Source organism: Pristiophorus japonicus, chromosome 3 (genome assembly GCF_044704955.1).
Source record: "Pristiophorus japonicus isolate sPriJap1 chromosome 3, sPriJap1.hap1, whole genome shotgun sequence".
NCBI classification, from domain to species: domain Eukaryota; kingdom Metazoa; phylum Chordata; class Chondrichthyes; family Pristiophoridae; genus Pristiophorus; species Pristiophorus japonicus.
The window spans coordinates 41,617,539-41,761,717 of NC_091979.1; the positions used below are offsets into that span (position 1 = coordinate 41,617,539).

Genomic DNA, 144,179 nt, shown 5'->3' on the forward strand with positions numbered 1-144,179 from the left:
GTAAAAGGGAATATTATTTGAATGGGGAGAAATTACAACATGCGAGAGGATCTTTTACTAGGAGATCGTTTATTATTCCTGTCTCATTACACAGGACCAGATCTAAGATAGCTTGCTCCGGTTCTGTAACATACTGTTCTTAGAAACAATCCCGTATGCATTCTATGAATTCCTCCTCCAGGCTACCCCGTGCGATTTGATTTGACCAATCGATATGTAGGTTAAAATCCCCCATGATTATTGCCGTTCTTTTTTCACATGCCTCCATTATTCCCTTGATTATTGCCTGCCCCACCATGAAGTTATTATTTGGGGGCCTATAAACTATGCCCCCTTACTATCTCTAATCTCCACCCACAATGATTCAACATTTTGTTCATTAGAGCCAATATCGTCTCTCACAACTGCCCTGATATCATCCTTTATTAACAGAGCTACCCCACCTCCTTTCCCTTCTTGTCTATCTTTCCGAATTGTCAGATACCCCTGTATGTTTAATTCCCAGTCTTGGCCACCCTGCAACCACATTTCTGTAATGGCCACCAAATCATACCCATTTTAATGATTTGTGCCGTCAACTCATTTACTTTATTTCGAATGCTGCGTGCATTTAGGTAGAGTGTTTTAATACTAGTTTTTAAACCATGATTTTTAGTTTTGACCCCTCCTGCAGCCCCTTTATATTCATAAATATTGTCCCTTCCTATCACTTTGTGGTTTACACTTATCCCAGTGCTACTCTGCTCTGTTGCCTCCTGCCTTTTGCATTCTTTCTTGAGATCCTGTTCATCTGAGCTCTCACCCATTCTAACTAGCTCAGAGCCCTCTCCTGTGTTCCGAATACTCTTTCGAGCTTTCGAGCTTTCATGCTTGCCTTTTTATTACACTTTGACCCTTTAGAATTTTGCTGTACAGTGGCCCTTTTTGTTTTTTGTATTCCATGACTTGTACCTTGCAGATGGTAGAAAGGCTTTGGGGAGTTAGGAGGTGAGACAGTCGCCGCAGAATACCCAGCCTCTGACCCGCCTGAATGTCATCCAGGTCTTGCTGCATGCAGGCATGGATTGCTTCATTTTCTGAGGAGTTGCGAATGGACCTGAACACTGTGCAATCATCAGCGAACATCCCCACTTCTGACGCTGGCTAATAAAAGCAAAGAGAATTTTGTGGGTTTATACTTTGCCAAGCACAGAAAATCACCAGGAAACATAAATTAAAGAAAAAATATATATGTTTTACAAGGTGGTCATCCAAAGTGCTTCCCTAGGATCGCTCTTCAATAATCTAGTTGCTACTTTGACATCTTACAAAGTTCTAGGTATAGAGATTGGAGCTTACGTTTTATCTCACTGATATTGGCTCATAACTGAATTCTTAATGATCCCATTCACATCATTAAAGGAGTATTATGACCTATTTTTAATATTTTCATTTATAGCTCAGAAACAAAATCCCATGGCAATATCTGAACTATATGCGAAGGCATTGTAGAGAAATGCAGCTTGTGGCAACATGATTCCTTTTGGATTGCTTCTTCATCCTGAAGTCGATTCGGTGTAACATGACCTCATTGTAACTGGTCTTTGGTTTGTAGATATGTTCATCAATAAACTGCAGACCTTTGACTGAACATTGAAAATTGGGCCTGAAATCCCGGTTCTGGGCTTCCTGCGGTCGCCTGAAAAGAAGAAAAAAGATGCGCACCTACCTTTTGCTCGGGTGCCCATCAACAATTCCGGTTTTGGACATCTTCTTCATATGCAAACGCGTTCACATCTTGTAGGTAAGTTACCGAAGGTCATGTGACCCAATCAAGGTAAAGTATTCTCATTCATAGTAATAGGAGCTCCGTAACTCCGAGTTCCTATTACTATGAGAAACATCCCACCCCCCCTCCAAACACCCAAACACAACATACAATAAAAACAAATCTCACGTAATTGAAATTAAAGTTAATGAAATGTTTTAGAAAAAAAAATATATATTTTTTTAAGTGTTGTAATTGGGGTTAAAATAAACTTACCTTAGTAGACAGGGTTTTTAACATAAAAATGTGTTTTAAAATTATATTTTTATATGTTTTTTATATGTTTTAAAACTCTTACGCTGGTAAAAGTAGGCTATGCGCTAGGCAAGAGATTGGCAAATAGCGCAATCTTGCCCATGCGAAGGTCCTGGCTGCGGGGATGTGGAAGTTCTGTCGAGCTAAAACTTGACAGATCGGAAAAGCCGGTTTTCGGCACGTACGCATTGCGGGGTCTCGCCGGGTCTGTCTGTTCTGGCGAGGCCAGAATTTCAGGCTTTTAGCTACAGTTGCCTCTGAGGTTTATAGCGCAGCAGTAGAAAACAAGCCTATAATTATGTTCAGCATCCGAGAACACAATGTGCAAATGGAAAATAAATCCATTTTCCCCTGTTGGTTAAAAGTCTGCAATAATAACCCAAGAGAATTATGGATGAGGAAGGCTCATCTTAATTAATTCATCTAGATATCGTAACAACTTCCCATTATCATAGAATCATAGAATGGTTCCAGCATGGAAGAAGACCATTCGGCCCGTCGAGCCCGTGCCGGCTCACTGCAAGAGCAATTCAGCTAGTCCCACTCCCGTGCCCTTTCCCCATAGCCCTGCAATTACTTTTCCTTCAGGTACTTATCCAACTCCCTTTTGAAGGCCATGAATTGAGTCTGCCTCCACCACCCTTTCAGGCAGTGCATTCCAGATCCTAACCACTCATAGAAACATAGAAACATAGAAAATAGGTGCAGGAGTAGGCCATTCGGCCCTTCTAGCCTGCACCGCCATTCAATGAGTTCATGGCTGAACATTCAACTTCAGTACCCCATTCCTGCTTTCTCGCCATACCCCTTGATCCCCCTAGTAGTAAGGACCTCATCTAACTCCTTTTTGAATATATTTAGTGAATTGGCCTCAACAACTTTCTGTGGTAGAGAATTCCACAGGTTCACCACTCTCTGGGTGAAGAAGTTCCTCCGCATCTCAGTCCTAAATGGCTTACCCTTTATCCTTACCCCTTACTTGCTGCGTAAAAAAGTTTTTTCTGATGTCGCCTTTGGTTCTTTTGCCAACCAGCTTAAATCTGTGTCCTCTGGTTCTCGACCCTTCTGAAAATGGGAACAATTTCTCTCTATCTACTCTGTCTAGACCCCTCATGATTTTGAACACATAGACTGAAGTTCCTCATCCCTGGAATTATTCTCGTAAATCTTTTCTGCACCCTCTCTAAGGCCTTCACATCCTTCCTAAAGTGCAGTGCCCAGACTGGGACACAATACTCCTGTTGGGGCCGAACCAGTGTTTTATACAGGTTCATCATAATTCCCTCTATACCTCTATTCATGAAGCCCAGGATCCCATATAGTATCCATTACAGCATCCAGTTATTTCTTAGTGATTCCAGGATTTTTCCCACTACCAGAAAAATAGAGCTAAGAATTTTCGTGTTGTATTATTAAAGTGGATCATCATTAAACAGAGGAATTCCGTTTACTGTACTTATTCTCTGTGGAGATTTCACTCACCATCAAACAATTTTACCTTTTCTAATGAAGCCAAAACGGTAAATTTCAATAATTCAATAATGGGGGAGAAATTCAATTGTGTAGCACCTCAATTTGTGCCCTGGAGGAGAGTTAATGCACCTCGAATGGCTTACTGCCCGGCCTCGCAGCCTGTAGCGCCCCACTGGGAAATTTGGTTGAGGTTTACCTGCGGCACAAAACGCTAACGTCTTGCTGTGTAATTTCAGTCAGATCATGATGTCAGTAGACATGCAACGACCCACGAGCACCCCGCTCGCAAAATTCAGTGTGTCCGCCTCATTTAGCATCCGCCCCTAATCACGCCGGAGAAACCAGGCTGTCCCACCTTCCGTAGGCGATACCTGGAGGCTATTTAAAGGGAGTAACAAGCGGATTCATCGGAGGTCACAGTGAGTGCAATGTTTTGACACAGCCCGTACAGATGGAGAATGGAGTTCATAACATTCCCAATGAGCAGGGACAAACAGAATGAGCGGTCATGTGGGTTTGCCAAGATAGCGGGCTTCCCGATGATTCAAGGAGCCATTGACTGCACACACGTGGCCTTGCGAGGACTATTCCAAAATGCTGAGGTACTCCGAAGCCGAAAGGGATATCACTCCCTCAATGTGCAGCAAGTATGTGACCACACATAGCGCATCTTCGCAGTGAATGCCTGCTATCCTGGCAGCGCACATGATGCGTTCATCCTGAGTGAGAGCACTGTGCCACAAATCTTTAAGCCACCAGGGGAAGAACGCGGCTGGCTGCTCGAGGACAAAGGATATGGCCTAGGCACCTGGCTAATGATTCTCTCTGCAACGCCACCACACAAGCGGAGCATCGGTACAATGTCAGCCATGTGGCCACCCACAACATCATAGAACAGACAATAGGGGTACTGAAGCAACGTTCCTGATGCCTGGACCACTCTGGAGGCAATGAATCCCCTCAACAGGTCTCACAATTCATTGTGGTGTGCTGCATACTGCACAACTTGACCATAATGAGGGCCCAGGCATTGCCAGTGGGGATTGCAGCCCCACCTCAGGAGGAGGAGGACGAGGAAGGGGAGCCCACACCAGCAATTAATAAAACATGTAACAAAGGCCCCTTGATACAGCATAACACAGAATCAACTTCAGTAATATCTGTACAAACGCCCCTGCTATTTCTAATTCCACACCAGCTTCCATGTGCCATATTAGGCCCAGACCCATACAACAATAGCAGGCATCAAACAACAGCACCGAGATATTTACAAGCATTTTTACAGGGTGAGGACATCTGTCCATGGTGGCCAGTGGCTCTGCGATTTCCCACCCCTTTCCTTAACCTGCCTCCCACGCTAACTACTCCTCCTTAATGTGGCCGCAGTGCCTGCAGCAAGGCTGCTTGAAGGCTGCTGTGTCTGTAAGGCAGACACTACAGATGGCCTAGCAGGACATGCTGGACCAGCTCTGGGCCTGGAAGGCCTGACTGCGTTCTCCACTGTCTCAGCATGGGCGGCAGCAATCTGTGATGGCTCAGGTGTAGACCGCGGCAGGTGCAAAGGCGGATTGACAGTGGTGGGAACCGTAATGCTGTCATCTTCAGCAAGGAGAGCATCTTCCATTTCCAACGGCCCACTGCCACTGCCCCGGGCGGAGCATTAGCATCCGGAGCAGTCTTTGGGAACACACATTGTGCTGGCCTGCTTCGTCACTTCCCCGTTGGATTGTGGGGAACACAGAGAGGATGGCAGCAGTCAGTGTTTGCATGGCATCACTCGGAGACTGACTCAGAGCAGACTGGGTATGAAGCGAAGCAGTCTGAGAGTTGATGCCAGCAAGCAGTGCCTGCATCACATCACAAAGGTCTTGTGTGGCTTCGGCCTGTGATGTGATAGCTGCTGCCACGTCAACCATGGCGTGCGCCATCACCTCTGGGACCCCACTGTCGCTCATTGAGTCCATCTCCCTCTGTAGCTGTGCAAGGATGGACTCGTTGGGCTGCTGAGAGGCACGGGCAATGCTTGAGGTGACCTCCGAGCAAGTGCATCCATGCTCTGCGGGACCCTTTCCAATGCACCCATAAGCTCGCATTACCCTGGACTCTCTTGACATAGCTTCCAAAGTCTGGGTCCACATCTGAGTGCCTCTGAGCAGGACTCATGGGCAGACTGACCCTCCAGGGAGCTGGCCCCTGAGCTTCCCCTCTTGCTGGGCATTGCTGCAGGCCACCGGGGCCAGGAGCCTCAGGCTCTTCAAATCCCAGGAATGGCGTGTCTTCCACAGAGGTGGTGCCCCACCTGGTGCAGCTAATGAAGGGTCCCGCTCTGTCACATCACTTTCGTCCCCTTCCTCCTCATCTCCCCCTGTCGATCGATGTCAAGGGCTCACGGGCAGGCTGCTGCACTTCTGGTTCAACATCTGTAAGCACGAAGCAACAGAACTGTGATTACCACCAGGGGAGGGGCCAAGAAGGGAAAAAGGAGGTGGCAGTGGGCATTGATAGGTAAAGGGGGTAAGACATGTGGTTTCAAAGGTAAAGAGTCTCACGTAAAAAGCAAAGGGCATTAACATACCATCACTGCCCACAGGGGGCTCGGATTCGCTGACCGCTACCACACCAACTGGTGTGCCCATGAGGGCAGACACTCACTCCTCCACCTCCGCGAGGTCCTGGATGTCAGGCTCCCCTCTTCCGGTACACTGCTGCTCTTGCCTGTTGTGTGCCAATTTCGACTGGAACGCATTTCTATTATTCTATGCTCTTCGTTGGTTCAGCCTCAGTTCAGCAGCCATGCCCTGCCCATCCAAGCAGTTTATCTTTTTGTTCCCTACTCTGCCTTACCCCTCCTCGCCCCTTATCAACTGCAATAAGAAGCACAAGAAGGTGTGAGTGAGTGTGCAGCTCATCGTGTGCCATATGTGCCTTCCATCGTTGAATAGCTGCCACTGTCTGGAAGAGTACAGACCTCCATTTGAATGTGTGTGGCTGCACAGAGTAACTGTGTGAATGATGGTTTTGGTGACAAGATTAAGGACGAGGCAGAAGTATTGCGAACGCATATCAACAGCGAAATGGTAGTGCGAGGAGGGGTGAGGCAGAGTGGGGAACAAGAAAGTAAACAATGCTTGGGCAGGGCATGGCGGCTGAACTGAGGCTGAAGTTTTATGGTGGCTTCACCAATGAAGAGCATGGCCTGGTACACACAGAAAAGGAGCAGGTACTGCAAAGACTTGACATTGTGTGAGACAGTGAGATTCACATTATGATATTGCAATGTTAATAGAAAGGGTACTCACCTTGACGATCCTAGTGAGGTCGTTGAACTTCTTGCGTCATTGTGTTGCAGTTCTAACCGTGCTCCTGGCAGAGACGTGTTGAACCATAGCCGCCTGAAGATTCTATGCGCGAGTCTCCTTCCACTGAAAGGTTGCAGCACATTCCACCGCCTCGCCACAGCCTCGATTAAGGCGTCAATGGTTGTGGGCGAGAAGCGGTGGGCCTGCTGGAAACCTTCTTGCTCCTCCATTTTGACGCTCTGATCAGAGTGAGAAGTTGAAACTGTGCATGCGCTAACCACGCCTTTAAGAATCAACTGTCCACGCGACGTATAACTGCCTTCGGAGCATGCGCATTGCTTCCTCAAATTTATCGCTGAGATTTTCGGTTCCACTGCCCTTGTGGAACGATTGATTTAGCGCTCCCTTTCCCTCTTGGTGCGAATAAACCTAATTTCGCAGTCGACGGCAAAAACTTTTTGACGGCGTTACAGTTACCGCTCGACAGGATTAACTCCTCAAAATGGGTGATAACAAATTTCTAGCCCAATGAGCCTTTATGGGGTTAACTGAAGGAGGAATATTGGCAAGAACAGCAGGAGAGGTCTCTGCCCTTCTCTGAGTGGTGCCATGGGATCTTTTACTTCCACGTGAATCGGCAGATCTGGTTTCAGTTAAATGTTTCATCTGAAAGACAATGCCTCTGAAAATGTAGATCTCCCACATTACTGTCCCGAAGTGTCAGCCTGCAATATGTATTCAAGTCTATAGTGAAGCTTCAACCCACAACCATTCAAGTTTGAAACCAGTCAAGTCAGTTACATGTTTTCATGGCGGGATTGTAGTTTCTGTTGGAGCGTGAGCAAGATGGGCTCAATAGCCTCCCTCATCTATACTTAACTTTACAAATTGTACAACAACAACTTGCATTTATGTAGCACCATTAAAGTAGTAAAATGTCCAAGGGCACTTTACAGGCGTGCTTCAAAACAAAATTTAATACCTTGCTACATAAGCAGATATTAGAGCAGATGACTTGGTCAAAGAAGTAGGTTTTAAGGAGCGTCTTAAAGGAGAAGAGAGAGGCGGAGAGATTTCGGGAGCAAATTACAGAGCTTAGGGCCTAGGTAGCTGAAGGCATGGTTAACTATGCTGGAGTGATGAAAATCGGTGATGCGCAAGAGGCCAGAATTGGAGGAGCGCACTGATCTCGTCTGGTTGTAGGGCTGGAGGAGGTTAAAGAGAAAGAAAGGGTCGAGGGTATGGAGGGATTTGCAAACATAGATAAGAATTTTAAAATCCAGGTGTTGTCGGACTAGGAGCCAATGTAGGTCAGCGAGCACAGGGGTCATCGGTGGAGTTAGGATATGAGCTGCAGAGATTTGGATGAGCTCAAGTTTTCATATTATTTGTACTGATGTGTGACCAAAAAATTGATAAAAAGGGAAAAAATAGACTATGAGAGAAAACTAGCAAGAAATATAACACCAGATTGTAAGAGTTTCTACAGGTATGTAAAAAGGAAGAGGGTAGCTAAAGTAAACATTGGTCCCTTAGAGACTGAGACAGGAGAAATTATTATGGAGAATAGGGAAATGGCAGAAACATTAAACAAATATTTTGCATCTGTCTTCACAGTAGAAGACACAAAAAGACATATGGTGGGGAACCAAGTGTCTAGTGAAGGTGAGGAACTTAATGTAATTAATATAAGGAGAGAAAAGGTACTAGAGAAACTAATGGGACTAAAATCCGACAAATCCCCTGGATCTGATGGCCTACATCCTAGAGTTCTAAAAGAGGTGGATGCAGAGATAATGGATGCATTGGTTTTGATCTTTCAAAATTCCCTAGATTCTAGAACGGTCCCAGCGGATTGGAAGGTTGCAAATGTGACACCGCTATTCAAGAAAGGAGGGAGAGAGAAAACAGGGAACTACAGGCCAGTTAGCCTAACATCAGTTGTCTGGAAAATGCTGGAATCCATTGTTAAGGAAGTGGTATCAGGGCACTTAGAAAATCATAACATGATTAGTCAGAGTCAACATGGTTTTATGAAAGGGAAATCATGTTTGACAAATTTATTAGAGTTTTTTGAGGATGTAACTAGCAGGGTAGATAAAGGGGAACCAGTGGATATAGTATATTTGGATTTCCAAAAGGTGTCACATAAAAGGTTATTACACAAGATAAGGGCTCATGGGATTGGAGGTAATGTAAGCACATGGATATAGTATTGGTTAACGGACAAAAAACAGAGAGTAGGGATAAATGGGTATTTTTCAGGTTGTCAGGCTGTAACTAGTGGGATGCGCAAGGATCAGTGCTGAGACTTCAGCTATCTACAATCTATATTAATGACCTAGATGAAGGGACCGGGTGTAATGTATCCAACTTTGCTGATGATACAAAGCTAGGTGGGACAGTGAGCTGTGAGGAGAACACAAGGCGTCTTCAAAGGGATATAGATAGATTGAGTGAGTCGGCAGTAAGGTGGCAGATGGAGTATAATGTGGGGAAATGTGAGGTTATTCATTTTGGTAGGAAGAATAGAAAAACAGAATAATTTTTAAATGATGAGAAACTTTTAAATGTTGGTGTTCAGAGGGATTTGGGTGTCCTCATGCAAGAAACACAGAAAACTAGCATACAGTTACAGCAAGCAATAAGGAAGGCAAATGGCATGTTGGCCTTTATTGCAAGGGGGTTGGAGTATAAGAGTAAGGAAGTCTTGCTGCAAGTGTACAGAGCTTTGTTGAGACCACACCTGGGGTACTGTGCACAGTCTTGGTCTCCTTATCTAAGGAAGGATATATTTGCCTTGGAGACGGTACAACGGAGGTTCACTGGATTGATTCCTGGGATGAGAGGGCTGTCTTATGATGAGGGATTGTGTAGAATGGACCTTTACACTCTGGAGTTTAGAGGAATGAGAGGTGATCTATTGAAACATACAAGATTCTGAAGGGGATTGACAGGGTAGATGCTGAGAGGTTTCTCCCCCTGGCTGGAGGGTCCAGAGCTAGAGGGCACAGTTTGAGGATAAGAGATAGACCATTTAAGACAGATGAGGAGGAATTTCTTCACTCAGAGAGTTGTGAATCTTCGGAATTCTCTGCCCAGAGAGTTGTCATCCTTTGCCGAGTCTCTGAAAATATTCAAGGCTGAGATAGATAGATTTTTGGAGTCTAGGGGAATTAAACAATATGGAAATCAGATGGGAAAGTGGAGTTGAGGTCGATGATCAGCCATAATCTTTTTGAATGGCGGAGCAGGCACGAGGGTCCTCATGGCCTCCCCCTGCTCCTATTTCCTTTGTTCTTATTTTCTTATGTGCTCTTTTATTTTCTTGCAGAGGTTTTCCGAGCTGCTGCTGAGGCAGGTCCCCACGACATCCTGAAACTGTACAGCACAAAAGGCAACATTATAAACATTTCACCAAAGCTGGAGTCTAATACTCGAAAAACACAGTACAAACTGGAAGTTGTTGCTGCTGATTGTAAGACAAATTCCTTGGGTAAGAGACGTCACAGCACAGTGCAAGCATCCCATGAAAATCCAACATTGCGGACTTTGCAGAGCAATTCAAACCACACGGTGTGGGCAGTGTAGAGCAATTCAACTCCACACAGTATGGGCAGTGCAGAGCAATTCAACTACACACAGTATGGGCAGTGCAGAGCAATTCAACTACACACAGTATGGGCAGTGCAGAGCAATTCAACTACACACAGTATGGGCAGTGCAGAGCAATTCAACATAGTATGGGCAGTGTGGGGCAATTCAACACAGAATGGGCAGTGTGGGGCAATTCAACACAGAATGGGCAGTGTGGGGCAATTCAACACAGTATGGGCAGTGTGGGGCAATTCAACACAGTATGGGCAGTGTAGAGCAATTCAACAGAGTATGGGCAGTGTGGGGCAATTCAACACAGTATGGGCAGTGTGGGGCAATTCAACACAGTATGGGCAGTGTGGGGCAATTCAACACAGTATGGGCAGTGTAGAGCAATTCAACACAGTATGGGCAGTGTGGAGCAATTCAACACAGTATGGGCAGTGTGGAGCAATTCAACACAGTATGGGCAGTGTGGAGCAATTCAACACAGTATGGGCAGTGTGGGGCAATTCAACACAGTATGGGCAGTGTGGGGCAATTCAACACAGTATGGGCAGTGTGGGGCAATTCAACACAGTATGGGCAGTGTGGAGCAATTCAACACAGTATGGGCAGTGTGGGGCAATTCAACACAGTATGGGCAGTGTGGGGCAATTCAACACAGTATGGGCAGTGTGGGGCAATTCAACACAGTATGGGCAGTGTGGGGCAATTCAACACAGTATGGGCAGTGTAGAGCAATTCAACACAGTATGGGCAGTGTGGGGCAATTCAACACAGAATGGGCAGTGTGGGGCAATTCAACACAGAATGGGCAGTGTGGGGCAATTCAACACAGTATGGGCAGTGTGGGGCAATTCAACACAGTATGGGCAGTGTAGAGCAATTCAACACAGTATGGGCAGTGTAGAGCAATTCAACACAGTATGGGCAGTGTGGAGCAATTCAACACAGTATGGGCAGTGTAGAGCAATTCAACACAGTATGGGCAGTGTGGGGCAATTCAACACAGTATGGGCAGTGTAGAGCAATTCAACACAGTATGGGCAGTATAGAGCAATTCAACACAGTATGGGCAGTGTAGAGCAATTCAACACAGTATGGGCAGTGTGGAGCAATTCAACACAGTATGGGCAGTGTGGAGCAATTCAACACAGTATGGGCAGTGTAGAGCAATTCAACACAGTATGGGCAGTGTAGAGCAATTCAACACAGTATGGGCAGTGTGGGGCAATTCAACACAGTATGGGCAGTGTAGAGCAATTCAACACAGTATGGGCAGTGTAGAGCAATTCAACACAGTATGGGCAGTGTAGAGCAATTCAACACAGTATGGGCAGTGTAGAGCAATTCAACACAGTATGGGCAGTGTAGAGCAATTCAACACAGTATGGGCAGTGTAGAGCAATTCAACACAGTATGGGCAGTGTGGGGCAATTCAACACAGTATGGGCAGTGTGGAGCAATTCAACACAGTATGGGCAGCATAGAGCAATTCAACACAGTATGGGCAGCATAGAGCAATTGAACACAGTATGGGCAGTATAGAGCAATTCAACACAGTATGGGCAGTATAGAGCAATTCAACACAGTATGGGCAGTATAGAGCAATTCAACACAGTATGGGCAGTATAGAGCAATTCAACACAGTATGGGCAGTATAGAGCAATTCAACTCAGTATGGGCAGTGTAGAGCAATTCAACACAGTATGGGCAGTGTGGAGCAATTCAACACAGTATGGGCAGTGTGGAGCAAATCAACACAGTATGGGCAGTGTGGGGCAATTCAACACAGTATGGGCAGTGTGGAGCAATTCAACACAGTATGGGCAGTGTAGAGCAAATCAACACAGTATGGGCAGTGTAGAGCAATTCAACACAGTATGGGCAGTGTGGAGCAATTCAACACAGTATGGGAGTGTGGAGCAATTCAACACAGTATGGGCAGTGTAGAGCAATTCAACACAGTATGGGCAGTGTGGAGCAAATCAACACAGTATGGGCAGTGTGGGGCAATTCAACACAGTATGGGCAGTGTGGAGCAATTCAACACAGTATGGGCAGTGTAGAGCAAATCAACACAGTATGGGCAGTGTAGAGCAATTCAACACAGTATGGGCAGTGTGGAGCAATTCAACACAGTATGGGAGTGTGGAGCAATTCAACACAGTATGGGCAGTGTAGAGCAATTCAACACAGTATGGGCAGTGTGGGGCAATTCAACACAGTATGGGCAGTGTGGAGCAATTCAACACAGTATGGGCAGTGTAGAGCAATTCAACACAGTATGGGCAGTGTAGAGCAATTCAACACAGTATGGGCAGTGTGGGGCAATTCAACTCAGTATGGGCAGTGTGGGGCAATTCAACACAGTATGGGCAGTGTGGAGCAATTCAACACAGTATGGGCAGCATAGAGAAATTCAACACAGTATGGGCAGCATAGAGGAATTGAACACAGTATGGGCAGTATAGAGCAATTCAACACAGTATGGGCAGTATAGAGCAATTCAACACAGTATGGGCAGTGTAGAGCAATTCAACACAGTATGGGCAGTGTGGAGCAATTCAACACAGTATGGGCAGTGTGGAGCAATTCAACACAGTATGGGCAGTGTGGAGCAATTCAACACAGTATGGGCAGTATAGAGCAATTCAACACAGTATGGGCAGTGTAGAGCAATTGAACACAGTATGGGCAGTGTGGAGCAATTCAACACAGTATGGGCAGTGTGGAGCAATTCAACACAGTATGGGCCGTGTAGAGCAATTCAACACAGTATGGGCAGTGTAGAGCAATTCAACACAGTATGGGCAGTGTAGAGCAATTGAACACAATATGGGCAGTGTAGAGCAATTCAACACAGTATGGGCAGTGTGGAGCAATTCAACACAGTATGGGCAGTGTGGAGCAATTCAACACAGTATGGGCAGTGTAGAGCAATTCAACACAGTATGGGAAATGTGGAGCAATTCAACACAGTATGGGCAGTGTGGAGCAATTCAACACAGTATGGGCAGTGTAGAGCAATTCAACACAGTATGGGCAGTGTAGAGCAATTCAACACAGTATGGGCAGTGTGGAGCAATTCAACACAGTATGGGCAGTGTGGAGCAATTCAACACAGTATGGGCAGTGTAGAGCAATTCAACACAGTATGGGCAGTGTGGAGCAATTCAACACAGTATGGGCCGTGTAGAGCAATTCAACACAGTATGGGCAGTGTAGAGCAATTCAACACAGTATGGGCAGTGTAGAGCAATTGAACACAATATGGGCAGTGTAGAGCAATTCAACACAGTATGGGCAGTGTGGAGCAATTCAACACAGTATGGGCAGTGTGGAGCAATTCAACACAGTATGGGCAGTGTAGAGCAATTCAACACAGTATGGCCAGTGTGGAGCAATTCAACACAGTATGGGCCGTGTAGAGCAATTCAACTCCACACAGTATGGGCAGTGTGGAGCAATTCAACACAGTATGGGCAGTGTGGAGCAATTCAACACAGTATGGGCAGTGTAGAGCAATTCAACACAGTATGGGCAGTGTGGAGCAATTCAACACAGTATGGGCCGTGTAGAGCAATTCAACTCCACACAGTATGGGCAGTGTGGAGCAATTCAACACAGTATGGGCAGTGTAGAGCAATTCAACACAGTATGGGCCGTGTAGAGCAATTCAACACAGTATGGGCAGTGTAGAGCAATTCAACTCCACACAGTATGGGCAGTGTGGAGCAACTCAACACAGTCTGGGCAGTGTGGAGCAATTCAAACCTCTTCACTGAAAAAGTGATAAACATTTGGAATAATCAAGGTAATGGGGCAGAGTATTGGGATTCAAAATGTAATTGGATACCATGATGGGTGAGTTGATGCATTAGGAAGATGAGCTTTAATGGACCAAGTAAGTTTTGGCTGCTGTTGTACTTTGTCTCTTCACTGCTGCAGGAGTACAGGAATAGATGGGAACTTAGCTGAGACTGCCATTGAGGCTGCTACCCCAGCAGCAGCAGCACACGTGGCAGCACCGGCCCGCGCAGCACAGCCTGCTTTCCTGGCAGTACTTATGATATCCGCATACTGAAGCAAAACAATGAGAGCCATACACGAACCACAGCTCGCATTGAGCAAACAATCGGCGTCCTCAAGCAAAGGTTCCGGCGCCAGACCCATCCGGAGGAGTGCCGCGGTATAGCTTCAAGCGAGTCTCCAGACTTTTAGTGGTTTGCTGCATTCTACAATTATGCAATTCAAAGGGGCCTTGCAGCCACCAAAGGAGGAAGATGTGGAGGAGCAATATGAGAAAAGGAATAAGGAAGAGAAGAATGACGAGGAAGACTAATGATGAGCAGTTCTTCCAACTGCCTGAGTTATAAGACAACACATTATTGAGGAGAGATTCTCTTAAGCAAACTGTCCCTCCAGCACGCCAACAGTCCCGTCTGCTATCTGACCTACTATTTCCATCTACTTTCTGAATACCCTCTAACATTGCTACATCATGGGTCTAACATCAACACAAAACCTCTTTACTTAATGTCATGCACATTGTGGATTTAACAACTGTTCCTTCTCTTAATACTGAATTGAAATCATCCTAGTGCAATCCTTCAGTGCCTGGTTTCCATAGTAACTAACCCACTCTAGTGCTCCTATGAGGTGGTTCCGCTGTGTCAGGAGCCTGGGAAGTGGACGGGTCCTGATCATCCACTGTGGGCCCTTGAGATGGCTATGGCTAGCATCCATTTATCACCTGCAGCTCATCGGTCGCATGATAATGATTGGCCACGTGACAGACAGTTAAAATCTACCTCTATTATTCTACAGATATTTGTAAAGATCACTTTTAGTGTGTTGAGTGATATTTAACTATTGGTCATAATAACGTGTTATAAAATTTTAAATGACTGTGTCCTTAGTTTGGAAGATTAAAATCATTTTCGAGGGGTAACATTTTTCACAATGTTTTCGGACCTCCAGTCGTAACTTCAATGGAGACGCCAGATAAACGGCGCGAAAGGCTTTCGACACCGTTTCTCTGGGGTTTCCGCTGATCTTCTGACCAAGTCATGGTGGGAGATCGGGAGAAACCCCCCTCCCCCGCCACTTGTGGAAATTTTCTGCCAGAATATTTACATGTTGGCAACAGGCCGGTAAATTAACCTTACTCTCTGGTTACAGGTTCTGAACTGGCAGCAGCCTTGGGATTTGATCTTTTTGCCATGGAGAAAAGGTCTGTCCATCACATCTTTCTTTATTCATTCAGATTCTATCTTTATTTTTATTATCGCATCGCCCCATTTGGGGGCGGTAACCGAGGTGAGGCAGGACGTCCTGCGCCCGGGGCAGAAGTCCTGCCCCGGCCGCGAAATTGGGGTTACCATCCCCGAGAGGAAGTGGAGGACAATGTCGGCTGCTCCACTTCCTCTCGGGGGCGAGACCGGGGCGTTAAGTGTGCGAATTTTCCAGCGCTATGTGGCCTCTCCGTGTAGCGCAGATGCGAGTACAGGGCCTTCCCCTTCCGTTAAAGAGGAGGGCACGCTGCAAGCTCTGCAGTGGGGCGAGGGGTCTTCACTTGGCCACCAGGGATGCGGTGTGTTATGGCCGCAGCCCAGCACAAAAGCGGAGTGCCGGCTGCACCATTGTGGCATGGACCCCACGAAATAGACAATGAAATGCCGGACTGGTAAGTCGGCCGGGAAAAAAATGGCACCACGCACTTCCCTTTTACTTTTCTCCCCATGAGCGGAGCGTGGCCCGGATCACGACCCACGCGACTGGCGCTGACATCATCCGCGGCTGCCTCACGAGGCGCTACCCAAATTCCGCTGCGGGGCAAAAACGGGTCACTGCGCACGCCGATGATATCATCATCGCCAGCACAATGGCCCGGGTCGCTACCGGCGGGAATGGGGCAATGCCGGTTCGTGCCTCCGCTAACTCCCGCGCAATTTCGCTGGAGGTGGTAGCGTCCCCCCATCCACCCCGCCCCCCCCCCCCCCATCGGGAGGTGCAAATGATGCAAATTTCTTCCCAAAGTTTATATAGCGCCTTTCTTTACTTCAGAACGTCCCAAAGCGCATAACAGCCAATTAAGTACTTTTAAAGTATCGTCACTGTTGCAGGAAACGCAGCAGCCAATTTGCACACAGCAAGCTTCCACAAACAGCAATGACAGAATGTCCAGATAATCTGTTTTAGGTGTTGGTTACAGGATAAATGTTGGCCAGGACTTGTGAGAACTCCCCATCTCTTTTTCGAAATAGTACCAGGGCCTCAGTTTAATGTCTCATCTGAAAGACGGTACCTCTGACAGTGAAGCACACCCTCAGTACTGCACTGGAGTGTCAGCCTAGATTTTGTGCTCAAGTATCTGGAGTGGGACTTGAACCCACAACCTCCTGACTTCGTGGTGAAGGTGCTACACACTGAGCGACGGCAGACAAAATACCTAGTTATGGAAGGGACTGGCCATGAGCAGTGGTAAATTATAAAAAGATACCGACCGGTAATTAGATGTGTATTGTTTAGCGTGGTAGAGAAAACTTAAAACTTTCACTGCAAAGGCAATCTGCACCTTGAGTCTCTTTCCTCTCCAGGTCCCAGCGGTAGATATGAACAAAAGAATTAGGAGCAGGAGTAGGCCATTCGGCCCCTTCAGCCTGCTCCGCCATTCAATAAGATCATGGCTGATCTTCTACCTCAACTCCACTTTCCAGCACTATCCCCATATCCCTTGATTCCCTTAATATTCAAAACTCTATCGATCTCTGTCTTGAATATACTGAAAGACTGAGCCTCCACAGCCCAATCTTCACTGTTGAGGAGGAGCTGCCTAATCAGTGTTGTCTCTCCATTCATTTGCTGGGACTGTGATTTCAGACCAGCCTGAGAATCAATCTGAAAGAAATGACACCACGAGTAACATATGCAACAACATTTAAAACTGTACAAAATCCTTGTCCCTAGGTTACAGAGACTAGAGAAGAAAATTTTGGTTGAATCTGGGGAGATGCCATCCATCGTATATGAGATGAGAAATCGTGTGGAGTCATTTCGGGAGAAACTTGAAGTAAGATAACTCAATTTTATTAATGATTAGTATCAAAGCACCGAATCAGTACAATGCATTTCCTTTCCACACATTGAATATTTGTGTTTTTTTTGGTATTATTTTTATTGCACTTTTTCCCATGGGTCTTAATTGAATTATGTACAAAGGTTGGGGAAAATGTTAATGTTCACTCTGATTTAACAAATAAGTTATGCTGTTCCTTACATAATTTGCAAACATTCTGCTTCAGAACCAGACCACTATTCTTCTCTTCGTTTTAAGTGTTGTATCGAGTTTGACAAGACGCTAACAATGGAATGCAACTGAATTGCAATTGCACTATTTGTAAAAACCGTCAGACAGTTGTTATGGATAACTAAAAGTGTATATCAGTAATTTGCTTGATTATAATACACACGTTACAGTGCGGCACAACAAATCATTGAAAAAACAACGGCTGCGATACACCAAACTGGTTCAAGATTTCACTCTGGAACCTGGGAAACTTTCAGCCCATTCAGCATCGCAATTATTTTCACCGTATCAGCAAGAGAAAGGGGAGGTGAAATCCCGTAACCCGATCCCAACATGCTGTGCCCACGCCAATGGCAGCGGATGTTGGGGCGTCTGAGTATCCCATTGTGGAGAGGCAGGACGCTTACTAATATATTTAAATCAGGCTCCTATCGTGCAATTGGGTGCACGATTTGGAGTGAATTAGTGATGCACGGGTTTCTTGGGTGTCAGAAAACTCGGCAGTGAAACGAAGGTGAGAGCAGCCAGCTCCCCAACATAAGTGGCTCTTTCAGCACTCCTTGTGGGCCAAGAGGAGCAGCTGCACTCCCTCCCAGACGCCTCAAGGAAGCCTTTGGCCACCGCCAGTCCAGATCACAGGTCTCCCCCCACCCCAGCATTCCCGATCACAGGGCTCCTCCCCCTCTGCCCCCCTGATTACAGGACTCCTTCCCCACCCCAGCATTCCCAATCGCAGGCATTCTCCCCAGCCCTGCTGATTCTGGGCCTCCTCGCCTCCCCCCACCACCAGCATTTCCGATCACGGGCCTCTCCCCACCACCAGCATTTCCAATCACGGGCCTCCTCCTCCACCCAAGCTCCCCTGATCATGGGTCTCCCTGCCCCTGAACCACCCCCCCACCCGATTGTGGGCCTTCCCCTCCCGCCCCAGCTCTCCTGCCTGTCGGCCAGGCTGCACATTTGGCTATCAGGGCTCACAGTATTAAAGTGTAAATCGGACATCAACTTTCGGTGACCGCACATGCGCAGTTAAACGTGGAGCTCAGGAAGTTGCTAAACGTGATGCCCTGCTCCTCCAAAAGCTTTGCTATAGCAGTATCTCACCCAGAGACTTGCTACTGAAACATATGGAAGGCATGAAGTTGTGGTACATACATGATAGATACCAACTAAACTTACCAGAAAAAGCTAGGGCTTGTCCATTCCAGTGTAAATAAATTTTAACAGCGTGATAAGTCTTAATTACATCTAAACAACCTCTGTAGCACTGAAAATTAACTTTTACACATATGGAGTCTCAGGGCTAGAGTTTCCTCTCAAACCGCCCACTTACTGCCCATTTACCGCCCAGAAATGCAAGTTTCCTCTCAAACTGCCCACTTACCGCCCGGCAGTAAATTCCACAGTCATTACCGCCGGGCGGTATTCGATACTGTCCGCCCATATATTATCGCCCAAGTACCGCCAAAATGGAAGCTTCAGCATTTAAGATCCGTTTACCACCGGACCTTAATAATGCCCTGAAAAAGCAGGTCTTTCTGGTTCTTAAGTGGGCGGTATGGACACAGATCTGACAGGTCTGTTTGATATTACACAGATCTTTATAGTTCTCCACAGTTTGATGTATTTTTAAATGGATTGTAGTATTTTCTAGTGTTAAGCAATACTATAAATACTAATAAAGCCTTATTTACTCCGATGGGGCTAGAACCTCCACTTTTTGTGCACGCTTAATGCCCACTTAACGCCCATTTTACCGCTGAAATGACATATAACGCCCATATATCGCCGATTTTGGCACAAAATGGAAACTGGCGGGCATTTTTGGGAAATTTATCAGCGAGCATTACTTTCCCCATGTGCTTAACGCCGAGATTCAATATTAACGTCCGTCCACTGTTTTTTGTTGTAAAGAGCATATTTACCCAAACTAGTGGCCATGGAGATCGCCCATCGTCAATTTCATCACCTCGCACACACATATCACCCCCAACATCGCTCGCCCAAAAAAACGGCCACAAAAAGTGGAACTAACTGGAACGAATCACAGTGTTATGTACGCCATGTTGTAGATCATATGTCGCGTCCTTTAAAAGGCTGCTGTGCTTCAACCTCGGCGGAGTTCAGATGTACTCTGCAGGTCACTGGAGTTGACGTGAACATCTCTAAAAAACATCTTCACCACACTGTGACTGATTGGAATTGAAGAGGTGTGTTTGTCGGGACATTCCTTGTTTGTGTAGAGTTCTCAACTCTAGAACATATTCACACGAGGCATATACTGCAGACAAGGTCACTCATGACCTGCACCTTTATTCCCTGCACCAAGGAGTGCTGAGCCTGCGTGGAACCTCCCTTTAAGTACCTGGCTGACCAGGTAAGGAGTGTCTCCCACAAGTTCACCCCCTGTGGTCAAGGTGTGTATTTCACAGTTGTATACAGTGCAAGTGTTGTTACATATTGGTTACAGTTATGTGAAGGTTACAAACATGACAGTTTGTATGCAATCGGTGGAAAACAGAGAGCTACTGCAATGGGGCCTGTCCTTTCTCACCCTCTCTTGGTGACCAAATACATGCAGCAGACTCAAAATCACCGAATGAATGCTCCACTGCATTATGTGCCCAATGTAAGAAGTGACAGACAGGTGAGGAGGACCAGATGTTACAACCCCCACAAGTACAAGAAGAAGCATTCTTACCTCGACTTGCCCAATACCACCTGCCTTCAGAGACAGTGCTTCCACAAAGAGGTTATCACTGAGGTATGCCAGCTGATAAGGGCAGATCTGCAGCCTGCCAGCACCATCAGTACTGCACTGTCCGTCGAGGTCAAAGTCATTGCGGCACTATTGTTCTATGCCTCGGGTTCTTTTCAGGCCACAGCTGGCGACATTTGTGGACTGTCTCAGCATGCCACACATCACCGCATTAGACAGGTCACTGAAACCCTGTATGCATGCAGGAGGGACTTGATCAGCTTCCCTATGACCAGGGAGGCACAGAGTGAGAGGGCTCTAGGATTCTCCAGAATTGCATACTTCCCCAAGGTACAGGGAGCAATAGACTGTATGCACATCGTGATGCGGACACCTTTTCAGGATGCAGAGATTTTCAGAAACCGCAAAGGATTCCATTCCCTGAATGTCCAACTGATTGTTGACCACCAGCAAATTATACTGGCAGTGAATGCTCAATTTCTGGGCAGCATCCATGATGCTCACATCCTGCATGAGAGCACTGTATCTGACTTGTTTAACAATGAGCCACAAGGTCAATGTTGGATGCTTGGTGACAAAGGATATGGCGCTAGAACCTCCACTTTTATTTCCTGCTTAACACCCACTTAACGCCCATTTAACCGCTGAAATGACGTATAACGCCCGGGTATCGCCCATTTTGGCACAAAATGGAAACTGATGGGCTTTTTTAGGAGACTTATCAGTGAGCGTTATTTTCCCAATGGGCTTAATGGCGAGAAAAAATATTACTGCCCGCCCACTTTTTTGGGCGAATCAGCAGAATGGGCGATTTCAACGGCCATATTATTGCCCAGTGATACTTTCCTCACAGACTTAATGCCTGGCGACTGTTTTTGGTCATAAAGAGCATATTTACCCAAACTAGCGGCCATGGAAATTGCCCACCGTCAATTTCACCACCTCCCACACATATCGCCCGGAATATCGCCCGCTCAAAAAACCGCCCACAAAAAGTGGAACTAACCAGGATGGATGCCAGCAGTGTGGCTGGCATTTGTTAAACCCCACTCTTACGTGAGGAGCTGATATGGGAAGGATTTGCCTTAAAGAGCGCTGATGTGAGTGACAACGCTGACACACTGCTGTGTGTGTGCAGCTCAGACATCAATGGTGCCCATCACCTTGGTGCCAATTAAAGTTTATGTTGATTGATGTTAAGTTGTATTTAACCCTTTCATGGTAAGAAATCACCAGTGTGTAATGGTCCAGCTATCTGAGACAATGCACAACAAGGTTATGTTCAATAACAAAAGTTTAATGCCAACATTGGTTTGAAATCATAAGAAACACAGCCAATAACACCCAACCTCAGCCCACATCCCACTTTTTCCACCATTGACATAAGTCACATGGTCACCATGTCCAGCAACACAGAATACAAAGGCAAAGCAGGAGCGTGGTCGCCAGCCCCCATACATTGCAACAAATTGCATACACCCAGATGGAGATATAACACAGATGGAGAGATGTGCACTGTGCACATGCACCTCACTTTCCTTCTCCCCTCTCTTTCTTCTCCCCACCTCTATCCCTTCCCCTCCTCACTCCATGGCGCCTGGCTGAGGAGCTCCTCAGGCGGTGCCTCATTGCGGGGGATGAAGGCAGATGCGTTGGTTGGATGGGTACGGGAGCGGTGGGTGCCGAGGGGGCAACATTCTCTGATGCAGAAGCAGGATCTTGGTCCTTGCTCACATCTGTCATTCGCAGTGGTGGTGCGGAGCCTAGGGGTGGAGTGCCACGCTCTGAGACCACTGGGAGGGCTGTGGCAGCAGTGTTCCTGGCTATCACATCCAGGGACTCTGCCATGCGCGGAATGTACTTGGACATGGTGGCCAGGTGTCAGGATATGCCCCCCAAAGCCTCGATGAGCTGGTTACCAATGTCTACAGTCCTCCTGGACAACTGTACCATCTCTCCGCTGTCATGTCGTGCTCGTGGAACGAGCGTATCCACGAGGCCTCCGCCGGGTCGACGCCATCCTGGGGACAAATGGAGTGCCCTGTGGCAAGGTGCTTGGGGCTGGTACCTCCAGAGTGGAGGCGGGAATGACCGGAGGACAAATAGATGATCTTGAGGTGGAATGGGTTCTGGAGCTTGGCGATGCAGGTTCTACGAAGTTCGCGCTCTCATCCGTCGAGAACAGACCCAGCAGATTGACGGGTGACAATCAGAGCTCCTCAGCACCAGATGTAGTAGGATCGTCCACTGACTCCTGCCCCGCGCCCCCACCTTCTGGCCTCTGTGGCCTTGCCTGGGGCCGCGCTGCTGGCTGTGCTGCAATATGCAAATTAGGTTGTTAGAGGAGAAGGGGTGTTAGGGTCACAAGGTGAGTCCAGCGCTACATATAGCATATGTCCGACAAAAGCACTACCGCTCTCAAAATCATCGCAGACATCACATTTCATGACCATCAACACATTGTGGATTGTAATGATTTTCATTAGGCCAGCATTATTTCTACGACACTTTTAGAAATCATCTATCATATATGATCATTCGGATACGAGTAGCTGTGGCATCTATTGACTTTACATCACATAATGGTGTGAGCTTTACTCACGTGGCATCACTTCAAGGTCTACAGATGCATCCATGGCTGTCCGGGGATGCTTCCCCACGAGGGCTAGCTCTCGCTCCTCCATGTCAGTGATGTCGCTGGGGACTGGTGACCTCCCACCCGTTCGCCTCTGCACGGACCTGATCGTCGATAGCTTCTTCTGTAAAAGGTGACAGGACAACATGGCATGAGATCATTGCATGATATCATTGCTAGGTACTGTCACAGACACTGATACAACACGTAACTGACAGATGTAATCATGATTATTATGATTATTATCATTCTTTACCTAAAGATGTACACCATTACCGCAGGCTTTGAGTAAAACATTCCCGGTAAAAGTGCAAGACCTCACATCTGCTGATAGTCACTCATGACTGTTACAAATCAAATTATATAAATACATAAGTACATGTAAATCAATGTAATACTTACTCTTGCGGATCCCACAAGGTTGTTCCATCGTTTGCGGCATTAGTTGCCCTCACGCACCTCGTTGGTCGCCGATGAGACCACCTCTGCTATCTCGGTCCATATTCTCTGGTAGGCCTTTGGGGTGGGCTTCCCACGCCCTCTCTGTGTCAAATCACCCCAGCGTGACTCGACCTCCTGCAGGAGGGAGGCATTTGCCTCGTCCGAGAACCTCCTGGCTCATTTGCAGCCTCCAATGTGCTCCTCTCCCACCTCACTGCTCTCTCCAGCGTCAGTCTCCACAGCGTGCTGTGATGCTTCCTCCTCTCCCTCCATTATAGGGCAAATTCGGTCAAATGTGTGGCTGTTAACAGCTACTTTTTGTTTGCCTATTTGCTGTGAAGCTCTAAAGTCTCCCTCCTTCCTCCCAAAGCAGCCACACCACACCCAGCCACAACTTCAGTTCCTCTGAGCTTCCTCTCTCTCTGTCTCCTCTTCTGCGCATATCATGGTGACCCTTGACCTTCTAAATCATAGGAATCGAGCGTTGCCGTGCTGTTGCTAAGGACGGCCACACTTTACGGCAGAAGGTCAAAAAAATTTAACGCTACCGCCCATTTGATATCGCTCATGGTAACGGCCATTTTCAAAAATGTAAACTAGCTGTTTGGAGAATGGGCACGAAGCCAGCGATCTGAAAACCCATTTTTACAGCCCAAGCCAGAAATAACGCCCATTTTTGGGCGATAAGCACAAACGTGGAGGTTCTAGCCCATAGTCTCTCTCACTCATTAGTCTCACTCCCAGTCTCTCCTCCCCCCAATCTCTCCTACCCCAGTCTCGCCTCCCCAGTCTCTCATCCCCCAGTCTCTCATCCCCCAGTCTCTCCTCCCCTCAGTCTCTTCTGCCCCCAGTCTCTCATCCCCCAGTCGCTCATCCCCCAGTCTCTCCTCCCCTCAGTCTCTTCTGCCCCCAGTCTCTCATCCCCCAGTCGCTCATCCCCCAGTCTCTCCTCCCCTCAGTCTCTTCTGCCCCCAGTCTCTCATCCCCCAGTCTCTCCTTCCCTCAATCTCTTCTCCCCCCAGTCTCTCCTCCCCTCAGTCTCTCCTGCCCCCAGTCTCTCCTCCCCCGAGACTCTCCTCCCCCCAGTCTCTTCTCCTCCCAGTCTCTCCTCCTTCCAGTTTCTCTCACCCCCCCAGTCCCTTCCCCCCCATCCCAGTCTCTCTCACCCCCCCAGTCCCTTCTCCCCCCACCCCAGTCTATCTCAACTCCCAGTCTGTCTTACCCCCCAAAGTGATCTCCCTCACCCCCCCCACACAGCGATCTCTCTTCCCCCACAGTGATCTCTCACTCCCCCCACTGCCCCCTCTGCCTCAACGATCCCACTCTCCCCTCTGCTCCCCACCACAGCGATCTCAGGCCGGCAGTCTCTGGCCTCTCATCGGTGCCTCTCGGGGTGGGGGGGGGGGGGCGGGGAATGGGGAGGCGGAGCTTGACAGCTGCGCGCACACAATTTGGGAGCCGAAGGTTTCCTCTGTCGCACACCGTCCGCTGCACTTCGCTCCCACACTGCTTTGCTGCCGCCGATGTGGAGCATCCGAAAACCGCGGGAGCGCGCACCAGCGGTATTCCGGCAGTTAAAAAAGACGCAGCCGTCGGAACACTGCTAAGGATCGGGCGGGGGCAATTTAAATGGAAAATATAGCCCTCAGTCCTTCAGAATTTAATTATTGCTGGAGATTGAAAAAAATAAAAACATTGAAATAATTTTTAAAACTTTTTTCATTCTGTCTCTTTTATTGTGCTCTCTCAATTCCATCTTTCTATTCCTCTCTTTATTTCACTTTCTGTGCCTGATTTGACATTGAATTAACAATTCTAATTTTCACTTCCTAGTTCACACTCTGCGCGCTCCAATATTCTGGATTTTGCAACCAAAAGCGAAGGGATGGCTCTCTCCATTGATCTTGAAGAAATCTGCCCACAAATATTTAGTGGACTCTGTGGCGTTGATTTACCCTATTATGATGTCAATTTCATTCTGGCACCAGCTATAGGGAATCTGTCATGTCCAGGAACAGTGAAGTCATCAAGCGGGCTGACCAGCCAATCTGATTGAAAAATTCTCACAGATAGCAAACCAGGAAGTAAAAAGCAGGTTTTATCCTTCACTTTTTAATCATTTTACAGAGAGTGAAATAAAGATTGGGACATACACTTTGGATTAAGATAGAAGCTGAAATATATTAAACAAACTTAAAAAAAATTAAATGAAGTTTTATTATTTTAAAAATCGATGTAATTTTTATCATGGAATGGAGGGAATGACACTCCAAACTTTTAAAATTAATTTTTCAATGCCAGAGAGATTGTTGAGCAGTAATTATGACTTAGTACACCGTTATACACTCAATTACAGCTAATTCAACAAGGCTTAATGTTTTCAATGGTTTTTATAGTGAGAACAATGCATAAAAAGTTAAAGTTCACCTCAAATCACTGATTCTGTGTTTGAGTGCATTTGCGAAGACTGCAATAGTGTATCCTGTGGAGGATCAGGGTATCATTGACAGCAACTTTTGGAATACTGCATTTAGCTGCGCATGTGTGGACGCCAGAAGTTGCTGTCATTTTTACATCAGTAATGATGGTGAATATTGAAAGATTCATCGTCATTACAACCGCAAATTCTGGACTACTAAGAATTCTTCAATCTGATTGGTTAAGGAGCTACACAGTTGCTTGTCCTATTCACACAGGTTCCAGATCTCCTTTAGAGGGCTTTACCCCGAAACAGATTTCTAATCACTGCAAATTCCAGTGCAAAAGCCCACAGAACATCTGCAGGCAAGTGTAAGTGTAATGAATGGACAACATCGTTCGTTCGCTGTTGACCACAAAATCCAGGCCATTGTTTCATCCTTATTAAAACTCTTCAATGTCCACAGAGCGTTGAACATCTCAGCTGGCTAGGACTATTTAAAGAGCTGACAGAGGGGACAAATAAACCTTCACCCTTCTATCACAAACGTTCATTGAGAAAAACTAAAGAAGAATGCCAGCAAGTGATGGAAAATTACCTGCAGATGAGGTAATATGCTTTCCAGAGCAACTCATTGTGGTGAAGCTAGTTACCAGCTAAACTCTCTTCTACATAATTTTGCTGTACCATCATGAAAAGATGAGCAATACTGGTGGAAAAGTGATTGTGCAGGTGAAAATAGTTTTCAGCTGTTAAATGTCATTCGAAAGATATTACAAATAACTGATAAACTTGTGTCTGGTCAAGTGTTCTTGACATCCCAAAGCTCTTCACAAGCAATCAACTAATTTAAAGTGTAGTCACTGTTGTATTGTAGGCAAACTCAGCAACCAATGTGTACACAGCAAGGCCCCACAAACACCAAATGAGAGGAATGATGCTCCTGGTTGAGGATATTGGCCGGGATAACAGAGAATTTCCTTCTCTTTTTTGAAAAGCACTATGAGATCTTTTACATCCACCTGAACAGGCAGCTGTGTCTTAGTTTAATGTCTCATCCAAAAGACAGTGCTTCTGATATTGAAACTCTACCTCAGTATTGTTCAGATGTGCAGACTAACCACAACCACACCTGAACAGGCAAATTGTTTTCATTTTTTTAGTACTAGAAAATAACCAAAGCAAATATTGACAGTTGTTCTATATTATAATAAGTAAAATCTTTCATGCTTGGTTACAGAAGCTATTTTTGCTGCTGTGAATGTGACATGATTGCAATTTGGATCAGATTGACTTCGCTCAGTTGGAGATTTCCTCAACACATGGCATGACTGTGGAGGGAAGTTGAAAATTTGGCCAAACCTGTAATCCTATAGTGGAACAAATACTCTTTATCTTAAATTATCTCACCTCTTAAAACAGAAACTGAACCTGGACTAGAAACAGGGACTTGATTAGTGCTGACTTACGAGCTATAAATTGATTTGCTGAAAATAATAAAACTGGTTCTTAATTACAAAGGCATCATTGCTGTCGACAGAAAAAAATAGATCTTTGTTAAAATATTACTCATTCCTTTTCAACGCAGCAGTCTGGAGGTCACAGAGGAAGTCAGGCAGTATCTGAAGACACCGACATTCGATAACTGGTATGCAAGCCCTTGCTTTTTACTAGAGCAAGTTTTTATCAGTATCAATTAATTGTACATCTCAACTGAATGATACATATGAGGCCATTATTTGTCGAATTGGAAGCCCATCGATATTTCTGAATTAATGTTTGACAGGCTTGGTCAGTGTGAGTACTCTGTGATGTCATTGGGAGAATCTTCTCAGATTCTTTTTATGAAGTATGCATTAACCCTAAATATTAGTAAATTTTAAGTGCTATACAGTGCTAGTTCCTGTTAACTGTTGGTTATCAGTGGATAAATCTGCAGTGATTACGTCACTGTCATTAATTCTTCAGTACGGACTCCATCACACGTTGACGTCAGGGAGTATGCAGGTTGTCAGTGTCCATTGTGACACCTCATTGGTGACAAAAAATCTCTAGATCAGAATACAAGCATCACCCCAAACTCATCATATGTGTGTACCTTGAAACTTATCTTTTTATATTTTCAAGCCCTCAATCAAGAAAGAAAGAAAGACTTAGATTTTATATAGCATATTTCATGACCACCGGATATCTCAAAATGCTTTACAGCCAATGAAGTACTTTTGGAGTGTAGTCACTGTTGTAATGTAGGAAATGCAGCGGTCAATTTGCGCACAAGCAAGCTCCCACAAACAGCAATGTGATAATGACAAGATAATCTGTTTTTTTGTTATGTTGATTGAGGGATAAATATTAGCCATGAGACTGGCTGGGGATAACTCCCCTGCTCTTCTTTGAAATATTGCCATGGGATCTTTTACGTCCATCCAAAAGACAGCACCTCTGACATTGCAGTGCTCCCTCAGCAATTCCCTAGATTTTTTTGTGCTTCTGACTCAGAGGCAAGTATGCTGCCCACTGAGCCATTTCAGACACTCAAGGGGGGGCACGTCCCAACAGTTCATTAGTTACCAGCAAATAATGATATAGAAGATCAGTTCTAATAACAAGTAAGGTGGTTGAAGCCAACCTAGGAAGAGCCACCATTTTGGAGTGGAAAAGCATGGGGAAGATAACTATGGGATGCTTGAGGTTTTTGGAAGATCTCCTTGAGGAAGGACACAGGGAGCCATTTGAAAAGATAGTTCCATTTTATTTTGGTATTCTTGTGCTATACACTATTCCCAGTGAGCGGTCTACCAATGCAGCCAATTTGACAGCCATGAAGCAATGCATGAAAGCAGCTTTGTCAACCTTGCCCTCTGATTTTCCATTATTTCCTGTGGATGTGCCTAGGATCTGCTTGCTACTTTCTTATGGTGGCATATCTAAGTCTGAGACATCAATACCTGGGTGCTAGGCTGAACCCACTGTATCGCCACTGCAATCTACAAAGCAAGTAGCAATTACACCTTGATTGATATCCAGACCTATTGAAACCACATCCTCACTGATAGTACCTAGGCAGTGGAGTTGAAAATATGTCCCAGGTTAGCAGCTAAATAGCATGAATGTACTCCAGACTTATCCATGGGTATCACCACAGGAGATCAGCTAGTGTTATTGAAGAAGTGGAGGTGTTTCAAGGTAGGAATCTCAATTCAGCAACCATATGATGATTATGAACTGTTTCAGCTTCAATTCATTATCAGAACCACTGGTGAAATTACTGCCTTTATTAATTCCTGAGTACTGTTACAACAACAACAACTTATATTTATATAGCGTTATTTAACGTAATAAAACATCCCAAGGCACTTCACAGGTATGTTACATAAGAACATAAGAACATAAGAAATAGGAGCAGGAGTAGGCCATTTGGCCCCTCGATAAGATCATGGCTGATCTGATCATGGACTCAGCTCCACTTCCCTGCCCGCTCCCCATAACCCTTTACTCCCTTATTGCTCAAAAATCTGTCTCTCTCCGCCTTAAATATATTCAATGACCCAGCCTCCACAGCTCTCTGGGGCAGAGAATTCCATAGATTTACCCTCTGAGAGAAGACATTTCTCCTCATCTCTGCATGCCCGACACGAGACTCCCAAAACAAACGCTCTACGTGGAGTTTCGACACGGCAAGAGAACCCCCAGGTGGGCAGAGGAAACGCTTCAAGGACACCCTCAAAGTCTCCTTGACAAAGCCCACGACCACCCAAAGTGGAGGAAGAGCATCCGGGAGGGCGCTGAGCACATCGCGTCCCATCGCTGAGAATAAGCAGAAACCAAGCATGCGTCAACCCAGGCTCCCTGAACACCCTTTCCTTCAACCATTGCCTGCCCCACCTGTGACAGAGACTGTAGGTCCAGTATTGGATTCCTCACTCACCTGAGAACTCATTTTTAGAGTGAAAGCAAGTCATCCTCAACTTTGAGGGACTGCCTATGATGATGATGATGAAGACAAGACAAATAAATTTGACACCGAGCAGATAACCAAAACTTTTAAGGAGCGTCTTAAAGGAGGATGAGCTGTAGAGAGAGATGGAGAGGTTTAGGCAGGGAGTCCCAGAGCTTAGAGCCTAGGCAGCTGAAGGCACGGCCACCAATGGTTGAGCAGTTATAATCAGGGATGCTCAAGAGGACAGAATTTGAGGAGCACAGATTCTCGAGGGGGTTGTGAGGCTGAAAGAGATTACAGTGATAGGGAAGGGTGAGGCCATGGAGGGATTTGTAAACAAGAATGAGAATTTTGAAATTGAGGCATTGCTTAACCGGGAGCCAATGTAGGTCAGCGAGCACAAGGGTGATGGGTGATGAGTGATACCCACTCTACTGTATAGCTCAGAGACATGGACCATATACAGTAGACACCTCAAATCGCTGGAGAAATACCACCAGCGATGTCTCCGCAAGATCCTACAAATCCCCTGGGAGGACAGATGCACCAACGCTAGCGTCCTCGATCAAGCCAACGTCCCCAGCATCGAAGCACTGACCACACTCAACCAGCTCCGTTGGACGGGCCACATTGTTCGCATGCCTGACACAAGACTCTCAAAGCAAGCGCTTTACTCAGAACTCCTACACAGCAAGCGAGCCCCAGGTGGGCAGAGGAAACGTTTCAAGGACACCCTCAAAGCCTCCCTGATAAAATGCAACATCCGCACCGACACCTGGGAGTTCCTGGCCAAAGACCGCCCTAAGTGGAGGAAGAGCATCCGGGAGGGCGCTGAGCACCTCAAGTTTCGTTGTCGAGAGCATGCAGAAAACAAGTGCAGGCAGCAGAAGGAGCGTGCGGCAAACCAGTCTCACTCACCCTTTCCCTCAACGACTATCTGTTCCACCTGTGACAGAGACTGTAATTCCCGTATTGAACTGTTCAGTCACCTAAGAACTCACTTTTAGAATGGAAACAAGTCTTCCTCAATTTTGAAGGATTGCCGATGATGATGATGATGGGTGAATGGGACTTGGTGCAAGGTAGGACACGGGCTGCCGAGTTTTGGATGACCTCAAGTTTACGGAGGGTAAAATGTGGGAGGTCAGTGAGGAGTGCATTGGAGTAGTCAAGTCTAGAGGTAATAAAGGCATGGATGAGGGTTTCAGCAGCGGATAAGCTGCGGCAGGGGTGGAGGCGGGCAACGTTACGGAGGTGGAAATAGGTGGTTTTAGTTATGCCACGGATATGTGGTGCAAGCTCATTTCAGGGTTAAATATGACACCTAGGTTGCGAACAGTCTGGATCAGCCTCAGACAACTGCTAGGGAGCGGGATGGAGTCGGTGGTTAGGGAATGCAGTTTTGTGGCGGGGACCAAAGACAATGGCTTTTGTCTTCCCAATATTTAATTGGAGAAAATTTCTGCTCATCTAACACTTGATGTCAGACAAGCAGCCTGACAATTTAGAGACCATGGAGGAGTCGAGAGAAGTGGTGGTGAGGTAGAGCTGGGTGTTGCCAGCGTACATGTGGAAACTGATGCCGTGTTCTCGGATGATGTCGCCAAGGAGCAGCATAAGGATGAGAAATGGGAGGAGGCCAAGAATAGTTCCTTGGGGGACACCAGAGGTAACGATGTGGGAGTGGGAAGAGAAGCCATTTAAACTTTTAAGTTCAGAGAAGCAAAACAAAATTCAAATACTTAAGCATTTTCTAGATGGCTGCAACCTGTACACTAATTTTAGTGTAGGCTACCCAAAAATATCTTTATCAGTAACTTAAAAAAATTCAAAGCATCTGTGAAGAACGCGGGAATCAAAGACCCCGATATTGGTGGGGAGCCTGGGAGGGTGAAGGGAGCGCGTAATAAAGAAAAGAAAGACTTGCATTTGTTAAGAAAGCAAATGGCATGTTGGCCTTCATAGCAAGGGGATTTGAGTACAGGGGCAGGGAGGTGTTGCTACAGTTGTACAGGGCATTGGTGAGGCCACACCTGGAGTATTGTGTACAGTTTTGGTCTCCTAACCTGAGGAAGGACATTCTTGCTATTGAGGGAGTGCAGCGAAGGTTCACCAGACTGATTCCCGGGATGGCGGGACTGACCTATCAAGAAAGACTGGATCAACTGGGCTTGTATTCACTGGAGTTCAGAAGAATGAGAGGGGACCTCATAGAAACATTTAAAATTCTGACGGGGTTAGACAGGTTAGATGCAGGAAGAATGTTCCCAATGTTGGGGAAGTCCAGAACCAGAGGTCACAGTCTAAGGATAAGGGGTAAGCCATTTAGGACCGAGATGCGGAGGAACTTCTTCACCCAGAGAGTGGTGAACCTGTGGAATTCTCTACCACAGAAAGTTGTTGAGGCCAATTCACTAAATATATTCAAAAAGGAGTTAGATGAGGTCCTTACTACTAGGGGGATCAAGGGGTATGGCGAGAAAGCAGGAATTGGGTACTGAAGTTGAATGTTCAGCCATGAACTCATTGAATGGCGGTGCAGGCTAGAAGGGCCGAATGGCCTACTCCTGCACCTATTTTCTATGTTTCTATGTTTCTATGTTTCTATGTAAAGCGCCTTTCACGACCTCAGGCCACCCCAAAGCGCTTCACAGCCAATGAAGTACTTTTGAAGTGTAGTCACTGTTGTAATGCAGGAATCACATGGCAATGAAAGATTAAAGGAAGTAAACCGATAATAATTTATAATATAAAAACAGAAAATTCTTCAAAAACTCAGCAGGTCAGGCAACATCTGTGGAGAGAGAAATAGATATTTCAGGTCAATGACCTTTCGTCAGAACTCCCTTCATAATATAATGCTCAGATCTTTAATTTCATCCTTCTGTGTAACGATTATGAAATGAAAGAATCATTGAATTCTATACCAAAAAATACTGCTGCATTAGATTAAGGCCCTGCTCAGACAGTATGTGCATTAAACTGAGTGAAGGTGTTTTATTATTAAAATGTACTGTGCAAACATTCAAAATCCTGAATAAATCCTTATGTTTTATTGACAGAATCTTATTGTTCCTCAACTTTCGTCTAATCTAGTCCCTCGATGATATAACATGCTTTAACATGCTGAACAAACAATAAGATGGTTATGGCTGAGATACAGTTTGTGGTACTATCTGTTTCAGTATTCTACAGAGAGCAATATAAATTTTACAGTAAAATTGAAGTTATATATTTAGTACCATAAACATCTGAAAGTTCTTAAAGAAACAATGGCTTTATGAAAATGTATTTAGAAAACCTTTTTTCATTTGCAAGCATGCGAGGTAATGACATAAAATTAGATCAAAACATATGGGCCCGGATATTCTGGGGCCTAAGTGCCCCACAAGGTCTGGATTTCTGCACGCGATGCACATTGACAGATTGCAAGTTTTGGGTTTTCGCAAATTTTCCTGACAGATCCTCTGCATCCCCGGGAAATGGACATTGGCTGGCGGAGAGTTGGGCTGTTTGCCTAACTACTGCCCAGCGAATGCCCGCGAAACTCTTATGCCTGGTAAAAACAGGCGTAGGACCTTCTTTTACCAGATTAACAGTTGAAATAAATATTAAGATAATTAAAAAAAATTATTAAAGCAGAAAAAAACTTTTAAATTAGTTATAGGTTATTTTTAGTCCCTTTAAAACATTTACATTTATTTTTCAATTTTTGTTGTTTTTGTTTTAAATGTTAATTAACTTGTATTTTAATTAATTTAAACATCTAATGTTTTTTTATTTCAATGTTATGTACATGTATTTTTTGGGTAATTCCTATTAAGCTTATGGGAATTCTGTACGTAAGTGGAATTCCCACACGCATAACAGGAACTCCTTTCTGATTGGTTGGGCCGGTATCACATGCTTCCAGGGATGCTTGCGAACTGTATGCGCCCCTGGGATACATGGCCCTCTGCACAGGCCTAGAGGCCCAGGAGCGTGAGTCTCCGTGGATCCAGGACCATCAGGTAGGTTTGTAGTTTTATTGTGGTTCGGAGCCATCCGCCCACTGAAGCATCACTTCAATTCCAATTGTATGAGCCCTTTTGATTACTTTATGTACCTATGCACTAGGTTTTAATTTTTTGTATACATGGCCATCTAAATCTTTTTGCTCTTTCACAACTCCTGGTCTCTCACCATTAAGAAAATATTCTGATTTGTCTTTCTCAGATCCAGAATGGATGACTTCACACTTCCCCATATTGAACTCCATCTGCCATAGTTTTGCCCACTCACTTTGTCTATCTATGTCCCTTTCGAACTTATTCCTCCCATCAACACAACTTCGTGTCATCTGTAAACTTGAATATACAACTCTCTATTTCTTCATCCAAGTCATGATGAAAAGCTGAGCCCCCAGTACAGATCCTTGGGGAACAAACCATTTATCCCTACTCTCTGTTTCCTATTTCCCAACCAATTTCCAACCCATATTACAAGGTTACCTTCAATTCCTTGTGCTCTCATTTTTGCTCATAATTTCTGGTGTAGAATTTTATTAAAGGCATTCTGAAATTTCATATAGACAACATCTATAGACACCCTCCTATCCTCTTAATCTCTTGTGTGGAAGCTTATCAAAGGTCTTTTGGAAGTCCATACAGGCAACATCCATAGACACTCCCCTATCCACATGCTAATAAGCAAACTCATGGGTTTGTTGTTAGCATTTCAGGTCAGTTGATTTAATTTAAAGAAAGACCTTGCTCAAGGTTTACCCGTGTATATACTTCACTTATTTTCCATGCTTCCTCACAATGTTATGGCTACGTTTTAGTCAGCACCTGATTTGAGTAAAAGAGATTAGTTAAGTGTACTCTGAGCACAAGCGGACAAGAGTACTTCCTATATTATCCCAATGTGTGCTGATTTTAATATCACGGCATCAGATGAGGCAATGCTTGCACCTGCTGCTTTAATGTGAAAATTATGTGGCTCTTAGAAGTTCCAGAGAGATTTGAAGTGCGTATTCGAGTATGCCTGGTTAAATTATGCCTTTTTATTTTATGTGAAATCTGCTATTGATATGTAAAAATTGCTGGCTTTATGATTAGTTGAAAGAGAATAATCCAAGGTTTCCAGGGCAAATGTGGCCTCCTTAAAGTGAAAGAGCACAGTAAATTGTAGGAGAGAATTGTAATGTATGCACCTGTGAGTATACTCACAGGTTTAGAGCTGTTGAGGGATTCCTGTACGGGCTGCTCTTGCACACTCTACACTTTGCCATCCTTGTCTGCCGTCCGGACATGCCATGGTGCACCATCTTGCCGTGCGGAGGAGGCGGGGGTCCCCAATGGAGTGCACTCTATGCGGGAGTCCTCCCTCTATTTATTGGGGACTTGGCCTGGAGGGTGGTGCACGGAGCAGTCCCGTGCAATAAGTTTTTAAGTCAGTTCATGGGCTCCCAGGCCGCCTGCAATTTCTGTGGTCTGGAAGAGTCTGTGTTCCATGTTTTTACTGAGTGTGCGAGAGTGTGTGAAGGGGCTGCTCCTCAAATTCTGGTTGCACTTCAGTCCCACACTCCTGATCTTTGGGTACCCTGTGCGGAGGGGAGCGGGCAGTTCGGAAGGCCTCCTCGTAGGACTGCTCCTGGGCATGGCCAAGGGGGCCATCAGCCAGTCCAGGCAGCGGGTGGTCGAGGGGGTCGTTCAGCCCGACTGCCTGCCTCTCTTCTGCGGTTACATCCGAGCCAGGGTGTCCCTGGAGATGGAGCACGCGGTGTCCACCGGTACGTTTGCGGCCTTCCGTGAGAGGTGGGGGCCGGAGGGAGTGCAGTGCATCATCACTCCTGGCGACCAAATTTTAATTTGATGTTTTTTGTCTAAAGTTTAATTTGTTTATTGCATCGGTTTTAGTGACTCCCCCTTTTAGCTCGGGGGCACTTGTATAATTTGTGTATTGGTGTCCTCAAAAAAACCCGGAAAAAAACAAAAAACAAGGGGGCACCTGAAAAGTTTTTGGAGTGTGCCCCCCCTTTAATCAGGGGCACTTGTTTATAGTCTTACAACAAAACAGTTGTAGAGTTGTTGAGGGATTCCTGTACGGGCTGCTTTTGCACACTCTACACTTTGCCACCCTCGTCTGCCATACAGACATGCCATGGCGCGCCATCTTGCCGTCCGGAGGAGGCGGGGGTCCCCAATGGAGTGCACTCTACATGGGAGTCCTCCCACTATTTATTGGGGACTTGGCCTGGAGGGTGTTGCACGGAGCAGTTCCGTGCAATAAGTTTTTAAGTCAGTTCACAGGCTCTCAGGCCACCTATAATTTCTGCTGTCTGGAAGAAACATAGAAACATAGAAAATAGGTGCAGGAGTAGGCCATTTGGCCCTTCGAGCCTGCACCACCATTCAATAAGATCATGTCTGATCATTCACCTCAGTATCCCTTTCCTGCTTTCTCTCAAGACCCCTTGATCCCTTTAGCAGTAAAGGCCATATCTAACTCTCTCTTGGGTATATCCAATGAACTGGCATCAACAACTCTCTGTGGTAGGGAATTCCACAGGTTAACAACTCTCTGAGTGAAGAAGTTTCTCCTCATCTCAGTCCTAAATGGCTTACCACTTATCCTTCGACTGTGTCCCCTGGTTCTGGACTTCTCCAACATCAGGAACATTCTTCCTGCATCTAACGTGTCCAGTCCTGTCAGAATTTTATATGTTTCTATGGGATTCCGTCTCATTCTTCTAAACTCCATTGAATACAGGCCCAGTCGATCCAGTCTATCCTCATATGTCAGTCCTGCCATCCCAGGAATCAGTCTGGTGAACCTTTGCTGCACTCCCTCAATAGCAAGAATGTCCTTCCTCAGATTAGAAGACAAAACTGAACACAATATTCCAGGTGAGGCCTCACTAAGGCCATGTGCAACTGCAGTAAGACCTCCCTGCTCCTATACTCAAATCCCCTAACTATGAAGGCCAACATACCATTTGCCTTCTTCACCGCCTGCTGTACCTGCATGTCAACTTTCAATGACTGATGTACCATGACACCCAGGTCTCGTTGCACCTCCCCTTTTCCTAATCTGCCACCATTCAGATAATATTCTGCCTTCGTGTTTTTGCCCCCAAAGTGGATAACCTCACATTTATCCACATTATACTGCATCTGCCATGCATTTGCCCACTCACCTAACCTGTCCAAGTCACCCTGCAGCCTCTTAGTGTCCTCGTCACAGCTCACACCGCCACCAAGCTTAGTGTCATCTGCAAACTTGGAGATATTGCACTCAATTCCTTCATCAAAATCATTGATGTATGTTGTAAATAGCTGGGGTCCCAGCACTGAGCCCTGCGACACCCCACTAGTCACTGCCTGCCATTCTGAAAAAGACCCGTTGATCCCAACTCTCTGCTTCCTGTTTGAACCAGTTCTCTATCCACCTCAGTACGTTACCCCCAATTCCACGTGCTTTAATTTTGCACACCAATCTCTTGTATGGGACCTTGTCAAAAGCCTTTTGAAAGTCCAAATACACCACATCCACTGGTTCTCCCTTGTCCACTCTACTAGTTACATCCTCAAAAAATTCCAGAAGATTTGTCAAGCATGATTTCCCTTTCATAAATCTATACTGACTTGGACCGATCCTGTCACTGCTTTCCAAATGCGCTGCTATTTCATCTTTAATAATTGATTCCAACATTTTCCCCACTACTGATGTCAGACTAACCGGTCTATAATTGCCCGTTTTCTCTCTCCTTTTTTAAAATGTGGTGATACATTACCCTCCAATCCATGGGAACTGATCCAGAGCTGATAGAATGTTGGAAAATGATCACCAATGCATCCACTATTTCTATGGCCACTTCCTTAAATACTCTGGGATGCAGACTATCAGGCCCCGGGGATTTATCTGCCTTCAATCCCATCAATTTCCCGAACACAATTTCCCGCTTAATAAGGATTTCCTCTAGTTCCTCCTTCACACTAGACCCTCGGTCCTCTAGTATTTCCGGAAGATTATTTGTGTCGGAGTTTTTCCTTCTACGGTTGCTGGTGACCAGGCGCAACATTCAGACTATGGTGATTTGAGTTGCTATCACCAGTGAACCTTTTTTTCCCTACTTATACCCAATTACAGATTAGTGATATGTTTGATACCACCAATATGACTGAGGCTGCTTATATGCAATTACAGCTTAGTGATATGTTTGATACCACCAATATGACTGAGGCTGCTTATATCCAATTACAGCTTAGTGATATGTTTGATAGCACCAATATGTCTGCGGCCGCTTATATCCAATCGCAACCTTGACTTTTTTGAGGCGTCCTGTACCCCTATCTGGTTCTGACCTCAGAATTTAGGTGGATAGTGAGCTTCCCACAATAAAACACTCAGAGATGCAAAAGACAAGAAATGTTCCTGGGAAATTCAGGTAAGTCCGACTTTATTAAAACCCAGGTGAGCATTTAAACAAGGTTACATTGCTAAAACAACACAAAGGCGATTACACACATGTATATTTGGTACAAGCCCCCAAAGTGTGGACCAAGTGAAATACAAGGTCGACGCACTGGCTTGTTGAACCACCTTGAACTAAGAAAAGGTCTATGGGAGGAACTGACACATTGAAAGTTTTACACAAGTTTAAAATCCGAGTGTGTGTCCTTCTTGTGTGCATCTCCTTCTCCGCCTGCATGTCCTTCTTGCTCTTGCCTTTATATCTGGTTCAGTTCCGGCCCCTTTTGCGCCCAAACTGAATCAATGTCTCATTGTTTGAGTCGAGGTGGGGATGAGGTGTTAAATGTAAAGCATTGTTTCTTGTGCACCTCGGTGCCTAATCGTCTGGCTGGCTATTGTGTCAGGGCCGGGATGTACTGAGGTGTGAGGCTTTCCTATTGTCTTTATGTGCATGGGTAATGGGCTGGTAATAGGCCCATCTCCTTGATTAGATCCAGGTAAGCTGTTCTTTACAAAATGGGCCGGGTATTCCCCATTGGTCGACAATTTCCCTGCTTCTGGCCCGGCTCGATTCACTGATTGGCCGGCCCAGGATGCACTTTCCCGGGATTGGCTGGCTTCTCAGCCTGCCTGTGGCCCTCGAATTCACAAAGTATCTGGCCACAGACATCCTTCCCAGCCTGCCTTTCTTCCTGTGGCATGCCTTGGCCAAAGTTCGATTAGAGGATGATCCCATGCTCTGTTTCCTTGTTACCGGGTGCTCTTTTTTTTTTATAGTGTAGCACTGGATTTTCGACCCTTACACTTGTGTCTTCCTTCGTGAAGACAGAACCAAAGTATTTGTTCAACTGCTCTGCCATTTCTTTGTTCCCCATTATAAATTCACTTGAAACTGACTGCAAGGGACCTATGTTTGTCTTCACTGATCTTTTTCTCTTCACATATCTATAGAAGCTTTTGCAGTCATTTTTTATGTTGTCGGCAAGCTTCATCTCATACTCTATTTTCCCCCTCTTAATTAAACCCTTTGTCCTCCTCTGCTGAATTCTAAATTTCTCCTAGTCCTCAGGTTTGCTGCTTTTTCTGACCAATTTATATGCCTCTTCCTTGGATTTAACACTTAATTTCCCTTGTTAGCCACGGTTGAGCCACCTTCCCCATTTTATTTTTACTCCAGACAGGGATGTACAATTGTTGAAGTTCATCCATATGATCTTTAAATGTTTGCCATTGCCTATCCACCGTCAATCCTTTTATGTATTATTTGCCGGTCTATTCTAGCCAATTCAAGTCTCATACCATCGAAGTTACCTTTCCTTAAGTTCAGGACCCTAGTCTCTGAATTAACTGTGTCACTCTCCACCTTACTAAAGAATTCTACCATATTATGGTCACCCTTCCCCAAGGGGCCTCGCATGCCAAGATTGCTAATTAGTCCTTTCTCATTACACATCACCCAGTCTAGGATGGCCAGCCCTCTAGTTGGTTCCTCGACATGTTGGTCTCGAAAACCATCCCTAATACACTCCAGGAAATCCTCCTCCACTGTATTGTTACCAGTTTGGTTAGCCCAATCTATATATAGATTAAAGTCGCCCTTGATAACTGCTGTCCCTTTATTGCACGCATCCCTAATTTCTTGTTTGATGCTGTCCCCAACCTCACAACTACTCTTTGGTGGTCTGTACACAACTCCCACTAGCGTTTTCTGCCCTTTGGTAATCCGCAGATCCACCCATACAGATTCCACATTTTCCAAGCTAATGTCCTTCCTTAACCTCTTTAACCAGCAACGCTTCCCCACCTCTTTTTCCTTTCTGTCCAACCTTCCTGAATGTTGAATACCCCGGGATGTTGAGTTCCCAGCCTTGGTCACCCTGGAGCCATGTCTCCCTGATGCCAATGATATCATATTCATTAATTGCTGCCTGTGCAGTTAATTCATCCACCTTATTACGAATACTCCTCGCATCGAGGGTCCATGTTCCATGTTTTTATTGAACATATGAGGTTGCAGCCCCTGTTCCAATATTTGAAAGGGCTGCGCCTCAAATTCTGGTTGCACTTCAGTCCCACACTCCTGATCTTTGGGCACCCTGTGCGGAGTGGAGTGGGCAGATCAGAAGGCCTCCTCGTAGGACTGCTCTTGGGCATGGCCAAGGGGGCCATCAGCCGATCTAGGCAGCGGGCGGTCAAGGGGGTCGTTCAGCCTGACTGCTTGCCTCTCTTCTGCGGTTACATCCAAGCCAGGGTGTCCCTGGAGATGGAGCACGTGGTGTCCACCGGTACGCTCGTGGCCTTCTGTGAGAGGTGGGCACCAGAGGGACTGGAGTGCATCATCACTCCCGGCAACCAAATTTTAATTTGATCCATCAATGTCTAAAGGTTAATTTGTTTAAGTTTATTTATTTTAGTGCCCCCCTTTAATCAGGGGATACTTGATTTACAGGTGAATTTGCCTCCTAAAAGTGTAGCCAGTCTTCCCATAAACTGCCGGCAACATCGGTCCCAGACTTTTGCCCATGCACAGACTGGCTGTGACGGTTTGTCGAATGCACAAATATAAAGTACTGGCATCATGACATAATCATAACTGACACCACGATGTCACTACTATGAATAACAGCACGTATGTGATGATGATATAATGTGTTGTGATGGAACATGATGTGTATGATTGAAGGCAGTGCATGAATGGCTATAACTTTGCAGTGATGCTCTAAACACTGGAAAAGTCATGCAGTTTGTTAACATTTTAGCTGCCTCCGCTGTTCTTACTTGGGACTAAAATTTATGAAGCTGGATTAATGATGATAAAGGGCTTCAGTTATTCTTAATAGAGTGGTGTATATCAAAACTGATGGTTCTTGAGATATCACCCTGTGGATGCCAAAATTACCTTCAAAGAAAGAAAGAAAGAAAGACTTGCATTATATAGTGCCTTTCATGATGACTGGATGTCTCAAAGTGCTTTACAGCCAATTAAGAACTTTTGGAGTAATCTTTTGTAATGTGGGAAATGCAGCATCCAAATTGCGCTCAGCAAGCTCCCACAAACAGCATGTGATAACGACCAGATTATCTGTTTTTTTGTTATGTTGATTGAGGGATAAATATTGGCCAGGACAATCCAGCAAATTTGTTAAACATGATTTCCCTTTCATAAAATCATGCTGACTCTGCTTGATTGAATTCTGCTTTTCCAAATGTCCTGCTACTGCTTCCTTAATGATAGATTTCAGCATTTTCCCAATGACCGATGTTAGGCTAACTGGTCTATAGTTTGCTGGTTTCTGTCTGCCTCCTTTTTTCAATAATTTTTCAATAAACATTTGCGGTTTTCCAATCCGCTGGGACCTCCCCAGAATCCAGGGAATGTTGGTAGATTACAACCAATGCATCCATTATCTCTGCAGCCACTTCTTTTAAGCCACCAGGTCCAGGGGACTTGTCAGCCTTTAGTCTCATTATTTTAACAAGTACTACTTCTTTAATCTTATAGCCTCTTGATTATCCACTATCGGAATGTTTTTAGTGTCTTCTACCGTGAAGACTGATACAAAATATTTATTCAACGTCTCTGCCATTTCCCTGCTCCCCATTATTAATTCTCCAGTCTCATCCTCGAGGGGACCAACATTTACTTTAGCCATTCTTTTCCTTTTTATGTACCTGTAGAAACGCTTTCTATCTGTTTTTATATTACGTGCTAGTTTACTTTCATAATCTATCTTCCCTCTGTATATTATTTTTTTAGTCGTTCTTTGCTGGCTTTTAAAAGTTTCCCAATCCTTTGTCCTCCCACTAGTCTTGGCCACATTGTATGCCCTTGTTTTCAATTTGATACAATCCCTTATTTCCTTAGATAGCCACGGATGGTTATCCCCTCTCTTACAGTCTTTCTTTCTCATTGGGATATATTTTTGGTCGCGAGTTATGAAATAAATATCTGACATTGCTCATGAACCGTCCCATACTTTAATCTATTTTCCCAGTCCACTTTAGCCAACTCCGCCTTCATAACTTTGTAGTCTCCTTTATTAGGATACTGGTTTGAGATCCAACTTTCTCACCCTCCAACTGAATTTGAAATTTAACCATGTTATGGTCACTCATTCTTAGAGGATCCTTTACTTGGAGATTGTTTATTAATCCTCTCTCATTACACAGTACCAGATCTAAGATGGCCTGCTCCCTCGTTGCTTCCGCAATGTATTGTTAAAGGAAACTATCCTAGATACACTTTATGAACTCTTCCTCAAGGCTGCCTTGGCCAATTTGCTTTGTCCAATCAATATGAAGGTTAAAATCACCATGATTATTGCTGTTCCTCTTTTTACAAACCTCCATTATTTCTTGATTTATACTCCATCCAACAGTGTAGCTACTGTTAGGGGGCCTATAGACTACGCCCACCAGTGACTTTTTCCCCTTATTTTTCCTTATCTCCACCCAAACTGATTCAACATCTTGATCTTCTGGGCCAATATCATTTCTCACTAATGCACTGATCTCATCCTTTATTAACAGAGCTACCCCACCTCCTTTTCCTTTCTGTCTGTCCTTCCGAATTGTGAAATGCCCCTGAATATTTAGATCCCAGCCTTGGTCACCTTGCAACCACGTCTCTGTAATGGCTATCAGATCATACCCATTTTTATCTATTTGTGCAGTGAACTCAATCTATTTTGTTACAAATGCTACCTGCATTCAGGTAAAAAGCTTTTAAATTGTTTTTTTTAACCATTTTTTCCTGCTTTGATCCCACTTTCTGATTCACTTTTATGTTTATACATTCTGTCACTTCCCGTCACGCTCTGGTTTTTATTTCCCCCAGTGCTACCCTGCTCCCTGCTCTATTGCCTTCTCCTTATTCTTTGACTTCTTAAATTTCTGCTCACCTGAGTCCTCCGCCCCTGCCAACTAATTAAAGTCCTCTTAAGGAAAGGTAACTTCGATGGTTTGAGGCGTGAATTGGCTGGAATAGACTGGCAAATTATACTTATAGGGTTGATGGTAGATAGGCAATGGCAAACATTTAAAGATCACATGGATGAACTTCAGCAATTGTACATCCCTGTCTGGAGTAAAAATAAAACAGGAAGATGGCTCAACCGTGGCTAACAAGGGAAATTAAGAATAGTGTTAAATTTAAGGAAGAGGCATATAAATTGGCCAGAAAAAGCAGCAAACCTGAGGACTGGGAGAAATTTAGAATTCAGCAGAGGAGGACAAAGGGTTTAATTAAGAGGGGGAAAATAGAGTACAAGAAGAAGCTTGCCGGGAACATAAAAACTGACTGCAAAAGTTTCTATTGATATGTGAAGAGAAAAAGATTAGTGAAGACAAACGTAGGTTCTTTGCAGTTGGATTCAGTTGACTTTATAATGGAGAGCAAAGAAATGGCAGACCAATTGAACAAATACTTTGGTTCTGTCTTCACGAAGGAAGACACAAATAACCTTCCGGAAGTACTAGGGGACCGAGGGTATAGTCAGAAGGAGGAACTGAAGGATATCCTTTTTAGGCGGAAAATTGTGTTAGGGAAATTGATGGGATTGAAGGCCGATAAATCCCCGGGGCCTGATAGTCTGCATCCCAGAGTACTTAAGGAAGTGGCCCAAGAAATAGTGGATGCATTGATGATCATTTTTCAACAGTCTGTCGCCTCTGGATCAGTTCCTATGGACTGTAGGGCAGCTAATGTAACACAACTTTTTAAAAAGGGATGGAGAGAGAAAGCGGGTAATTATAGACCGGTTAGCCTGACATCAGTAGTGGGGAAAATGTTGGAATCAATTATTAAGAATGAAATAGCAGCGCATTTGGAAAGCAGTGACAGGATCGGTCCAAGTCAGCATGGATTTATGAAAGGGAAATCATGCTTGACAAATCTTCTGGAATTTTTTGAGGATGTAACTAGTAGAGTGGACAAGGGAGAACCAGTGGATGTGGTATATTTGGACTTTCAAAAGGCTTTTTACAAGGTCCCACACAAGAGACTGGTGTGCAAAATCAAAGCACATGATATTGGGGGTAATATACTGATGTGGATAGAGAACTGGTTGGCAGACAGAAAGCAGAGAGTCGGGATAAACGGGTCATTTTCAGAATGGCAGGCAGTGATTAGTGGAGTGCCGCAGGGCTCAGTGCTGGGACCCCAGCTGTTTACAATATACATCAATGATTTGGATGAAGGAATTGAGTGTAATATCTCCAAGTTTGCAGATGATGCTAAACTGGGTGGCCGTGTGAGCTGTGAGGGGGACGCTAGGAGGCTGCAGGGTGACTTGGACAGGTTAGGTGAGTGGGCAAATGCATGGCCACTCACCTAACAGATGCAGTATAATGTGGATAAATGTGAGATTATCCACTTTGGGGGCAAAAACGCGAAGACAGAATATTATCTGAATGGCGGCAGATTAGGAAAAGGGAGGTGCAACGAAACCTTGGTGTCATGGTTCATCAGTCATTGAAAGTTGGCATACAGGTACAGCGCCGGTGAAGAAGGCAAATGGTATGTTGGCCTTCATAGCTAGGGGGTTTGGGTATAGGAGCAGGGAGGTCTTACTGCAGTTGTACAGGGCCTTGGAATATTGTGTTCAGTTTTGGTATCCTAATCTGAGGAAGGACGTTCTTGCTATTGAAGGAGTGCAGCGAAGGTTCACCAGACTGATTCCCGGGATGGCAGGAATGACATATGAGGAGAGACTGGATCAACTAGGCCTTTATACATTGGAGTTTAGAAGGATGAGAGGGGATCTCATAGAAACATATAAGATTCTGACGAGACGGGACAGGTTAGATGCGGATAGAATGTTCCCGATGTTGGGGAAGACCAGAACCAGGGGACACAGTCTTAGGATAAGGGGGAGGCCATTTAGGACTGAGATGAGGAGAAACTTCTTCACTCAGAGAGTTGTTAACCTGTGGAATTCCCTACTGCAGAGAGTTGTTGATGCCAGTTCATTGGATGTATTCAAGAGGGAGTTAGATATGGCCCTTACGGCTAAGGGGATCAAGGGTATGGAGAGAAAGCAGGAAAGGGGTACTGAGGGAATGATCAGCCATGATCTTATTGAATGGTGGTGCAGGCTCGAAGGGCTGAATGGCCTACTCCTGCACCTATTTTCTATGTTTCTATGTTTCTCTACAGCCCTAGTTATTCGATTCGCCAGGACCCTAGTCCCAGCACCGTCTAAGTGGAGCCCGTCCCAATGGAACAGCTCCCTCTTACCCCAGTACTGGTGCCAGTGTCGCATGAACCATGTCTCCCACACCAGTCTTTGAACCATGTGTTTAATTCTCTGATCTTATTTACCCTATGCAAATTTGCTCGTGGCTCAAGTAGTAATCCAGAGATTATTACCTTTGTGGTTCTACTTTTTAATTTGGCCCCTAGCTGCTCATACTCACTCAGCAGAATCTCTTTGTTTGTTCTACCTATGTCGTTGGTATCCACGTGGACCACAACAACTGGATCTTTTGCCTTCCACTCCATGTTATTCTCCAGCCCAGAGGAGATGTCCTTAACCCTGGCACCGGGCAGGCAACACAGCCTTCAGGACTCACACTCTTGGCTGCAGAGTACAGTATCTATCCCCCTAATGATACTGTCCCCTACCATTACAACGTTTCTTTTTACTCCCCCCACTTGAATGGCCACCTGTACCATGGTGCGGTGGTCAGTTTGCTCATCCTCCCTGCAGTCCCTGCTCTCGTGCATACAGGGAGTAAGAGCCTCAAACCTGTTGGACAAGAGCAAGGGCCGAGGCTCCTCCATCACTCCGTCCTCAGTCCCCATACCTTCCTCACTCACAGTCACAGCCTCCTGTCGCTGACCATGGATCGAATTTGAATTAATTAATCTAATTGGTGTGACTATTTCCTGGATCGCGGCGTCCTGGTAGCTCTCCCCCTCCCTGATGTGTCGCAGTGTCTGCAGCTTGGACTCTAGCTCATCAACATGGAGCCGAAGTTCCTCAAACTGCAAACACACTGCAGTTGTGGTCGCCGGACCTCAATGATTTCCACCAGCTCCCACATGTTGCAACAGTGATACATTGCTTGCCCTGCCATCTCTAATATATTTAATTATTAGATTTAGTATTTAGATTTTAATCCCGGCGCCTAATTTAAGGTCCTTAATTTAAAGCAGGAAAAGAGAGAGAAAAGAGAGAGAAAAATTCACCAACATATCACTTCTCTGCTTTCCTGTGACATTGACTGCAGTTGCCCTGTTCTCCTTTGTCACCCTACATAAGAACATAAGAAATAGGAGTAGGAGTAGGCCATACAACCCCTCGAGCCTGCGATAAGATCATGGCTGAACCAATCATGGACTCGGGTTCACTTCCCTGCCCACTCCCCATACCCGCTTATTCCCTTATCGGTTAAGAAACTGTCTATCTCTGTCTTAAATTAATCAATGCCCCAGCTTCCACAGCTCTCTGAGGCAGCGAATTCCACAGATTTACAACCCTCTGAGAGAAGAAATTCCTCCTCATCTCTGTTTTAAATGGGATGCCTCTTATTCTAAGATTATGCTCCCTAGTTCTAGTCTCTCCCATCAGTGGAAACATCCTCTCTACATCCACCTTGTCAAGCCCCCTCATAATCTTATACGTTTCGATAAGATCACCTCTCATTCTTCTGAATTCCAATGAGTAGAGGCCCAACCTACTCAACCTTTCCTCATAAGTCAACCCCCTCATCTCCAGAATCAACGTAGTGGACTGCCTCCAAAGCAAGTATATAATTTCTTACATATGGAAACCAAAACTGTACGAAGTATTCCAGGCCTTGAAGATTGGACCGTAGGTGGCCTTGACTGCAGCGAAGAATCCTCGCATATCGTTGCTGTCGACCAGTTGTTGCATCTCCTGTGCTTTTTCCATTCACCACCTGTTCTTTAGGTCACGAGTTTTTTGTTGGACCTGAGCCTTGAGCCGTCTGTAATGATGTTTTGCAGCTCCCGAGTTGGGTTGTTGCTTGAGGCTCAGAAATGCTTTGTGCTTGTGATCTATTAGTTCTTCGATCTCCTGATCAAACCAGTCCTGATGTTTTCTGGTTGAGTGACCAAGTGTCTCTTTACAGGCACTGGTTATAGAGGCCTGGATGGAAGACCAGCGCTATGGGCATTCAGCATCTCAGGGTCATCAAGGCATGGCAGATTGGCTGTGAGGCGCTGGCTGTATAGGGCTCTCTTAGCTGGGACTCTAAGTGCCCCTGCATTAACTTTTTTGCGGAACTGCTTCTGCTGTCCCCTCTGTCCTCATCTTTCTTCATATGTCAGTCCTGTCATCCCGGAAATCAGTCTGGTGAACCTTTGCTGCACTCCCTCAATAGCAAGAATGTCCTTCCTCAGATTAGGAGACCAAAACTGAACACAATATTCAAGGTGTGGCCTCACCAAGGCCCTGTACAACTGTAGTAAGACCTCCTTGCTCCTATAATCAAATCTTCTCGCTATGAAGGCCAACATGCCATTTGCCTTCTTCACCGCCTGTTGTACCTGTATGACAACTTTCAATGTCTGATGTACCATGACACCCAGATCTCGATGCACCTCCCCTTTTACTAATCTGTCACCATTCAGATAATATTCTGCTTTCCTGTTTTTACCACAAAAGTGGATAACCTCACATTTATCTACATTATATTGCATCTGCCATGTATTTTCCCACTCACCTGACCTGTCCAAGTCACCCTGCAGCCTCATAGCATCCTCCTCACAGCTCACACTGCCACCCAGCTTAGTGTCATCTGCAAACTTGGAGATATTACACTCAATTCCTTTGTCTAAATCATTAATGTATATTGTAAATACCTGGGGTCCCAGCACTGAACCCTGCGGTACCCCACTCGTCACTGCCTGCCATTCTGAAAAGGACCCGTTTATTCCTACTCTTTGCTCCCTGTCTGCCAACCAGTTCTCTATCCACATCAGTGCATTACCCCCAATATCATGTGCTTTAATTTTGCACACTAATCTCTTGTGTGGGACCTTGTCAAAAGCCTTTTGGAAGTCCAAATGAATCACATCCACTGACTCCCCCTAGTCTATTCTACTAGTTACATCCTCAAAAAATTCTAGGAGATTTGTCAAACATGATTTCCCTTTCATAAATCCATGCTGACTTGGACTGATCCTGCTTTCCAAATGCGCTGCTATTACATCTTTAATAATTGATTCCAACATTTTCCCCACCACCGATGTCAGACTGACCAGTCTATAATTCCCTGTTTTCTCTCTCCCTCCTTTTTTTTTAAAAAGTGGGGTTACATTAGCTGTCATCCAATCCATAGGAACTGATCCAGAGTCTATAGAATGTTGGAAAATGATCACCAATGCATCCACTATTTCTCGGGCCACTTCCTTAAGTACTCTGGGATGCAGACCATCAGGCCCTGGGGATTTATCGGCCTTCAATCCCATCAATTTCCCTAACACAATTTCCCGCCTAATAAGGATTTCCTTCAGTTCCTCCTTCTTGCTGGTTCCTCGGTCCCCTCGTATTTCTGGATGGTTATTTGTGTCTTCCTTAGTGAAGACGGAACGAAAATAGTTATTCAATTGGTCTGCCATTTCTTTGTTCCCCATTAAAAATTTACCTGATTCTTACTTTAAGGGACCTACATTTGTCTTCACTAATCTTTATCTCTTCACATATCTGTAGAAGCTTTTGCAGTCAGTTTTTATGTTCCCTGCAAGCTTCCTCTCATACTCTATTTTCCCCCTCCTAATTAAACTCTTAGTCCTCCTCTGCTGAATTCTAAATTTCTCCCAGTCCTCAGGTTTGTTGCTTTTTCTGGCCAATTTATATGCCTCTTCCTTGGATTTAACACTATCCCTAATTTCCCTTGTAAGCCACGGTTGAACCACCTTCCCCGTTTTATTTTTACGCCAGATAGGGATGTACAATTGTTGAAGTTCATCCATTTGGTCTTTAAATGTCTGCCATTGCCTATCCACCGTCAGCCTTGAAGTATCATTCGCCTGTCTAACCTAGCCAATTCACGTCTCATACCGTCAAAGTTACCTTCCTTTAAGTTCAGGACTCTAGTCTCTGAATTAACTGTGTCACTTTGCATCTTAATGAAGAATTCTACCATATTATGGTCACTCTTCACCAAGGAGCCTCGCACAACAAGATTGCTAATTAATCTTCTCTCATTACGCATCACCCAGTCTAGGATGGCCAGGTCTCTAGTTGGTTCCTCGACATATTAGTCTAGAAAACCATCTCTTATACACTCCAGGAAATCCTCCTCCACCGTATCGCTACCAATTTGTTTAGCCCAATCTATTTGTATTTCATGCACAAATACCCCCAGGTCCCGCTGTACTGCAGCACTTTTCAATCTTTCTCCATTTAAATAATAACTTGCTCTTAGATTTTTTCTGCCAAAGTGCATAACCTCACACATTCCAACATTATACTCCATCTGCCCTCTCTTACCTGCTCACACTGCTCCCTGTGGTGGCAGGCTGCTCGCATTTTTATGCTCCGCTGCTCCTCATGTGTTTCCTCCTCGGTCGGTGGCGGGGGGGGGTCAGACATAATTGGATAGCTCTTTCAAAGAAACGGCACAGGCATGATAGGCCAAATAGCCTCCTGTATGATTCTATGACTTAAATGGATGGTGAATAATTTCCTCCTCATAGGCAGTCCCTCGGAATTGAGGAAGATTTGCTTCCACTCCTGAAGTGAGTTCTTTGGTGGCTGAACAGTCCAATACGAGACTCTGTCACAGGTGGGATAAACATTTGCCTAGGGAAGGGATAGGTGGGACTGGTTTGCCGCATGCTCCTTCCGCTGCCTGCGCTTGACCTCTTCACGCTCTCGGCGTTGAGATTCGAAGAGCTCAACGTCCTCCCGGATGCACTTTCTCCACCTCGGGCGGTCTTCGGTCAGGCACTCCCGGGTGTCACACTTTACTAGGGAGGCTTTAAGGGTGTCCTTGTAACGTTTCCGCTGCCCACCATTGGCTCATTTGCCGTGAAGGAGATCTGCATAGATCATTTGCTTGGGAAGCCTTGTGTCTGGCATGTCGTCTGGTTGCTGGTGTGCAGCGGCCACTCCACGTTAAAAGAACTCACGCACATGCATCTTCCACTTCGTTAATATGAAGTTCGGGACCTGGAATGTCAGGACCCTCATGGAATAATTTATAAAGTAGATGGAAAACATATTTTTGGAATTATGTCCAGTTAACACCATGTATGTAAATAAGTAATTTTACTGAAAATGCGAATACATAAATAAGCTAGGCTGGCTGTTTATTCCCATGGCTCCGTTTACTATTTGTAGTCAGAAGAATAATTATCTATACAACTGTTAATTAGGCCTGTTTGTCTCTCTTAAATGTACATTTAAAAGTCATCAAATTGGATGAAAGCAGTTATGTCTTTTTATAATTCATATCACTGCTCCCAAGCGGTGGCCACAATGAACACACTGTCTGAATTCAAAACAGATTCTGAGCAGCGGCACCTTTAGACATTGAACTATTGCAATTACAAAGTGATGAAAGGTTTGTGTGGGAGTCTGTTCCTTCATATTTATAAGGCCTGCAGCATCGAGAAAATAGGAAATCAGATGAAGCTGAGAGTAACTCCATTTGGAGGGCTCTTAGCCAGCACAGGCCTATTTCAACGTTATTACCATAAAAGACCCAGGTATCAACTGTGCCAGACAATGCCAATAATTACTAATAAATTACCAAAGTGAATCCTATCATTGAAGTGAAGTTGGGGGTTTTGCTTCAAACTTGTTTGGTTTTTCCACCTCAACCCCTTCTATTGTGCTCCATACAGACCATTGATTTCACTTTTCACCTGCACATTGAGAAGCAGAGAAGTGAGAAGTGTTATAAGAACACAAGAACACAACAAATAGGAGCAGGAGTAGGCCATTTGGCCCGTCGAACCCCTGCTCCATCATTCAATAAGATCATGGCTGATCTGATCTTGGCCTCAACTACACTTCCCTGCCCATGCCCCATAACCCTTGACTCCCTTATCGTTCAAGATGATTGGCAACATAGTATTATCCGTCTTCACATTGCGATCCTGTCCGACACCACTAATTTTAATAAGAGATACAAAACGAGCTTGTCGAATATATGATCCTGCTCTCATCTCTCACTTCCAATCTCTCTCTCCCCATCATGATCTTTCTTGTCTTCATTTCATCAATATTCCTGAATCATTGCTTCTTTTAAGTGATAATGACCCCCTGGACCTCCTGGACAATTCTTTACCCATAGAGCATCAACTTAAATATTTAGAGGGATTCGTCCCTTCCCATTTTCTAAACATTTACATTTTTAATTGTTGGGCGAGAGGTCTGCCCACACGTGCATGTATCCAGGCAAGTGCACCGCTCTCTCCTAGGCACGGCTGTTACTGTTCCAGCTAGGCAGGAGTCAGGCAGTGCAAATTTGGTTCTGCCTGACTGGAACCTGAACTCGAGCTACAAGTTTCAGATTGGTAGCTGAGTGCGAATACATAAAAAGAGCGTTTTTGGTGCTGGTGGTGATAACTTCATTATTCCTTTCCTACCAGGCAATGGGAAGATGCAGAGATCATGGTGCTCCTACAACTGATGTACATAGACCTGGATTTCATGAGCAAATTCAGCATTGAAATGGAGGTCCTACAACAGTTCCTCTTCGAGGTGTATCGCAATTATAACAACATTCCCTTCCACAACTTCAAGCATTGCTTCTGCGTCACTCAGATGGTAAGACAATTGCAAGCACCAAGTCTTAAAGGAAAATTGAAATGAACTTGACAAGAAGAGATTGCTTTCTGCTATTAGTCTTTGCTAAATTTCTGTTTTTCTCTTAGAATGTAATTGCATTTCCTTCATCTCCCCCGACCCCTAGAATTTTCATCTCATCTCCTGAAGGCTCTGACCCATGTTCTGGGTTGCACGGTTTATTAAAATTTCTGCGCATGCGCAGTTATTCCATTTAAAAGCCGCTGTGCGGCCTGTGCGGGACCTCCAAAACACTGTGTGGCTTAACAGGAACATTGGTGCTGTGTCAGTTTAGAGATACAGGCTAAACCTCTCTTATCCAGAACTCCCTTATCCAGAACCACCCTCATCCAGAACTATTCCCGGCCACCAGGTGGCACATGCGCAGAACTCCAACATCAGACTTGGTTGTGATGTCCTCCATCATTGGATAGCTGGCTGACACTCACTACCTAGCCTCTCTCATGCAAAATGGTATCTTGCGCAAGGTGTCAAAGGGTTGCTACCGCCTGTTGAATTATACAGGTTGAACCTCCCATAGCCAGAACCCTTGGGACCTGGCCTGTTCTGGATGAGGGATTTTTCTGGACGAGGGGGGTCACATTAAATTGGATGGTACAGTTACTGAGCAAGTGGATATCTTTTCTCACTGCTGTCTCGAAATCGCTGGCCTGACCCCGTGATCCATCATACCACATGATCTCTCTACTGCACTCCCAGCCCCAAGCCACCCAGCCCCGATATCCGCTTAAAGGGTTGACGGGGCTGCCATTGACGGTAGATAGGCAATGGCAAACATTTGAAGATCACATGGATGAACTTCAACAATTGTACATCCCTGTCTGGAGTAAAAATAAAATGGGGAAGGTGGCTCAACCGTGGCTAACAAGGGAAATTAAGGAGAGTGTTAAATCCAAGGAAGAGGCATATAAATTGGCCAGAAAAAGCAGCAAACCTGAGGATTGGGAGAAATTTAGAATTAAACAGAGGAGGAGAAAGGGTCTAATTCGGAGGTGGAAAATAGAGTATGAGAGGAAGCATGCTGGGAACATAAAAACTGACTGCAAAAAAAGCTTCTATAGATATGTGAACAGAAAAAGATTAGTGAAAAGAAATGTAGGTCCCTTGCAGTCAGATTCAGGTGACTTTATAATGGGGAACAAAGAAATGGCGGACCAGTTAAACGAATACTTTGATTCTGTTTTCACGAAGGAAGACACAAATAACCTTCCGGAAATACTAGGGGACCGAGGGTCAAGTGAGAAGAAAGAACTGAAGGATATCCTTATAAAGCGGAAAATTGAGTTAGGGAAATTGATGGGATTGAAGGCCGATAAATCCCCGGGGTCTGATAGTCTGTATCCCAGAGTATTTAACGAAGTGGCCATAGAAATAGTGGATGCATTGGTGATCATTTTCCAAGTCTATTGACTGTGTATGGACTGGAGGGTAGCTAATCTAACACCACTGTTTAAAAAAGGAGGGAGAGAGAAAACGGGTAATTATAGACTGGTTAGCCTGACATCAGTAGTAGGGAAAATGTGGAATCAATTATTAAAGATGAATTAGCAGCGCATTTGGAAAGCTGTGACAGGATCAGTCCAAGTCAGTATAGATTTATGAAAGGGAAATCATGCTTGACAAATCTTCTGGAATTTTTCGAGGATGTAACTAGTAGAGTGGACAAGGGAGAACCAGTGGATGTGGTGTATTTTGACTTTCAAAAGGCTTTTGACAAGGTCCCACACAAGAGATTGGAGTGTAAAATCAAAGCACATGGTATTGGGGGTAATGTACTGACGTGGATAGAGAACTGGTTGGCAGACAGGAAGCAGAGAGTCGGGATAAATGGGTCCTTTTCAAAATGGCAGGCAGTGACTAGTGGAGTACCGCAGGGCTCAGTGCTGGGGCCCCAGCTCTTTACAATATACATTAATGATTTAGATGATGGAATTAAGTGTAATATCTCCAAGTTTGCAGATGACACTAAACTGGGTGGCGGTGTGAGCTGTGAGGAGGACGCTAAAAGGCTGCAGGGTGACTTGGACAGGTTAGGTGAGTGGACAACTGCATGGCAAATGCAGTATAATGTGGATAAATAAATGTGAGGTTATCCACTTCGGTGGCAAAAACACGAAGGCAGGATATTATCTAAATGGCGGCAGATTAGGAAAGGGGGAGGTGCAATGAGACCTGGGTATCATGGTTCATCAGTCATTGAAAGTTGGCATGCAGGTACAGCAGGCGGTGAAGAAGGCAAATGGTATGTTGGCCTTCATAGCTAGGGGATTTGAGTATAGGAGCAGGGAGGTCTTACTACAGTTGTACAGGGCCTTGGTGAGGCCTCACCTGGAATATTGTTTTCAGTTTTGGCCTCCTAATCTGAGGAAGGATGTTCTTGCTATTGAGGGAGTGCAGCGAAGGTTCACCAGACTGATTCCCGGGATGGCGGGACTGACATATGAGGAGAGACTGGATCAACTAGGCCTTTATACACTGGAGTTTAGAAGGATGAGAGGGGATCTCATAGAAACTTACAAGATTCTGACAGGACTGGACAGGTTAGAAGCAGGAAGAATGTTCCCGATGATGGGGAAGTCCAGAACCAGGGGACACAGTCTTAGGATAAGGGGTAGGCCATTTAGGACTGAGATGAGGAGAAACTTCTTCACTCAGAGAGTTGTTAACCTGTGGAATTCCCTACCACAGATGTCAGTTGATGTCAGTTCCTTGGATATATTCAAGAGAGAGTTAGATATGGCCCTTACGGCTAAAGGGATCAAGGGGTATGGAGGGAAAGCAGGTAAGGGGTACTGAGGGAATGATCAGCCATGATCTTATTGAATGGTGGTGCAGGCTCGAAGGGCCGAATGGCCAACTCCTGCACCTATTTTCTATGTTTCTATGTTTCTAATCGTATGTTCAGACACTTGTGCTTTCTAGCAGGGGTCACCCAGGCAGATTTATGGTCTGCCTGATCCTCCGTTAGCCAGTCAGACGAATTGTAATCCCTAAAATGTTGACCTGGCTCAAATGAGACTCGCCAGAGTGTGGGGATCAAGCCTGGGACCTTTCAGTTCTGTGTGGCTCAATTCTACACCATGCAATGGCCTGGAACATCCGCATGATTTCCGTCCCGATATCGGCGTACCCTGGGTGGAATCGGATGAAATAGCGCTAAAGATTGTGGAATTTCAAATGCAAGTTATGCGCATAACTACTTTACGCCTGAGTATCTCTGATCTTTTACCCTATTCAAAAGTTAATTCACCCAAAGTAGTCCCCGCCCACAAGACTGCCCACGGTCCACAGGTCGGAATGGCGAGATTCTTCCTGTTCTTAGATGTCCATCACATTGCGTCAAGAAGCTCAGGCTAACAGACTCTCGTGGTCACATGAATCCAGTGTTAATCACTTGTATCTGCAGTGACCAACACTCAATTAAAGCTTGTTGTGTTCCTCCGGCGGCTGCTGCAATGACTTTAAATTACTCTGAACTCGGTTTAAATTTGTCTAAATTCAGCAGAGCAGGACACACCTGTGGGAGTTCAATTGACTGTTGGTCACAGGTATTGTGCACCAAGGGCAGATCAAAGCAGTCAATTGAAGCCAATTATCATCATAGGCAGTCCCTTGGAATCGAGGAAGACTTGCTTCCACTCTTAACATGAGTTCTTCGATAAGCCAATTAAACAATAAGATAAAAGGCATGAAATAAGTCAATTGACGAATGACTCATTGCCTCGTAATCCCACCCCTCTGTGATGATGCAGGATGCCCTGTTCCAGCCACGAATCAATTACGGTCAATTACGCTGCTCGATTGCACTGATTCATGGGAGATTTTACGTTCGGACTTATGCCAATGAGATTGAACGGAAACTTGAGCATAACGTCACCTCAGCAGAACCGACGCAGTGTCCAGGGCAGTCTGGCCGTATTTTGCCGATTGTGCCCCGAGCGGAAACTCCGTGCCGATATCTTTACCCACTGAGCCATCAGGAGGCGCCGCAACAATTATAATTCTTTGCAAGAGCCCCAGTGTGCTCGCTTTAACATGACATAAAATATATCTGAACTGCGCTACTTCCCATTGATCAACTGTGTATTGTCAACTGATAAACATGCTGAGGTTACATTATAATTTTTAATTTACCACAGTGGATATCATCATGCATGAATCACATGGAGCATTTTAGTCACTGGGAGTGGGGGGGGGGGGCGGGTGGTGGTGAAGTAGCAGAGATTTCCTCATATTAACATATATATGAGGAATTGTGGTTGTTGGAGTTCTCCTTATGGTTCCGTACTACATGATGTGGCAGTGAACCTGGAAACATCCCAGATTCAATTCCCATGATATCCGATCTAGTTGGGATGACTGTTGGGACGTTACTATCATTCTTCTACTAGAAGAAGACCTGCTACCTGTTGGTCCTGGTGGACATGCATTACAATGTCCTCAATTTGTTTTGCCTCTGGTTCCTTCCAGGAGACATAGAGGGACACGCAGTCTGCTTCACATAAATGCATAAGGCAGGTGACAGATGGATTGTTTGCCAGGGATGGGAGTTATGTAAACTACCCCTATGAAGCCAGAATGAGTGGGCACTCGGATTCGCCTCTCTTGCTGGATCCCCACAAGTATCATCATCATAGGCAGTCCCTCAAAATTGAGGAAGACTTGCTTCCACTCTAAAAGTGAGTTCTCAGGTGACTGTACAGTCCAATGCGGAAATTACAGTCTGTCACAGTTGGGATGGACAGTCATTGAAGGAAAGGGTGGGTGGGGAGCCTGGTTTGCCGCACGCTCCTTCCGCTTGTTTTCTGCATGCTCTTGGCGACGAGACTCGAGGTGCTCAACGCGCTCCCGAATGCTCTTCCTCCACTTAGGGAGATCTTTGGCCAGGGATTCCCAGGTGTCGGTGGGAATGTTGCACTTTATCAAGGAGGCTTTGAGGGTGTCCTTGAAACGATTCCTGTGCCCACCTGGGGATTGCTTGCCGGGGGTCAAGCAGGGCTGTGTCATTGCGCTAACCCTCTTCTCAATCTTCCTTGCTGCAATGCTCCCTCTCACGCTCAACAAGCTCCCTGCTGGAGTAGAACTAAACCGAAGAGCCAGTGGGAACCTGTTCAACCTTCGTCACCTGCAGACTAGATCCAAGACCATCCCATCCTCTGTCATCGAACTACAGTCATCATCATCATCATCATAGGCAGTCCCTTGGAATTGAGGAAGACTTGCTTCCACTCCTGAAGTGAGTTCTTGGTGGCTGAACAGTCCAATACGGGAGCCACAGATTCTGTCACAGGTGGGACAGACAGTCGCCGAGGGAAGGGGTGGGTGGGACTGGTTTGCGCATGATCTTTCCGCTGCCTGCGCTTGACCTCTTCATGCTCACGGCATTGAGACTCGAAGTGCTCAACGCCCTCCCACTTAGGCCAGGGACTCCCAGGTGTCAGTGGTGATGTCGCACTTTATTAGGGAGGCTAGAGGGTGCCCTTGTAACGTTTCCGCTGCCCACCTTTGGCTCGTTTGCAGTGAAGGAGCTCCGCATCGAGCACTTGCTTTGGGAGTCTCGTGTCTGGCATGCAAACTATGTGGCCTGCCCAGCGAAGCTGATCGAGTGTGGTCAGTGCTTCAATGTTGGGGATGTTATCCTGGACGAGGACACTGATGTTGGTGCGTCTGTCCTCCTAGGGGATTCGCAGGATCTTGCGAAGACATTGTTGGTGATACATCTCCAGCGACTTGAGGTGTCTTCTGTACATCGTCCATGCCTCTGAGCCATACAGGAGGGCGGGTATTACTACAGCCCTGTAGACCATAAGCTTGGTGGTAGATTTGAGGGCCTGGTCTTCGAACACTTTTTTCCTCAGGCGGCCGAAGGCTGCACTGGCGCACTGGAGGCGGTGTTGAATCTCCGCATCAATGTCTGCTTTTGTTGATAAGAGGCTCCCGAGGTATGGGAAATGGTCCACGTTGTCGAGGGCCACGCTGTGGATCTTGATGACTCGGGGGCAGTTTTGTGCTGTGAGGACAGGCTGGTGGAGGACCTTTGTCTTACGGATGTTTAGCGTAAGGCCTATGCTTTCATATGCCTCAGTAAGTACATCGACTATAAGCTGGAGTTTAGCCTCAGAATGTGTGTAGACGCAGGCGTCGTCCGCGTACTGTAGCTCAACGACAGAGGTTGGGGTGGTCTTGGATTTGGCCTGGAGACGGCGCAGGTTGAACAGCTTCCCACTGGTTTTGTAGTTTAGTTCCACTCCAGCGGGGAGCTTGTTGACTGCGAGGTGGAGATGTCAGCGAGGAAGATTGAGAAGAGAGTTGGAGCGATGACGCAGCCCTGTTTGACACTGGTCCGAGCATGGATTGGGTCTGTAATGGATCCGTTGGCAAGGATCACGGCCTGCATGTCGTCATGGAGCAGGCGAAGGATGTTGACAAACTTTTAGGGGCATCCAAAACGGAGGAGGATGCTCCATAGCCCCTCGCGGTTGACAGTGTCAAAGGCCTTTGTAAGGTCAAAAAAGGCCATGTATAAGGGCTGGCACTGCTACTTACATTTTCCTTCAGCTGTCGCGTTGTAAAGATCATGTCCGGTGTGCCCCGTAGGGGACGAAATCCGCACTGTGCCTCCGGGAGGAGCTCCTCGGCCACAGGGAGAAGACGGTTGAGGAGAACTCTAGTGACAACTACAGTACGCGGACGACGCTTGTGTCTGTGCACACTCAGAGGCTGAACTACAAGCCATCGTCAACATCTTCACCGAGGCGTACGAAAGCATGGGCCTTACACCCCACAGTTACAGGGTGCCATCGATTGCACACACGTGGCAATCCAAACACCACCACAGAAACCAGGCCTTTTCATTCTTCTATCAATGCGCAGCTTGTCTGCAACCGCATGAAGGTGTGGGCCAGAGTCCCTGGGAGCTTCATGATGCTTTCAAATTGCGGCAGTCCAATAAGAGCTGTGGAGCTGGGGAGGCTGGGTCGTTGAATATATTTAAGGTGGAGATAGACAGATTTTTGAGTGATAAGGGAGTCAAGGGTTATGGGGAGAGAGGAAAGTAGAGTTGAGGCCAAGATCAGATCAGCCATGATCTTATTTAATGGCGGAGCAGGCTCGAGGGGCCAAATGGCCTACTCTTGCTCCTATTTCTTATGTTCTTATGTTCCAGACTTTTTTGTTCTAGAAAGTAGAAATAAGAGCTGGATTGTCGGAGCCTACAAATTTGGCTCATGAAACCTGTGAGGAACCCCACCAATAAGGTGCGGGAGCACTACGACGAGATGAACATGACAACCAGATGTGTCATAGAGGTTCGAATAGACTAGAATAGAATAGGCGGGGGTTCAGGTATATAGATCATTAAAATGTCATGGACAGGTACAAAAAATAGTCAGAAGCTAATGGAATGCTGGGCTTTATATCTAGAGGACTGGAATACAAAGGGGTAGAAAGTTATGCTACAGCCATACAAAGCTCTGGTTAGACCACACCTGCAGTAGTGTGAACAGTTCTAGGCACCACATATTAGGTGGGATATATTGGCCTTGCAGCGAAGATTTATCAGAACGATACCCGGACTTCAAGCGTTAAATTATGGGGAGAAATTCTACACACTGGGGTTGTATTCCCTGGAATGTAGAAGGTTAAGGGGTGATTTGATCAAAGGCTTCAAGATATTAATGGGAACTGATAGGGTAGATAAAGAGGAACTATTTTCACTGGTTGGGGAATCTAGGACCAGGGGACAGAGCCTAAAAATGAGAGCCAGGCCTTTCAGGAGTGAGTTAGGAAACACTTCTACACGCAAAGGGTAGTAGAAGTTTGAAACTCTCTTCTGCAAATGGCAGTTGATGCTAGGTCATTGGTTAATTTTAAATCTGAGGTTGAAATTTTTTTCTTAACCAAAGGTATTAATGGATATGGGGCAAAACTGGGAATAAGGAGTTCTATCACAGATTAGCCATAATCTCATTGAATGGTGGAACAGGCTCGAGGGGCTAAATTGCTTACTCCTGTTTCTATGTTCCTATATTTCTACAGAACAAACCATCGCAATGTTGAAGATGCGCTTCAGGTGCCTAGATAGAGCTGGAGGCGCCCTTCAGTACTTGTCAGCTCGGGGGTCCAGAATAATAATGGTGTGCTGCCTCTTGCACAGCAGAGAGGATTGCAGGTGGAGGAGGATAAAGGGGCTCATCACTCATTTTCGGAGGAGGAGAACATAGATGAGGAGGAGGAGGATGAGGAGGAGGAGGAAGATGGGGCACCCATCCCAGTCCAGCTGCGTACATTGCTGCCTGGGATGCGAGGGATGCCCTAATAGCGCAAAGGTTCATCTAGTTTTGACTCACACAGGAAAACATAACAAAAGAAATCTTCCAGCCTGCTCCCACCATCGGCACCACCCCGCCTTCCTATGCACGAAACAGTCATTCAACAACAACAACTTGTATTTATATAGCGCCTTTAAAGTAGAATAATGTCCCAAAGCGCTTGACAGGTGTGTTATGCAATAAAAAATGATACCGAGCCGCAAAAGGAGAAATTAGGGCAGGTGACCAAAAGCTTGGTCAAAGTGGTAGGCTTTAAGGAGCGTCTTGAAGGAGAAAAGAGAGGTAGAGAGGCGGAGAGGTTTAGGTAGGGAGTTCCAGAGCATGGGGCCTAGGTAACAGAAGGCATGGCCACCGATGGTTGAGCGATTATAATCAGGGATGCTCAAGAGGGCAGAATTAGAGGAGTGCAGACATCTCGGGGTGGTTGTGGAGCTGGAGGAGATTATAGAGATAGGGAGGGGCGAGGCCCTGAAGGGATTTCAAAACCAGGGTGAGAATTTTGAAATCCAGGCCTTGCTTAACCGGGAGCCAATGTAGGTCAGCGAGCACAGGGGTGATGGGTGAGTGGGACTTGGTGCGATGATTCCAGGGAAGCATCATCAAATCTGAGTGCAGCCCTTGCCCTATGTGCACCATCCATTGCAAACACCTCATGGCTCCTCCAATTTCCATTTGTACATTGCCCCATTAAATAGAGCGGAGATCGCATCATGCGGGCATGAATCTCGCCCGCTGCGCGTCTTGGAACGCGAAACCCAGAAGTCAAAATTTATTGCTTCCATTCATTTGCGATCTCTGATTTCGGAACCTGTTGGCTTGACCTCCGGATTTCACCATTCCACATTCCAGCCCGCCCCCTCCCCCACCGCTTGGAATCTGCCTTCAGATTAATATCGGGGGCAATGACTCATTGAATTTAAACTGAGCAATGAGGTTCGGCTAAAAACAAACGTCACATTCATTAAGAGCATCATTAAAATATATAAAATAAAACTTGTCACTGCTTGATGAACTTATAGGAAATTCAATTTTTAAAGATTAATAATATATGTGGATATCATGTACTTTCCAATCATCAGCACTGACTAACTTAAAGAGCAGTAAGGACACAGGCCAGAAACAAAGGCTCATTTTTAAAGTGTTTTATCAATCCTTAGTAATAAATAGTAGTCAAAGAACTTCCTGTAAACAACTACAAATTATTTCTCAAGTATCTTCTACAGCCTTGCTGATAGTTCAGTTACTTTCTCCAGTCGAGCCAAGTGGACCAGGGAGATCCCAGCTTTATCCCCATCCTGAATTAACTAATCTTAGCTGGAGTGTTGGTAGGGGTGCTGCACTTGGCCTTGATGCCAGAGTTCTCTCTCCTGCGTACTATCCAATTGTAATGTATTTGCCTCATGGGTTCTTTGCTTAAGAATTCATAGCAACATATTACTATTAAGAACTAATGGCTTTATCATCAAAGGTTTAACAATCACACTCCACATTACCAGTTCATCCACCAGGCTCACAACAAAATGCCTCATCATGGATCCCCGAAATTTAACTGGCTGGGGTTTTATTGAGTCTTGTGAACATCATGTGACTGGCTAAACCACTCACAACTCAACAACTCTGCAAAGCTGTGAGCATACTCACAGGAGCATACATTGCACAATGATCACTGCTGGAGGTGCATGTATGTGGATGTTGCATGAGAACAGGATCAGTTCACCTGTGATGCCCTCCACCCCAGTTGAGTCACCTGCCAATATAAGAACATAAGAACATAAGAAATAGGAGCATGAGTAGGCCATACGGCCCCTTGAGCATGCTCCGCCATTCAATAAGATCACGGCTGATCTGATCATGGACTCAGGTCCACTTCCCTGCCTGCTCCCCATAAACCCTTATCCCCTTATCGGTTAAGAAATTGTCTATCTCTGTCTTAAATTTATTCAATGACCCAGCTTCCACAGCTCTCTGAGGCAGCGAATTCCACAGATTTACAACCCTTCAAGAGAAGAAATTCCTCCTCATCTCAGTTTTAAATGGGCAGCCCCTTATCCTAAGAACATACCCTCTAGTTTTAGTCTCCCCTATCAGTGGAAACACCTCTCTGCATCCACCTTGTCAAGCCCCCTCATAATTTGATACGTTTTGATAAGATCACCTCTAATTCTTCTGAATTTCAATGAGTAGAGGCCCAACCTACTCAACCTTTCCTTATAAGTCAACCCCCTCATTCCTGGAATCAACCTTGTGAACCTTCTCTGAACTGCCTCCAAAGCAAGTATATGCATTATCAAGGCTCACACTTGACTAATGTGCACTTGGGTGTAGTGTTGGAGGAGGTGTTGGATGGACCAATGCAAGCAAGAAATAAACACCCTTAAGGAAAATGGGGAGGGGAGAGGGAAGATTGCAAAAAAAAAAATCACTCGAACATTCAGTGTGAATTTCACTGCAACAATACCAAGTGCACTGTCTGATGGTGTCTGAAGCATCAGGCACAATCTGTACTAAAAGCCAAAACTAAAATAAAATTAATTCCTGGTCCTGAGGGCATCCATCACACTCCAGATGTTACAATTTGTATAAAACACTAAAATACAACTGAACAATCTTAGAAAATAGGCAAACAGAAAGAACGCCTGGAATTCCCTGTTTGGGCCTTTTTAAAATGATTTGTTGGGGGGAAAATTGCGGTCGGAGGTTTCCGACCCAAAAATTTTTCCTGAAAATATATGGTGGTCCCGGAGGAACGTAGGATTCTGGTCGGAGGACTTCATTCGATGCGTAGCGTATGGGACGATGACAGAAATGCTGGAGTCATGTGGACCTGGACCATCAATCACTAGGTAGAACAGCTGGATCTCTCTGGTCCGGCACCCTCGGGACTTGACCGGTGCCAGAACAGAGAATTTTATTCTTAAAAACAACGCTTTTTTAATGCTTTGCCAAAAGTTACAAACAGTTTGAAGAAATTTAAGCGTTTATTTTTTCACATTATTTTGGCGACAGAAAAATGCCGTTAATCACGAATAACGTAAAAAAATGGTGATATCCTTCTTTGTGGAAATTCTAGCCTTAAATATTTTAAAAGTGTTACGTTGGTAAAAGTGAACGATAAGCATACTTTTACCAGGTGTAAAAGTTTGAAGGACATTTGCTGGGCATGATTTGGGCCAAAAACCCAGTCTCTCCCATGCAAATGTCCTTCTCCTGGGGATGCTGGAGTCTATTATAAAGGATGTGATAACCGCAAACTTAGATTATATCAATGGGATTAAACAAAGTCAACATGGATTTATGAAAGGAAAATCATGTTTGACAAACCTGGAGTTTTTTGAGGATGTAACTGATAGAATAGATAAGGGAGAACCAGTGGATGTAGTGTATTTGGATTTTCAGAAGGCCTTTGATAAAGTCCCAAATAAGAGGTTAGTGTGCAAAATTAAAGTACATAGGATTGGGGGTAATGTATTGGCGTGGATTGAAAATTGGTTAACTGACAGGAAACAGAGAGTAGGAATAAACAGATCTTTTTGGGGTGGCAGGCAGTGACTAGTGGGGTACCACAGGGATCAATGCTTGGGCCCCAGCTATTCACAATATAGAACAAATGATTTGGATGAAGGAACCAAATGTAATATTTCCAAATTTTCTGACAACACAAAACTAGGTGGGATTGTGTGTTGTGAGGAGGATGCAAAGACGCTGCAAGGCGATTTAGATAGGTTGAGTGAGTGGGCAAACACATGGCAGATGCAGTATAATGTGGATAAATGTGAAGTTATCCACTTTGGTAGAAAAAACATAAGGACAAAGTATTATTTAAATGGTGATGGCTTGGGAAGTGTCGATGTACAGAGGGACCTGGGTGTCCTTGTACAGCAGTCATTGAAAACAAACATGCAGGTGCAGCAAGCGGTTAGGAAGGCAAATGGCCTTCATTGCAAGAGGATTTGAGTACAGGAGCAAGGATGTCTTACTACAGTTATACAGGGCCTTGGTGAGACCGCACCTGGAGTATTGTGTGCAGTTTTGGTCTCCTTACCTAAGAAAGGATATACTTGCCATAGAGGGAGTGCAGCGAAGTTCACCAGACTGATTCCTGGGGTGGCAGGACTATCGTATGAGGAGAGATTGGGTCGTCTAGGCCTGTATTCACTAGAGTTTAGAAGAATGAGAGGGGATATCATTGAAACGTATAAAATTCTGACTGGGTTGGATAGACTGGATGTGGGGAGGATGTTTTCCCTGGCTGGGTAGTCTAGAACAAGGGGTCACAGTCTCAGGATACGGGGTAGGAAATTTAGGACGGAGATGAGGAGAAATTTTTTTACTCAGAGGGTGGTGAACCTGTGAAATTCTCTACCAAGTCACTGAATATATTTAAGAGGGCGATAGATAGATTTCTAGAAACAAAAGGCATCAAGGAGTTTGGGGAAAAAGCAGGAATATGGTGTTGAGATAGAGGATCAGCCATGATCATATTGAATGGCGGCGCAGACTTGAAGGGCCGAATGGCCTACTACTGCTCCTATTTTCTATGTTTCTATGTTTCTATGATGCGTAGATTCTATCAGAAGAAATCTTGACAGATCGGAAAAGCTGTTTCTCGGCACATGCGCATCGCGCCCTGAGAACCGGCTTTTGCAAGGCCTCTCCGGGTGCGTGCGCACTTCTTAGGGACCCGACGAGGCCACAATTTTCGGCCCATTACTTTTAAGTTTTTCATTGATCATAGCTACTGTGGTGTGGGACACAGATATAATGGTTAGCTGCTAATCTGACCTTGCCTCGAGGCTTAACTGATCTGATCTTAAGCTAACCTGCAGATGTTGTTGAGATTATGAGGAGAGGGGCCAATCTAACAAAACTTCCAACAACACATTAATTAACTTCTAATTGATCTCAGGATCTAATTAGATTGTTTCCTACAGAAGTATCTGAGCAGTGGCTAACAAGAAAATCCCCAACCACTTTTTCCTAACCATCTATGATACCAGCATCACCAAGGCCATCACCATCAACATCCTCATGGTCACCATTGACTAGAAGCTTTGGTATATTGCAGAGCGCTGCCAGACTTAACCAGGCACCTCAACCTTTCTTTCAAGAGCCCTATAGTGTGCTTAATGGTCATCCAGCAGCCATCCTCTACATTCCAGGAAGGGCGGACTAGTGGGGAGAAGGTCAACTGTCGCGGGATAAAGGCCTTTTGACAGCTGCCTGCAAACCTGGCATAGAGTTGCATGATCCTCTTGTAGTGACAGACTAGCTTCACATTTTAATGGAATTAACCTCCTTCCTATTGTCCAAAACTCCTGGTTGGTCTTCTGGAGCTTTGATGACTGCATGAATGCAGCCTATAGCCCCCTGCCCACGAGGGAAGCTAGTACTTCTAGAGCCCTATCATTGTGACTGTTGACGTCATAGGGAAGGTAATATATTGGTTGCCCCTGGCATTTGTGACCTGCTTGATGCATTTGTGCATTGCAGACTTGGAGGAGTGGAAGATTTTTCCTGTAGCACCCTAGAATGAGCCTGAGGCAAAGACGGTAAAGGGCGGTGGTGACTTTCAGAGCCACTTGGCTCAGTATATCCACCTGGGAACGCATGGCCACCTGGCAAAGCATGGCCTCCTGACAAAGCATGGCTACCTGGCTCAGTATGGCCACCTGGCAAAGCATGACCGCCTGGCAAGGCATGGCCACCTGGCAAAGCATGACCGCCTGGCAAGGCATGGCCACCTGGCTCAGCTGGCCACCTGGCAAAGCATGGCCACCTGGCTCAAGATGGGAGGCACTGCTCTTCAAATAGGGCCAAGAAGGTGATTCTTGACCTGTATTTTCTGTGTGCTGGGTATGACCTCCAAAGGGCAGCCCCCACTTTCTCACCGGTCTGCTGATAGGTCCATCTGTTGCTCCTCCTGGTTGGTGCTGCTACTGTTACTGCTGTTGGCGCTCCTTTTCTTCCATTCAAATCAAAGCAGCAAGAATGACATTCATCAAAAACTCTGCATGATTATTCATGGCAAATAAGGCAAAACATTAAATCCGAAACAAGCAATCTCCAAGCACAAATATCCCTTGAAAACCCAAAAAGCATATGATCTGAATGCCCCTTTAAATATTGTGTCCAGTGTCCCACTGAAATGAATCTCTCTAGCTATTCAGTGGGTTCACTGATGAGCAGGATTTCTGCTATTTTGTATTAATATAACATTGGAATTATATTAACATCATAGGACCCAATTTGCATGTGTTCATGAGGCACCAGTGCTTCTAAAGAATGTGGGCGCTTAATAATAAGACCTTCACACATTGTGCCTTTAATAACGTCTTATACTTATACGTTTAGTAATTAATTGGTGTTGCAGCAGTTGTCAAATCCTTACCATGTTTTTTAAAAATTCATTTATGGGATGTGGGTGTCGTTACTAAGGCCAGCATATATTACCCAACCGTAATTGTCCTGGAGGAGGTGGTGTTACGCTGTCTTCTTGAACTATAAGAACATAAGAACAGAAGAAATAGGAGCAGGAGTTTGGCTCCTCGAGCCTGCTCCGCCATTTAATAAGATCATGGACTCAGCTCCACTTCCCCGCCCGCTCCCCATAACCCTTTATTCCCTAATCGCTCAAAAATCTGTCTATCGCCACTTTAAATATATTCAATGACCCAGACTCCACAGCTCTCGAGGGCAGAGAATGCTATAGATTTACAACCCTGAGAGAAGAAATTCCTCCTCATCTCAGTTTTAAATGGGCGGCCCCTTATTCTGAGACTATGGCCCCTAGTTTTAGCTTCCCCTACGAGTGGAGATATCCCCTCTGCATCCACCTTATCGAACCCCCTCATTATCTTACATGTTTCGATAAGAGCACCTCTCATTCTTCTGAACTCCAATGAGTATAGGCCCAACCTACTCAACCTATCTTCATAAGTCAACCTCCTCATCTCTGGAATCAACCTAGTGAACCTTCTCTGAACAGTCTCCAATGCAAGTATATCCTTCCTTAAATACGGAGACCAAAACTGTACGCAGTATTCCAGGTGTGGCCTCACCAATACCCTATTTACTTGTAGCAGGATTTCTCTGCTTTTATACTCCATCCCCCTTGCAATAAAGGCCAACATTCAATTTATCTTCCTGATTACTTGCTGTATCTGCACACTAACTTTTTGTGTATCATGCACAAGGACCCCCAGGTCCCTCAATACTGCAGCACTTTGCAATTTTTCTCCATTTAAATTATTTCCATTTAAACCGCTGCAGTCTGTGAGGTGAAAGTACTCCCACAGTGCTGTTAAGAAGGAGTTCCAGAATTTTGACCCAGTGATGAAGAAGGAACCAAGTCAGGGTGGTGTGTGATTTGGAGGGGAACTTGTAGGTGGTAGTGTTCCCATGCACCTGCTGCCCTTGTCCTTCTAGAGTTTGGGAGCTGCTGTCGAAGGATCATTGGCGATTTGCTGCTGTGTGTTCTTGTAGATGGTGCACATTGCAAGTCGTCGCGAGAGTCCACCTCAACCGTCTTCTCCCTGTGGCCGAGGAGCTCCTCTCGGAGTCACAGTGCGGATTTCGTCCCCTATGAGGCACAATGGACATGATTTTTGCAGCGCGACAGCTGCTGTAAAAATGCAGGGAACATCGCCAGCCCTTATACATGGCCTTCTTCGACCTTACAAAGGCCTTTGACACTGTCAACCGCGAAGGTCTATGGAGCGTCATCCTCGTTTTGGATGCCCCCAAAAGTTCATCACCATTCTCCGCCTGCTCCACGACGGCATGAAGGCTGTGATCCTTACCAACGGATCCATTACAGACCCAATCCATGTCCGGACCGGGGTCAAATAGGGCTACATCATCGCCCCAACCCTTTTCTCAATCTTCCTCGCTGCCATGCTCCACCTCACAGTCAACAAGCTCCCCGCTGGAGTGGAACTAAACTACAGAACCAGTGGGAACCTGTTCAACCTTCGCCATCTCCATGCCAGGTCCAAGACCACCGCAACCTCTGTCGTTGAGCTGCAGTACACGGACAACGCCTGCACGTGCGCACATACAGAGGCTGAACTCCAAGATATAGTTGACGTATTTACTGAGGCGTACTAAAGCATGGGCCTTACGCTAAACATCAGCAAGACAAAGGTCCTCCACCAGCCTTTCTTACCGCACAGCACTGTCCCCCAGGCATCAAGACCCACGGCGCAGCCCTGGACAACGTGGACCACTTCCCATATCTCGGGAGCCTCCTATCAACAAGAGCAGGCATTGACGATGAAATCCAACACTGCCTCCAGTGCGCCAGTGCACTGAGGAAAAGAGTGTTTGAAGACCAGGCCCTCAAAACTGCCACCAAGCTCATGGTCTACAGGGCTATAGTAATACCCGCCCTCCTGTATGGCTCAGAAACATGGACCATGTACAGTAGACACCTCAAGTTGCTGGAGAAATACCACCAATGATGTCTCCGCAAGATCCTACAAATCCTCCGGGAGGACAGACGCACCAACATTAGCGTCATTGACCAGGCCAATACCCCAGCATCGAAGCACTGATCACACTTGATCAGGTCCTCTGGGCAGGCCACATAGTTCGCATGCCCAAAGCAAGCACTCTACTTGGAACTCCATCACGGCAAACGAGCCAAAGGTGGGCAGTGGAAACATTACAAGGACATTCTGGAAGGGGAGGGTGAACAGCCAGTTGTCGTGGTTCATATAGGTACCAATGATATCGGTAAAAAAACAGGATGAGGTCCTACAAGCTGAATTTAGGGAGCTAGGAGTTAAATTAAAAAGTAGGACCTCAAAGGTAGCAATCTCAGGATTGCTACCAGTGCCACGTGCTAGTCAGAGTAGAAATAGCAGGATAGTTAAGATGAATACGTGGCTTGAGGAATGGTGCAAGAGGGAGGGATTCAAATTTCTGGAACATTGGACATTGGGGGAGGTGGGACCAGTACAAACTGGACAGTCTGCACCTGGACAGGACCGGAACCAATGTCCTCGGGGGAGTGTTTGCTCGTGCTGTTGGGGAGGGTTTAAACTAATGTGGCAGGGGGTTGGGAATCTATGCAGGGAGACAAAGGGAATAAAATGGGCGCAGAAGCAAAAGATAGAAAGGAGATAAGTAAAATTGGAGGGCAGAGAAATCAAAGGCAAAAGTCAAAAAGGGCCACATTACAACATAATTCTAAAAGGACAAAGAGTGTTAAAAAAACAAGCCTGAAGGCTCTGTGTCTCAATGCGAGGAGCATTCGTAATAAGGTGGATGAATTAACTGCGCAGACAGCTGTTAACGGATATGATGTAATTGGGATTACGGAGACATGGCTCCAGGGTGACCAAGGCTGGGAACTCAACTCAAGGGGTATTCCATATTCAGGAAGGATAGACAGAAAGGAAAAGGAGGTGGGATAGCGTTGCTGGTTAAAGAGGAGATTAATGCAATAGTAAGGAAGGACATTAGCTTGGATGATGTGGAATCTGCAGGGTAGAGCTGCGAAACATCAAAGGCAGAAAACGCTAGTGGGAGTTGTGTACAGACCACCAAACAGCAGTAGTGGGGATGGGGATGGCATCAAACAAGAAATTAGGGATGCGTGCAATAAGGGTACAGCAGTCATCATGGGTGACTTTAATCTACATATAGATTGGGCTAACCAAACTGGTAGCAATATGGTGGAGGAGGATTTCCTGGAGTGTATAAGGGATGGTTTTCTAGACCAATATGTCGAGGAACCAACTAGAGAGCTGGCCATCCTAGACTGGGTGTTGTGTAATGAGAGAAGATTAATTATCAATCTTGTTGTGCGAGGCCCCTTGGGGAAGAGTGACCATAATATGGTAGAATTCTTCATTAAGATGGAGAGTGACACAGTTAATTCAGAGACTAGGGTCCTGAACTTAAAGAAAGGTAACTTCGATGGTATGAGACGTGAATTGGCTAGGATAGACTGGCGAATGATACTTCAAGGGTTGTCGGTGGATAGGCAATGGCAGACATTTAAAGATCACATGGATGAATTTCAACAATTGTACATCCCTGTCTGGAGTAAAAATAAAACAGGGAAGGTGGCTCAACCGTGGCTAACAAGGGAAATTACGGATAGTGTTAAATCCAAGGAAGAGGCATATAAATTGGCCAGACAAAGCCGCAAACTTGAGGACTAGGAGAAATTTGGACTTCAGCAGAGGTGGACAAAGGGTTTAATTAGGAGCGGGAAAATAGAGTATGAGAGTAAGCTTCCAGAGAACATAAAAACTGACTGCAAAAGCTTCTATAGATATGTGAAGAGAAAAAGATTAGTGAAGACAAATGTAGGTCCCTTGCAGTCAGAATCAGGTGAATTTATAATGGGGAACAACGAAATGGCAGACCAATTGAACAAATACTTTGGTTCTGCCTTCACTAAGGAAGACACAAATAACCTTCCAGAAATACTACGGGACTGAGGATCTAGCGAGAAGGAGGAACTGAAGGAAATCCTTATTAGTCAGGAGATTGTGTTAGGGAAATTGATGGGATTGAAGGCCGATAAATCCCCAGGAACTGATAGCCTATATCCCAGAGTACTTAAGGAAGTGACCTTAGAAATAGTGGATGCATTGGTGGTCATTTTCCAACATTCTGTAGACTCTAGATCAGTTCCTATGGATTGGAGGGTGGCTAATGTAACACCACTTTTTAAAAGAGGAGGGAGAGAGAAAACAGGGAATTATAGACCGGCTAGCCTGACATCGGTAGTGGGGAAAATGTTGGAATCAATTATTAAAGATGTAATAGCAGCGCATTTGGAAAGCAGTGACAGGATCAGTCCAAATCAGCATGGATTTATGAAAGGGAAATCGTGCTTGATAAATCTTCTAAAATTTTTTGAGCATGTGACTAGTAGAGTGGACAAGGGAGAACCAGTGGATGTGGTGTAATTGGACTTTCAAATGGCTTTTGACAAGGTCCCATACAAGAGATTAGTGTGCAAAATTAAAGCACATGGTATTGGGGGTAATGTATTGATGTGGATAGAGAACTGTTTGGCAGACAGGAAGCAAAGAGTAGGAATAAACGGGTCCTTTTCAGAATGGCAGGCAGTGACTAGTGGAGTGCCACAAGGTTTAGTGCTGGGACCCCAGATATTTACAATATACATTCATGATTTAGATGAAGGAATTGAATGTAATATCTCCAAGTTTGCAGATGACACTAAGCTGTGAGGAAGATACTAAGAGGCTCAGGGTGACTTGGACAGGTTAGGTGAGTAGGCAAATGCATGGCAGATGCCGTATAATGTCGATAAATGTGAGGTTATCCACTTTGGTGGCAAAAACAGGAAGGCAGAATATTATCTGAATGGTGACAGATTAGGAAAAGGGGAGGTGCAACGAGACCTGGGTGTCATGGTACATCAGTCATTGAAAGTTGGCATGCAGGTACAACAGGCGATGAAGAAGGCAAATGACATGTTGGCCTTAATAGCGAGAGGAATTGAGTATAGGAGCAGGGAGGTCTTACTGCAGTTGTACAGGGCCTTGGTGAGGCCACACCTTGAATATTGTGTTCAGTTTTGGTCTCCTAATCTGAGGAAGGACATTCTTCCTATTGAAGGAGTGCAGCGAAGGTTCACCAGAATGATTCCCGAGATGGCAGGACTGACATATGAAGAAAGACTGGATCAACTAGGCTTATATTCACTGGAATTTAAAAGAATGAGAGGGGATCTCATAGAAACATATAAAATTCTGACGGGATTGGACAGGTTAGATGCAGGAAGAATGTTTCTAATGAGGGGAGGTCCAGAACCAGGGGTCATAGAAACATAGAAACATAGAAAATAGGTGCAGGAGTAGACCATTCGGCCCTTCGAGCCTGCACCGCCATTCAATAAGATCATGGCTGATCATTCCTTCAGTACCCCTTTCCTGCTTTCTCTCCATACCCCTTGATCCCGTTAACTGTAAGGACCATATCTAACTCCCTCTTGAATATATCCAGTGAACTGGCATCAACAACTCTCTGCGGCAGGGAATTCCACAGGTTAACAACTCTCTGAGTGAAGAAGTTTCTCCTCATCGCAGTCCTAAATGGCCTACCCCTTATCCTAAGACTATGTCCCCTGGTTCTAGACTTCACCAATATTGGGAACGTTCTTCCCGCATCTATCCTGTCCAGTCCCATCAGAATCTTATACGTTTCTATGAGATCCCTTCTCAACCTTCTAAACTCCAGTGAATAAAGGCCCAGTTGATCCAGTCGCTCCTCATATGACAGCCCAGCCATCCCTGGAATCAGTCTGTTGAACCTTTGCTGCACTCCCTCAATTGCAAGAACGTCCTTCCTCAGACTGGGAGACCAAAAGTGAACACAATATTCCAGGTGAGGCCTCACTAAGGCCATGTACAGCTGCATTAAGACCTCCCTGCTTCTATATTCAAATCCCCTAGCTATGAAGGCCAACATACCATTTGCCTTCTTTACCGCCTGCTGTACCTGCATGCCCACTTTCAGTGACTGATGAACCATGACACCTCACCTTTTCCTAGCCTGCCGCCATTCAGATAATATTCTGCCTTCGTGTTTCTGCCCTCAAAATGGATAACCTCACATTTACCCACATTATACTGCATCTGCCATATATTTGCTCACTCACCTAACCTGTCCAAGTCACCCTGCAGCCTCTTAGCATCCTCCTCACAGCTCACACTGCCACCCAGTTTAGTGTCATCCGCAAACTTGGCCAAAGAGCGCCCTAAGTGGAGGAAGTGCATCTGGGAGGGCACTGAGCACCTCGAGTCTCGTCGCCGAGAGAATGCAGACATCAAGCGCAGGCAGCAGAAAGAGCGTGCGGCAAATCAGTCCCACCCAACCCTTCCATCAACGACTATCTGCCCCACCTATGACAGAGACTGTGGTTCTTGTATTGGACTGTACAGCCACCTAAGAACTCGTGTTAAGATTGGAAGCAGGTGTTCCTCGATTCCGAGGGACTGCCTATGATGATGATGATGAAACACTGCAGCCATGGTAGACTTCTACAAAGTGACTCTACTCGATTTCCAATATTACAGAATTCTGCAAGGTTACATTTGCCAAACCATTGACTTTCACATGTTTACAGCACATTTGCAACAAAATGAACATTTTTTCCAAGGCCGCATCCTTTGTTATGTCCTGGAAGTAGAATTTTAATCGAAGAAGGGAATTCATATAAGGATGTATAAACAAAGTGTACACGATTTATTTTACAGTGTGTCTTACTTTGTTCTATACAGATGTATGGGCTGATCTGGTTAACAGACCTTCAAAACAATATGGATGACATTGATATCCTAACCATGCTCACCTCAGCAATATGTCATGATTTGGACCATCCAGGCTATAACAATGCATATCAGGTAACAATATCCATTTGACAAGTGTTAACGCAACACAGCTTTGTATTCATATTTGTGTATTTGTGCTATTTATACAGGTGCAGCGTCCCGAATCCGGAACCCTCGGGACTGAGGCTGTTCCGGATTTTGCATTTTACCGGATTTTGGATCGTCTTTCTGACGCCACGAATCCAGAAACACCCGAGCCCAGGTTCGGGTATTTCCGGATTTCAGAACATCAGAAAGCGGGGGTGGGGGGGGGGGGGGGCAGGTGGGAGAGGGGTGGGGGTGCTCGTTGATGAGCTGTTCGGGTCACTGGGTGGGGCCCCGCCACCGTGGAGATGTTTGTGTGGGGCCCCGCCACCGAGAAACTGATCGGGTGGGGCCCTGCCGGCGAGATGTTCGAGCGGGGCCCCGCCACCGTGGAGATGTTCGAGCGGGGCCCCGCCACCGAGATGTTCGCGCGGGGCCCCGCTGCCGAGGACCTGATCGGGCAGCGCCCGCCACTGAGAAAGTGTTCAGGCGGGGCCCTGATGCCGTGGAGGAGTTCTTTATCTGTCCCGAGGTAGGTGGGGTCGTGCAGCTGAGGTAAAGGGGAGGGAGAGGGGCCGGGGCGAAGTAGGGCCAGGGTGAGGTCAGGCCCCATGAATTCGGGGCAGGCAAAGTCGTGGCGAAGTCATAGCGGGTGAAGTCGGTTCGCCGAGGCGGGGGGAGTCCAGATATCAAATCATTTTCCGGTTTCCGGACAACCCCACCACTGATCGGCTCGGTGTCCGGATTCTGGATTCCGGAACTCCGGATTTTGGAGGTCGAACCTGTATAAGCAGTTACTGTTTGTCTGGTTGCATTAATAGTAATAACAGGAGGAGGCAAAAGTTGCCATTAAAACATTTGGCCCCCTTCCTTGTTGCCACATCACAGACTGTCTTCCTGTTTGCAGGCACACTCACACACTTTACATTGGTTTGACCACGGCACAGGACACCAACCGATGTGATTGGCTTCTTATTGAGTAAACTAGATCGCACCAAAATAGTTGAACTGGAGTGGTAACTAAAGCAAAAGAGCCCGCCTAAATCAAATATATTGCCTGTGTCGCCAAAGCTCTGTTTGTAGTCTATGGGCCTTCCCTGCTGCATCCATATCAAGGTGCTAAGTGGCTAGACCTCGGTCCTCCATGCTCGGACTCTGTTGACAATTGGCCAATCTGAGATCCAGGCAGTCAAATAAACTCTGTTTTCTAGTCCTTTTTATTTTCCCAGCCACAAGCTCTGCACTGGTGGATCAATTGCTCATGGAAGATCAGAAGGTCATGCACATGCTGTCCTGGCCTCCATTGCATCACCTCTGGGTTCAAGTGGCCTGACAGCGATTTCACCAACCTCTAGTCCAAGGGCAGCCAAGCTTTTACTGTCTGATGGGCTGAGGGGCTTTCCAACTGTACAGAACCCTCACCAGGCATACAGTTGACCTTTTCATGTTATGGAGAGAAAGAGCCACCAGATATGCATAATCTCTGGTCGGCTGGGGAGACTGAAAACAGGAGGTGCAGACACAGATTGCAAGAAAGGTACATCTTCACAGCAAGAGAGGAGAAAAGTCATCAGATGTGGCAATTTGGTCTATCCATTGGCATAATCTAATGAATATCTCATAACAGTATACATCAAGGTTACTGGTCTCTAAAAACAGTAACCATTTGAGTCCATTGGGGAGTGGTTCTAGTCCCTCTTACGTTCAGTAGATATCTAAATCTCTGTCAGGCATGGGGGAGTGTGCATCTATCTCCCTGGCAGTATAATGTGGATAGATTTCTGTGTTGCAGATAATTTGAATCAAATAATTAGAGACAGTATACCTCGCATGGTGCACTCAAACTGTAAGTATAATGTCTGTGCAAAGTGGTTTTGGTTATTACCAATGCTAAATTTGTGGATTGTAATTGGGTACCAAGACCTGAATTGTTCTTGAACCAAGGTGGAGTGAGTCTGCCTCCTCCATTTAGCTATAACTGCACCCCAATAGTACAATCATGGTGTGAATCCACACTAGATTTTAAGGAAGATATTCCCCAATCATTTATTGTTGTTTTTAAAATTTGAACTTTAAATTTGGACGGTCCAAATTTTGAACTGCTGTCTTAACAACAACTTGTGTTTCTAGAGTGCCTTTAACATAGTAAAACATCCCAAGGCGCGTTATAAAACAAAATTTGACACTGAGCCACATAAGAAGATATTAGCGCAGATGACCAAAAGCTTGGTCAAAGAGGTAGGTTTTAAGGAGCATCTTAAAGGAAGAAAGAGACGTAGAGAGGTGGAGAGATTTAGGGAGGGCATTCCAGAGCTGAGGGCCTAGGCAGCTGAAGGCCTAGGCAGCTGAAGGCAAGACCACCAATGGTTGAGCGATTACAATCAGGGATCCTCAAGAGGCCAGAATTAGAGGAATGCAGATAATTCAGAGGGGGGGTTGTGGGGCTGGAGGATCTAATTTATCCAAATTCTCATCTCAATAGAATAGTCAATCTTTTGACACAATAGAACTGTAAGGCATGGTTGATAACATCAAGTAACTGAGCAATTGAGCCGAGTGCGTACCAACACGTAGAAGCCTAATACACTGAAACTGGTTGCAGGAGCTGTTAGAGTTTATGGGGTGGAAATTAGGTTGGAGCTTCTTAGGATGTTAATGATGGTGGGACGGTAAATTTTGTGCCGGAAATGGTTTGCGGCGGCAGCCAAAAAATGTGTTTGCTGCACCATGAGAGTGGAGTGGAATGCTAATGGAGGCGTTCCACACTTCTGTTAGGGCCCTAGGCCAGGTGAACAACTGAAAATCCATTGCTAAAGCGCCCTAAGCGAGGCCTCCCTGGAAAACAAAATCAGGACAAAAAGCACAAAAAACATTTCTGATAACTTACTCCCCCCAATAAAGGTGAATCGCAAAAATAAATCAGAGAAATATTAATTTAATTTACCTTTTCCAATCATTCCTTTCCGTAGCGCCCCAAGACAGCTCTGCACACCAGCTTTCAAAGGCGCTGTCACCACGGAGCGCTACAGGTGCCGTTATAACCTAATATCGAAATGCTGTTGAAACCGGTTGCACACTGGCTTGACGCTCCTGGATGATACTGGACAGTACCACCGGCACCTGCACATTGAATGTGCTGAGCGGCGAGAATGCCAGCGCTCGCGGCTCCGACCCCTTTAATGCTCCTGTTCCGACCCTTTTCAGGGGCGCTAAGCGACCGAATTTCTACCTCTATGAGTTTGTCATCTATTAATTATTGTACAAACACGTCAAAGCTGATTGGGGTTATTTGTTACTTGTCAAGATGTACTAAGAGTATATGATTCAGGAAATGGTGTAACTCAGTTAATAGACATACAGAAAAGTTTATAATTAAAACATCCATAATGACTCAGATTTATATCAAAATGTAATGCCTTCAAGTATCACTCTTACTTTGTGGAATCTTTCAGCTGGAGATCTGAAGTTGACACTGTGAGGTTGAAATTGGGATTGATGCTTCCAACTGATCTTTGAACCATGTGTTGTTGATCCAGTAAGTTTTGTGGAATATCAAACAGCTGCTTGTTTACTTGCCTTTAGATCAATGCTCGCACAGAACTGGCATTGAGGTACAACGACATCTCTCCACTGGAGAACCACCACTGTTCTGTGGCTTTTAAGATCCTAGAAAAGGTAATTTGACAATAACCACCGAGAAAGTAATTGGTTAAAAGTAGTCAATTAAAATTGATTATGTCCATTAAGCTAAATGTAATATTTATTTTAGGATATTTTTTCCCCCTTGCAAACTTATTTTTCTCAGAAGAACATAAGAACATAAGTTTTTGGAGCAGGAGGTCTGGCTGTACTAAATGTTATATACTTCGATGCAAAGAGCATAGATGAGCTGAGAACACAGGTAGACACTTAGGAGTATGATATTATAGCTATTACAGAGACATGGCTAACAGAGGGGCAGGTATGGCAGCTCAACATTCCTGGTTACAGGATCTTCAGGATAGAAAGGGGTAAAAAGGGAGGGCGGGGAGTTGTGTATTGATTAAATAAACTATTACAGCTGAGAGGAGGGATCATCAAATGAAGCCATATGGGTCAAACTGAAAAACAATAAAGGGGCGATCACACTGCTGGGAGTGTACTATAAACACCCAGTGAGAGGGAGATAGAAGAGCAAATATGTAGGCAAATTTCTGAGAAGTACAAAAACTATAGGGCAATAATAGTAGGGTATTTCAACTATCCTAATATTAACTGGGACAAAATTAATGTGATATGTATAGAGGGTGCGGAATTCCTAAAATGCATTCAAGAGAACTTTTTTAGTCAGTATGTAACAAGTCCAACACGGAAGGGAGCGGTTCTGGATTTAGTTTTAGGGAATGAAGCTGGGCAGGTGGAAGGGGTATCAGTGCGAGAGCATTTAGATGCTCGTGACCATAATTCAGTCAGATTTAAGGTTGTTATGGAAAGGACAAGGATAGACCAGGAATAAAAGTTCTAAATTGTGGAAAAGCTGAGAAGTGATTTGGCCATAGTGGACTGGAAACAGCTACTTGGAGGTAAATCATTGTCAGAGCAGTGGGAGGCATTCAAGGAGGAGATCCTGAGGGTTCAGGCCAAATATGTGCTCTTAAAGAAAAAAGGGTGGGACTAACAAATCCAGAGCCCTCTGGATGTCGAGGAACATACAGGGTAGGATAAAGAAAAAAAAGGGTGGCTTATGACAGATACCGAGGGCTAAATACTGCAGAATCTCTAGAGGAGTATAGAAAGTCCAAGGGTGAAATTAAAAGGAATATTCGGAAATCAAAGAGAGAGCATGAAAAATTCTTGGCAAGTAAAATCAAGGAAAACCCAAAGATATTTTATAAATATATTAAGAGCAAGAGGATAACTAAAGAAAGAGTTGGGCCTATTAGAGACCATGAGGGTAATCTGTGTGTGGAGGCGGAAGATGTGGTCATGGTTCTTAATGAATACGTTGCATCTGTTTTCACAAAAGAGAGGGGTGGTGCAGATACTGCTATCGAGAAGAAGTGTGAAATATTAGATGAAATAAACATAGTGAGAGAGGAAGTTTAAGGGGTTCAGCAGCTTTGAAAGTGGATAAATACCCCGCCCAGATAAAATGTATCCCAGGCTGTTAAGTGAAGCAAAAGAGGAAATAGCAGAGGCTTTGACGATCATTTTCCAATCCTCTCTGGCTTCAGGTGTGGTGCCAGAGGACTGGAGGACTGCTAATGTGGAACCTTTGTTTAAGAAGGGAGAAAGAGATAGACCGAGTAACTACAGGCCAGTCAGCCTAACCTCATTGGTGGGAAAATTATTGGAAAAAATCCTGAAGGATAAGATAAATCTTCACTTAGAAAGACATGGATTAATCAAGGGCAGTCAGCATGGATTTGTTAAGGGAAGGCCGTATCTGACTAACTTGATTGAATTTTCCGAGGAGGTAACCAGGAGGGTCGATGACGGCAGTGTGTATGATGTGGTGTATATGGATTTTAGCAAAGCTTTTCATAAGATCCCACATGGCAGACTGGTCATGAAAGTAAAAACCCATGGATCCAGGACAAAGTGGCAAGTTGGATTAAAATTGGTTCAGAGGCAGGAAGCAAAGGGTAATGTTTGATGGGTGTTTTCCGACTGGAAGGATGTTTCCAGTAGGGTTCCGCAGGGCTCAGTACTAGGTTCCTTGCTTTTTGTGATATACATCAATGATCTAGACTTGAATATAGGGGGTTGGCAGACAGGAAGCAAAGAGTAGGAATAAACGGGTCCTTTTCAGAATGGCAGGCAGTGACTAGTGGGGTACCGCAAGGTTCAGTGCTGGGACCCCAGCTATTTACAATATACATCAATGATTTAGATGAAGGAATTGAATGTAATATCTCCAAGTTTGCAGATGACACTAAGCTGGGTGGCAGTGTGAGCTGTGAGGAGGATGCTAAGAGGCTGAAGAGTGACTTGAACAGATTAGGTGAGTGGGCAAATGCATGGCAGATGCAGTATAATGTAGATAAATGTGGGTTATCCACTTTAGTGGCAAAAACAGGAAGGCAGAATATTATCTGAATGGTGACAGATTAGGAAAAGGGGAGGTGCAACGAGACCTGGGTGTCATGGTACATCAGTCATTGAAAGTTGACATGCAGGTACAGCAGGCAGTGAAGAAGGAAAATGGCATGTTGGCCTTCATAGCAAGAGGATTTGAGTATAGGAGCAGGGAGGTCTTACTGCAGTTGTACAGGGCCTTGGTGAGGCCACACCTTGAATATTGTGTTCAGTTTTGATCTCCTAACCTGAGGAAGAACATTCTTGCTATTGAGGGAGTGCAGCGAAGGTTCACCAGACTGATTCCCGGGATGACAGGACTGACATATGAAGAAAGACTGGATCGACTAGGCTTATATTCACTGGAATTTAGATGAATGAGAGGGGATCTCATAGAAACATATAAAATTCTGACGGGATTGGACAGGTTAGATGCAAGAAGAATGTTCCCGATGTTGGGGAAGTCTAGAATCAGGGGTCACAATCTAAGGATAAGGGGTAAGCCATTTACGACCGAGATGAGGAGAAATTTCTTCACTCAGAGAATTATGAACCTGTGGAATTCTCTACCACAGAAAGTTATTGAGGCCAGTTTGTTAGATATATTCAAAAGGGAGTTAGATGTGGCCCTTACGGCTAAAGGGATCAAGGGGTATGGAGAGAAAGCAGGAATGGGCTACTGAAGTGCATGATCAGCCATGATCATATTGAATGGTGGTGCAGGCTCGAAGGGCCGAATGGCCTACTCCTGCACCTATTTTCTATGTTTCTATGTTTCTATGTATGATTAAGAAGTTTGCAGATGATACTAAAATTGGCTGTGTGCTTGATAATAAAGAAGAAAGTTGCTGATTGCAGGAAGATAACAATGTACTGGTCAAGTGGGCAGAATAGTGGCAAATGGAATTGAATCCAGAGAAGTGTGAGGTAATGCATTTTGGGAGGACTAACAAGGAAAGGAAATACACATTAAATGGTACTATACTGAGAAGTGTAGAGGAACAAAGGGACCTTGGAGTGCATGTCCACCAGATCTCTGAAAGTGGCAGGCCAGCTAGATAAGGTGGTTAAGAGGGCATACGGAATGCTTGCCTTTATTAGCCGAGGCATAGAATACAAGAGCAGGGGGGTTATGCTTGAACTGGATAAAGCACAAGTTAGGCCACATCTGGAGTACTGCGTGCAGTTCTGGTCACCACATTACAGGAAGGGCATGATTGCACTGGAGAGGGTACAGAGGAGATTTACAAGGATGTTGCCGGGAGTGAAAAATCTTAGCTATGAGGCAGATTTGATAGGCTGGATTTGTTTTCATTGGAACAGAGGAGGCTGAGGGGAGACCTCATCGAGGTGTATAAAATTATGAGGGGCCTAGATATAGTGGATAGAAAGGGCCTATTTCTCTTAGCAGAGAGGTCAACAACCAGGGGGCATAAATTTAAAGTAATTGGTAGAATGTTCAGAGGGGATTTGAGGGGAAATTTTTTCACACAGAGGGTTGTGGGGGTCTGGAACTCACTGCCTGAAAGGGTGGTAGAGGCAGAAACCCTCAGCACATTTAAAAAGTACTTGGATGTGCACCTGAAGTGCCATAACCTGCAGGTTTATGGACCTACAGCTGGAAAGTGAGATTAGGCTGGATTGTTGGCCGGCATGGACACGATGGGCCGAAATGACCTCCTTCTGTGCTGTAAACTCTATGATTTTATGATTCTATGAGTAGACTATTCAGCCCCTTGGGCCCGTTCCGCCATTCAATAAAATCATGGCAGATCTTCAACCTCAACTCCACTTTCCCACCCATCCCCATATCCCTTGATTCCAATCTATCGATCTCTGTCTTGAATATACTCAAAGACTCAGCATCCACAGCCCTCTGGGGTAGAGAATTCTAACCCTCTGAGTGAAAAAATTCCTTCTCATCTCAGTCTTAAATGGCTGACCCCTTATCCTGACAACTTTTCTCCTTGTTCTAAACTGTCCAGGCAGGGGAAATAATCTCTCAGCATCTAGTTTAAATAAGAATATGTTCCATCGGTAATTACAGTTGCAGTTTGCTTGCAGGTGACCTTCAGCAGATGGCAAAGTACTTAACCTTTGTCCATCTTTAACAAAGGAGACAAGTCCGACTGCGGCAACTAGAGAGTAATCTCCCTGCTATCAGCCACTGGGAAAGTCGTCGCTAGAGTCCTCCTCAACCGTCTTCTCCCTGTGGCTGAGGAGCTCCTCCCGGAGTCGCAGTGTGGATTTCGCCCCCTTAAGGGGCGCAACAGAGATGATTTTTGCAGCGCGACTTTTTTTTGCTTCTTCAATCTTACAAAGACCTTTGACACTGTCAACCACGAGGGTCTATGGAGCGTCCTCCTCCGTTTCGGATGGCCCCAAAAGTACGTCACCATCCTCCGCCTGCTCCACGACGACATGCAGGCCGTGATCCTTACCAGCGGATCCATCACAGACCCTATCCATGTCCGGACCGGGGCCAAACAGAGCTGCGTCATCGCTCCAACCGTCTTCTCAATCTTCCTCGTTGCCATGCTCCACCTCACAGTCGACAAGCTCCCCACTGGAGTGGAACTGAATTACAGAACCAGTGGGAATCTGTTCAACCTTCGCCGTCTACAGGCTAGATCCAAGACCACTCCAACCTCTGTCGTTGAGCTATAGTACGCGGACGACGCCTGCGTCTGTGCACAGAGGCTGAACTCTAGGACATAGTCAATGTATTTACTGAGGCGTACGAAAGCATGGGCCTTACGCTAAACATTAATAAGACAAAGGTCCTCCAGCAGCCTGTCCTCGCCGCATAGCACTGCCCCCCAGTCATCAAGATCCACGGCGCGGCCCTGGACAACATGGACCACCTCCCTTATCTCGGGAGCCTCCTATCAACAAGAGTAGAAATTGACGATGAGATCCAACACCGCCTCCAGTGCGCCAGTGCAGCCTTCGGCCACCTGAGGAAAAGAGTGTTTGAAGACCAGGCCCTCAAAGTTATCACCAAGCTTATGGTCTACAGGGCTTAAGTAATACCCGCCTCCTGTATGGCTCAGAAACATGGACCATGGCTAGTAGACACCTCAAGTCACTGGAGAAATACCAGTCTCCGCAAGATCCTACAAGTCCCCTGGAAGGACAGACGCACCAATGTTAGATTCTTCGACCAGGCCAACATCCCCAGCATTGAAGCACTGACCACACTTGGTCAGCTCCGCTGGGCAGGCCACATAATTCGCATGCCAGACACGAGACTCCCAAAGCAAGCGCTCTACTCGGAATTCCTTCACGGCAAACGAGCCAAAGGTGGGCAGAGGAAACGTTACAAGGACACCCTCAAAGCTTCACTGACACCTGGGAGTCCCTGGCCAAAGACCGCCCTAAGTGGAGGAAGTGCATCCGAGAGGGCGCTGAGCTCCTCGAGTCTCGTTGCCGAGAGCATGCAGAAATCAAGCGCAGGCTGCAGAAAGAGCGTGTGGCAAACCAGTCCCACCCACCCCTTCCCTCAACGACTACCTGTCTCACCTGTGACAGAGACTGTGGTTCTCGTATTGGACTGTACAGTTACCTAAGAACTCATGTTACGAGTGGAAGCAAGTCTTCCTGGATTCCGAGGTACTGCCTATGATGATGATGAATTGTTCTTGGTTACTGCCAGTTAGGTGTTCGAATGCCTGAAGATTTGGTTAGTGTCACAATGGCAGATGGAGCCAGTATAGCTTTGGTGTCACTGGTCTCCTGAGCATGGTTTCTTACACCTTGTTCCACTTCAAATATGAAATACAGTATTTGGTATACGTCCAAACCAACCCCCATCATTAATTCTGCCTTCACTTACCACTCATCACAGGACCCTGTAGCTTGCACCTAAGTGCCTTGTGGCTCCCTGAAAGTTAGCTTGACAGATGGGACTCCTCTTAAAATTAGAGTTAGGCCATTTAGAAGTGAAATAACAAAACACTTTTTCACACAAAGGGCTAGAAGTTGTCTAGTGTCCCATTTGGGGTGCTAACTTTTCAGGGAGCGCAAAAGCATTGCCGGGCGAAAAAGATTGCAGCTGTCAGGAACCTCTGCTTTAGCACTCCAAGTGGAGCGCTAAATCAAGTGCTACCACTTTCCTAGCGCGCTAAAGTGAGTAAGGGGGGCGGTAGCGGCTGAGCAATGTTCATTGCAGTGCTGCTGTCTTTAAAGACTCCTTCCCTCGCTTAAAGGGAAGGGCCAATGATGGGTTGAATGAAACTTCAGGTGGTCTCTGTTGGGCCATGACACCCTGCTCTACTAAGAGCGTGCAGGGCTGAGCAATGGCGGGGGCCAAAAACAAATCAGGATGCACCAGAATGGGAAGATAAATAAGTTTTGTCCTACCTGACCACCACTGCCTTCAAATATCGCTCCCCAAGCGGTCAGCTGAGAGATAACGCCATCCTGCAGCTGGCGCTATTGATGTCCGGCAAAGCTGCAGGAAGCAGGAGTGAATATTGCATCCGGGGCGGTAACGGGGCGCTGCATACCGAATGACGTCACTATCTACGGGGCGCAAGAGAGTGAGGCGGTAAGTGTTAGCACCAGCATAAAACTGTCGGGAAAGTACGCAGGCGTTGGTGATTTCGCTACGCCCGATCAGTAACCCCTTAGTGCCCCACTACTGCCCACCCACAGGCACTAATGGGAGACGCAAACCAGGCCAATTTTTTCCCGAAAGTGTAGTGGAAATCTGGAACTCAGTGCTCTAAAAGGGTGTGGATGCTTGATCAATTCAAAATTTCAAGACAGATAAATAGATTTCTGTTAGATAAGGGTTCCGAGGGATATGGAACATAGGCGGGTCAATGGTGTTGAAGTACAGATCAGCCATTATCTAATTGAATTGCGGAACAGCTCGAGGGGCTGAATGGCCTATTCTTGTTCCTATGTATGCTTCTGTCTGCTGAGTGCTGTAAATGCTAGAGTTACAGTCCAGTTTCTAGTGACAATATTTGAATTTTTTACAGGATGTTGAGAAACAAACTTAACAATTTTCCTCCCAAAAAACGTATTCTGAAAATGCAGTGTTAAATATTTCACAAATATTAAATTTTTTTGAATTAAAAACAACAAAGCAACAAAACGGCACTGTAAACATTGCCTCTTTCCCTCTAAGCTCTCTATCATACATAGATCAACCCTTGCACCCATTCAAAAATGGGCTTTGAAGGTATTCATTTAAATATTTTTGCTTGCATGAAGCTGTGGCATGAAATGTGCACAGAATGTAGCTGGCCAGAAAATCATCGGCAGAAAAAATTGGGCACAAAGCATAGCTCAGGCCAGCTTGCCCAACTTTTAGATTCCCCGGCAGCTCAGCACAAAATTTATGTTAAAAAATAAATCTGTGTTGTAATTCCATGCATGTATAATTTGGCACACTGATTAACAGTGACGGAATAAGTCACATTTGGTTTTAATATATGAGATTATGGCATTTTCCAGTTGTTTTACTGGCATTTTAAGGATTGTATTGTTTGATTCTATCCATTTTGGGGATCATATTCTGTGATTCTATCTACGTTTGCTAGCATTGTGGGGATCTTATTCTGTGATTCCATCCATTTTTTAATGAAAACTACAAATCAGTGGCTTTGCCAGTAATCCTTTACAGTTACTCTATTACTGAGCTCATCTTTGGCTATAATTGATAATTCATCCTCAGTAAAATGTTCTTTTTTTTCTGGCATCCCCAGCCTGAAAACAACATATTCCGAAATTTGACAACGGAACAGTTTAAAAGGGTTCGGGAAGGAATGATAAAGTAAGTATGTCGTCGGTTTCCACATGTACGCTGACGACACCCAGCTCTACCTCTCCACCACTTCTCTCCATGGTCTCTAAATTGTCAGACTGCTTGTCCGACATCCATTACTTGATGAGCTGAAATGTTCTCCAATTAAATATTCTGAAGACCGAAGCCATTGTCTTTGGTCCCTGCCACAAACTGCGTTCTCTAGCCACCGACTCCATCCCTCTCCTCAGCATCTGTCTGATGCTGAACTAGACTGTTTGCAATGTAGATGTCATATTTGACCCTGAAATGAGGTTCCGGCCACATATCCGTGGCATAACAAAGACCACCTATTTCCACCTCTGTAACGTAGCCCATCTCTATCCTTACCTCAGCTCATCTACTGCTGAAACCCTAATCCATGCCTTTGTTACCTCGAGACTTGACTATGTACCCTACGTAAACTTGAGATCATCCAAAACAGGGCAGCCTGTGTCCTAACTCGCACCAAGTCACGCTCACCCATCACCCCTGTGCACGCTGACCTACATTGGCTCCCAGTTAAGCAACGCCTTGATTTCAAAATTCTCATCCTTGTTTACAAATCCCTCCATGGCCTTGCCCCTCCCTATTTCTGTAATCTCCTTCAGCTCACAACCGCCACCCCCCCCAACCCCACCGAGATATTTGCGCTCTTCAAATTCTGCCCTCTTGAGCATCCCTGATTATAACTGCTCAACCATCAGTGGCCGTGCCTTCAGCTGTCTGGGCCCTAAGCTCTGGAACTCCCTCCCTAAACCTCTCCGTCTCTCTACCTCTCTTTCCTCCTTTAAGGCGCTCCTTAAAACATACCTCTTTGACCAAACTTTTGGTCATCTGCCATAATTTCTTGTTACGTGGCTCAGCGTCAAATTTTTTTTTGTCTTATAACACTCCTGTGAAGCACCTTGGGATGTTTTACTATGTTAAAAGTGCTATATAAATACAAGTTGTGGTTGTATTGCCATTCGCCCTTAGAGATGTCTTTCCAATAATCTATGTGAATTATTCATAGCATAATCATTGGGGTTTCTGCTGTTACCAAGGATTACCATCCAGCACAACAACATGGGGAATGTGGAGAATATTAATTTACAACCAAGCACCAAGAAGCTTGCCAATCACCAGGTGCATTTTTAAAATTCGTTCCTGGGATGTGGGCGTCGCTAGCAAGGCCAGCATTTATTGCTCATTCCTAATTGCCCTTGGAAAGTTGGTGATGAGCAGCTTTCTTGAACCGCTGCAGTCCGTGTGGTGAAGATACTTCCATAGTTCTGTTAGGGAGGGAGTTCCAGGATTTTGACCCAGCAACTATGAAGGAATGGTAAGATATTTCCAAGTCAGGATGGATTATGACTTGGAGGGGAAATTGCAGTTGCTGGTATTCCCCTGTGCCTGCTGCTCTTGTCCTTCCAGCTGGTAGAGTTTGTGGGTTTGGGAGATGCTGCTGAAGAAGCCTTGGTGAGTTGCTGCAGTGCATCTTGTAGATGGTACACTCTGCAGCCATGGTGCGCCGGTGGGGGAGGAAATGAATGTTTAAGGTAGTGGATCGGGTGCCAATCAAGCGGGCTGCTTTGTCTTGGATGGTGTCGAGCTTCTTGAGTGTTGTTGGAGCTGCACTCATCCAGGCAAGTGGAGAGTATTCCATCACACTCCTGACTTATGCCTTGTAGGTGGTGGAAAAGCTTTGGGGAGTCAGGAGGTGAGACATTCGCTGCAGAATACCCAGCCTCTGACCTGCTCTTGTAACCACAGTATTTATGTGGCTGGTCCAGTTAAGTTTTTGGTTAATGGTGACACCCCCAGGATATTGATGTTGGAGGATTCAGCGATGGTAATGCCATTGAATGTCAAGGGGCGGTGGCTAGACTCTCGCTTGTTGGAGATAGTCATTGCCTGGCACTTGTGTGGCGCGAATGTTATTTGCCACTTATCAGTCCAAGCCTGAATATCGTTCAGGTCTTTCTGCATGCTGGCATGGACTGATTCATTATCTGAGGAGTTGCCAATGGAACTGAACACTGAAATTATCAAAGAACATCCCCACTCCTGACCCTATGATGGAGGGAAAATCATTGATGAAGCAGCTGAAGATGGTTTTGCCTGCAGCGATGCCCATTATACCTTTTGCAAGGTTCTTATTGAGTTCTGCACAAGAAATGGCAGACTGACATTTCAACAGTACTTCAAGAGTCACTTTCTGTTCAAATGCAGTCAAACATAACTAAAATGCACAGTTCCAATAAAAGCTCCCTTGATCGACATTAGCCATATTCCAGTGCATGCTGGTAGTATGCTATTTAACAGTGCATACGCAAAGTTACAGATTACAGAAACATTTGGTACACCAGTTAGTTATTTTATGTTTGGGAGAAAATGGTAAAGGATTAATAAGCTGTGAGAATTGTAAAGGGAGCTCAAAGATGTACCATTGTTCTGTTCAGGTTTATTCAGGGAGGGGAAATGTTTGTATCAGAGTACATGTATTGCTGAAATATAAGTTTGTTGTGCTGAATGCAAATAAAGTTGGCTGGGTTTATGCAGCAGGTATTTTTAACAGAAAATTGATGTGCATGGCAAGACTCGTAAAAGGTATACATTTGATAATGGTGAAATACAGGAGAGTAATTAAATCAAGGGGCTCTGATAACTTATACCGTGGAATCATAGGGGTAAATTTTAGTCTTTTCCTCCTGGGTGTTAAGCAGCACATGGGGATAACATAGAAAGGAACATCTGGTGGGGGTTGAACACCCTCAACATAACCATCTCAATATTGCTCTTCTGCATCTCAAATATCTCGCTCATGCAGTCTGTATTGTGGCATTTAAATGCCCACAGCAGCAGCGAATACTGAAGGAAAGCATTGACAGTAAAACAAACCCTTTTGAGAGGCTGGCTTGAACAATTCAGGACCCAGGGTTTCCACAGGGCAAGGAAGATTCCTTGGGCTATCTGACTTAATGCAGCCCCTGCATGTTGGTAGTGCAGCCTCATTTTACCCTCTGAAATTGCTTGTTGGGAAATTGGGCACACTGCAAATTGTGTGTGTGTGTGGCCATGTGCCCAATTTCTCACTCCCCCTGCCACCCCCGCCACCACTACCCCTGTCATGTCCTGCAAGGCTCTATGCTTCAAGCGGATTCTAAGATCATTTCAGCATTCTGTTGCATTTTTAAATTGCCCCATCACATTATCTGGACATTGATGTGTCTACTATTATTCCCAGGTCATTTCAATGTTTTTAATTCAGTTCTATTCATTGCATACTTCTGCTGCACATTTTTCATTCTATATTTCACCTTTGATAGTTTATACAGGTCTTTGATTTGCAGTGTGTCGGCCCAATTGATTAACTAATCTAGATAGTTCGCTGCATCCTCTCTCTGCTGCTTATTGCGCTGTCAACACATTTGGTTTCCAAATACGTTCAGACAGAGTGAATATTGCCACTGATTGATGCCAGTAATCAGTAACCGTTCCTGAGTAATATCCATGGACAAAGATTACAGAGATGTCGCAAAGCTCAGACTTAAGGCTACACAAAAACAGCTAAAACTGCCTCCAATTTAGAAAAAAAACACTATTGCTCAAATGGGAAAATCTATCTAATAAATCAATAGGGCTTTAGTGAAAAATGTAGTTGAAACAAATGGTTAGTGACGGCTATCAGACTCTATAAAAGTATTCTTCTTCTTCTTTCATGTGGTAGTAGCAAAGCAAATCAAATGTTAATATCTAAGTCAGATATCCAGGCCAAAGCTTCCGGTGTAACAGCATGGATATCTTGTAGGCTGCCTGCAAATTTCCTCTGAGGGCAGTGCTCCAGGGTCTGATTAGGAGATCCACAGTCGCATGATGGGGATGCTTTAATCTTCCACCTATGGAGAAGGTGGCAGCACCTACCATGACCAGTTCTGAGGCGGTTGGTGGTTGTCCACTGTTTGCGAGGAAGGTTTGATTCTTCATGTCGTACTGTGGGGTCCTCGCTAAGGAATCCATTCCATATGTCGCAGTTCTTCCAATAGAAGTATTTAAGTGAGGAATTAATTTTTAACACACTGTGGTAATTTTCTGGGTGTATGGGCTGGCATTGGGGAACCTGGTCAGATCCCAGGACATATCAGAAAATCAGAGGCAGCACACGAGGTGCTTGTGATGGGCAGGGTTCCATGCTGCGTTCCTGCTGCAAATTGCCCCAACCTACACTGACGAGGAGCGAAACTGCTGCAGGGTCTCGGACTGACGCCATTTTTCTTTTTCTTTAGGTGTGTTCTTGCCACGGATATGGTACGTCACAATGAGATTCTGAACCAATTCAGATCTATTCTGTCAGTGTTTGACTTTAACAACAAAGACCATAAGGAAGTTGTGAGTACCAAGTTTTTTTAGCCACACCCTTCATGTGCCCTAAATTAAAGAGACATTGCAGCTGATAATTCAATGGCAGGTGCTCATTGCCTGTAGTCTCGGGTGGAAGTCTGAGGTCCATCTAGTGCCTGCTGCCCTACTATGATGCAATGTGGACAACCAACAACCACATAACTGGCAGCTTGTGTAAGGCTCTTTAAGGTTCCTCATTTAATTTAAATTAAGAGGCCTCATCGTAATGCAAATGAATAGAAACGCAACAGTGATGGAGCCAAATGAGTGATGTTGAGTCAGTAAATATTTAGTGATACAAATTTCTCCATTGTATCCAGGCCTTCATAGATATGTAGGAACTTAGAGATTTTAGCACAATGTAAGCATCGCTCAGGGAGCTGATTTTATACAATACAAGTTTCCTACTCTCACAGCAGAAGGGGTTACGAGCCTACACATGAGATGTATGCAAAGCTCATTAGTCCCTGAAAATATTTAAATCAAGCGGCTATTCCATAATGCAGCTGGAGCACACACATTTGGAATTGGCACTGAAGGAGAGGCCTCAATAAAACATACTTGTCATCCATGCCCAGTGACCCCTGCCCCTTGTATAACCTTTGGCCCCAGTGTCTGGTGCCTCCATGTCCAGTATGCTGCTCCCCCAACCCTGGACATATTGTTTCTTCACTGGCTGCTGACGCCCTAAAATCTGACCCTGGAAGTTTTATTACAAGTGGCACTCGGAATGCCAAAATTATTCATATGAGTTGTCCTTATGTTATCCAGCAAGGTCAACTTATTTGTGCACAGTCACACACTGTGCCTGAACTGTAGACTGTAATGTGTGCAACCACTTGAGGTAAAACACAACAAGGACTGCAGCAGTTCAAGAAGGCAGCTCACCACCACATTCTCAAGGGCAATTAGGGATGGGCAATAAATGCCGGCCTTGCTAGCAATGCCCACATCCTGGAATGAATAAAAAAAAACATTCTACATTCCGATAATTCCTTGCATGAAAAAGTTTCTTCTATTCTCCCCCTTCAGGCATCCAGAACTTATCTTGAAATTATGTTCAGAAAGAAAGGAAGTCCTTGGAGACTGACCTCAGAAGCAGCAGATAGGTGTGATGTTCCCAGAGCTTCCTTATATTCAGGGAGTACCCATGAGATTTGGGCCTCTTGATTCCAAAACCATGGGCCGCTTTCTCTGCAGCTTCGTCACCCATTGCTCCATTCTCCAGCTCCCTTATGCTCGGTCAGTCACCCAATAACACAACTTCATTGACATTATCTACTCCTGCTCCTGGGTGTGAAAATATCTGAGCAAATTATATGTTGACCTTTATTACAAGAGGATTTGAGTATGAGAGTAAAGATGTCTTACTGCAATTATATCGGGCCCTGGTGAGACCACACCTGGAGTATTGTGTACAGTTTTATTCTCCTTACCTAAGGAAAGTTATACTTGCCATAGAGGGAGTGCAACAAAGGTTCACCAGACTGATTCCTGGGATGGAGGGATTGTCTTATGGGATGAGATTGAGTAGACTAGGCCTATATTCTCTAGAGTTTAGAAGAATGACAGGTGATCTCATTGAAACATACAAAATTCTTACAGGGCTTGACAGGGTAGATGCAGTGAGGATGTTTACCCAGGCTGGGGAGTCTAGAACCAGGGGTCACAGTCTCAGAATAAGGGGTCGGCCATATGAGAAGAAATTTCTTCACTCAGAGGGTGGTGAATCCTTGGAATTCTCTATCCCAGAGTGCCGTGGATGCTCAGTCATTGAGTACATTCAAGACAGAGATCACTAGATTTTTGAATATTAAGGGAATCAAGAGATATGGGGATCATGCAGGAAAGTGGAGTTGAAGTAGAAGATCTGCCATGATTTTATTGACTGGCGGAGCAGGCTCGAGGGGCCGAATGGCCTACTCCTGCTCCTAATTCTTATGTTCTTATGAGCTGGTGAGAGATAAAGCAGGTGACAAGGGGGAGGCATCCAGTGGATTGGATCAGAAGAACATGGGGCTGTCCCTTGCTTCAAGCACCTTTGTATGGCTTGATCTTCAACATTCACCTCCTCTTCATTATCATCTTCATTGCAATCAACATTGTCATAGTTCACGAGGAAGAAATATCTACTTTTCATCCTCATAATCATTCCCTCGGCTTCCTCATTCTCTGCTCCAATTGCTGTGATGCATCTGCAGGAGAGGAGGGATAAGCTAAGAATAGAAACATAGAAATGAGGTCCTTCGAGCCTGCACCGCCATTCAATAAGATCATGGCTGATCATTCAACCTCAGTACCCCTTTGAGTGAGCATGACCCCTTGAGATGAAGAAGACAGTGAAGGGTTAGGAAGCTCCTGGCTGTCTGCTGCTTCATAGGGATACTATGCTACTGTTTTGTTCTGAAATCTGCACTGATCTCGCCTTCTCCCACAGCTAGAGGGGAGTGCCACCCCAGCAACATTATTTCCTGTTCTATATAGCAGATACAGGGTCAGCTCTATATTGCCTTGTGTGCCCCCTCTGGTTTCCAACCTTTCATGGGCATCATGCCCAGGTTTATCCTGTAACAAGATTAAGGGAATGAAGTTCAGATGAGTATTTGAGGGATATCTCCCAGTAATCATGAGATAGATGATAAAAAATATAAGAACATTTTAAGTATGGAAAAACTCCAGAAGACTGAGTACTGTGAGCTAAAACTGATGTGACCTTAGTCTTTTTAATATAACAGACTGCCTAAGCAGCATGGCAGACAATCTTTTATACTCCCTTGCATGAGGTGTGCAGGTGACCATTGGGCCTCCAACAGTTGCGCCCTCTGGTGGCAAGACTTACACAGTTACAATGTTTACATACATAACAGAAGAAATAGGAGCAGGAGGAGGCCATAAGGCCCCTCGAACCTACTCTGCCATTCAGTTAGATCATGGCTGATCATCGACCTCAACTCTACTTTCCCGCCCCATCTCCATATCCCTTGATTCCCCATGACTCCAAAAATCTAATTATCTCAGCCTTGAATCTAGTCAGAGACTCAGCATCCACAGCCCTCTGGGCAGAGAATTCCAAATTTCACAACCCTCAGAATGAAGAAATTCCTCCTCAATTCTGTCTTAAATGGCCAACCTCTTATCCTGAGACTGTGCCCCCTAGTACTAGACGCTCAAGCCAGGGGAAACAACCTCTCAGCATCTACCCTTCCAATCCCCTTCAGAATCTTGTATGTTTCAATGATATCACCTCTTATTCTTCTAAACACCAGAGAGTATAGGCCCATTCTACACAATCTCTCATCATAAGACAGCCCTCTCATCCCAGGAATCAATCTAGTGAACCTTCGTTGCACCATCTCCAAGGCAAGAATATCCTTCCTCCTGTATGGCTCAGAGACAGTAGACACCTCCAATCGCTGGAGAAATACCACCAACGAAATACCGCAAGATCCTCCAAATCACCTGGGAGGATAGACGCATCAACATCAGTGTTCTCGATCAGGCCAACATCCCCAGCATCGAAGCACTGACCACACTCGACCAGCTCCATTGGGCGGGCCACATTGTCTGCATGCCTGACACAAGACTCCCAAAGCAAGCACTCTACTCGGAACTCCTACATGGCAAGCGAGCCCCAGGTGGGCAGAGCAAACGTTTCAAGGACACCCTCAAAGCCTCCTTGATAAAATGCAACATCCCCACCGACACCTGGGAATCCCTGGCCAAAGACTGCCCGAAGTGGAGGAACAGCATCCGGGAGGGCGCTGAGCACCTCGAGTCTTGTCACTGAGAGCATGCAGAAAACAAGCGCAGACAACGGAAGGAATGTGCGGCAAACTAGACTCTCCACCCACTCTTTCCTTCAATGACTGTCTGTTCCACCTGTGACAGAGACTGTAATTCCCGTATTGGACTGTACAGCCACCTGAGGACTCACTTTTGGAGTGGAAGTAAGTCTTCCTCGATTTCGAGGGACTGCCTATGATGATGATATCCTTCCTTAGATAAGGAAACCAAAACTGTGCACAGTTCTCAGGGTGTGGTCTCACCAAGGCCCCAGATGATGTCATAGATCTGCTGGTAGCATCTGCTGTTGAAGTGGAGGAAATTGCAACATGCATTTGGGGAGGTCGAACAAGGCAAGTGAATACACATTAAATGGTACGACACTGAAAAGTGAAGAGGAACAAGTGCAGAAGACCTTGGAGTGCAGGTCCACAGATCACTGAAGATAGCAGGGTAGGTAGATAAGATGGTTAAGAAGGCATATGGAATATTTGCCTTTATTAGTCGAGGCATGGAATAAAAGAGCAAGGAGGTTATGCTTGAATTGTATAAAACACTAGTTAGGCCACAGCCAGAGTACTGCGTGCAGTTCTGGTCACCATATTATAGGAAAGATGTGATTGCACTGGAAAGGGTGCAGAGGAGATTTACAAGAATGTTTTCTGGACTGGAGAATTTTGGCTATGAGGAAAGATTGGAGATGCTGGGTCTGTTTTCTTTGGAACAGAGGAGGTTGAGGGGAGACCTGATTGAGATGTATAAAATTATGAGGGGCCAAGATAAAGTGGATAGGAAGGACCTATTTCCCTTGGCAGAGGGGTTAACAACCAGGGGCCATAGATTTAAAGTAATTGGGGGAGGTTTAGAGGAGATATGAGGGGAAGCTTCTTCACCCAGAGGGTGATGGGGCCTGGAACTCACTGCCTGAAAGGATGGTAGAGGCAGAAAGCCTCACCACATTTAAAAAATACTTGGATATGCACTTGAAGTGCTGTAACCTGCACTTCTTTGGACCAAGAGCTGGAAAGTGGGATGAGACTGGATAGCTCTTAGTCGGCTGGCATGGACACGATGGGCCGAAATGGCTTCCTTCCATGCTGCAAATTTCTATGATTCTATGATTCTATAAGTAATTCCTGTTGGGGGAGTTGACAACACATTTTGTTAGGTATAGAATAGACTGGTGAATGATACTTAAAGGGATGACGGTGGATAGGCAATGGCAGACATTTAAAGATCACATGATGAACTTCAACAATTGTACATCCCTGTCTGGGGTAAAAATAAAACGGGGAAGGTGGCTCAATTGTGGCTAACAAGGGAAATTAAGGATAGTGTTAAATCCAAGGAAGAGGCATATAAATTGGCCAGAAAAAGCAGCAAACCTGAGTACTTGGAAAAATTTAGAATTCAGCAGAGGAGGACAAAGGGTTTAATTAGGAGGGGGAAAATAAAGTATGAGAGGAAGCTTGTTGGGAACATAAAAAATGAGTGCAAAAACTTCTATAGATATGTGAAGAGAAAAAGATTAATGAAGACAAATGTAGGTCCCTTGCAGTCAGATTCAGGTGAATTTATAATGGGGAACAAAGAAATGTCAGACTAATTGAATAAATAATTTGGTTCTGTCTTCACGAAGAAAAAAAAAATAACCTTCTGGAAATACTAGAGGACCGAGGATCTAGCGAGAAGGAGGAACCGAAGGAAATCCTTATTTGTCAGGAAATTGTGTTAGGGAAATTGTTGGGATTGAAGGCCAATAAATCCCCAGGGGCCGATAGTCTGCATCCCAGGGTACTTAAGGAAGTGGCCCTAGAAATAGTGGATGCATTGGTGATCATTTTCCAACAGCCTATCGACTCTGGATCAGTTCTTATAGACTGGAGGGTAGCTAATGTAACACCACTTTTTAAAAAAGAAGGGAGAAAGAAAATGGGGAATTATAGACCGGTTAGCCTGACATCGGTAGTGGGGAAAATGTTGGAATCAATTATTAAAGATGAAATAACAGCGCATTTGGAAAGCAGTGACAGGATCGGACCAAGTCAGCATGGATTTATGAAAGGGAAATCATGCTTGACAAATCTTCTGGAATGTTTTGAGGATGAAACTAGTAGAGTGGACAAGGGAGAACCAGTGGATATGGTATATTTGGACTTTCAAAAGGCTTTTGACAAGGACCCACACAAGAGATTGGTGTGCAAAATTAAAGCACATGGTATTGGGGGTAATGTATTGACGTGGATAGAGAACTGGTTGGCAGACAGGAAGCAGAGAGTCGGGATAAACGGGTCCTTTTCAGAATGGCAGGCAGCGACTAGTGGGGTGCTGCAGGGCTCAGTGCTGGAACCCCAGCTATTTACAATATACATCAATAATTTATATGAAGGAATTGAGTGTAATATCTCCAAGTTTGCAGATGACACTAAACTGGGTGGCGGTGTGAGCTGCGAGGAGGATGCTAAGAGGCTGCAGAGTGACTTGGACAGGTTAGGTGAATATGAAAATGCATGGCAGATGCAGTATAATGTGGATAACTGTGAGTTTATCCACTTTGGTGGCAAAAACATGAAGGTAGAATATTATCTGAATGGCGACAGATTAGGAAAAGGGGAGGTGCAACGAGACCTGGGTGTCATGGTACATCAGTCATTGAAAGTTGGCATGCAGGTACAGCAGGCGGTGAAGAAGGCATATAGCATGTTGGCCTTCATAGCGAGAGGATTTGAGTATAGGAGCAGGGAGGTCTTACTGCAGTTGTACAGGGCCTTGGTGAGACCTCACCTGGAATATTGTGTTCAGTTTTGGTCTCCTAATCTGAGGAAGGACGTTCTTGCTATTGAGGGAGTGCAGCGAAGGTTCACCAGACTGATTCCCGGGACTGACATATGAGGAGAGACTGGATCGACTGGGCCTGTATTCACTAGAGGATGAGAGGGGATCTTATAGAAACATAAATAATTCTGACGGGATTGGACAGGTTAGATGCAGGAAGGATGTTCCCGATGTTGGGGAAGTCCAGAACCAGGGGACACAGTCTAAGGATAAGGGGTAAGTCATTTAGGACTGAGATGAGGAGAAGCCTCTTCACTCAGAGAATTGTGAACCTGTGGAATTCTCTACTGCAGAGAGTTGTTGATTCCAGTTTGTTAGATATATTCAGGAAGGAGTTAGATATGGCCCTTATGTTTAAAGGGATCAAGGGATATGGAGAAAAAGCAGGATAGGGGTACTAAGGGAATGATCAGCCATGATCTTATTGAATGGTGGTGCAGGCTCGAAAGGCCGAATGGCCTACTCCTGCATCTATTTTCTATGTTACTATGTTTCTGCTATAGCTATGTACCACACAACCAAGGTTTGCAAAAGCTTCACTGCTTACCTGCTGCACCCTGTCGTGCTGTTGAAGTCTTCGACCATTCCTGTGTATTTAATACTGTCCCTGAAATTTCCAACTACTCTTTTTCCTCACCTCCAGTGAAGTACTCTTCTGTTATATGCAAGTTGCGTTCAGCCAATGCCAGCGGGTATGCAATTGATCTGACTCCCGCTTAATATGGCGCAGTTGGTGCTCAAGCCGACCGACGGGTAGATGTCTTGCCCTTGCAGTGTGCCATCGGGGCAACTGTCCCATGGGATCTTAGGGCCAATGAATTGAATTAGCATGGATTTAAAATGCATTTTCTAGGAGTCAGTTCACTTATGCTGTGCTTTGAATCATAGAATCATAGAAATTTACAATGCGGAAGGAGGCCATTTCGGTACATCGTGTCTGCGCTGGCCGACAAAGAGCTATGCAGGCCAACATCCCCAGCATTGAAGCACCGACCACACTTGACCAGCTCCGCTGGGCAGGCCACATTGTCCACATGCCAGATACGAGACTCCCAAAGCAAGCGCTCTACTCAGAACACCTTCATGGCAAACGAGCCAAAGGTGAACAGAGGAAACGTTACAAGGACCCTCTCAAAGCCTCCATGATAAAATGCAACATCCTCACTGACACCTGGGAGTCCCTGGCCAAAGACCACCCTAAATGGAGGAAGTGCATCCGGGAGGGCGCTGAGTGCCTCGAGTCTCATCGCTGAGTGCATGCAGAAAACAAGGGCAGGCAGCGGAAAGAACATGCGGCAAACCTGTCCCACCGTCCCTTACCCTCAACGACTGTCTGTCCCACCTGTGGTAGGGACTGTGGTCTGGTATTGGACTGTTCAGCCAACTAAGGACTCATTCTAAGAGTGGAAGCAAGTCTTCCTCGATTCCGAGGGACTGCCTATGATGATGATGATTCCGCCTTATCCCACTTTCCAGCTCTTGGTCTGTAGTCTTGAATGGTGGCATATTATCTGAATGGTGGCAGATTAGGAAAAGGGGAGGTGCAACGAGACCTGGGTGTCATGGTTCATCAGTCATTGAAAGTTGGCATACAGGTACAGCAGGCAGTAAAGAAGGCAAATTGTATGTTGGCCTTCATAGCTAGGGGATTTGAGTATAGGAGCAGGGAGGTCTTACTGCAGTTGTACTGGGTCTTGGTGAGGCCTCACCTGAAATATTGTGTTCAGTTTTGGTCTCCTAATCTGAGGAAAGACGTTCTTGCTATTGAGGGAGTGCAGCAAAGATTCACCAGACTGATTCCCGGGATGGCTGGATTGACATATGAGGAGAGACTGGATCAACTGGGCCTTTATACATTGGCGTTTAGAAGGATGAGAGGGGATCTCATAGAAATATACAAGATTCTGACGGGATGGGACAGGTTAGATGCGGGTAGATTGTTCCCGATGTTGGAGAAGTCCAGAACCAGGGGACACAGTCTTAGGATAAGGGGTCGGCCATTTAGGACTGAGATGAAGAGAAACTTCTTCACTCAGAGAGTTGTTAACCTGTGGAATTCCCTGCCGCAGAGAGTTGTTGAAGCCAGTTCATTGGATATATTCAAGAGGGAGTTAGATATGGCCCTAACGGCTCAGGGGATCAGGGGTATGGAGAGAAAGCAGGAAAGGGGTGCTGAGGTGAATGATCAGCCATGATCTTATCGAATGGTGATGCAGGCTGGAAGGGCCGAATGGCCTACTCCTGCATCTATTTTCTATGTTACTATGTTTCTATGTCTTGTATTTGAGCCATTTGTGGGGAGCAAAGCTTTTAACTTCTGATTTAGCTTGAGCCTTGTTAAAATGTTCCATTTATGCATCATAGTCCAAGTTAAATTCTTTATTTTTTAAACATTTGTTCCCAAGCTATGGATGATGTTGACAAGGCTGCATTCATTGCTTATCTCCAGTTGCCCCAAGTCAGTACTGACCTTATCCATCTCTCTCATCATTTTAAAGACCTGGATCATGCACCCTCTCTACTTGTTTTGCTCTAAAGAAAATCAGTTACATAGAAACATAGAAACATAGAAACATAGAAAATAGGTGCAGGAGTAGTCCATTCGGCCCTTCGAGCCTGCACCACCATTCAATGAGTTCATGGCTGAACATGCAACTTCAGTACCCCATTCCTGCTTTCTCACCATACCCCTTGATTCCCCTAGTAGTAAGGACTTCATCTAACTCCTTTTTGAATATATTTAGTGAATTGGCCTCAACAACTTTCTGTGGTAGAGAATTCCACAGGTTCACCACTCTCTGGGTGAAGAAATTCCTCCTCATCTCGGTCCTAAATGGCTTCCCCCTTATCCTTAGACTGTGTCCCCTGGTTCTGGACTTCCCCAACATTGGGAACATTCTTCCTGCATCTAACCTGTCTAACCCCGTCAGAATTTTAAACGTTTCTATGAGGTCCCCTCTCATTCTTCTGAACTCCAGTGAATACAAGCCCAGTTGATCCAGTCTTTCTTGATAGGTCAGTCCCGCCATCCCGGGAATCAGTCTGGTGAACCTTCGCTGTACTCCCTCAATAGCAAGAATGTCCTTCCTCAGGTTAGGAGACCAAAACTGTACACAATACTTCAGGTGTGGCCTCACCAAGGCCCTGTACAACTGTAGCAACACCTCCCTGCCCCTGTACTCAAATCCCCTCGCTATGAAGGCCAACATGCCATTTGCTTTCTTTACCGCCTGCTGTACCTGCATGCCAACCTTCAATGACTGATGTACCATGACACCCAGGTCTCTTTGCACCTCCCCTTTTCCTAATCGGTCACCATTCAGATAATAGTCTGTCTCTCTGTTTTTACCACCAAAGTGGATAACCTCACATTTATCCACATTATACTTCATCTGCCATGCATTTGCCCACTCACCTAACCTATCCAAGTCGCTCTGCAGCCTCATAGCATCCTCCTTGCAGCTCACACTGCCACCCAACTTAGTGTCATCCGCAAATTTGGAGATACTACATTTAATCCCCTCGTCTAAATCATTAATGTACAGTGTAAACAGCTGGGGCCCCAGCACAGAACCTTGCGGTACCCCACTAGTCACTGCCTGCCATTCTGAAAAGTACCCATTTATTCCTACTCTTTGCTTCCTGTCTGACAACCAGTTCTCAATCCATGTCAGCACACTACCCCCAATCCCATGTGCTTTAACTTTGCACATTAATCTCTTGTGTGGGACCTTGTCGAAAGCCTTCTGGAAGTCCAAATATACCACATCAACTGGTTCTCCCTTGTCCACTCTACTGGAAACATCCTCAAAAAATTCCAGAAGATTTGTCAAGCATGATTTCCCTTTCACAAATCCATGCTGATTTGGACCTATCATATTACCTCTTTCCAAATGCGCTGCTATGACATCCTTAATAATTGATTCCATCATTTTACCCACTACCGATGTCAGGCTGACCGGACTATAATTCCCTGTTTTCTCTCTCCCTCCTTTTTTAAAAAGTGGGGTTACATTGGCTACCCTCCACTCCATAGGAACTGATCCAGAGTCAATGGAATGTTGGAAAATGACTGTCAATGCATCCACTATTTCCAAGGCCACCTCCTTAAGTACTCTGGGATGCAGTCCATCAGGCCCTGGGGATTTATCGGCCTTCAATCCCATCAATTTCCCCAACACAATTTCTCGACTAATAAGTTAAGTTACAAGAGCCTCTCTTCATAACTTAGAGCCACAAATCTTGAAGTTATTCGAGTTGCTCCAGTGCATCAATGTCCATTTGAAGATAGGGCACTCAAGCATTCATGAGCTATTCTAAAATGAACTTCACAAATGAGCTTTACAACGTCACAATCATATGTTTCAGTTCCTATTATAAAAATTGATCAGCCTTCTTGGCAACATCTTCACATTTGCATTAACTTTAATTTATCAGCTTTAATCCATCTACCATTCCCCAAATAGCTGATGAGTTCTTACATATTTACTGAATAAAATATTGCCGTAGAAAAGGTAATGTGCTGCAAAAAAGACTAATTAATGTCTGTTTTCTTTTCACATACTTTCTCAACTTCTGAATTATGCATGTGTGTGGCAGATAGAAAGAGACAAAGGAGGTAGTTTAGACTGTGGGTGATATCGGGCGGTATTGATTCAGCCATCTGTTATACATCTCTCCCGATTTTCGTGTCTATTGACTTTAATGGAAATGAAAATCAGGAGTGGCTGAATTGATATTACCCGTTTCACACTATCAAAGTTAAAATGACCCCCAAACATGGGGGCGATTTTAACTCTAATTGCTCAGCAGAAATCTGGTGGGTGGGCAGTTAAAATCGCCCTGGTTCTTACCTGTCCGAAGGCCGCCATGATTGCAACATCTGCAATTTTACCCTGCTCTCCTGAGTAAGGATATATGCCCAGAGCCAACAGAGTCCTTCTTTACATATGCATGCTGCAGCCCGATGACATAATTGAGACCCGACCTTAATTTTAACTCAGGCCTGAGTGGGGAATCCACTTGGAGTTAAAATTAGGGCTATTTTTGAATTGGTGAATGGGGGGAGAAGAAGAGGAAAGAATGAAAGACAGAGACTCACTCTTCGTGACCTAGGGAAACTAAGAGAGAGAGAAGAGTTGGAGATGCAGAGGAAGATACAACTGACTTAAAGAAAGAAAAAGACTTGGATTTATATCACGCCTTTCACAACCACCGGACGTCTCAAATCGCTTTACAGCCAATGAAGTACTTTTGGAATGTAGTCACTGTTAGAATGCAGGGGTAGCTGTATATTTCTAGTTATTTCACAGATAATTTATATGATAGAGACAAAGGGGGTAGTTTAGATAGGGGTGATTCCAAGATGCAAGGACCCCAGATTGTAGAATCGAGGTTATAATATTGTACCAGACTCACCTCTTTCTTTAATGGTCTTTTCCATCTCTTCAGTCCGGACAAGCACTATTTCTCTGCACAGTGTTTTGGGACATGGATGTTGTCAGCTCCTATATCAAACTTGTAGTCTTTTCTGTTTCGTATAACCAATAAAGGCCAATTTATTATAAATTACTATAAAGAAAAGAAATTGAAACTGTTGCACACATGCAAAATTAAAATGATGGCTTCTTTGTTGGTTTGAATGTTTCAGGTTTTTAAGACAACAGACTATGAATGACATACAGAATTATATATGCGTAAAATGCTAATTTGCTTATACCTGTAATATATTTCTAAACAAAAAATGTTTTGCATGTATATATGAAGAATTCATTTTTAAGAGTCTCACAACTGTGACTGAATATCCCCAGTAGATGAAATATCCTCTAGATTGCCACCTAGACATTTTAGACAAAACCAATTCTGACTCCTTCATTACTGTTTCTTTACAGCTTACGATGATTATAATAAAAGTCAGCGACATTTCCAATGAAGCACGGCCCATGGATGTAGCTGAACCATGGCTGGATTGCTTACTGCAGGAGTTTTTCAACCAGGTACACTGAACTATTAAACACAATGGAACCTTTTTGATAAGAAATGTTAATACTGATATATTTCAATGGAAATGGATTGACAGAATGGATATTGAGATTTCCAGGACACCATTTTGGAAGGTTTTGTAGGATATTCAGGATACTCTTTCCCAAAGATTAATGGCTATTAGTAATTCCATAAGGTCTGTTTTCCCGCTATTCAGTTGCAAGAAATATCCTGATTCCACAGCTAGTGAAAGAGCAGAAGACATCTCCAAGGATTTTGCCTTCCTCAGGGGAGCAGGAACAGATTGCTCAATCCCCTCAAATACCTTCACAGGTGAAAGAAGGTCAGTAAAGCAAGGATGTTGAGGCTCTAGGCCTAAAGAAGCAGTCTATTCTGGATCCATCCCAAGACGTGAGCATTCACCATCCTAAGAGGCTGATTGTCATAGAGCAGCCGTCCATAGCTCAGACTCCAGGCCCTGGAGTGGCACTTAGAAGAATTGTTAGGATAGGAATGAGGAAAAATCTAAATGTCACAAGAGTCATGCTCACCGATGAGTTTATTTGACTTCTCAATTATAAAGTTCCAGTGCCCTTATGCAAGTGTTGTCAGAAATATTGTCGGAAACTCCATGATGATGTTTATCATTTTTCTGTTTAAAAAAAATAGTTCCTGAGATGTGGGCGTCGCTGGCAAGACCAGCATTTATTGCCCATCCCTAATTGAGAAGATGGTGGTGAGCTGCCTTCTTGAACCGTTGCAGTCCTTATGGTGAAGGATCTCCCACAATGCTGCTAGGGAGGGAGTTCCAGGATTTTGACCCAGCGACGATTAAGGAACAGCGATATAATTCCAAGTCAGGATGCTGTGTGACTTCTGTTGAAAATATAACATTGCACTGGAACCAAAAAAAGATTTGGGACACTTGTGGGACTTCCAATTTTAATAATGAATAGAGTGGTTCTGAAGAGTTATATATTTAAATGATGTGGAGCATCCTGGTTACTACAGGTGCTGTATATAGCTACAATATAATCAACATTCCTGAAAGTCTCTTTGATGAGTTGGTCTCACAGCACTACCTAGCCCCTATGCATAAAGCTTTCTTAATATTGTAGATATTACAGAAATATTGAAGTGTTTTTAAACCCTTTGCTTGAATATAATTCAGCAACTTTTAGTGGTATAACCCCCCAACCCCGCCCCGCTTGAATTCACCTTAATTGGAGTGGAAATGTCGATTTCTTTATTTATGGAAAAAGATCACCATGTTAGATGTCCCTTGCTGTGTTTAGGTCACTAGTTATATGCAGTATCTTTGGTAATATCTTGAAGCATTTAGTAGCATGGGTGGATGATGCAATGACTGTTCATCCTAGCCTTTCCCTTGGAAGAGAGGTGCTGAAATACAACGGGATGTGAATTTATCTCAACAGGTTTGGTCCATTCTGGTCACTTCTTAATTCCAATATTGCAATAAAAAAATCTAGTTTGGAAACTGATATCCAGCAATGGTGAAACAATTGTGCAAACAGATAAGTTGAAAACTAAGGCCAGTTTGAGTAACTGGTCATTTTGGATAGGAGATGTTCAGGTAAATAGTTTCTCACTGTATACCATATTATTAATGAGCTCTGGAGAGCAGAATGACTGACGATTTTGTGACTTTGGAGGATAGAAGTTTACTACTAAATTTAATCGATAAATATCTAGCCAATTAGAATCTAACCCAGCCTAGTGGGAATGGCGCAGGTTCGGATTAGACGCAGTTTTTACACCTCATGCGATTTTACTCTCCATTGCCATGTATCCGAGCCAATCCTGTCCTATTCCCACAGGGCGGGTTGGGTTGAAATCAGGTCATTCTGTCTTTATTATTAGCATGTGATTGCCAAGAAAATCAGAACTGGATAAGAGTTCCCACTGGGTCTACCAACGCCCACCACACGCAAATGGTAGCAGAGGCACGTGGTCGAAATCCATGGTGAATTTCCCTCTGGTCTGAACATGTTACCGCCACTTCTCAGAACCAGAATGGTAAAGCTAGTACGAGCCCCGAGTAAGTGATGGACTTACCGATATACACCTTGGTCTCTGCCGAGGTCTAAAAGGTTGCAGCTTCTTTTATCAGGTTTCTTTTAGAGAGATACAAACCCAAATCAATTTATTATCGTGAGGATGTGTAGTGCTCACTAGCAATTCTGGATTCTGATCATATGCATATGTTCAATTTTTATCTTTTAAGAGTGACATGGAGAAACTAGAAGGACTACCAGTGTCTCCATTCATGGACAGGGACAAGGTAACAAAGCCATCATCCCAGACAGGTTTCATCCGCTTCGTGCTGCTCCCATTGTTTATTGAACTCGCAAACCTTTTCCCCAATTTGGAGGTGAGTCATTAATCTTTCACAGCATGAATTGTGATGTCATGTGACTTGTCCAAAGGCCCTTTCTTTTAGCGACAGTGGACTGCATACTCCTATTTTGTGTTATACATAGAGGCAAAAGGATAAAAAGAAAGCATTGCATTCATATAGCGCCATTCATGACTTCACAACATCCCAAAGCGCTCGACAGCCAATGAAATACTTTCACGGTGTAGTCACTGTTGTAATGTAGAAAACGCGGCAGCCAATTTGCGCATAGCAAGCTTCCACAAACAGCAAGGTGATAATGACCAGATAATCCATTTTTTAGTGATGTTGATTGAGTGATAAATGTTGGCTTTGACACCGGGCATAACTCCCCTACTCTTCTTCATCTTAGTGCCATGGGATCTTTTTCGTCCACCTGAGAGAGTAGAGGGGCATTGGTTTAACATCTCATCCAGAAGATGGCAACTCCAACAGTGCAGCATTCCCTCAGCACTGCACTGGAGTATCAGCTTAGATTTATGTGCTCAAGTGGGACTTGAACCACAACAGTTAAAAGTTCACGTGGTTGGGGGTAATATATTAGCATGGGTAGAGGTTTGGCTAACTAACAGAAAACAGAGAGTCGGGATAAATGGTTCATTCTCTGGTTGGCAACCAGTAACTAGTGAGGTGCCGCAGGGATCAGTGCTGGGACCCCAACTATTTATAATCTATATAAACGTCTTGGAAGAAGGGACTGAGTGTAACGTAGCCAAGTTTGCTGACAATACAAAGATGGGAGGAAAAGCAATGTGTGAGGAGGACACAAAAAATCTGCAAAAGGACATAGACAAGCTAAATGAGTGGGCAAAAATTTGGCAGATGGAGTATAATGTTGGAAAGTGTGAGGTCATGCATTTTGGCAGAAAAAATCAAAGAGCAAGTTATTCTTTAAATGGAGAAAGATTGCAAAGTGCCGCAGTACAGTGAGACCTGGGGGTACTTGTGCATGAAACACAAAAGGATAGTATGCAGGTACAGTAAGTGATCAGGAAGGCCAATGGTATCTTGGCCTTTATTGCAAAGGGGATGGAGTATAAAAGCAGGGAAGTCTTGCTACAGCTATATAAGGTGAGGCCACACCTGGAATACTGCGTGCAGTTTTGGTTTCCATATTTACGAAAGGATATACTTTCTTTGGAGACAGTTCAGAGAAGGTTCACTAGGTTGATTCCGGGCATGAGAGGATTGACTTATAAGGAAAGGTTGAGTAGGTTGGGCCTCTACTCATTGGAATTCAGAAGACCGCGAGGTGATCTTATCGAAACGTATAAGATTATGAGGGAGCTTGACAAGGTGAATGCAGAGATGATGTTTCCACTGATGGGAGAGACTAGAATTAGAGGGCATGATCTTAGAATAAGAGGCTGCCCATTTAAAACAGAGATGAAGAGAAATTTCTTCTCTCAGAGGGTTGTAAATCTGTGGAATTCGCTGCCTCAGAGAGCTGTGGAAGCTGGAACATTGAATAAATTTAAGGCAGAAATAGACAGCTTCTTAAATGATAAGGGAATAAGGGGTTATGGGGAACGGGCAGGGAAGTGGAACTGAGTCCATGATCAGATCAGTCATGATGTTATTGATTGGCGGAGCAGGCTTGCGAGGCCGTATGGCCTACTCCTGCTCCTATTTCTTATGTTCTTATGTCCTGATTTAGAGGCGAGGGTGCTACCCACTTACCCATAGCTGACACCGAAGGGGCTGGATGCGATGGCTGTGAAATTGCAATGGTAGAGGAAGGTTCCACAGGGGTCATAACTGTAGCACATACAGTGGAAATCCAGCTTATGCTTTAAGTATTGAGTTACCAGCAAAACCTCGAATGATAAATTGGAATATAATTATATATTTAGATGGTTTGATATCCAGTATTTGGTGCTTCCCTCTGAGATTGCATTCTCCTCTTCAATCGCATCCAAAAGGGGGTGGAATCACGATGAAAAATGGAAAATGTGGGTGGTGTGGCTTACAGCTGCATCACCGCACCACTTGCATTTCCCTTTCCTTGCTCCCACTGGGTCTACAATGGCTGCTCTTTCCACGCGAACCATATGCAAATGGTAGCAGGGGCACGAGGTCTAGAACCATGGTGAATTTCCCTCCTGTCTGACCACCTGACCGCCACCTCTCTGAACCGCTATGGTGAAGATAGTAGTAGCCCCCAGTAAGTGATGGTCGCAGCCCTGAGGCGCTTGGTGGTGGGAGAGGATACTGTAGCAGCCTTTCTCCCTCCATTCTTGCCCCCCAGTGACTTACTTACATAGGCCTTGGTCTCTGCCGAGGCCTAGAAATTTGCAACTCCTGTTGTCTTTAGGGTGCTTATACTCCTTTAAATTGATTCCCACCTCTTGTGGCACTGTAGCCCTGGTCCAACTGGTGTTTCTGTTGGAGGTGATAGCAGGTTCCCTCTCTGGAAGCTCGCCATGCATTGGAAATGACCTCTGACGGGGGCAATGGGATGGGGTTGGAGCAGAGTCGGGGTGGAAGCCCCACCACACCCTGCCACTATGCCATTCTTGAAAGGAAAATCCAGCCCCTGGTGTTACCGGGTTATGCTTGTGAACCGCTGGGGTGTGTGGGCCTTTACGCAGGCGTATGCCCGCAGGCCCAGGACCGCAAGACTCTGAAGCTCTGGAGGCAGCAGGTATATTCGGAGTTTTATAACGGTTTGAAGGCGTACTTGGGCGGCAAACCTCCGGCCGCAATTTCCAGGCCATTGAATTTTGTTAGAACATATGAACATAAAGAAGTAGGGGCAGGAGTAGACCATACGGCCCTTCAAGCTTGCTCCGTCATTCAATAAGATCATGATTGATCTGATCATGGCCTCAACTCCACTTTCCTGCCTGTTCCCCATAACCCTTGACACCCCTGTAGTTCAAGATTGGACATCTCTTGATTGGCACTGATCAAGAACGGATGATGATCTGTGGGAATCCTGTGTGGGTTGCACCAGAGTAGCTATTACCAGCTGAGCAAGCCCGAAATAACAGATCTCCACGGAGAGAAGAAATATGATTTAAATTACAATTACCTCCACTGTGATATAATAAAAATGCCAATATTACCCCCTGGAGGAAAGTACTTTATATTGAAAGCACTTTTCTCAATACTTTATTTCTTCTTTAGTAAAATAACATAAAAGGAAATCCTGAGGCATTTTGACATTGTTGGATATGCGCAGAATTGTTGGTTTTTCCAGTACAGTCCACTGCCTATAATTCAAATGTCTTTTTTTGTGCTATAAAATTTCAATTATCCAATACTTTGAAAGAAGCAATGTAAATAACACAGCAAAGTGTTAAAAAATGAGCAGATATCTGGAATTGAGAGACTTTGAATTAAGAGTGAGTGCACTGACCAGATGTTTTTCATAGAATCATAGAAATTTACAGCACAGAAGGAAGCCATTTCGTCCCATCGTGTCCGCGCTGGCCGACCAAGAGCTATCCAGCCTAATCTCACTTTCATAGAAACATAGAAAATAGGTGCAGGAGTCGACCATTCGGCTCTTCAAGCCTTGCGCCACCATTCAATAAGATCATGGCTGATCTTTCACCTCAGTACCCCTTTCCTGCTTTCTTTCCATACCCCTTGATCCCTTTAGCCGTAAGGGCCATATCTAACTCCCTCTTGAAAATATCCAATGAACTGGCATCAACAACTCTCTGCGGTAGGGAATTCCACAGGTTAACAACGCTCTGAGTGAAAAAGTTTCTCCTCATCTCGGTCCTAAATGGCTTACCTCTTATCCTTAGATTGTGACCCCTGGTTCTGGACTTCCCCAACATCAGGAACATTCTTCCTGCATCTAACCTGTCCAGTCCCGTCAGAATCTTATATGTTTCTATGAGATCCCTTCTCATCCTTCTAAACTCCAGTGAATACAGGCCCAGTCGATCCGTCTCTCCTCATATGTAAGTCCTGCCATCCCGGGAATCAGTCTGGTGAACCTTCGCTGCACTCCCTCAATAGCAAGAATGTCCTTCCTCAGATTAGGAGACCAAAACTGAACACAATATTCCAGGTGAGGCCTCACCAAGGCCCTGTACAATTGCAGTAAGACTTCCCTGCTCCGGCACTCAAATCCCCTAGCTATGAAGGCCAACATACCATTTCCAGCTCTTGGTCCGTAGCACTGTAGGTTATGACACTTTAAGTGAACATCTAAGTATTTTTTTAAATGTGGTGAGAGTTCCTACCCCTACCAACCTTTCTGGCAGTGAGTTCCAGACTCTCACCACCTTCTGGGTGAAGACATTTCCCCTCATATGTCCTCTATAGCTCCATCCAATTACTTTAAATCTATGCCCCTGGTTGTTGACCTTTTTGCCAAGGGAAACAGGTCCTTCCTATCCACTCTATCAGAGGCCCCTCATAATTTTATACAATCAGGTCTCCCCTCAGCCTCCTCTGTTCCAAAGAAAACAGACCCAGCATCTCCAATCTTTCTTCATAGCCAAAATTCTCCAGTCCAGGAAACATTCTTGTAAATCTCCTCTGCACCCTTTCCAGTGCAATCACATCTTCTGCGCCCTTTCCAGTGCAATCACATCTTTCCTGTAATGTGGTGACCAGAACTGCACACAGTACTCCAGCTGCGGCCTAACCAGTGTTTTATACAGTTCAAGCATAACCTCCTTGCTCTTGTATTCCATGCCTCAACTAACAAAGGCAAATATTCCATATGCCTTCTTAACCATCTTATCTACCTGGCCTGCTACATTCAGGGATCTGTGGACCTGCACTCCGAGGTCCCTTTGTTCCTCTACATTTTTCAGTGTCGTACCATTTAATGTGTATTCCCTTGTCTTGTTAGACCTCCCCAAATGCATTTCCTCACATTTATCCAGATTGAATTCCTTTTGCCACCGTTCTGCCCACCTTACCAATACATTGATATCTTCCTGCAGTCCTCAGCTTTCTTCTTCATTATCAACCACACAGCCTATTTTAGTGTCATCTTCAAACTTCTTAATCATACCCCCAACATTCAAGTCCAAGTCATTGATATATACCACAAAAAGCAAGGTACCCAGCACTGAGCCCTGCGGAACCCCACAGGTACAGCCTTCCAGTCACAAAATGCCTTCCACTGCTCTGACACTGATTTACCATCAAGTAGCCATTTCCAGTCCACTTTGGCCAAATCCCATCTCCACTCAGCAAAATTAGCTTTACCCCAATTGAGAACTTTTTTTCCTGGTCCACCTTTGCCCTTTTCCATAACTACCCTAAATCTTACAGAATTATGATCACCAGCACCAAAATGCTCTCTCACTGAAACCCCCTTCCATCTGCCCCTCTTCATTCCCCAAAACCAAGTCCAGAACCGTCCTCTCCCTTGTTGGGCTTATTACATACTGGCTTCTCCTCAAAGCGCTGATAACTACTATGTGCTCATTTTTTAATTAACAATATTCAGTGACTCAATGAACGCAATCGTACTGTGCACAGCAATGTTACTGCAGAGACAAAGGATTGTTTTTTATTGACAATTAAAAACATTTAAAAACTATCTTATAAGGTGAAGTTAACTCAACCTGCTTAGAATGACTTTGAAATACCTCATATTAAATATCAGCAGTTTTAAAGCCGATATTTGTTTCTGTAGCAGCACATCATTGACCCTGTGCGAAAGGCTTTGGACTACTACACGGAGATGGAACGAGCCTTGGAAAGGGAGAAACTGAACCGCGGCGGGAACTCGCTGAGTGACAAGATGGTGAAACCTCCGGAGGAGCAAATGGAAAGCCAAAAGGGCGCAGATCAAACCGAGCCAGAGAAACCCACGAACAGGACTCAGCTGAAAGCCAGCTGCCCCGGCACCTCAACGGAAGCGAAAGCTTCTCGGAAAATTGAAAAGAAATAAGTAAGAAGAGAGGATTTTGGACCGGGAACAGTCTCCATTAGAAAACAATGACAGAGATCTTTATTGTCGCATAAATAATATATTGCAGCGAGGAGAAAATATCAGAACTGTAAGAAATTGCATCTGTCTCCCTTTGGCTTTGGCTGTCTGTGAGAATAGGTCCCAATAACAACCTGGCTGGTTACCAAGTGGTCTCATGCACTGTAGTATTAGAGGTGGTGGAAATCAGAGACCACTGTGGTGAGGCAATGATGTATTTTTTGTTCTTGTAGGTTGGCAACAGAGTTTTATTGATCAATGTAAGATTGGATCAGTATTTTTTGATCCATTTGGGTAAAATACAATGATCAGTGCTCACAATAGCTCTTTCAGAATGATTCCAAATAGTTACAGCTACAGAAGTGTGTATGTACTTTTATTGGTCATTTAAACAATACATAATAAGCAGAGCTGTGCAGTTTTCAAGATTCCATATTTCAACTGCTCGATGTCTCAGTAGGTAAGCAAGAGGGTCCCAGAATTCTGATTTTGGGGGTGGTGGGCGGTGGGGGGGTCCAAAAATGGTATAGTTCCAGTAAAGGGAACAAGAATGTAGGGTCAAATAAGGCAGAGTTACACCTGTTGTAAAATACATGTTAAATGCACGTAGAGTTGGCAGCTGGTAGAAGATGCAGTTGCCTTCCTCCCGGCACTCACCCCTGCCCTTGCGCTCGCCGCTCCCCCCCACCAGCAAAGTGCTGCATGAACTTCTGCTTTCATCGTCTGCTAATTCTCACCAGATTTTTCTCTTGGATTTTTAAATCATTTACCTGATGGTTGTAATGTAGGCACCTGTGAGTATGTTCACAGGTTTGTAGAGTTGTTGCCTCCCAGTATTCATCGGGGACTTGGCCTGGAGGGTGGTGCACGGAGCAGTGCCGTGCAACAAATTTTTAAGCCGGTTCACGGACTCCCAGGCCGCCTGCAATTTCTGCGGTCTGGAAGAGTCCGTGTTCCATGTTTTTATGGAGTGTGCGAGGTTGCAGCCCTTGTTTCATTATTTAAAGGGGCTGCTCCTCAATTTCTGGCTGCACTTCAGTCCCACACTCCTGATCTTTGGGCACCCTGTGCGGAGGGGAGCGGGTAGGTCCGAGGGCCTCCTCGTAGGACTGCTCCTGGGCACGGCCAAGGGTGCCATCAGTCGGTCCAGGCAGCGGGCGGTCGAGGGGGTCGTTCAGCCTGACTGCCTGCCTCTCTTCCACACCTACATCCGGGCCAGGGTGTTCTTAGAGATGGAGCACGCGGAGTCCACCGGTATGCTCGCGGCCTTCCGCGAGAGGTGGGCGCCGGAGGGACTGGAGTGCATTGTCACCCCCGGCAACCAAATTTTAATTTGATTTTATGTTTTAAAGTTTAATTTGTTTTAATTGCTGGGGTTTTTAGTGTCCCCCTCCCCTTTTATAGGGGGCACTTGTAAAATTTATGATTTTATTGCCCCAAAAAAATCACAAAAAAACCCCCCCAAAAAAGTAAAAAAAACCAAAAAAAAACCCCAAAAAAGGGCAGTTGAAAAATGTTTGGAGTGTCCCCCAGATTGGGGGGCACTTGATCTAATGTTTATTTTGTCCCCCCAAAAAGAGTTGTAGAGTTGTTGCATTGTGAGTGGCTTAGCCCGTCACACGATGTTCACAAGACTCAATAAAACCCCGGTCAGTTGGGTCTAATTCATCCACGATGAGGTATGCAGTTGTGAGCCTAGTGGATGAACTGGTAATGTGCAGTTTGATTGTTAAACCTTTGTTAATAAACCAATCAATTCTTAATAGCAATGTGTTGCTATGAATTCGTAAGCAAAGAACCCATGAAGCAAATACATTACAATGGTTTACATATTAAAGTTCCTTTTAGGAAGAATCTTACGAACAAGCTAAATTTAGTCTGTTACTGTTGGGGCAAAGACGCTGTGGTTACCGCCTGAGGAAAAATGAATTCTCTTCCAGTGCTTACTGTTTTTCTTGCTTTTTTGGGAATCATCACCGAGAATAGTGATTGAAAACTTCTGCCCACCCATAGTGCAACTTAAAACGTGTTAAAACTATGTGCAGCCACTTGAATGTCGTTCTTTCAGTCCTGTTTCTAATCCATAAGTCCACACCAATGGCAGGGTAATGAGGGCTGTCCCAGGAACTCCAACCTTTACACCAGAATTGCATCAGACTTAGCTTAAGCTTGTAGAAAAGAGTGGCGAGGTTCCTGCATTACTTTTCAAACCAGGAAGTGGCTGAATTCACAGGCTTTGAATGTCGACAAGCTTTATCTCAAAAGAAAAGCAAAATACTGCGGATGCTGGAAACTGAAATGAAAACAGAAAATGCTGGAAATCTCAGCAGGTCAGGCAGCATCTGTGGAGAGGAAGCAGAGTTAACGTTTTCGGTTGATGACCCTTCGTCAGAACTGGAGAGTTTTCGAAAAGAACTGATTCTCAACAAGCACTGAAAGGGGGAGGGGAGGAAAGAAGAAAAGGGAAGATCTATGATAGGTTGGTAGACAAGAGAGATTGGAGAGTCAAAAGGAATGATGGGCCGAATTCAAATGGTAATGCCAGGAGTTAGAAAAACATTAGTCGAGATAGGGTGTGAATGGTGGGATTATGACCAATTGCCATTAGAGACAAGGAGAAAAAAAGAAAGAAACAGGCTCTGAGGGGTGTGTGGTGGTGGGTGGGGGGGAGGGGGCGGGGGTGGAAGGGAGCCAAAGATTGGCAGCGGTTACGCTATAAAATTTTTGAACTCGATGTTGAGTCCAGAAGGCTGTAAAGTGCCTAAATGAAAGATGAGGTGCTGATCCTCGAGCTTGTGTTGTGGGTCGTTGGAACAGTGTAGGAGACCGAGGACGGAGAGGTCAGAGTGGGAATGGAGCGGAGAATTAAAGTGACAGGCGACCGGAAGCTCAGGATCACACTTACGCACTGAACAGAGGTGCTCCGCAAAGCGGTCACTCAATCTACGCTTGGTCTCCCCAATGTAGAGGAGACCTCATCGTGAGATCGAATACAGTATACTAAATCAAAAGAAGTAAAAGTAAATCTCAAAACATGGGCTTCGACTGAGACAATTAGAAAAACTTTTCTTAGTTGTGCAACAATGACAGGATCCTGTCAGCTGCCTTTTGTCAGATCTATGTGTGGGAGCGAAAGCCCGTATTTCCTGAATACCCCGCTTTTGGCGCAGTCTGAGCTGACACATGCTGGGTTGAAAGTTTAAGCAGCTTTTCTGATGAGCATGGATTGTAAATTGAAGTTTAGATTCAAGCAGAGGATGGCTCCACAGGAAAGAAGATACTAGTAGGTGTGAGTCATTCAGCCATTCAAATGTGTCAGTTTGTTCACCTGTGTGTTATAGTAATAAAATTCTTGGCAAGAGTCAATTGTGGCAATGAACCAATTTCAGGACGTTGGGTAGCTGATTGCTTACTTTAGGACCGTTTGTTAGTATTTGCTTTGAAGTAACATGATTTATTGATAGTATGTATGGAATATTGAGTAGAATGACTAAGAAAGCAATAAATAAAGGAAAGATAGATTACGAAAGTAAACTTGCGCAAAACATAAAAACAGATAGTAAAAGCTTTTACCGATATATAAAACGGAAAAGAGTGACGAAAGTAAATGTTGGTCCCTTCGAAGATGAGAAGGGGGATTTAATAATGGGAAATGTGGAAATGGCTGAGACCGTAAACAATTATTTTGCTTCGGTCTTCACAGTGGAAGACACAAAAACCATGCCAAAAATTGCTGGTCACAGGAATGTGGGAAGGGAGGACCTTGAGACAATCACTATCACTAGGGGGGTAGTGCTGGACAGGCTAATGGGACTCAAGGTAGACAAGTCCCCTGGTCCGGATGAAATGCATCCCAGGGTATTAAAAGAGATGGCGAAGTTATAGCAGATGCATTCATTACAATCTACCAAAATTCTCTAGACTCTGGGAGGTACCAGCGGATTGGAAAGCAGCTAATGTAACGCCTCTGTTTAAAAAAGGGGGCAGACAAAAGGCAGGTAAATATAGGCCGGTTAGTTTAACATCTGTAGTGGGGAAAATGCTTGAAGCTATCATGAAGGAAGAAATAGCGGGACATCTAGATAGGAATAGTACAATCAAGCAGACGCAACATGGATTCATGAAGGGGAAATCATGTTTAACTAATTTACTGGAATTCTTTGAGGATATAACGAGCATGGTAGATAGAGGTGTACCGATGGATGTGATGTATTTAGATTTCCAAAAGGCATTCGATAAGGTGCCACACAAAAGGTTACTGCAGAAGATAAAGGTACGCGGAGTCAGAGGAAATGTATTAGCATGGATAGAGAATTGGCTGGCTAACAGAAAGCAGAGATTTGGGATAAATGGGTCCTTTTCGGGTTGGAAATCAGTGGTTAGTGGTGTGCCACAGGGATCGTTGTACTGTTTACAATATACATAGATGACCTGGAAGAGGGGACAGAGTGTAGTATAACAAAATTTGCAGATGACACAAAGATTAGTGGGGAAGCAGGTTGTGTAGAGGACACAGAGAGGATGCAAAGAGATTTAGATAGGTTAAGCGAATGGGCTAAGGTTTGGCAGATGGAATACAATGTCAGTAAATGTGAGGTCATCCACCTTGGAAAAAAAAACAGTAAAAGGGAATATTATTTGAATGGGGAGAAATTACAACATGCTGCGGTGCAGAGGGACCTGGGGTCCTTGTGTATGAATCCCAAAAAGTTAGTTTGCAGGTGCAGCAGGTAATCAGGAAGGCGAATGGAATGTTGGCCTTCATTGCGAGAGGGATGGAGTACAAAAGCAGGGAAGTCTTGCTGCAACTGTATAAGGTATTGGTAAGGCCGCACCTGGAGTACTGCGTGCAGTTTTGGTCGCCTTACTTAAGGAAGGATATACTAGCTTTGGAAGGGGTACAGAGACGATTCACTAGGCTGATTCCAGAAATGAGGGGGTTACCTTATGATGATAGATTGAGTAGACTGGGTCTTTACTCGTTGGAGTTCAGAAGGATGAGGGGTGATCTTATAGAAACATTTAAAATCATGAAAGGGATAGACAAGATAGAGGCAGAGAGATTGTTTCCACTGGTAGGGGAGACTAGAACTAGGGGGCACAGCCTCAAAATACGGAGAAGCCAATTTAAAACCGAGTTGAGAAAGAATTTCTTCTCCCAGAGGGTTGTGAATCTGTGGAATTCTCTGCCCAAGGAAGCAGCTGAGGCTAGCTCATTGAATGTATTCAAATCACAGATAGATAGATTTTTAACCAATAAGGGAATTAAGGGTTACGGGGAGCGGGCGGGTAAGTGGAGCTGAGTCCACAGCCAGATCAGCCAAGATCTTGTTGAATGGCGGAACAGGCTCGAGGGGCTAGATGGCCTACTCCTGTTCCTAATTCTTATGTTCTTATGTAACACCTGATTTTGTATAAGATTTGTGAGCGAACACTCTTTTAACAGAGACACACTGGAAAATGGAATGTGTGAGTCTCGAGAGCAGCAGAGACACTAGAATTGGCGTCTCACAAGCAGGGAGCATGCACTGATTTTGTGAAATGTATGTCTCTGTAACTTTCATCTTGTATTTTGTGTAGTATGAAATTTTGACTAAAGACCTGATCCTGCCATTACTACAACTGGGTGTGTGTGTAACCTGATGTTTAAAGCAATGAAATGAAAAAAAGCAAGAAAGCAGTCCAACTCCATGCCGGCAAATCTATTTCTTCCCACACTTCTGTGAAGGCTCACAAGCAAAGAAGGTGTATTAGAGGTGGGCCGACCAATTTGCAACCATTCCCAGCAGATGTCAGCTTTGGGGCAGGAAGAGAGAAAACCGGGGAAACAGCAACATATTTCTACAAAGCTATTGATGTGATAAAATGTGCCAAGGCGCTTGTTTAAGTCCTCTTTAAGTGTTTTTTGCATTGCAGAGCAGAAATACTTCTTCAGGCTGATTCCACACTCCCAGCAGGGGACTTAAGGCAGGAAATCGCGAGTGCACAATCTCTGATGTAGTTCCTGCAAGCACTGCTCCCTACAGGGACCATAGACTGGTTACAGCACAGAGGAGGCCATTCGGCCTTTCGAGTCCGTGCCAGCTCTCTGCAAGAGCACTTCAGCTAGTCCCATTCCCCTACCCTTTTACTGCAGTCCTGCAAATATTTTTTCTTCAGGTACTTAACCAATTCCCTTTTCAAGGTTGCGTGATTCATATTTAAAACTACACAGCTCTGCACTTTATTTTTATATTCATTCACGTGATGTAGGTGTCGCTGGCAAGGCCAGCATTTATTGCCCATCCCTAATTGCCCTTGAGGAGATGGTGGTGGAGAATCACCCTCCTAAACCACTGCAGTCCGTGTGGTGAAGGTACTCCCACAGTACTGTTAGGGAGGGAGTTCCAGGATTTTGACCCAGCGACAATGAAGGAACGGCGACGTATTTCCAAGTCAGGATGGTGTGTGACTTGGAGGTGAGTTTGGAGGTGGTGGTGTTCCCATCTGCCTGCTGCCCTTGTACTTCTAAGGTGGTAGAGGTCGCAGGTTTGGGAGGTGCTGCCGAAGATACCTTGGCAAGTTGCTGCAGTGCATCTTGTAGATGGTACACACTGCAGCCACAGTGCGCCATTGGTGGAGGGAGTGAATGTTTAAGCTGATGGAAAGAAACAGCAAACAGGGAAGAGCTTCAGGTAATCGAACAAAACATTTTGAAATTATGAAGAAAAAAAAATCTAATTAAAAGGGCCTCACCAGAGAAGCTCAAACAAATTCAAAATTAGAAAGGGAGAACAAGTGAAGATGGGATTTGAAACTAATTAAATATCTTGTCAAATATGCCGTGGTCACAGATTGCATAGTTCCAGCTATGAGTGACTGAGTAAGTAACCCCTTGTAGGCTTCAGTAGAACTATGCATTAAAGCTATGATCACTTCCCGAGAGAGGGCACTGCTGTCCTCTGAAGAGTCAGTGAGCCAAATAGGGAGAAACCCAGTAGGTCAGCTGGTGGAGCAAGGCCAAAGCTGGGCTGATTCACGATGATTCAGGTGACCTGATCCTGCAACAGTGCACCAGATTTGCTCAGTGCGCTGTGGGTTGGTTTTGCCCATAACTTTTATTTCAACTCCGATTTATTTCTTCTGCCACAGCTGTCAATCTGCGGACTAACCCCGTGGTTGGGATTCCAAAGCTGTCTCAAAAGGTCGTAGCTTTAATTTTAATCCAGCTCGCCCCCAGAGTGTGGGGTTAAAATCGGGATAAGGAACCTCCTGCATCGTTCCTGAACTGATCGCAACACACGCAATTTTAGCTGGTGATTTACTCTCTTCGGATCACCTGCCCTCACCAGATAAACAGGGAGCTGATTACAGAGGCAAAGCCGCGGTCTGATGATGTCATTGGGATGCTCGCACGATTTTATCTCTGTTAATCACATGACTCTCCAGTCAAAGCTATGGCAGGCGGAACCATGGCCAAAAGAGGCGCGGATGTCTTTTTAAAATTTCTTTCAAGGTTCCTTGTAGGCCAGGAAGAGCAGGAGTGCATCGCTTGAACCAAACAGAGACCTTGGCCTCCTCTGCCTTAAGCTACACCACTTCGCCGATTGCCATTGTTCCCAGCCCCCTCTCGCTCACTTACCTCATTGGGGACTGCTTCCCTGAATTCCTGGCGGTGGCCTGCGAGGATTCCCGCTCCCGCCTGCCACCCTCTACGTCATCCTCGCTGGCTTTGGGCGCGGGTGTCCATAAGGGAACAGTTATATAAGGCCAGGAATTCAAATTGTCTAGGCCTCATTGTCTCGGGCGGGGGGAGGGGAGGAACAAATCGTCGACCGCTTTGGCCCCCGCACCCCCCGATTTGCAATCTACGTTAGAATCGAGGCTCAAGGAGCAGCTTTGGTAGCTAAAATAGGTATTTGTTGATCCGCAAATGGAACAAATCAAATTCAAACAATTTTCTAATCCTTAGGGCTTGATTTTTGTTTGAATTATGCCTCTTTTAGCGCCCCAAGGGTCACAAAATGGTTTAAATTCATTCCTGGGATGTGGGCGTCACTGGCAAGGCCAGCATTTATTGCCCATCCCTAATTGCCCTTGAGAAGGTGGTGGTGAGCCGCCTTCTTGAACAACCATGAAGTATTCCAACAGTGCAGTTATACTTCTTCATAGCGTTCTCATTGTTTGAAGGTTAGAGGTAAACCTATAATTTGGTATAAATCTGCGAGTGTAATTTTAGTGCCAGAATCAAATTACATTTTCTCAGAGAAATAAAAAAAATTACGGCGTTAATTGGAGAGTCAGTTCCCTTCCTTGATTTCCCTATTGGTCAACTGATAGAATCTTTCCTCCCCCCTCTCCCATAGAATATCCTCACTACGAACCAACTCTGAATTACTGCTGCAACCTGATATGGTGCAACGTTGTTCTCATAGAATCATACAAATTGACTGCACAGAAGGAGGCCATTTAGCCCACCGTACCTGTGCCGGGATGTTATATATCACATAATGGAAGGACACAGATTCAACCTTGTTGATCTTCTGCAATCTTTGAAGCTTTCCCACAGGCAGAAAAACTGGAGGGCAAATCACCTCAGGCAGGCCACAACATCTTGGTGGTTTTGAAGTGCGTTTGCATATGTTTGACTCTGCATTTGTGGAAGTTGGTCCTTGTATATGTGTTTATAGAATCTGATATTAAATGATTTGTGATATTGAGTGATTCGAGCCTCAGTTATGACTGAAAGAACAACTTGACCAATATGTAGCTTCAAGCCAGGAACACTTTTTCTTTCAAACCTCCTGCCTTCATGTTCCACCTAATCACTAATAACAGTAACAATCAGAATATACAGAATAATTAATACCAGGGAATTATGAAGGAATCCTCTCTTTCTTACATGGATGCTTTTGTGCCCTTTGGGGATCTGACATTTACACAGGAAAAGATTTCGGTCAATCATTACTGAGTGAAAGGTTACATGCCATAAAAATAATTCCCTGCACCGTTCCTGTCACATTTCCCAGAGACCACAGATTCAAAAGTTTTCACAATTTATATGGAAATGGAGGCTTTTATGTTCAGTTGTTTGTCTTCTGCAGGAGACTTACAAGAATGATTCCAGGGATGAGGGACTTCAGTTACGTGGATAAACTGGAGAAGCTGGGGTTGTTCTCCTTAGAGCAGAGGTGTTCAAAATCATGAATGGTCTAGACAGAGTAGATAGAGAGAAACTGTTCCCATTGGTCGAGAACCAGAGGACACAGATTTAAGATGATTGGCAGAAGAACCAAAGGCAACATGAGAAAAAACGTCTTTATGCAGCGAGTCTTTGGGATCTGGAATTCACTGCCTGAAAGGGTGGCGGAGGCAGACTCAATTGTGGCTTTCAGAAGGGAATTAGATAAGTACCTGAAGGAAAAAACAATGGTAGGGCGACAGGGAAAGGGCCGGGGAGTGGGACTAGCTGAAGTGCTCTTGCAGAGAGCCGACACGGGCTCGATCTGTGCTGTAACCATTCAGGGCTAGACTTTCCTCTTCATTTTCGACGATTATCTCGGCGGTACTGCTCTTTTTCGGCGGAAAACCACCCGGCGAAAATTTCCACTTTATTTTTTAAAGAGTTCCGCTGACATTTTCAAAATATTGCTGGGGAGCGGACTGCCCACGTGCACCACCGAGAAACAGCCACTGCCCAAGTTTTGGCTCAGCGGTGACCTGTTGGTAAGATCGAAAAAAACGGCCACTTTTACGACGATTAAGTTAAAAAGGATCTTGAGAATGTTTTCTGAATTTTTATTTTTTGTTTCATTGAAAAAATATTTTTTGAGTTTTCCGCCCTCCCTAGGCCCAACCGCAGCCTCAGTCTACGTTTGAGTACTTACCGCCCATTCTGGTTAAGAACCGCCCAATTTGCCCAGGATCGCACTTAATCGCCGAAAATCTACGTGGAAGATCCATTTTTTTGCCGGGCAATATTTTTTCCCTTTTTTATGCAATTTTTCGCCAATGTTATTTGAAGAATCTTAGCGGTCTTTTTGGGCGGCAATCTGGCGGTGGTGGACGTTAGGGAAAGTCGAGCCCTATGATTAACATTAAGGACTGTAGACAGTCTGCTGGAAAAGGATAAGTTTACTCGGCTGAGTGGCTTTAACATACTCCCAGCTCCGTGGTGTTCCTATGTTCTCAAAACCACCTTTCACATGCTCACCTCTGGCAATGCACACCTTTTTTTTTCCATTTCTGTTTTCCTTACCGCCACTCTATCTCTAATGTTACCTGTTTCAACTGATAGAGAAGTGCACGGGCCCTGTGTGGCTGACTGATGAAAGGCTGGGTATGGAGTGGGATAAATTGGCCCACAGCAGTTCTCTTGTCCTTGAGATGGAATGCCTGAGATCCATGCAGTGCTCTCTCCATCACAACCAATGCCATTGAGTTGATGTCCAAGACTTGAACTTACAGGATTGCAGTTGAGAGTCAAAAGGGGGCCGGCTACTTAATTTTCATTCTGGAATGTTTATTTTCTGTTGCTCAAACACAGGCTACCAGATTATTGGGCCCAACTTTGGCCACGACTTGCATCAATTTTTTTGGAGTAAGTTGTTTTTTCTAGCGTAAGTTAAAAAATGCCATTTTCCCCCAAAGTTTGCTCCAGAGTAAGTCAGTTAGGTATGATTTTTTTTAGGTCAGTTTTTTTTTTCAAAAGGGGGCGTTCCCAGACACTTACACCAGTTTTGGCCATTTATGCCACTTTGGCCAGCAAAAGCTTACTTCAAATCGACTTAGGTCAGCGTATGTGGTCAGCTCTGAAAAACCTTGCGGGCAGTGAAGAAAAAGCAGCGCACAATTGGCAGACATTAGGGCAGGGATAGGGGAGGGAAGGGAACTGGAGAGGACCTCAACAACCAAGCACCAAACTGTCCAAGGAAAAGCTCAAACAATTAAAATACAAATAAAAATGAAGTAAATCCTACTGGAGAATGCATGCTTTGTATATCAGCATCTCTCTCTCTCTTTCTTGCTACCCTCCCTCCCCCGCGATGTCACAGAGGGAGAGAGAGAGATGCTGGTATACAAAACACTCTTTCTCCCCCCCCGCCAAAACACTCTCCCCGCGCCCCCCATAACTCTCCTCCCCTCCCCAATATACTCTTTCTCCCCCCCCCACCCAAAACTCTCCTCCTCCCTCCCCCAATCGAAACTCTCAAGCACAACCAATAAATAAAAAATAAAACCGAAGTCCTTCCTCGGCCCGGGAACTCAGCCAGCCGGCCGGCCGGTGCGGGAGGCCACTCAGCCGGGGATAGAGTGCGGCGAGATCGGGGCGTCCCTTCGGTTGGGGATAGAGGCTGTGAGCATCGGGTCCTGCTCACAGCCCGCAGGACATGCTGAGAGGGCAGGAGCATGAGCGCAGACTTCACTGCGCATGCGCGCAGGTGCCGGCACTGTTTTCGCCGCTGGCCTGTTGCTCCGCGCCCCACTTCAGACTGCACGCCACGCCGGAACTCCGGGGACTCCGAAGAGTGGCCAGGATGGGGCCCCTTTTTTCAGGCGCCCTTTCCAGCGCGCAAAGTTGCCGCACTTAAGGTAAGTGCGCCGAAAAAAGGGTTGGACCCATAGTTGTAAGAGTAAATAATTTAAATTAGAAAAACAAAATCGACTGGTGGGACTGCTGATTTACTTTCCCACATTACAACAGTGACTACACTCCAAAAATACTTCATTGGCTGTAAAGCGCTTTGGTGGTTGTGAAAGGCGCTATATAAATGCAAGTCTTTGAATGATGCAACTGTAAAAACATGCTCAGATACAGTTCTCCACATCAACAGTCCTGTGGTTGCTACTGCTTGGGCTATTGGGCATCATACCAACCCTTCAGCCTTTCTGTGTGCTGATATGACAGTGCATCAATGCCATCAATAGGTGGAGCTGCTGTATAATACAGCAACATGGTTTTTAGGTAAGTTTCCTGCTGAAGTAACACTCCACAAAGAACATGCACCTCACATCTGCAATATTGAAACACAAATAGGGTGGAATACCCCTTACTGATTGAAGTTTTCACTTAAGCTTCCTTTCGGGAATGATTTGGCCAGTCTTGCAGGGACTTCTGAGACAGGGATAGACAATTGACCAATCATGAAAGGGTGGGCAGCTAATTCCTTCACTGCACCTCTCAGTGGTGCTTGAAAGCATTGATGCCGTTGATGGTGTCCATGGCGATCTGGATCGTAATCTACTCTGCTGACCAAGGCAACCAGTGTTTTGTAGAGGAGAGGGAGAGAATAATGAATACTTTCTGAACGACAGAAATTTACAAGGTCTGTAGTTGGATTCTACTGTAAAAGGGAGAAATTGCATTGTTCAATATCAGTATTGATACGTTCGTATGAAATTCCTAATGTTATTTTAACAAAATGTTAACTCATTTAAAATAATTCATCAGCAATAATGTACTCTTAATTCTGCACTGTTGATCACTGGGAGTATTGCCCACACCATCTGTTTTGAATCTTTTTATCTGTTACCTTTACAAACGCACCTATTCAAGTTGAATAATAAATTTGTGAATTTGTTCAGGGAGCACAGCATTGTGCATCATTGTATATTGTAGAAAACATAGCTAGTGTCCTTTCGAATTGTGTGAGACAAGAGCCACTTGATCAGAGACCTAATAAATTAAATTCTAATGTGCTGCAAATAATTTATTCCTGAAATCATTACATTTTCACAATTAATAATTTAAAGAGAAAATGAAAATGGAAATGAACAGGTTTGTCTAATAATGATGTGCTGCTATCGTATCTTCTTTATGTTATGGTGGTTATTGTAATGCATTAATTATTTCTCAAATTTAAAAAAATGACGTAAATTAGAAAGAGTATGTTCACTTCATTCTCTTTGTTCACAGCTCGCCTCGAACATGCTTCTCTTTTCAGGCCTGTGCTGATATGTAGAAAGTGTTGCTGCCATCTAGTGATCCCTTGCAAACATTGCAGGATATTTGAGTTATTTTGACATAATACGCTACAGTTGCAGCACCCCGAATCCGGAGCCCTCAGGACCGAGGCCGTTCTGGATTTTGCGTTTTGCCGGATTTTGGAACGTCTTTCTGACGTCACGAATCCGGAAACACCCGAGCCCAGGTTCGGGTATTTCCGGATTTCGGAATGTCAGCAGGGGGGTGTTCGCCGGGCGATGAGATCGTTGGCCAGAGCCCCGCCGCCGGGGAAGAGTTCGGGCGGGCTCCGCCATCGGGGAGGTGGTTGGGTGGGGCCCGCCGAAGAGCTGGGCGGGCGGCCCCATCGCGGAGGAGGTGTTCGGGTGGGTCAGCGAAGAGGCCTCGAGGTAAGGGCAGTGACGGCGAGGCGAGGCGAGGCCCGAGGTCGGGCAGCGGTGAGGCGAGGGACGGTGAGGCTAGGCCCGAGGTCGGGTAGCGACGGGACCTTGAGGCCGGCAGGGTCGCGGGTCCAGATTCCGGAACATTTTACGGATTCCGGATGACCCTGCCACCAATCGGTCCAGAGTCCGGATTCCGGATTCCGGAACTCCGGATTTTGGATGCTCAACCTGAATTAGCAAATGCAATTGTACTGCCTTACTTAGTAAATTCGTCACTACTGGGTAAAGTAGCAACCTTGTGCAATAGCCATTTCTATTATATACTTAGAGGAATCGCACTATCAGTAAATATGGAAGCGTTAAAACATTTTGTTTTCTATGTAATAAATTGCACAAATTCCAGTCACTGACTAACAAGTCTAGTTCCCTAGCTGCTGAGACAAATTTTATTCAACCCACTGGCGACAATAATATAAGGATTTAAATGTTTTTAAATACTTGTGTCTCCAGCACACAATAAAACAATCCTAACTTGGCTAAAGGCAAGGTGAGATATTATAAGGAATAAAAGGAAAGTATTGAAGAATTTAGTTAAACTAAAGGAGGACAAAGTGCCAGACCTGACAAGGTACATCCAAGAATCCTGAGAAAAATGAGGGAAGAAATAGAAATCATAGGTCTTAGAAATCATATTTCCGGGCTCTATTGCGAGTGTAGGGGGTCGGGGGGTAGGGCGAAATTGCCCTCTGCCCCAAATGGGGTGCACCGACCTTTATTTAAGATTTTTCTCCGTCCCAATCCATGGGGCAGAGAATCTGGCGATTTTCAGGTCTTTGTTGAGTTTAACGGTCGGAGCGATGTTGAGGTTGTCAGCGGGGCGGATGTGTGGGCGGGTCGGAACGGCCGTCGCCATGAGTCGCCAGCGCCATGCTGATGACATCAACGCTGACACGTCACAACCTCCCTCCCTTTCAGTTAAAGGGGAGAGCCGCTGAGAACTCTGCAGCCACTTTAGTGGCAGACACTGGGCCACCAGGGAGTGTTTCGGCCAGGCCAGCGGCCCGGTACCCAAGAGGGGGTGCTGGGCTACTTGTTGGCGGCCTGACCGAACCCGTGGCCACTATTGTCGGGCCGGCCCGGCAGTCGACCGCCAATTAAAATAAAATGCCGGCCACGGCAGTGCGCCCTCCCCTTTAAGGGCGGACACGCCGCCCAGCCGCAAGAAGTTTCTGCCGGGGAAAGCTGACGGGGGCACCAAGTGCCGGCCAATCTGCTCCTGCGGAGCAATTTCCTGCGGGGCAATTTCCCAAGTGGGGCGGAAAGGGATTCGCCGCCGGTCGGTAAGGGGTCGGCGTGTGCCTGATGGGGCAGGAAGATGGTCGCGGCGGTCCCTTACACCGCTCCAAAAATAAAGGAGGGCAAGTTTCAAAATGTCAGCCCCTCCGCACTGACCAAACGGTGAATCTTTGCTGACCTGTTGCCACCTCTTTGAGGTGGTAACTGCTCTTATAGAAAGGGACAATTTCGGCCCCTGGATATGTGCCAGAGGGCTGGAGAGTGACCGATGTAATACCCATTTTTAAAAGTGGAGACAAATAGTTACAGGGCAGTTAGTTTAAAACTGCTGTCAGCCAAATCAGGGCAGGAAGTGAGTGAGTAAGTCCTGTGCTCCATTTTCACTGCCTCCCGTGCCTGGAATAACACATTTAGTGAGTTGGTCTTACCGCAGGTAAAAGTTACACAGACAGATAGGGAATGGATGATCAACAGGAAGAGCAGTGTAAGGAAGGTAGTGCAGAGGTTCCCTGTGGTCATCCCCCTCCAAAACAGATACACACTGGGTATTGTTTGGGGGATAACTCATCAGGGGAGGGCAGCAGCAGCCAAGTTCATGGCACTGTGGGTGGCTCTGCTGCACAGGAGGGCAGGAAAAAGAGTGGGAGAGCTATAGTGGTAGGGGATTCTATTGTAAGGGGAATAGAGAGACGTTTCTACGGCCGCAATCAAGACTTCAGGATGGTATGTTGTCTCCCTGGTGCAAGGGTCAAGGATGTCCCAGAGTGGTTGCAGGACATTTTGAAGGGGGAAGGTGAACAGCCAGTTGTCGTGGTGCATATAGGTACCAATGCTTAGGTAAAATACGTGATGAGGTCCTACAAGATGAATTTAGGGAGCTAGGAGTTAAATTTAAAAGTAGGACATCAAAGGTAGTAATCTCAGGATTGCTACCAGTGCCACGTGCTAGTCAGTGTAGGAATCGCAGGATAGCTCAGATGAATACGTGGCTTGAGGAGTGGTGCAGAAGGGAGGGATTCAAATTCCTGGGACATTGGAACCAGTTCTGGGGGAGGTGGGACCAGTACAAGCGGATGGTCTGCACCTGAGCAGGACCGGAACCAATGTCCTAGGGGGAGTGTTTACTAGTGCTGTTGGGGAGGGGTTAAACTAATATGGCAGGGGGATGGGAACCTATGCAGGGAGACAGAAGGAAGTAGAATGGGGGCAGAAGCAAAAGATAGAAAGAAGAAAAGTAAAAGTGGAGGGCAGAGAAACCCAAGGCAAAAATCAAAAAGGACCACATTGCAGCAAAATTCTAAAGGGGCAAAGTGTGTTAAAAAGACAAGCATGAAGGCTCTGTGCCTCAATGAGAGAAGTATTCGTAATAAGGTGGACGAATTAACTGCACAGGCAGCAATTAATGAATACGATATAATTGGCATCACGGAGACATGGCTCCAGGGTGACCAAGGCTGGGAACTCAACATCCAAGGGTATTCAACATTCAGGAAGCATAGACAGAAAGGAAAAGAAGGTGGAGTAGCGTTGCTGGTTAAAGAGGAAATTAACACAACAGTAAGGAAGGACATTAGCTTGGATGATGTGGAATCTGTATGGGTGGAGCTGCGGAAAACCAAAGGGCAGAAAAAGGTAGTGGGAGTTGTGTACAGACCACCAAACAGTAGTAGTGAGGTTGGGGACAGCATCAAAAAAGAAATTAGGGATGCATGCAATAAAGGTACAGCAGTCATCATGGGCAATTTTAATCTACATATAGATTGGGCTAAACAAACTGGTAGCAATACGGTGGAGGAGGATTTCCTGGAGTGTATTAGGGATGATTTTCTGGACCAATATGTCGAGGAACCAAGTAGAGGGCTGGCCATCCTAGACTGGGTGATGTGTAATGAGAAAGGACGAATTAGCAATCTTGTTGTGCGAGGCCCCTTGGGGGAGAGTGACCATAATATGGTAGAATTCTTTGTTAAGATGGAGAGTGACAAAGTTAATTCAGAGACTAGGGTCCTGAACTTAAGGAAAGTTAATTTAAAGGGTTGACAGTGGATAGGCAATGGCAAACATTTAAAGATCACATGGATGAACTTTAACAATTGTACATCCCTGTCTGGAGTAAAAATAAAACGGGGAAGGTGGCTCAACCGTGGCTAACAAGAGAAATTAAGGATAGTGTTAAATCCAAGGAAGAGGCATATACATTGGCCAGAAAAAGCAGCAAACCTGAGGACTGGGAGAAATTTAGAATTCAGCAGAGGAGGACAAAGGGTTTAATTAGAAGGGGGAAAATAGAGTATGAGAGGAAGTTTGCCGGGAACATAAAAACTGACTGCAAAAGCTTCTATAGATATGTGAAGAGAAAAAGATTAGTGAAGTCAAACATAGGTCCCTTGCAGTCAGATTCAGGTGAATTTATAATGGGGAACAAAGAAATGGCAGAGCAGTTGAACAAATACTTTGGTTTTGTCTTCATGAAGGAAGACACAAATAACCTTCCGGAAAGTAGAAGGGGACCGAGTGTCTAGTGAGAAGGAGGAACTGAAGGATATCCTTATTAGGTGGGAAATTGTGTTAGGGAAATTGATCGGATTGAAGGCCGATAAATCCCCGGGGCCTGATAATCTGCAACCCAGAGTACTTAAGGAAGTGGCGCTAGAAATAGTGCATGCATTGGTGATCATTTTCCAACAGTCCATCAACTCTGGATCAGTTCCTATGGACTGGAGGGTAGCTAATGTAACACCATTTTTTAAAAAAGGAGAGAGAAAACGGGTAATTATAGACTTGTTAGCCTAACAGCAGTAGGGGGAAAAATGTTGGAATCAATTATTAAGGATAAAATAACAGTGCATTTGGAAAGCAGTGACAGGATCGGTCCAAGTCAACATGGATTTATGAAAGGGAAATCATGCTTGACAAATCTTCTGGAATTTTTTGAGGCTGTAGCTAGTAGAGTGAACAAGCGAGAACCAGTGGATGTGGTGTATTTGGACTTTCAAAAGGCTTTTGACAAGGTCCAACACAAGAGATTGGTGTGCAAAATTAAAGCACGTGATATTGGCGATAATGTACTGACGTGGATGGAGAACTGGTTGGCAGACAGGAAGCAGAGGGTCTGGATAAACGGGTCCTTTTCAGAATGGCAGGCAGTGACTAGTGGGGTGACGCAGGGCTCAGTGCTGGGACCCCAGCTATTTACAATATACATTAATGATTTGGATGAAGGAATTGAATGCAACATCTCCAAGTTTGCAGATGACACTAAGCTGGTTGGCGGTATGAGCTGCGAGGAGGACGCTAAGAAGCTGCAGAGTGAATTGGACAGGTTAGGCGAGTGGGAAAATGCATGGCAGATGCAATATAATGTGGATAAATGTGAGGTTATCCACTTTGGTGGCAAAAACACGAAGGCAGAATACTAGCTGAATGGCGGCAGATTAGGAAAAGGGGAGATGCAACGAGACCTGGGTGTCATGGTACATCAGTCATTGAAAGTTGGCATGCAAGTACAGCAGGTGGTGAAGAAGGCAAATGATATGTTGGCCTTCATAGTTAGTGGTTTTGACTATAGTAGCAGGGAGGTCTTACTGCAGTTGTACAGGTGAGACCTTGGTGAGACCTCACCTGGAATATTGTGTTCAGTTTTGGTCTCCTAATCTGAGGAAGGACATTCTTGCTATTGAGGGAGTGTAGCGAAGGTTCACCAGACTGAATCTCGTGATGGCTGGACTGACATATGAGGAGAGACTGGATCGACTGGGCCTTTATTCACTGGAGTTTAGAAGGATGAGAGGGGATCTCATAGAAACATATAAAATTCTGACGGGACTGGATAGGTTTGATGCAGGAAGAGTGTTCCCGATGTTGGGGAAGTCCAGAACCAGGGGACACAGTCTAAGGATAAGGGGTAAGCCATTTAAGACTGAGATGAGGAGAAACTTCTTCACTCAGAGAGTTGTTAACCTGTGGAATTCTCTACCGCATAGAGTTGTTGATGCCAGTTCATTGGATATATTCAAGAGGGAGTTAGATATGGCCCTTACGGCTAAAGGGATCAAGAGGTCTGGAGAGAAAGCAGGAAAGGGGTACTGAGGTGAATGATCAGCCATGAACTCATTGAATGGCGGTGCAGGCTAGAAGGGCCGAATAGCCTACTCCTGCATCTATTTTCTATGTTTCTATGTTTCTATGTTACAATCAACTCCACAAGAACTGTAACCATTATTTTCCATTGAATGCGTACATTAGAGATAAAAAGAGGTTATAGTTATTATCCTTTCTATGTGTTTGCCCCTTTTACTATGTTGGACATTCCAATATTTATCATGAAAAGTAAAGTTCACATTAAAGTGATTTCTCGGCTGTAATCCCCCTTCAGAAGACAGCTGAAAATTGCTCCAGTTTCCCTTTTATAGTTTCCTGACATTATCTGAAGCCCTCGATGAAATGAATGCCTCATAAACAATTCTGGGCTATCCCTTATTCTCAATCCACATTTATGATTTGGGTGACCTCGTAACTCACTCAGACCCCACGACACGTTTGAATTCTGTAAATGATTCTGATCAGTGATAATCTCCAGCATCTCTGTGGTGTATGAAATGATACAATGGACTCCTTACTGTGAGCCAGTGACTTGGTGCAACTTGGTCAGTCTTTAATGGCTTCCAGAAGTGAAGATACAAAGGTGAAGTTCAGGTTATATACCGGGCACAGCATGAGTGTATCTATGACCCTAGGACCTCCGATGGTAGTGCCCCCTGGTAGTGGGCAGACCTTATGTACATACATTACATCATTCCCCCCCAGTTCTTGGCACAAGTCCATATTATAAGTTGAAATGTTCCGGAGCCCTTTGCTCCCTGATTGACTGTCTCAGTACAATCCCAGTGCTTTCTGAGTCTCTCACAGCGTTGGGCTGGGCTTTGACCACAGTGGGTTCTTCTGATGGCTGGATGTGAGTTGGGTGGTCATCTAAGCTTGCGGTATCTTCTTCCAACTGTTCCGGTTCGTCAGTGTATCTTAGCTTGATTTGATCAATGTGTTTCTTGCACATTTGCCCATTCTTGAGCTTAACCATATACACCCGGTTACCCTCCTTATCCGTAATGTTGCCCGGGAGCCACTTGGGTCCTTGACCATGGTTAAGTACACACACTGGGTAATTTACAGATATGTCGCGTGACACTGTGGCGTGGTCGTGATACCACTGCTGGCGTTGACGTCCGGTTTCAACATGATCGTTAAGATCAGGATGGACTCGAGAGAGAGAGCCTGGTTTTGAGGCCTCTCTTCATTAATAATTCCGCAGGCATGACCTCGGTGAGCGCGTGTGGCCTTGTCCTGTAACTGAACAGTATACGTGACAGGCGTGTCTGCAAGGAACCGTGAGTTACGCGTTTCAGGCTCTGCTTGATGGTTTGAACTGCCCGCTTTGCTTGACCATTGGACATGTGTTTGAATGGGGCTGACCTCACTTGTTTTATGCCATTGCGTTTCATGAACTCTTGAAACTCCAGGCTCGTGCAACACGGTCCATTGTCGCTGACAACAATGTCTGGCAGACCATGGGTGGCAAACATAGCTCTCAGGTTCTCAATAGTGGCAGTGGAAGTGCTGGATGACATGGTCACACATTCTATCCATTTGGAGTATGCATCCACCACCACAAAAAACATTTTACTGAGGAAGGGGCCCATAAAGTCGATGTGGATTCTAGACCACGATTTGGATGGCCATGACCACAGACTGAGCGGAGCTTCCTTTGGGGCATTGCTTAACTGCATGCAAGTGCTGCACTGATTCACGCATGACTCTAAGTCCGAGTCAATATCAGGCCACCAAACATGGAACCTGGTAATGGCCTTCATCATGACAATACCGGGATGCGTACTATGTAACTCCGTACAAATCTCGCCCTCCGTTTCTTGGGCATTACAACATGATTATCCTACAGTAAGCAGTCAGGCTGGATGGAAAGCTCATCTTTGCGACGGCTGTACGGTTTGGTTTCATCACCCATTTCCTTGGGGATGGTCGACCAGTCCCCGTTAAGAATACAACGTTTTACAACCGATAGGGCCGGATCCTGGCTCGTCCAGGTCTTAACTTGTTGAACAGTGACAGGCGACCCTTCACTCTCAAAGGCATCCATGACCATGAGTAGCTCCGCGGGCATTGGCGTTTCCACCTCCGGTGTGGGCAACGGTAACCGGCTCAATGCATCAACGTACTTGTCAGTGCCTGGTCTATGGTGAATGACATAATCATAGGCGGATAGTGTCAGCGCCCACCTCTGGATGCGGGACGATGCGTTGGTATTGATACTTTTATGTTCAGAGAACAACGATATAAGTTGCTTGTGATCGGTTTCCAGCTCGAAGCGAAGGCCAAACAGGTAATGGTGCATTTTATTTACCCCATAAACACATGCTAAAGTCTCTTTCTTTACCATGCCAAAGGCCCTTTCCGCCTTGGACAGGCTTCTAGACGAGTATGCAACTGGTTGTAGTTTGCCTGATTCATTGGCTTGCTGGAGAACGCAGTCGTCCCCATAGGACGACGCATCACAGGTCAAAACTAGACGCCTGCATGGGTCATACAGTACCAGTAGCTTGTGGGAACACAACAGATTTCTAGCCTTCTCAAAGGCTGTCTTGAAGTTCACCCCACACCCAGTCGTCTCCTTTCCTGAGCAGCTTGTGCTAATACTGTGCTCAATTTGGGTAAGAAGTTACTGAAGTAGTTGAGAAGATCCAGGAACAAATGCAGTTCCATCACATTCTGGGGCCTGGGTGCATTTTTGATGGCCTGTTTTTGTGTCTGTAGGCCTGATTCCGTCTGCAGCAATCTTTCGTCCAAGGAATTCGACCTCTGGTGCCATGAAAACGCACTTCGAACATTTCAGCCCGAGTCCCACTTTGTCCAGACGATGCAGAACCTCTTCCAGATTGTGCAGGTGCTTAGCAGCTAGGATGTCGTCTTGGGGACGGATTTCAATAGGCTCTCCATGTTTCTCTGAAATATGGCTGCCGCAGAACGAATGCCAAAAGGGCACCTGTTGTAAATAAACAGTCCTTTGTGCGTGTTGATACATGTAAGTTTCTTTGAGGATTCAACCAGTTCCTGTGTAATGTAGGCCGATGTTAAATCCAGTTTGGTGAACTATTTGCCCCTGGCTAGTGTTGCAAATAGGTCATCAGCTTTCGGTAGCGGGTACTGATCTTGTTTCGAAACTCGGAGTCTCCAGAAATCCTGACCGTGCCGTCGCTCTTTAACACTGGAACAATGGGGCTGGCCCATTCATTAAATTCGATCGGTGAGATGATCCCCTCGCATTGTAACCTGTCCAATTCGAGCTTGACCTTTTCTCTCATCATGTGCGGGACCGCCCTGGCTTTGTGATGGATGGGTCTTGCGTCTGGGCCTAGGTGAATCTGCACCTTGGCTCCCTTGAAGCTGCCAATTCCCGGTTCAAACAGTGAGGGAAATTTGCTCAGCACTTGAGCACACAAATCATCATCCACTGATGACAAAGCTTTGATATCATACCATTTCCATTTTAGTTTCTCAAGCCAATTCCTGCCGAATAATGATGGGCCGTTGTCCGGGATAATCCATAACGGTAGATCATGAACCGCTCCCTCGTACGACACTCTTACTGCTGCAACACCGATCACTGGTATGAGCTCTTTGGTGTAGGCACGCAACTTCGCATTTATCGGACTCAGCTTGGGTCTCTCTGCCTTGGTCTCCCACAGCTTTTCGAAAGTCCTCTGGCTCATTATCGATTGACTCACACCCGTGTCTAATTCCATGGATGCCTTTTAATTTTATCTCCATCATTATCAGTTGGCTCTTTGTTAGGAATGCACGTCGCTATACACTTCCTCCTCGGAGCTCTCAAATGCCTCGGGCTGCATTGCCAAATCCATGCTGAATTGATCATCATCCACATGGTGTGTCACAGCTCGCTTGCTCCACTGCGGACATGTCCGCTGAAGATGCCCCGTCTTCGCATACCCTTTACATACATACTGTCTGAAGCGGCACTGATGGGGTCGCTGATTGCCCCCGCAACGCCAACATGTTGAGCTCTGATTTGTGCCTGATGGCGGGCTTTGAGCGGCTCCCGTTCTTGCATACGCAGTCGAGTAAGCCCTCAATGGTGAACTTTGAGCAGCTCCCGTTCTCGCATACGCAGTCGAGTAGGCCTTACGATGTGCAGCTCTGCCGACCGTCAATACAATTTTGTACACATTACTTGCTGTGGAGTTCTGTTTTGTCGCGATATCTGCTTCGTGATTTTCTGCATGGACATGCAAGCCTGGGCGATGGTGATGACTTTGCTGAGGTCTGGCATCTCTGCAGCCAGCAGCTTACTTAAGGTCGCCTTGTGGTTGACCCCGATCACGAAAAAGTCACACAGCATGTCTTCCAACGCAGGACCAAATTTGCAAGGCCCTGCAACACGTCTCAGGTTGGCAACAAATGCCGCTACGTCCTGGCCTTCTGGATGAACGTGCGTATAGAAGCAATATCTGGATATGAGGATTCCTTCCGTGGGTTTAAGGCGTTCCTGAACTAGAACACACAGTTCTTTGTAATCCTTTTCTCTAGGAAGAGTGGGTGAAAGCAGATTCTTGATGAGTGCATAGATCGTGGGGCCACAGACGGTGAGAAGAACTGCCCTGCACTTCTCTGCATCCTCGTCTTTGTTTAGGTCGTTTGCCACAAAATACTGGTCAGGACGATCTGTGAAATCTCCCCAATCCTCTCCCTCATTGAATCTCTTGAGAATTCCAACAGTACTCGATCGTGCTGTGCTCGCCATACTTTTGCGTGGGTTCGTATTTGCCTCGTCGCCAGTTGTAGTGTATGAAATGATACAATGGACTCCATACTGTGAGCCAGTGACTAGGTGTAACCTGGTCAGTCTTTAATGGCTTCCAGAAGTGAAGATACAAAGGTGAAATTCAGGTTATATACCGGGCCCAGCACGAGTGTACCTATGATCCTAGGACCTCCGACAGTAGTGCCTGGTGTTGGGCAGACCTTATGTACCTACATTACAATCTCAATCTAGTATCACAATCTTCATTATTCAAATCTGATCAGCTGCATTCTACAGTTGTGGCCAAGTGGGCTGAGTATTCGATCACACATGTCTACATTTGATTCATCATCATCATCATCATCATCATCATCATCATCATCATAGGCAGTCCCTTGAGTCGGGGATGACTTGCTTCCACGGCAAAAAGTTCACAGGTGTTTCAATGAAGGGCCTAATATTCCAGGTCCCGAACTAAATTTTGAAGAGTGGAAGATGCCTGTACGTGGATTTTTTTAATGTGTGGTGGCCGTTGCACACCAGCCACCACACGGGCTTGACAGAGCTAGGTCTTGGTCCAGTGGCAAGGATTAACCAAGATGACTTGAGACCAGCTCTGCTGCACGGACCTAGTGCGCACATATATCGCAGAGTGGGCTGGTCCGTGTTGCCCCTGGACCCTCAGCTCTTCTGACCTTGCTTTTTGTACATTTAATTGTGCATTACTGTATGTATTCCGAAAGGGAGTAATTAATCATGCGTATCCAAGCTTATCTTTTGAAGGATTATTTGATCGTACATATCTGTACTTACCCCTAGAATGAGTATTTGATCATTCATGTCCACCCTTTTCCTTAGGACTTTCTGTTGCGATATTCATTCAAAAGCAAAATACCGCGGATGCTGGAAATCTGAAATGAAAACAGAAAATGCTGGAAATACTCAGCGGGTCAGGCAGCATCTGCGGAGGGAGGGACAGAGTTAATGGGCCTAAGTTTCCACAAGAAAAAAAACGGGCGCCCCTCCGAGCTGGGCGCCGATTTTTCACGCTTAAAACGGGGCCTAAAAAAATCCTCGATATTCTCCACCTACTCACAGGTCCTGTGGCACTCGGTGCAGCCAGCACGAGCTGTGGGGGGGCGGAGCCAGGTCCCGGCGCTGAAAACAGTGCCGGGACCTCTGCACATGCGCGCTACAGTCGGCACGCAAGTGCAGTAGCTCCAGGCGCGGAACTGTGTGGGAGGGGCCCAAAGCATGCAGCCCCTAGCCCTGGCTGAATGGCCTCACTGAGGCTGCGTGAATGAGGCTCCTCCCACGGCCAGCTCCTGCTCCCCGCCCGACCAGACCCGACACTCGCTCCCCCTGCCCCCACCCCGCCCCGACCCCCGACATCCGCTCCCCCGCCGCCCCGACCTGACACCCGCTCTCTCCCCCCCGCCCCGCCCCGACCCGACCCGAGCCCCGACACCCCCCGACCCGACCCGAGACCCGCTCTCCCCCCCTCCCCCCCGACTGACCCGACCCGACCCCCCCCACTCTCTCTCTCGCTCTCTCCCCACCTCTCCCCCTCTCTCCCCCCCCTCTCCTCCCTCCCCTCTCTCCATCCCTCCCCTCTCTCCCTCCCTCCCCTCTCTCCCTCCCCTCTCCTCTCTCCCTCCCCTCTCTCTCTCTCCCTCCCTCCCCTCTCTCTCTCTCCCTCCCTCCCTCTCTCTCCCTCCCTCCCTCTCTCTCTCTCCCCCCTCCCTCCCTCTCTCTCTCTCCCCCCTCCCTCCCTCTCTCTCTCTCCCCCCTCCCTCTCTCTCTCTCCCCCCTCCCTCTCTCTCTCTCCCCCCCTCCCCCCCTCTCTCTCTCTCCCTCCCCTCTCTCTCTCTCCCTCCCTCCCTCCCCCCCTCTCTCTCCCTCCCTTCTCTCTCTCTCCCTCCCTTCCTCCCCCCCTCTCTCCCTCCCTCCCTCCCTCCCCCCCTCTCTCTCTCTCCCTCCCCTCTCTCTCTCTTCCTCCCTCCCTCCCCCCCTCTCTCTCCCTCCCCTCTCTCTCCTTCCCTTCCTCCCCCCCCTCTCTCCCTCCCTCCCTCCCTCTCCTTCCCTTCCTCCCCCCCCTCTCTCCCTCCCTCCCTCCCTCTCCTTCCCTTCCTCCCCCCCTCTCTCCCTCCCTCCCTCCCTCCTCTCTCTCTCTCTCTCTCTCTCTTCTCTCTCTCTCTCTCGCTCTCCCCTTCCCGCTCAGCGGCACGAATGGCTGCAGCATTCTCCCTGGCTGAAGCACTTTCACACAGGTAGGAAGATGGTTTATTTAATCTTTTCTTGGCTTATAAATGTTTATTCAGGTTGGATTTATTTGTATAATATTTGTAGAAGTATAAATAAGGATTTATTGTCGAATTTAATGAGTTCCCTTCCCCACCCCCCCCCCCCCCCACCTCGTTCTGGACGCCTAATTTGTAACCTGCGCCTGATTTTTTAATGTGTAGAACAGGTTTTTTCAGTTGTACAAAAATCTTCACTGGCTCCATTCTACTTTAGTTTGGAGTACATTTTCACTGTGGAAACTTTCAAATCAGGCGTCAGTGGCCGGACACGCCCCCTTTTGAAGAAAAAATTCTGTTCTAAACTAGAACTGTTCCACCTGACTAGAACTGCAGAAAAAAAAATGTGGAGAATTGCGATTTCTAAAATAGTCCGTTCTCCACCAGTTGCTCCTAAAAATCAGGCGCGAATCATGTGGAAACTTGGGCCCAATGTTTCAGGCCGATGACCTTTTGTCAGAACTGAACAAAGTTAGAGAGGTAACAGATTTTAAGCAAGTGCAGAGCCAGGGAAAGGATGGAGAGGAGGAAAAAAACAAAAGGGAAGGTCTGTGATAGGGTGGAAGGCAACAGAGATTAAACGACAAAAGGGATGCTGGTGCAAGGCAAAAGTGGGTGGTGATGGCGTATTCATCCAGTTCTTTTTAAAGGAATCAATTGGTGTAGCCTACATGTTTAAAATAGAAATAGGCCCTTACTATCCACTATGTCCAGGCCCCTCAATATTTTGTACACCTCAATGAGGTCTCCTCTCAACCTCCTCTTTTCCAATGAGAACAAACCCAGCCTATCCAATCTGTCCTCATAACGAAGATTCTCCATTCCAGGCAGCAGCTTAATAAATCTCCTCTGCACCCGCTCTAGTGCGATCACGTCCTTCCTACAATATGGCGACCAGAACTGCACGCAGTTGTGGCCTAACCAAAGTATTATACAATTTAAGCATAACCTCCCTGCTCTTATATTCTATGCCTCAGCCAATAAAGGCAAGCATTCCGTATGCCTTCTTAACCACCTTATCCATCTGGCCTGCTACTTTCAGGAATCTGTGGACAAGCACTCCGAGATCCCTTTGTTCATCTACACTATTAAGTGGCCTATCGCTTAATGTGTATACCCTTTCCTTATTAGCCCTCCCAAAGTGCATCACCTCACAGTTCTCTGAATTAAATCCCATTTGCCACTGCTCTGCCCACCTGACCAGTAGATTGATATCCTCCTGCAGCCCATGACTTTCCTCTTCATTATCAACCACACAGCCAATTTTAATGTTGTCTGCAAACTTCTTAATCATACTCCCTATATTCAAATCCAGATCGTTGATATATATCACAAAAAGCAAGGGACCCAGTACTGAACCCTGCAGAACTCCACTGGAAACATCCTTCCAGTCACAAAAACATCCATCAACCATTACCCTTTGCTTCCTTCCTCTAAGTCAATTTTGGATCCAACTTGCCACTTTGCCCTGGATCCCATGGGCTTTAAACTCTTTTAGGATCCCATGGGCTTTAACCTTCATGACCAATCTACCATGTGGGACCTTATCAAAAGCTTTGCTAAAATCCATATACTCTACATCGTATGTACTACCCTCATTGACCCTCTTGGTTACCTTCTCAAAAAATGAAATCAGGTTAGTCAAACACGAACTTACTTTAACAAATCCGTGCTGACTGTCCCTAATTAATCCTAACTTTCCAAATGTAGATTTATCCTGTCTTTCAGGATTTTTTCCAATAATTCTCCCACCACTGAGGTTAGGTTGACAGGCCTATAATTACTCGGCCTATCCCTTTCTCCCTTCTTAAACAAGGGTACCACATTAGCCATTCTCCAATCTTCTGGCACCATGCCCAAATCCAAAGAGGACTGGAAAATGATGGTCAAGGCCTCTGCTATTTCCTCTTTTACTTCGCCCAACAGCCTGGGATGCATTTCATCCAGGCCTGGGGACTTATTTACTTTCAAAACTGCTAAACCCCTTTATACTTCCTCTCTCACTATATTTATTTAATCCAGAATATCACACTCCTCCTCGATAGCAGTATCTGCATTGCCCCTTTCCTTTGTGAAAACAGATGCAAAGTATTCGTTAAGAACCTTATCAACATCTTCCGCCTCCACACAAAGATTATCCTCAGCAGAGGAGGACTAATGGGTTAATTAGGAAGGGGAAAATAGAGTATGAGAGTAAACCTGCAGAAAACATAAAAATTGACTGCAAAGGTTTCTATAGATATGTGAACAGAAAAAGATTAGTGAAGACTAATGTAGGTCCCTTTCAGTCAGAATCAGGTGAATTCATAATGGGGAACAAGGAAATGGCAGACCAATTGAACAAATACTTTGGTTCTGTCTTCACTAAGGAAGACACAAATAACCTCCCGAAAATACTTGGGGACGAGGGTCGAGCGAGAAGGAGGAACTGAGGGAACTGAGGAAAATCCTTATTAGTCAGGAAATGGTGTTAGGGAAATTGATGGGATTGAAGGCCGATAGTCTGCATCCCAGAGTACTTAAGGAAGTGGCCCTAGAAATAATAGATGCATTGGTGGTCATTTTCCAACATTCCATGGACTCTGGATCAGTTCCTATGGATTGGAGGGTAGCTAATGTAACCCCACTTTTTAAAAAAGGAGGGAGAGAGAAAACAGGGAATTATAGACCAGTTAGCCTGACATTGGTAGTGGGGGAAATGCTGGAATCAATTATTAAAGATGTAAGAGCAGTGCTTTGGAAAGCAGTGACAGGATCGGTCCAAGTCAGCATGGATTTATGAAAGGGAAATCATGCTTGAAAAATCTTCTAGAATTTTTTGAGGATGTAACTAGTAGAGTGGATGTGGAGTATTTGGACTTTCAAAAGGCTTTTGACAAGGTCCCACACAAGAGATTAGTGTGCAAAATTAAAGCACATGGGATTGGGGATAATGTATTGATGCGGATAGAGAACTGGTTGGCAGACAGGAAGCAAAGAGTGGGAATAAACGGGTCCTTTTCAGAATGGCAGGCAGTGACTAGTGGGGTATCGCAAGGTTCAGTGAGTGAAGATATCTTAGTGTTAGTTGCATGTTTTATAATACGACTGGAACATATTTTCTTTTATATTCTTTATGAACAGTATTGACAGCAGAACCCTTAAATAGACTTCTATTGAAGTCTCCTGGACAGAATCTTATCCATTTATCATCACTTTCTGCTTTGTACTGCCAAACTAATATTCAATCTAGCTAGTTAAATTGCCATTAATTCCATGTATCTTGATCGTGTTTAGAAATCTCACATGTAGAATATTATTAAGTACATTGTGAAAATTCAAGTAATGATATCCGCACTGGACAACCCTTCGTACCTCCTCAATGATATTCAGCCGATTTGTGAGGAATGATCCATTGCTTCTAAACGTCATCTATTTTTCAGTCAACAATTACGGCCATCCTATTACTCCACATTTCGTCACATACAGTTTTAGAAGATAAAACCTGAAACTTATATAGCACCTTGTTGTCTCTCTCAGAAATATTTTAAAACCACTTAAAGCCACAGTTATAATGCCGGTGGATACAACAGCCAACTTGCACACAGCAAGGTCCCATAAACAGCAATGAGATGAATGACCAATTAATATGTTTCTTGTTAGCATTAGTTCAGGAAGGACGCTGAGAGAACTCCCTGATTTTCCCTGAATAGTGCAATCGGGGGTATTTAACATTTGCCTGAACTATCGGAATAGGCTCAGTTTATCTTTTCATCCGAAGGATCCACCTTGATCATCACCACACTCAACAACAATAACGTGTATTTATATAGCACCTTTAACATAGTGAAGTGTCCCAAGGTGCTTTCCAGGAGTATTATGAGATTAAAAAATAATAATTTTTGAAATCGAGCCGCATTAGTAGAAATTAGTGCAGATGACCAAAAGTTCGGTCAAAGAGGCAGGTTTAAAGGAGTGTCTTTAAGGAGGAAAGAGAGGTAGAGAGGCAGAGAGGTTTAGGGAGGGAATTCCAGAGCTTGGAGCCTAGGCAACAGAAGGCACGGCCACCAATGGCTGAGCGATTATAATCAGGGATGCTCAAGAGGGCAGAATTAGAGGAACGCCAATATCTCGGGGGTTTGTGGGGCTGGAGGAGATTACAGAGATAGGGAGAGACGAGGTCATGGAGGGATTTGAAAACAAAGATGAGAATTTTGAAATTGAGGCGTTGCTTAACCGAAAGCCAATGTAGGTCAGTGAGCACAGGGGTGCTGGGTGAGTGGGACTTGGTGCGAGTTAGGACACGGGCAGCCGAGTTTTGGATCACCTCCAATTTACGTAGTGTCGAATGTGGGAGGCCAGCCAGGAGTGTGCTGGAATAGTCAAGTCTAGAGGTACCAAAGGCATGGATGAGGGCTTCAGCAGTGGATGAGCTGAGGGAAGGGCGGTGACGGGCGATGTTACAGAGATGGAAATAGGCGGTCTCAGTTATGCTGTGGATATGTGGTCAAAAGCTCATTTCAGGGTCAAATATGACACCAAGGTTGTGAACAGTCTGGTTCTGCCTCAGACAGATGTTGGGGAGAGGGATGGAGTCGGTGGCTAGGGAACGGAGATTGTGGTCAGTCCATCAGCACTGACTGTAGTGTCACCATAAATTATGTGCTCAGCTCCGAGACTGGAGTTTGAACCCACAACTCTTCTGAGTCAGAAAACAGAGTGCTACCAACTATGCCGAGGTAACATTTGAACTTAGACTCACTGATCCAAATTTCCTAATTCATGTTTCATTTCTTTTTTGAATATCAGGATTAAATTATATGTCGCCCAGTTCCCAGGTCAGCTATATATTTATGAAGCTCCACAAATATTTTCCTTAAGAATTCTGGGATGCATTTAACATTGTCCAATTATATCGACACATTTATAACACTTCAAGTTCTTTACAATACTTTTTTGATTATATCTACATAAAGTTACTTATATAAAAGTCTTATGTACAGCTCGCACTTCCTGTACACATTACCCTTGTGTGATGATTTTTGAGTAATACTATGTCAATATTTATCATTAGAAAATCTTATATAATCGTTTGTTATTGGCTTCCAGAAATTGCTCCTCTCCTCACAGATCTGCTGCTCTACAGGAGAGAGGGGTCAGCACAGGGTTGCACCTTGCCAGAGGCAATATACCCAACACAGGGTATACAGGCTGAGGATGAGCTTCCTGGACATGACTGAACACCAGTTCCTCATGAGGCTCAGGCGATTGTGTTAGGTCGGGGCAGACATTTGTAGTTTGCTGGAAGAAGACCTGCTGCCCAGAGGACCTGGTGAATGTGCCTTACCAGTGGCTGTCAAAGTCACCACCGCCCTCAAATTCTTCCCCTCAGGCTCCTTGCAGGGATCTGCAGCAGACATTTGCAGGATCTTGCAGTCGGCCACCCACAGATGCATCACCCAAGTGACCGATGCCATGTTTCACAAGTCAGGCACTTATGTACATTTTGCCACTGAGGAAGCCTGTGTGACTGAGCGGATGCATGGCTTTGAGGCTCGGGCTGGCTTCCTACAGGTGCAGGATGTCATCGACAGCCCATCAAGGCACCCCCAGATCACCCAGAAATGTTAGTGAACTGGAAGGGCTTCCACTCCCTCAATGTACAGCTCATGTGCAACCACATAACGATGATCATGCATGTGTGCACCAGACTCCCAGGGAGCTGGCATGATTCTTTCGTCCTGCTCCAGTCCACCCTCCCTCAGCTCTTCGCACCTCCAAACAGACTTACCGGCTGGCTGTTTGGAGACAAGGGCTATCATTGAAGATGTGGCTGATGACACCCCTGAGGGAGGGTGATGACAAGATTTTTGTATAGAGCAAACAATCAGAATGCTGAAGATGCGCTTCAGATGCCTGCAATGATCTGGAAGAGCCCTTCAGTATGCACCAGCCAGGGTCTCCAGAATGATTGTTGAATGCTGCGCGCTGCAAAACATAGCGCAGCAACAAGGATTGGAGCTGCAGGAGGAGCAAGGCACAGAGCGCACAATGAGTACGAGGAGGAGGAGCAGGTGGAACACGAGGAGGAGGAGGTACTTGAATCGGAGAAAGCACCAGCAACGGGGCACATTGTTGCCCGGGAGGCTCGGGATGACCTCATAATGGTACGATTTAGTTAAATTGCACCAGTGCACCCATATGGCACTCAAATGCTGAACCAACTTCCTCCCCCCACCGCCCCCCCCCCCAACCCCCACCCCCCAACCCCCCCGCACCCTCCCCAATACCACCAACAACACGAAGCAATCCTAATATCTAGGCTGACACCCCAGTGCAGTACTGAGGGAGTGCTGCACTGTCGGAGGTGCCGTCTTTCAGATGAGACGTTAAACCGAGGCCCCGTCTGCTCTCTCAAGTGGACCCATTTCGAAGAAGAGCATGGGAGTTATCCCCGGTGTTCTGGCCAATATTTATCCCTCAATCAACATCACCAAAAACAGGTTATCTGGTCGTTATCATGCTGTTTGTGGGAGATTGCTATGTGCAAATTGGCTGCTGCGTTTCCTACATTATAACAGTGACCACGTTTCAAAAAGTACAATTCACAAGAACCCCCTCAGTGTTTGGGCTCATTCGAGAGGAAATTTAATTTGGGACTATCTACCAGAAAGTTTGAAATCCTAAAATGCGTATGGAAGAAACTATGAACTTTAGTCGAATTTTGGATTTTAAAAGACAAATTCAAGGCTGTGGGTGGACCTAAAGAACTAACAGGAGACAACTTGATTATTAGAATTGTCTGGGTGTTGGGACTAAGTTAACTTGTCTGGAGGAATGTGTATTCGAGAATCCTTCTCCACAAGAGACATTAACATTACAACAAATAACCCAGAGATAGCCAACCATCAACCTGAATCTGGAAAACCATTTCAGCATATACATCACAAAGAGGCCCAATCCAGCCTTCATGCGAAAAACTAGCACAAAAGGACATTGCGATTACCAAGCTAATATTTCCATCAGGAAACAGTTTTTTGAACATCAACCCACCCAAACCATATCAACTTTTAACGAGCCCGCCAAAATATTACAAAGAGTCAAGCCCGCCAAATTTGAACAAAGAATTCTGAATTGATTTGGTGCCAAGATTAGAACCACTCAAACTGTATAACTGCCCCCCTGTTTGAATAGAGGGTATGACATAAATTTACCATATAACCGAGACCACGCTTGTGCCATCAAGAAGGGAGAGAAACCAACGCGACAGTTGTAAACTAACTTCTCCAGCCTCGAAGTCCTGAAGTCCTGAAGGAAGGAAGAACATCACCATCGCAGCAGCAACCGATCACAACCAAGGTGGTATCAACTGAAAACCACCGCGATCGATCAAACTCGAAACAAAACTCCAAC

The 144,179-nt window shown here is 45.4% G+C and overlaps 1 protein-coding gene across 1 annotated transcript; it reads left to right on the top strand.

Annotated features, from left to right (window-relative positions):
• The first annotated feature begins 8,408 nt into the window (after positions 1 to 8,408).
• LOC139253784 (high affinity cGMP-specific 3',5'-cyclic phosphodiesterase 9A) lies at positions 8,409 to 110,996 on the top strand. The gene is made up of 14 exons (XM_070873554.1): positions 8,409 to 8,499; positions 10,169 to 10,330; positions 15,619 to 15,670; positions 17,407 to 17,509; positions 26,427 to 26,569; positions 27,549 to 27,608; positions 51,928 to 52,105; positions 73,740 to 73,862; positions 77,457 to 77,549; positions 85,649 to 85,716; positions 89,994 to 90,096; positions 102,618 to 102,722; positions 104,954 to 105,100; positions 110,739 to 110,996. The coding sequence occupies exons 1-14, from the start codon at positions 8,409 to 8,411 to the stop codon at positions 110,994 to 110,996; spliced, it is 1,686 nt and encodes a 561-aa protein (XP_070729655.1).
• The last annotated feature ends 33,183 nt before the right edge of the window (positions 110,997 to 144,179 follow it).

What these genes read in the sequence shown, in the direction of transcription:
- LOC139253784 (XM_070873554.1), top strand. Translation starts at nt 8,409, where the DNA reads ATGGCAGAAACATTAAACAAATATTTTGCATCTGTCTTCACAGTAGAA. An exon ending in CTTTTTGCCATGGAGAAAAG is followed by an intron (nt 15,671 to 17,406) that starts GTCTGTCCATCA and finishes CCTTGTCCCTAG; the next exon opens with GTTACAGAGACTAGAGAAGA. An exon ending in GCTTCTGCGTCACTCAGATG is followed by an intron (nt 52,106 to 73,739) that starts GTAAGACAATTG and finishes TGTTCTATACAG; the next exon opens with ATGTATGGGCTGATCTGGTT.